General features: G+C 40.2%; 8 protein-coding genes and 4 pseudogenes across 12 annotated transcripts; 5 read left to right on the top strand and 7 right to left on the bottom strand.

Annotated features, from left to right (window-relative positions):
• Window positions 1-7158: 7158 nt before the first annotated feature.
• Window positions 7159-8097, top strand: LOC306662140 (olfactory receptor 10P22-like; the record flags this gene model as incomplete). The annotated part of the gene is made up of 1 exon (XM_079141716.1): window positions 7159-8097. The coding sequence occupies one exon, from the start codon at window positions 7159-7161 to the stop codon at window positions 8095-8097; it is 939 nt and encodes a 312-aa protein (XP_078997842.1).
• Window positions 8098-19802: 11705 nt separating this feature from the next.
• On the top strand, window positions 19803-20967 carry LOC306661109 (receptor-interacting serine/threonine-protein kinase 2-like; annotated as a pseudogene). Its single transcript has one exon. The product of its transcript is annotated as a receptor-interacting serine/threonine-protein kinase 2-like (transcript).
• Window positions 20968-22725: 1758 nt separating this feature from the next.
• LOC306661108 (olfactory receptor 10P1) lies at window positions 22726-23661 on the bottom strand (the record flags this gene model as incomplete). Its single annotated transcript, XM_079139912.1, has 1 exon — window positions 22726-23661. One exon carries the CDS (start codon window positions 23659-23661, stop codon window positions 22726-22728), a length of 936 nt encoding a protein of 311 aa, XP_078996038.1.
• Window positions 23662-67123: 43462 nt separating this feature from the next.
• On the bottom strand, window positions 67124-68062 carry LOC306661107 (olfactory receptor 6C4-like; the record flags this gene model as incomplete). The annotated part of the gene is made up of 1 exon (XM_079139911.1): window positions 67124-68062. The coding sequence occupies one exon, from the start codon at window positions 68060-68062 to the stop codon at window positions 67124-67126; it is 939 nt and encodes a 312-aa protein (XP_078996037.1).
• Window positions 68063-73339: 5277 nt separating this feature from the next.
• Window positions 73340-74810, top strand: LOC306661106 (transcription factor-like 5 protein; annotated as a pseudogene). The gene has a single exon. The product of its transcript is annotated as a transcription factor-like 5 protein (transcript).
• Window positions 74811-79668: 4858 nt separating this feature from the next.
• LOC306662394 (vasculin-like) lies at window positions 79669-82522 on the top strand. The gene has a single exon (XM_079142046.1). It carries the CDS (start codon window positions 80894-80896, stop codon window positions 82223-82225), a length of 1332 nt encoding a protein of 443 aa, XP_078998172.1. The 5' UTR covers window positions 79669-80893; the 3' UTR covers window positions 82226-82522.
• Window positions 82523-94733: 12211 nt separating this feature from the next.
• LOC306662418 (olfactory receptor 6C4-like) lies at window positions 94734-95669 on the bottom strand (the record flags this gene model as incomplete). The annotated part of the gene is made up of 1 exon (XM_079142071.1): window positions 94734-95669. The coding sequence occupies one exon, from the start codon at window positions 95667-95669 to the stop codon at window positions 94734-94736; it is 936 nt and encodes a 311-aa protein (XP_078998197.1).
• A 4798-nt stretch (window positions 95670-100467) lies between these two features.
• On the bottom strand, window positions 100468-102114 carry LOC306661105 (chromatin target of PRMT1 protein-like; annotated as a pseudogene). Its single transcript has 3 exons — window positions 102088-102114; window positions 100571-101248; window positions 100468-100473 (listed from the first exon to the last, which is right to left on the bottom strand). The product of its transcript is annotated as a chromatin target of PRMT1 protein-like (transcript).
• Window positions 102115-108127: 6013 nt separating this feature from the next.
• On the bottom strand, window positions 108128-109048 carry LOC306662422 (olfactory receptor 6C4-like; the record flags this gene model as incomplete). Its single annotated transcript, XM_079142074.1, has 1 exon — window positions 108128-109048. One exon carries the CDS (start codon window positions 109046-109048, stop codon window positions 108128-108130), a length of 921 nt encoding a protein of 306 aa, XP_078998200.1.
• Window positions 109049-118517: 9469 nt separating this feature from the next.
• Window positions 118518-119456, bottom strand: LOC306661104 (olfactory receptor 6C4-like; the record flags this gene model as incomplete). Its single annotated transcript, XM_079139910.1, has 1 exon — window positions 118518-119456. One exon carries the CDS (start codon window positions 119454-119456, stop codon window positions 118518-118520), a length of 939 nt encoding a protein of 312 aa, XP_078996036.1.
• A 5247-nt stretch (window positions 119457-124703) lies between these two features.
• LOC306661103 (transcription factor-like 5 protein) lies at window positions 124704-126174 on the top strand (annotated as a pseudogene). The gene has a single exon. The product of its transcript is annotated as a transcription factor-like 5 protein (transcript).
• Window positions 126175-134248: 8074 nt separating this feature from the next.
• Window positions 134249-135208, bottom strand: LOC306661102 (olfactory receptor 6C4-like; the record flags this gene model as incomplete). The annotated part of the gene is made up of 1 exon (XM_079139909.1): window positions 134249-135208. The coding sequence occupies one exon, from the start codon at window positions 135206-135208 to the stop codon at window positions 134249-134251; it is 960 nt and encodes a 319-aa protein (XP_078996035.1).
• Between the last annotated feature and the right edge of the window lie 8971 nt (window positions 135209-144179).

Genomic DNA, 144179 nt, shown 5'->3' with positions numbered 1-144179 from the left:
TGTAGAATGTGGCTGTTAATGGGATAAGAAAAGAATATACAGAAGTTAGATAGTAGATAATAGAAGTTAGATAATAGAAGTAGATAATATAAAGGGTGAGAGTGTAATCAAAAGAAATTGGATGTTAGCATGCAAAAAAGGGAGAAAGAGACTCTGAGGGAACAGGTAAACAGAAGGAAAAGAGAGCAAGAAAAGTAAAGAAATAAAAACTTAAATTTTTTTAATAAGGAGAAAAAAAATCTACAGTATAGCAGTCATATAGTAATGAAACTTCCCAGAGTTCAGTGGCCTGATGCATGAGAGGTACCTGACAATGAGCTTCAAGCCTCTAGCAGGTGTCTCAGGATGGGATTTGCCCCACCTAAAGATTGGAGCTACAGCTTCCAGGATTATCCAAGTTGGCCGCTCTGGCTTTGAAACGTGTTGGCAAATGGGGAGCTGCAGTTCAGGGTGTGGCCGTGGTCAGCAGGAGGTCCTGGAGGCAGAGGCGGGATGCGGTTGGTCAGGCAGGGGTCCTGGAGGTTGGGTGTGTTTGGTGTGGTTGTGGGATCCTGGAGGCTGGGTGCAATCAGTCGGTCTGGGGTCCTGGTGATAGGGTGCAGTCAGTTGGTCTGGGGGTCCTGGCGGCAGGGAGCAGTCAGTCAATGTGAGGGCCCCAGAGGCAGGGAGTGATCGGTCAGGCTGAAGGGATCCTGGACACAGGGCTTAGTCAGTCTGGCCAGGGGTCCTATGGGGCCTGGCTGTTGTCTCAAAATGGCGGCAGCCACGTGTGATCAAACCTGCAGGTACTGTGACAGTGAACTTCCAGGCAACAGCAGGCAGCTGGTGGTCCACTGGCGGTTGGCGATCAGTTTGCTGACTATTGTGGGACAATCGGGAGGTGAACCTCGTGTGTTGGGTGATGGATAGGAGTAAGGCAGGCGATGGACAGGGGAGAGGCAGGCAAATGGCAGATGATAGGCGCGTGACAGTGAGCAATCTGCACTCAAAAAACGCGTCGATATGCTGGCAGACTGCAGGTGATCACAGCAGACAAATGGGGTAAACAGCAGGGGATGGATAAGCAGCAAAAACTGTCTTACCAAGAAACAGATATCCTCTGCTTGAAACGGGAGTTACGGAGCGACCCTCATTGGATTTTAGGGAAATATGTGCCTGGGATCTTGCCACCACTGAAATGCCTTTAGACCCTCAGGGACCCAGCTGCGATACCTTACCACCAATGTGCTCTTCCTTCCCCTGAGCTTTGATCCCTGGATTGAACCTCAAACTCTGTGATGGAACAGGGCTGATTGGAGCAGCTCCTGTTACTATTGGGGATTGATCTGGAGCTTTCCTGGTTACTCTAATAGTTGGATTGCTACTACACACACACACACACACACACACACACACACATACTCCACACACATGTGGGCACACATGATACACATCCACAGAACTGCAGTAGACAAGTTGGTAGAACAGAGACTTAGAGAGACCCTGACCAGTCCTAGCTCTGTCCCTTGGTGACTATGGAAAAATTACTTAGTCCCTCCATCTTTGTTTCCTCTTCTGTAACATGATGGAATTAGAGCAGGCATCTCCAAGGCATCTTCTTTCTGTGACCTAGATGCAGAAAGATCACACAGACATGTGTGCTGGGTGTTGGATTTGGAGTTTGGGTTTATAGCACTCAGTTATACTGGCTTTGGGGGCAGATGGACTGGTTTGAGTTGTGACTCTGTTTCTGCCAGTCTGTATGACCTCGGACAAGCTGTTTTAACTCTATTAGTCCAGTTTCCTTACCTGTGGTGTGGGATTATTTAAACCTTATTGTATTAGGATTAAAGGAGGTAATTTATGTAATGTGGCTATGTCCTATATGTTACACATGTTATTACCAGACTTAGCTCTGCCAAAATAAGTTCTTCCTTCTTTTTTAAAAAAATGCTTTTACTAGTGCATTATGGTCCTACACTATAGTTGGGTTCATTTTGACATGATCATACATGCGTGGAATTTAATTTGCTCGATTTTTGCCCCTGCCTTTCCTCTCTCTTCCCCTATGTCCCTTCCTCTACTCTTTTAGTCTTCCTTCTATGTATTTATTTATTTAAAAAAAAATTGTGCTTTATAGATATACAGAAAGGTGGAATTCTCTGTGGTACATTTATACATGCACATAGTACAATTTTGTCAAATTCCACATTTACTCCCCTTTCCCATCCTCTGCTTTCTCTCTCAATCTCCATTTTCTACTCCATTGATCTTCCTTCTGTCCTTATGAGATCACATACTCCTCTTTTCCCCTTACTTTGCTCTAGCTTCCACATGTGAGAGAAAACATTCAATCCTTGACTTTCTGAGTCTGGTTTATTTCACTTAACATGATGTTGTCTGGTTCCATTTACTGGTAAATGCCATAATTTCATTCTTTTTTTATGGCCAAGTGAAACTACATTGTGTATATATACCACATTTTCCTAACCCATACATTTGTTGACCTGGGCTGGATCCATAGCTTGGTTATTGTGAATTGCACTGCTATAAACATTGATGTGGCCATATCACAATAGTATGCTGATTTTAGTTCTTTAGGATATCTGGGTCATATGGTGGAGCTGTTCCTAGTGTTCAGGAATGATCTCCATAGTGGTTGTACTAATTCATAACTCCACCAACAATGGACGAGTGTACTTTCCCCCCCATATCCTTGACAGCATTTATTATAATTTGTATTCTTGGTAATTACCATTCTGACTGGAGTGAGATGAAATCTTAGTGTAGTTTTGATCTGCATTTTCCTGGTTGCTAGAGATATTATACATTAAAAAATATTTGTTGGTCATTTGCATTTTTTCTTTTGAGAAATATGTTTGGTTCTTTTGCCCATTTATTGATTTTTTTGGGGGGGTTAAGTTTTTTGAGTTCTTTATATAATCTGGATATTAGTCCTCCATTGCAGAAGTAGCTGGCAAAGATTTTCCCCCATTTTGTAGGATCTCTCTTCACACTCTCAATCATTTCCTTTGTTGTGCAGAAGCTATTAAATTTGGTGCCATTCCACTTATTAATTCTTGGTTTTATTTCTTGAACTTTAGTGTTCTTGTTAAGGAAGTCAGTGGTTGCACCAATATGATAGAGTGTTGACCCTATGTTTTCTTCTAGCAGTTGCAAAGTTTGTGGTCTAATTCCTAAGTGTTTGATCCACTTGTATTGACTTTTTGGAAGGGCAAGAGATAGGGATTCAGTTTCATTCTCTTACACATGGATATCCAGTTTCTCCAGTACCATTTGTTAAAAGGCTATATTTTCTCCAATATTAACTTGCTCCATTTCTGTCCCTGATGTCCCCTCTCTCCCTCCCCTCTTCTTCTCTGCCCCTATTCCTCTTTCTGCACTCTACTGGCCTTCCTCCTATTTATTTATCTATTTTTAATGGCTTTATACATATACATAAAGGTGGATTTCACTGTGGTGTATTTATCTATGCACAGAGCAGAATATTTGCTTTCAGTTTTTCTCCATTCAGTACAATGTTGGCTTTGGGTTTATCACATAGACAGCCTTTATAATGTTGAGGTCAATTCCTTCTATCCTTAAGTTCTCCAGCATTTTTTTTTTTTTTTTAAACATGAATGGGTGCTGGATTTTATCAAAGGCCCAAAAGGAGTTTTTCTTGACCTTAATTTCTTTTTGTGAGGACTGAGAGGACGGGTAGATCTTCAAGGCCCTTCCTCTTACCTTTCCTCATCAAACACAGTTCAGGTAGTGTTTAAGGTGGCTTTTCAGAGAATAAACCACAAGGAGGCAGTGCGATTTTATTTACAAGAACGCCGGAATCCTGCTGCTCCCAGAACTGTGCAGACTTGGGGCGCGGGGGAGAGAATAATAAAAACCCCACTAACCTCCCCCCAAAACTCTTTCTTTTTGGTTCATTTTCCAGGATCCACCACACCGATTTTTGTTTATAACTCCTTTTAATTGGAAACTACAGACGTGTTGAACTTTACAAACTGGGAAAGACCTGGAGCGCTTTTGGAGGTTCCAGCGGGGGACTGAAGCCACTCCTACACCCTTGCCCCAAGAATGGTCGGTCCTTCTCTATTGGGGAAGGTCGTCCTCTTCCACTGAAGGCTCAGCTTTGGGAGGGAGTGAGGGAGGAAGGGGACACACACGTAGCCAGACTGATCAGCCAAATCAACCTGATGCGGTAACAGATATTGCAGCCAGACCCGCCCATTCCGCGTTCTGCTGGTGGACTCCAGCCCCTGCCCCTACTGGGGACTGAACCCAGGACCTCACGCATGCTAGGCCATCGCCCTGCTAAGCCACATCCCCAGGCCTGCCTGTAGCTTTTTATCAGGCATACGTTTGAAAAAACGGACAGCGACAACTGGAAACATTCACTATTGACCTAATTAAGAAACTCAAACTCGTGATATTTTCAAAGTTATAAAAGTAGGCATAATTGAATAAAAGTAAGCATAATTAATTGAAAATAAGTTAGACATTAAAATATCAAGATAAATTGGTCCCCTCATTTTATTTTAATGTTTATATAGTTTTTTGCCTTTCGTATGATCAGTGAATCTAAAATATATTAAAAACTTCAAAAACTAAAAGAACATATCTAATACTCCTAATCCATTCCACTTAGAGCCTCTCATTCATTCTCAGTACCTTGGTTGGTCAGTCTGTCTGTCTGTCAGATAAACTTGTTTGTCTGTCTGTCTATCTATCTATCTATCTATCTATCTATCTATCTATCTATCTATCTATCATCTATCATCTTTAATCTATCTTAATACAAATTTTTATTGAAAACTTAATGTTTTTATCTTGTTTTATCACTTGCCAATATATTCCAAACTTATTTCCATGTCAGCAAAGAAACTTTTTTGGATAACAGGAATTGAACCCAGGGGTGCTTAACTATTCAGTCGCATCTGTAGCCCTTTTTTATATTTTATCTAAAGACAGGTTCTCACTGAGTTGCTTAGGGCCTTGCTAATTTGCTGAGGCTGGTTTTGAACTTGTGGTCCTCCTGCCTCAGTCTCCAGAGCCACTGGATTACAGGTGTACATCACCTCACCCAGCTAATAAACTTTAAAAGAGTAACATTTTATTTTAGGGTAGCTTTGGATTTACAGAAAAATTGTGTAAGAGAGCATATAAGAATTCCCACATATCCTACATTCAGTTTTTTCTCTTGGTAGCATCTTAAATTAATATGGCACATATTTCACAATTTATGAACCTATATTGATTTATAATGGTTAACTGAAGTTCATATTTCATTCAGATTTCTTGAGTTTTTACTTAATGTACTTTTCCTGTAACTATTATATTACATTTTAGTTGTCATATTTCTTTAGTTTCTTAGTCTTTTCTTATGTTGGTGAACTTGAAAGTTTTGAGAAGTCTCAACTGGAATCTGTTTGATGTTTTCATCTTGTGATTAGCCTGGGGTTATGGGAGGAAGGCCACAGAGGTGAAGTGCTCTTTTCTTCAAATCATATTAAAGGCAAGTGCTATCGGACTGATTTATCAGTGTTGATGCTGACCGTGGTCACCTGCATGGGGAGGTGGTGGGCAAGTGGCTCCACTGCCGTTACCCGTCTCCCTCCTCTTTCTATAGAGAATGTACAGTCCACACTTAAGGGGTAGGGAGTGAGTGTGTTTTCCCTCTTTGAGGGCAAACTACCTGCATACATTTTTTGGAATTTAAACAATTTAAACTAGTTTGTTTATCTAAATTTAAATTTAAACAATTAAAGTTTATTTTCAGAATAAATACAAATTTTCACAATCTAAGAAAAAAAAAAAAAAAAAAAAAAAAAAAAAAACAAATCCAAGTAAAGAACAGGCTGCTTTGAACTAGAAGGATCTCCCTAGATTACTAAATCAGACACGAGCCTGTGGCAGTGAAGAACATTTCTTTTTCATTTAAATGATACGTGTAATTTGAAGGTATTTATTCATTGCGTCGTTAGTGACTGAGGCATCCTCTTGGGTCACCTTTGTGATCCCCTGCTGGAGGGGAAGCCATCTGCCCCACCAAGATCTGAGACAGACTTTCCTGTTTCTGAAGTTCAGAAAACACTGCAGCCTCTTTCAGCAGCTGGGGAGTGGTTTGAATCCTGGGCTGGGTTGAGAGTTGCTATTTCAACAGTTCTTTTCTCTGAGGATTAGCACTATGATGCTGGGGATCGAACCCAGGGACAAAAGGGTTTTTAAAAAAGTTCTTTCCAGACAGTGGAAAGAAGGCTAGGAACTAACTCGGATGGGCTGGGCAGACGGCAGCTCTGGGGACAGTGGACTGAGCAGTCCAGTCTACAGAAACTGACCAAGGAGTTAGAACACTGAGCCCAACTTCATTCAGTCCTTGCTGAAGGACCCTGGGTACATGCCAGCCCCTCCACATTGATCTCTGTTGTCCTTGGGCAGGGATCGGGGATGCTCTACACCTGGGCCTGTTGGCAGGCAGTTTAGCACTGAGATGTGGCAGGAGGAAGCCACTTCCTACCTCCTTCTTCATTTCCTCCATCCACTTTCCCTCTCCACCCTCTGCTTTGGGAACCAGGCTCTTGGGAGGATTGAGCTACTATGATGTGCTGCCAGGAGGCACGTTCCGAGGGCCGTGGGGACCTCTCTGCAGGTAAAAGCTGCACAGGTTCTTGGCCTTTGGCCTTCAGTCCTGTGTCTTCTCTCTCTCACTCTCGCTCTTTGCTGTCATTTCCACTTACTCTCTGCCTCAGGGTGGATCCATTTTTCTTTCAGTCTCTTCCTGCAGCTTTGTTTATTCTCCCTGCTCACCCACTTTTCTGCCCATATTCTCAACCACTTTCTTCCAGTGAACTCCTTTGCTCCTAGAATCCAGAACCAGGCAGGTGGAATAAACCACCTTGGTGTTTATTAAATACCCAGCATCCAGGACGGTCTGCAATCTTCCCTCTAACTGCCCTGGTTTATCTTCCTCCTTCTCTGAGGCATTTCCTCTGGGAAGGAGTCAAAGCAGGCCGGGTGCGCTCACAAATCCTGCTCCCAAGAGCTGGGGATGTTCTTATGGACTTTCCCACATCTTCTCTGCTGCAGCCCTTGTCTTTGCCCGGCTACCTCCTGCTGCTTCATGAGCCCGACTTTGTTTATTTTTTCCAGTCTGGCTTTGGGGACATGGAGGGTGGCAATGGCACAGCAGTAACTGAATTTGATTTGATGGGATTCTCAGGTTTTGGCTCTTTCCGGTGCCCTCTGTTTTGGGGGGTGCTCTGCATTTACTTGATCACCTTGCTGGGCAACTCCCTGATCATTGTCCTGAGGCTGGCAGACTCTGCCCTGCATTCCCCCATGTACTTCTTCCTTAGCCACTTCTCCCTGGTGGAGATCCTATATACCACCACCATTGTGCCTAGGATGCTGGCTGACCTCCTCTCCTCCCGCCCGACCATCCCACGGGCCAGTTGCTTCACCCAGCTGTATTTCTTTGCCCTCTTTGGCGTCACCGAGTGCTGCTTGCTCACTGTCATGGCCTGTGACCGGTATGCCGCCATCTGCCGGCCACTGCGCTATCCCACCCTGATGACCTGGGTGGTGTGTGTTGGCATGGTGTGGGCCTCTTACCTCATGGGTGTCATCACTGGCACCACTCACTCCATCTTCATCTTCTCCTTGCCCTTCCACGGTGCCAACACTGTGCATCACTTCCTGTGTGACATCCTGCCTGTGCTGAGACTGGCTAGTGGGAGCACCTTCTGGGGTAAAGTGGAGAATTTTGCTGTCACGGTGGCCTTTATCCTGATCCCCTTCTCACGGATTGTGGTCTCCTACGTCTGTATTCTTGCCACTATTCTTGGGGTTGCGACAACCCAGGGGCATAGAAAAGTCTTCTCTACATGTTCTTCCCACCCGTTTGTGGTCATGTTCTTTTTTGGGACTGGGACTGTTGCCTATATGAAGCATCAGGCAGGTTCCTTTCGGGACACGGACCAGATCCTTGCTGTCTTCTACACAGTTGCCACCCCTATGTTAAACCCTTTTATCTACACTCTGAGGAACAAGGAAGTCACAGGGGCCATGAGGAGGCTCATGAAGAGATACCTTTGGAGCCCTTGACGCCGCTTCCTGCTTCCCAAATTTCTGGAGATAAAGGTCTGATCTCTGGCTGTTTTCGAGGAGGAGGAGAAGCTAGGGCCTGCAGTCCACAGGGTCTAGCCTGCTCTGTGTTGGTGTGAGTGTGGGTTTCCTTGCTCCACCCAGCATGAGGGCCCAACACACCAACGTGTTGCTCACAGCTCTGCTTCTGGGGCTTGTTCCAATGGCTTTGACCCGACTTGACTGTAGGCACAGAGCTAGGCAAACACACACTTGAGCTATTCTTCCTACTTCTCCCAGAGACTCCTCATTGCCAGCCTTTCTCTCTGGCATCCGGCACCTCTGCTGCAACAAAAGCTCCTTTACTCCAGTGCGATGACTAGCCTGGGTGTCTGCGGTGCCAGGGAAGGAAAAGGGGCAGGAGTAGTTGGTTTGAATTTGGAAGTTCAGGAGATGGGTCTTGGTGCTGCTTGCTCTGGCAGCATCTGTCCAGTTACTTTGCTCCTGACTGACAACCTCTTTCCTGGGGTCCCTGAGATGCTGATGTTCTTGGCTGGACCTCTTTGCCCAACCCCTTGACAGACTTGCTTTTCATTTCTCCCTCTTTTCCTAGGGTAGACATACACATCCATCTCTTCTCCCTGGCTCTGATCAGAAGGTCTGATTTAGACCTTGCACTACCAAAATGAAACTTTGGTTTCTAGCAATATTTCTGCTTGGAGTCCACTTAAATTTTTTGGTCAGAGGGATCAGCAACCATTTTATTTTTTCTTGGGAAGTCAGTTCTTAATGTTTCATAAATTCTCCTTCAGTTAGAAGCCACAGAAGGAAATCACTCAAGGCACAACGAATGAGGACCTTTAAATAGCATTGATTGTTTTCCTTTCCCAGTTTACAAAAATTACACTGTTAATTGCAGAGAATTTTGCATTTAGAAGAAAAGAAAATAAATATTAATATTTTGTTGGTAATAATGTCCTTGGGAAATTACTGTACCCTGTTTTATTCTGTATATGTATATATACATATTTCTAAGAACTAAAAATGAGATTATATTGTCTAAATTGCTTTGTAATAGTCACTTTCTACTTTATTAAACTATATTTTAAATTGTACCATATCAGGAGACTTCTAAAACATGCTTTTAATATCTAAAATACTTACATGGATGTCCTATAATTTTAAATAATCTATCATTGAATTAAATTTTTTTTGTAAATATTGTTGAAATAGATGTGGTTATACTTACAACTTTGTATATTTATCTTATGCTTTCCTTAGCAAAAAATTCTAGAAATGGAAATGGTGAATCAAAATGTTTCTGAAACATTCTGCCAAATTACCCGCCACAAGAATTTTTGTTCTTTTATAGTCCAATCAAGTGCCCTTTTCCCACAATTTTCAGAGCAGGGAAATGGACTAAGAATCAGGATTGAGTTGGGACTGCAGGACTCAGAGAAGGATGGGGAAAGGTACAGATTGATATTTAATATTCTTACGAGGCAGAAAGAATTCAATGAGAAAGATATGGACTTGTTTTTCCTCAGTTTACTGAGGACAGGGTGATATGAATCATAAGGCATCAGAATTAGACCCAAGGAAGTGCTTTCTGATAGATTTGGTGTCTGAATAAAACAAGGAGTGAGACTTTGCCTTTTCTCTCCGTTCTGAGCTGGGAGTGGAGGCAACAGAAGAAGGATATGAGGAAATTGGACTTATTGGCTCTGAGTAGCTTCCTGCTTCTCCCACCCAGCGGGCAACCATCAGCTCGAGAGTCCTTATTTTCAAGGTTCTCAGTTAAAATACAGGGAACCCAATTAAGTTCAAATTTCAGGTGAACAACAAATAAGTTGTTAGTATGTCTCTTGAAATATTTAGCCTGAAGGATCCAGATTGTTTTATATTCCTGGGGAAAGAAATATTTTGAACATGCTTACATTAAAAAAAATCATTCATTGTTTATCAGAAATCCAAATTTAGCCAGGTGTTCTGTATTTTTATTTTCAAAACCGACAACCCTATCCTCAGGTTCTGTTCAAGCAGGGCTGGAACTGTATTCAGTTAGAGGTGAGAATCTAAGTAGAAATCTCTGATCAACTCTATTTAGGAAGAAGGAATGGTTTCCTTTGATGTGAATTCTGTGCAGGACCAGAATTCCATTCTTAATACATGTGTGAACAGTGGCCCTCTTTATCTAAAATCAGGATTATAATAGTTTCTGTGTGCCACATGATTGTTGTGAGAATCAAATGTAGCCTTCCCCTGTCCCCCTTTACCATGTACTTTCTTTGCATTACCTGAAATTTACTTCTTTCTTTGCTTATGACTTCTCTTCCTTCACTAAAATGTAGTGTCCCATTGTTCACCTGTGTATTCCTGGCACCTATAACAGTGTCTGGAACATAGTAGATGATCAATAAATATTTGTAAAATAGGCAAACAAATAGATATAAGAAAACTACTTAGCAAAGTGAAATATCAAAGATGAACTAATCTGTTTCAGTTGCTCTATGATAGCTAGTACTATCATTTCTATTGTCATGAACTTCATAAAGTTTTTAGATGTTGTAACAATTCTGGACTTTCCCATTAAAAAAATCTTCCTAAATGAACTGGAAAGTCTAAGGTGTGTCATGTTGAAGAGAGGAAAGGAAGAGCTGTGGATGGGATTTGGAGTAGAAGGGATTTGGAAAAGACAAATCCCAGTACAAGTTATGAGGGGGACAACTGAGAAGGGATCAGATGGGCCATTCTTTAGAGGCCCTTAGAGAGAGGCAAGGGGGCTGTAAACAATTCTGGAGAAAAATGGACTCTGGTAGTTTATGGCATTGAAAGAGATTCTGGAGAACCAGGATAGAAAATGGTTGGGAACCTAGAGAGGCTGAGAGGCCAGAGCTGTGGCTAAGGTTGGGATGCTGCTGGCAGCGCCCTCACTGGTTATGGAGATTTCCCTGGCACTGTTCTGGTGCTGTTGATTCTGGGCCCTGGTACCCACTATTATCATCAACACGAGTTGTAAACTTTCCTCTGCTTCTTTGCATCACTCGCACCCTATTCAAAGTCTAAGGTGAAAGCCTCCACTAGGACTAGCGAGGGTCACAGGCCTGTGTCCTGGCTGTCAGGGTTTAGGGAAGACAGTAATTTTGCCCTATGGGCTTTTGTCGACATGGGTGGAGCTTTTCTTTCTACAAAGATCTCCAAACGAAAGAGAATTCCAAGTTGGGTTCTTAGCAGTGGAGGTAACTGGTTAGTCTGGTGGAGAATGCCCTTCTTGTTGAGTTTCATACATGGCGTCCCTTTTTTTTAAATTTTTTTGTCTTGCTGGTGATTTAACCTAGGCAAGCACTTGACCACTGAGCCACATCTCTATTCCCTTTTATACTCTTTTAAAATTTTATTTTGTGACGGTCTTACTCTGTTGTCCAAGCTGGTCTAGAATTTGTGATTCTCCTGCCTCAGCCTCCCAAGTCGCTGGGATTACCAGGGGATGCCACCAATCCCAGCTGCATGACCTCCTCTCTTGCCATTATGAGCACTTTATTTACAGGCTCATTAAGAATGACCGGGGAGTAGTTTGCTGAGGAATGTGGTAGATGCAATTTTCTTTTGCCTTCCGTACAAGCTTGGGTCCTACCTAAATTTACCACTTCCCATTATGGATGCAGTGCTCTTGGGGACACATAACTTTAGGCTGGTGCAATTGTCCATGGTCACCTGTTATCTGGTGGTCAGGTGTTCAGTATATACTGTTGACCACATTAGGCCTTCTGTGATATGGACAAGATTCCCCAGAAGTCCCTACATAAAGGTTTCATTCCAGCTTTGTGGTATTGGGAGGTGGCTGTGGATTTTTAATAGGAGGGACTTGGTGTGTGGTTCTTGTGTCATTGGAGGCATGGTCTTGAAGAGCATGTGGGACTCCAGTCTCTCAGTCTCTTTTGACTTCCTGGCTGGAGCTGTGACTGCTTGTGTCAACGGAAGCTTCTGTTTTGCCATCTAGTGCCCTCACCAGAGGCCCGACCCATAGGGGCTTTCTGATATTAGACTCAAAACCTCAGAATTATGAGCTAAACAAACCATTTCTCCTTACTAAGTTCATTGTCTCATTGTAGTAACACAAAGCTGACTAAGAGCAGTTTCATAAAAAGATGCCAATTCTTTGCTCTAAAGGGTGAAGTTTGGATCCCAAACCTCTGATGCACTCTTCAGATTTACCTCAGGCTCCAGTACCACTGACACTGAGCATCTGTGTTTCCATTGTTGTGACAAAATACCTGAGAAAATCAACTAAAGGAAGGAAAAATTTACTTTGTCTCATAGTTTTAGGGGTTTCAGTCCATGATCACTTGGCTCTGTTGTTTCTGGGCTTGTAGTAAGGCCGAGGTCCAGAGGGGGAACAGGCAGTAGAGCAAGGCTACTCAACTTGTGGTGGCTAGGAAGGAGAGAGGCGTTTGGCGGGGGTGCGGGGAGGAAGGAAAGGTCAGTGAACAAGATACATCCTTCAAGGGTCATGCTTCCAGTGACCTACTTCCTTCAACTGGGCCCCATCTCCCAAAGTTCTTACCCCCACCAACAGCCATTTAAGTAACAAATCCATCAACAGATTAATTCATTGATGAGGTTAAAGCCCTCATGGTTCAATTACTTCCCAGAGGCTGCATCTCTGAACACTGCTTCACTGGGTACCAAGGCTTCAACACATGGGCTTTTGGGGAACATTTCAGATCTAAGCCATAACAGCCTCTTATAGTCCATGGGGTAGTTGAGAAGCCTCCATGGCAGAACTGCAATCTGGACCAGCTAGGGAGCCTTTTATTGCTCTGTCTCCTAAGACATAAGTGAGCTCAGCCCAGTGAGTTGGAATACACCTGTAATTCCAGTGACTCAGGAAGCTGGGGCAGGAGGATTGCAAGTTTGAGGCCAGCCTGGGCAACTTAGTGAGACCCTATCTCAAAACAAAAAATAAAAAGGGCCGAAGATATAGCTCAGTTGGTAGAGTACCCTTGGGTTCAAACCCTGGTATTGAAAAAAAAATCTGATATGTGGGTTGAAATAGCACATCAAAATGGGATATATGTCACTGTATCACTTCCAAAATTTAGAGAATCACAGGTGGTCTTTTTCTTATTGTAGGGAGAAAAAGGTAAGGCAATTTCACTTAACATTTGAGGAGATATCTAGACACATCCAGACATCCCTGGAAAACTAGTGAGGTGGTAGGTCCTTTAATTTTATGGGATTTATCTCCCACTTTCTGGTATGAATGTATATCTAGAGTGCCTGCCATTTTCTTCTCTCCAGGTGTTATCAGCATAGTCTCATCAATATGATGGACCAGGTTGGTGTCCTGTGGGATGGTGAGATGATCAACAAGCTTGGGAACTAAGTGGCTGCACAGAGCTAGAGGTCAGATGCAATCTTGAGGCAAGACAAGAAAGGCCTAAAGGGTGAAGGCACTTGTGTCCTGCCAGGAGAGAGCCCAGTGTTGCTGGAGTCCTCTGGGTATAGGTAATATTTGCACACCCTGTCTAGGTGAGAGCAAGTGGCTCCCTGGCAGGCGAGGTCGTCCTGCTCCTCTCTCTCTGTTACTAGTCTCCTTTTCTTCCTCCTGCCCCTCTGTTTATTCTCCTTAGCTCCTTGTCGACCCTCATCTTTCTATTTTTTCTGACTCACATTATCAGAGGGAGAATTCATAGGGTAGAGGGTTCAAGTGAGTTCTAGAGTTGGACACAAGTCTGTTACTTCCCAGCTGTGTTAGCTAAGGGCAGTTGCCAAGGCCTCTGTGCTTCTTTTCTAGCCTCTGTTATCTATTCTCCATGCCACAGCTAGAATGATCCTTTAGAAACTCAGATCTGATCTTGTCATTCAGGATGAACCCCCAGGTTTCCAAGTGAACAACATTCTTCATGATCTGTATGGGTGTAGTAAGTGGGGGCATACCTACTTATTCGGATCCTCAGGTTTTCTACAAGGTGAAGGGAGGTTTTATTCTACCTCCAGAAGGAAACCAGGGTAGAAATGCTCTGGCTTTTGTCTCTGGCCCCTCACTTCTTCTTCATGGGAAGGGGAGTGACTTTACCAATTGGTGATCTATTTGGAGCATTTTTTCCCCCAGGCTGACTGGCCTTTGGCTGCACTTATCCTTTTCTCCTTCAAATGTTGAGACCCCATTTGGAATGACCTGTAGTTCGTACAGATCCTCTGCCTATAACTGAGGGGTGATGATAAACGTGGGGAATAAAAATCTGTTTTAGTCAGCTTTTATACTGCTGGGATCAAAAGACCTGACAATGACAATTAGAGGAGGAAAAGTTTATTTGGGGACTCTCCAAAGATGGAGGAAAGTGACTCAGGACATGACAGCAGGAAGCAGAGAGAGAGAGAGAGAGAGAGAGAGAGAAACTCTCCTCACCACACAAAATATAAACCCCCAAAGGCATGTCTCCAATGACCCACCCCTTCCAGCCACACCTTACCTGCTTTCAGTTACCACTCAGTTAATGCCTTTCAGGAATTAATTCACTGATTGAGTTAAGGCTCTCATAAATCATCTCACCTCTAAACTTTCTTGCAATGTCTCACATATGGGCTTTTGGTGGGGATACCTCATATCTAAACCATAACAAGCTCATTTTGACTTCAGGTCCAAGCTCCAATTCAGCTCTGCTAGTGACAGAGCTGATGTTTTGCTCCCTACTTAATTCCAGTATCTATTTCCTTGTTGGTTGAGGACCCAAAAGGAAGAGAAACATGGTGATCTGGTTTGAGTATTCTCCCAAAGGCTCAGGTTGGGAGCTTGGTCCTCAACGCAGTGATGTTGGGAGGTGGGGCCCAGTGCAAAGTTGTTAGGTCATTGGGGGTGCTATCCTTGAAAGGACTAGCTCAGTTACTTCTTCTAAAAGGGTTGTTTTAAAGAGCAAGACTGGCCCCATCCTGCTCTCTGGCTTCCTATCTCACCATGTGATCTCTTCCACATGTGCTGCTGCCATGCCATCTGCCATGATGTATCTAAGTAGCTAAGGGGACCCTTCCCAGAGGCCAAATTGATGGGACCACCTGGTCTTGAACTTTCAACCTCAAAAACTGTGGCCCAAACCAACTTTTTGTATTTATAAGCTTCCCAGCCTCAGATATTTTGTCATAGTCATGGAAAATGAACTAATACACATGGTTAATTGGACCTTTTCGAAGTCCAACAGTTTTGGTCACTGCTTATCCCTTCCTCCTCTTGTCATTTTCCCCTTGCTTACTGTATTTTGTTGTAATGAATGACTTGCAGTTCCTAGAGTGTGTCATGCTCTGGCTCACCTTGACACATTCCATTCCCCTTTGTTAAAAAATATTAATTGAACTGGGCACAGTGGTACATCCTTGTGATCCTAGAAACTTGGAAGGCTGAGGAAGGAAGGTTGTAAGTTTGAGGCCAACCCTGGCAAATTAGTAAGACCTGCCTTAAAAACAAAAAATAAAATAAAAAGGGCTGGAGATGTAGGTCAGTAAGTAAAATACCCGTGGGTTCAATCTCCAGTACCACCCCTGCAAAAACAAACAAACAAACAAAAAACAAACTGGAGGCCATTAGACTGGGGTGTCTCTAGCACTTTAAGTTCCTATATGAGCAAACCAAAGCCTAATGAAAACAGTCAAACAAAACTAGAGAATTTATCATCAGAAACTATCAACTAACCTGTACGTAGGACTTGTCACTCTAATCAATCAGATGTTTTTTCTTTTGTCCTTATTCCATGAACACTTTTAAAGTTTTCTCTCACCCCCTCCAGAGGAGGGCTATGCTCTTGCAGCCTGAGGCTTTCTGACTCATGAATTGCTGATAAACTCTTGAAAGTTTTAATATACTAGGTTTATCTTCTGACACCTGATTCTTCTTCTGGATAACTTCTCATTATTTGGCTGCAGTTACGATTTTCTCCTTGAAGCCTACTCTGTCCCTGTAGCCTGGCTTGCGGGGGGGGGGGGGGGTCTCTCCTTTGTGGTCCTTGATAACCCTGTCTTGCTGCTCTCCTTTGACCACATTTCATAAAATGTTGTAAAACCGGAGTTGCCTGTTAACTGGCCTTTCTTCTCCACTTGTGCTTTATTTTTTTCTTTGCAACCAAATTCCTGGCACCTAGCTTGGCATAACATTTTCTGAATGAATATATTAAACTTGAGCCTCCTAAAGAGCATAGAATGGCATGTAGGTGGGCCACATGGATCGAACGTGTTCTGCAAGAGAGTGATCTTCAACCCTAGTCTCTGCATGGGTGCTGTCAATGGCCTTTCCTGGAACTGCTCAGGAAGAAGCCCCCACGGAGTGAAGTTTGGTGGTGCACTCTGAGACAGGGAGCAATGCCCACTACTTAACCTCAGTGGGCTGAGGGCAGCCACAGTCTGGGTCCTCTACCATGTTCCTACCCACTCCAGCAGCCAGCTCCTCAGTGCCCTCTGCTGCCCACTGTGGACAAGGGCCAATGGAACATGTTCCTAAGCAACACAGAATAAGGTGAAGGTGTGGCTCTCAGTCGTTGGAGGGTGGGGAGCTCCTAGGGCCTCCTGAGGGCTCACCTCTCCATAGTAATTCTGCACTTCTGATCCCGTGTACATAGGAGACTTCTTTCTGGTGTGTGCTGATGTGTCCTCTCAGGGTATCTAGACTAGCTACATGGTGACTAATCTAAATGCATGTACATTCTGCACATTACATCTCCGCAGTACTGTATTTTGAATTACTTGGCTTTGGGAAAGTGTGATTGGATGTGAAATCCTTTTCGTTAATACAAGAATTTTAAATTTGTCATTTTTTTTGATGAAAGAAAAGGAAACGTTAGTGGATTATTTACACATATTTTTGACTATTGCAAAATTCTAAATGAGCTTGAAAATGGTTATATATTTTTTACTACCCAGTTCTGTATTTTTCTTTGAAAATGGCCATCAGTCATTTTAAGAATCGGTATTTCTGGGTGCAGTGGTGCATACCTGTAATCGTAGCAACTCGGGAAACTGAGGCAGGAGGATCATGAGTTCAAAGCCAGCCTCGGCAACTTAGGAAGACCCTAAGTCACTTAGCAATACCCTGTCTCAAAATAAAAAAAATAAAAAGGACTAAGAATGTGTCTCAGCGGTGAAGCTCTCCTGGGTTCAATACAATTAAAAAGAAAATCTGTACTAAGGATCTTGATCAGAAAGTGGTCAGCCATTTTTAAAGCACAAAATCTAATGTAAAATTGTACACACAGAAGAAAGTTGTTTGAGAAGTTTTACATAGAACTAGTATTTAAAGACTTTTCTGTTATTACATATTTTATTTCCTTATATATAGTAAGAGTGTGATTAATTTACTTTTTGCATCATGCCTTATCAAGCTACTTCCAAATCCCCTTCAGTTTATCCTGATGTGCCCTTCAAATATAAGCACTTTTTCCAACTTACACCTTGATGTGAAGAAGGGTGTAAGTATGGGATTGAACTACTTCTTCCAGAAAACCTTCCAGGAACACCCACACTGTTATCATTAAGCTTCCAATACACACTTACACATCTTTGGGCTCATCATATTTCTGTTTGTTTGTTTTCTCTCCACTCCATTCTTCCTCCCAACCTGCATTAGATTATGAGTCCTATGAGCACAGGGATTTTATCAGTTATTCTCTGAATACCAGGAGTGTCTTACTGATACTCCAGATCAGTTCGAGATCCGGTTTCCTGACCCTGTGTCTGTATGTCCGAGGATATTCTCTGACCTCCAGTTCCCTTTAGCTGGTCTCTCTGAAGAGGGCACAAACAATCCTAGTACACCAGGGTGAAGAGTTTCCTCTAATGCTTCCAGCAAACCTGATATATCAGGCAAAATCCTTGACTGGCTGCATGATGAAGCACAGAGCTGTGGTGAGGGCTGGAGACCATCCCAGAGGCTAAGCTTCCAGGAGTGACGGTCAAGCACAGCTGGGTCAACTGAGGAAACTATTGGTGCTGTTTCCAGGATTCAGATACTACCTCCAGGTCAGAATTTGCCATTGCAGCCTTCTTTGCTGCTGTCTGAGAGAGACTGCACGCTGCTCCCCAGGGCCTCACTCAGTCTGGGGTGTTGGTGGAGATATGTGGGATCAAGCTGATGGCCCAGAGAAGCCAGGGAGATCCTCTTGACCGGTCAGACGTGTTGTCACTGCTTATGGATAATTTCAGAAATCAAGGGTGGGAAAGGGATTCATGTAGACTGTTTCAAGAGGGAGTAGTGATAGGGAACAGGTAGATGTGAGTGGTGGGAACATGAGGTTAAGCAAAAAATGCTATACAATGGGTCCAACTGTGCTGACTCCCACATTCTTTCTTTTCCAAGAAGCAATTTACCTGCAACCCTACCTGGCTTACGTGGACAGGATATATCACATTCCTCAGCAAACTACCTGTTATCTTTAGGAGAAAGACAGGCCTGAAATAATGTTGATAAAGGAATCCAAATTACCCTGAAGGGGGAGATTTTTGTAACCCTTTTCACAGATGAGATCCTGGAATTCAGGGAGATAAGGATAATTCCCCCTAACCATAAAAGCTGTAGGAATTTATGGTTAAGAATTCAAATTAGAACCAGTCAGTATGGACCAAAGTGACCTAGACTTATCATGGCAGTGGGGACTTGAAAGTTTGATGTCATAATGCTGTCAGTCAAAAGGCAAGAGTTGGACCTGGGTGGGACTCTCTGGAAACTTCTCAGGGATCCCCAATAAAGCTGGAGTGCAGGAGAGGCACACTGTCCCTCTCCTCTCTGAGAGGATCCACTCTCTCCCTTGAGAGTGTCCCCCTTTCCCCTTTCCCATCCCTTCTAATAAACTCATCACCTGTTACTCTGAGTCACATGTCTGAAATTTTTCTGAATTGACCACAAGAATTGGCTTTTGGAGGAGGGTCTTCATGCTGCTTCAGTTTCCCAGAAGTCCCTTAACAGTTGGGTCAGTAATTTAGGAGGCCTCAGGCTGGACTGGCAGTTCCGAACCTCACTGGGAGTCAGTTAGAGCACGGGGTTTAATAGTTTGAGTTTTGTACTGTACTTTAGAGTTTATGAAATGACTCTATGACTGTTATCATACTTCAGTGATTCATTGAATAAATCAGTATCCACTGAATGATACATCGAGTGACGAGGACTGAGCCTTTTCCTGTGTTAAGGTTGAGAACAGTTTACAAGTAGATTGAGCTGAAAAGAAGAGTCTGTTGCTTGGAATGCAGGAGGGAATGGGCGGCCTCTTGATCTAGTGTTCTGCACAGGGAAAGCTCCTGGGCCACTTGGGTAGGGTGGGATCTGGGTATCCCTAGCGATGGGAGTGGTGTGCACACCCAAAATGGGCAGGCCACTGAGCGCCAGGGCCATCTGCAGCACCCTGCACACCATTCCCTACTCCAAGCTCAGGGTGTCCTCAGCCAGCTGTGCAGACTGGCAAGTCCACGTGGCAGTGAAGCACCTGCACATCCACACCCTCCTGCTCGACAGTGAAAGAAAAGAAGTCTTAAGAGGAGCTGGTATTTGGCCCAAAGCTAGATTTAGTTTTGTTCTTCCAATTTGGGGAATTTGCAATGAGCCAGAATTTTTGGGAATAGTCACTAAGTACATACCACATGGATCATTAAATGAACAACTATATAGGAAAACTGAATATTTCAATATTGTCAGGCTGTTAAGATGTCACATCCTACATGAAATTGCACTTGCTGTACATTACCAGTGCAATATGAATTTTCCTCTACTTCATCATGACTTGAAGACTCAAAATATCTTGTTAGAAAATGAATTTCATATTAAGATTGCAGATTTTGATTTATCAAAATGGCACATGATGTTTCTCTCACAATGACAAAGTAGCAAATTTGCCCCAGAAGGAGGAAAAATTATCTTTATGCCACCTGAAAATCATGAAACTGGACAAAAATGAAGGGTCAATGTCAAGCATGATATCTATGACTCTGCAGTTATTACATGAGAAGTGTTAGCCAGAAATCAGCCTTTTGAAGAAGTCACCACTCCTTTGCAGATTATGTATAGTGAGTTTCAGGGACATCCATCTGACACTAATAAGGAAAGTCTGCATTTGATATACTTCATTGAGTACTCATAATCTCTCTAATAGAAAAGGAATGGGCACAAAATCCAGAAGAAAGACTTTCTTTCTTAAAATGTTACTAGAATTTAATCCAGTTCTGAGAACATTTGAAGAGCACTTTCTAACAAATGAACAAAGTTTCAGGGTGCTTTCAGTACTATTCGCTTACTTGACAAGAAGATGGAGTTATCTCTGAATGTATCTGTAAATCATGGTCCACTGGAGGAATCATGTGGATCCTCTCAGCTCCATAAAAGCAGTGGTTTTCCTGGAACCCAAAGATCCCCAAGGAAAAAGATTTAAAAAAAATCTGGAAAAACTACAGACTGTTCTTCTATAAAGCTCCATCACTGTCCAGTAAATCACAGTTGGGGTAGTACTATTTTTGCATTTCAAAGGGCTGTATTCTGTGATCATAAGACCAGTCCCTGGTCTTGAACAATAATAAATCCACTCTTAGCTGAGGGATATTCAGAGTGTCTACAGCCTGTCATAGCCCAACAATGGATCCAGAGCAAAAGGGAAGACATTATGAGCCAAATGACTGAAGCCTGCTTAACTAGTCACAGTACGCCCTCTTTTCCAGGTACTTGATTGCAAAAGAGGACTATGCACTTGTTAGTACCAAAACTACAAGGACTCCGAAAGTCAGTAATTACTGGACATCACTGACATCCAAGGAGAATTTGACAAAGTTACAGTGCAAAATTTGAATAATAACAAACAAATGGGTCTACAACCTTACCCAGAAGTACTGGTGGTTTCCAGACCACCATCTTCAAATTTAAGTTTGTAAGTAAGTCTTTTTCAAAAAGAAATGTCAGTTTCTTTTACAAGTCTGTTATCTTGATATTTTTAAACAAAATCCATATGGGCTGGGATTGTAGCTCAGTGGTAGAGTGCTAGACTAGCATGTGTGAGGTACTGGGCTCGATCCTCAGCACCACATAAAAATAAATAAATAAAATAAAGGTATTGTGTTCATCTACAACTAAAAAATATTAAAAGTTAATCCACATGGGTAGTACAAGCTTTACTGAAGATTTTTTTTAAGAGGGTAAATATTAGTCTCCTTCCATGAAAATTGCAGTATTTAAAAAAAATTACATAAATAAAAAAGTTTGCATTTTGCTACATGGCTAAAAAAAAAGAAGTAGTTGGAGAAATGTTACAATTCATTGCAAAAATGAATTGGTAGTGACATAAAGGAGGGAGAAATGTGTTTTAGATATCAAATTTCAAGAAGGAATTCCTTGAGTTTCATTTTGTAGGGTAAATAGCAGTTTTCCAGGACATGTTGAGTAAGATGTATGTGGGGAATTTCTGGCATAACAGAAAAGGCATAGAGATGTAAGAAGCCTGCATAAGGGTGGGGAGTTTTGTGGGAAACAAACTTAGAAGAGAGGGCAGATGTGCGCTACAGAGGGACACACTGATTTTCATGGTTGAATCACTGAGCACAAGAGCAAGTCTTGAGGGCTAAGGACTACGTAGAGATCAGAGGGGTGGTGGGAGGGAAGACAGTGTTCCTATACTTCCTCAGTAGCTCCTGTTATTGGTGAAATATTGGAGGACTGTGGCTCCTCACAGAGAGCCAGAGTTTAGAATGTTCTTGTGTGGAGGACGTGGAGATGGTAATGGTGTGTGAGAGGCTGAGGGGCCAGGAAGGCACCACCTGGAACAGCCTGTCCTTTCACATCAGTCTTAAGCTGCTTTTTCACCTCTGCCACGGCCCAGGGGAAGAGGTGGAGGAGATGGCATCAGCACCAGAGGCTAAAGGGTGCTTCACTTTCACAAGTCCTGCTTCTGGATCCCTGGTTGGCTTTGGCTCTGGATCTTGCCTCTCAGGCCAGTGGATCTCCCAGAATCCCTGACCAGCTGTCTCCTAAAAGGCATCCAGAGCCTGAGGCTCCAGTGTGTTTCTTAGAGATGATGTGGCATAGGATCTTTTGGCAAAAAGTTTTTCCTGATGTCTAACCCCAGTTCTTGATATGCTCTACTAGCTTCCCTTTGGGGCTGGTATCAGTGAGTCTCATGATTAGAACTGGAATAAATGAGTCTTATGACTACAACTTGGCAGCTATTACTCCTGAAGGCTGGGAACAGAACAAAGGTACCATGAGTAGACTCAGACACACACGGAGGAAAATGCAATGGAAGGCTAGGAACACTCCCCAGGCTAGAGTGGGTCATTTAATTGGGTGTCAGGGTCATAGACATCTGCCTCCATGACTGATGTGAGCCTCTGGCTACTGCTATTGCCAGGGCAATCACCTGAACAACCTAGAGGATGCTAAGCGTTCTTTCCCAAAGTTAACAATCTTTTCCACTCTGCCTTGTCCTAATAACCCATGCTCTGATGTTGAGTCTGGGGTATAGAATAGGAGATAAGATATAGATTTACCCAATTTAATTCCAGCATTTCCTGCCAGGAGACCTTATTTCTTTGAGGTGCTGCATGATTTCTGTTAGGCTGGAGTTCAAGTCCAGCACTTGAAAGCTGAGAGGAGGAGCAATCAGTGAACAAGTAGACAGACCCCAAATCCCTTCAGGTTTAGGTGACCTGCCTCTTCACCATGTGTCGGAGGGCCCCTGTCACCTCCGTGTTCCGAAGGGTGTAGATGATGGGGTTGAGCATGGGTGTGATGACTGTGTAGAAGAGGCTGAGGATGCGGTCTGTGGTGACAGAGGAGCCTGCCTGGGGCCGGATGTAGGTGATGCTGGCCGTTCCAAAGAAGAGCGAGACCACAAGGAGGTGGGAGGAGCAGGTAGAGAAGACCTTGTGACGACTCTGGGTGGAGGTCATGGCCAGGATGGCACTCAGGATGCGGACGTAAGAGGTGACAATCAGAGAAAAGGGGACCATGATGAAGACCACAGTGGCTGTCATCACGGAGATTTCGCTCTTGTGCTTCCCAGCACTCGCCAGCCTCAGTACTGGCAGGATGTCACAGAGGAAGTGCGGGATGGTTGGGTGACTGGGGAAAGGCAGAGTGAAGATGAGGGAGGAATGAGTGGTGGCTGTGATGATGCCCATGACCCAGGAGGTGCCCACCATGGCCATGCAGGCCCGCAGGCTCATGAGGGTGGAGTAGTGCAGGGGCCTGCAGATGGCTGCGTAACGGTCGTAGGCCATGGCTGTGAGCAGGCAGCACTCTGAGATGCCCAGGACAATGAAGACATACATCTGGGCTGCACAGGCCTGGAAGGAGATGGCCCGAGGGCGTGGGGAGGCCAGATCAGCCAGGGTCCTGGGCACGATGTTGGTGGTGTAGAGGAGTTCCACTACGGAGAGGTGGCGCAGGAAGAAGTACATGGGGGAGTGCAGCGCAGGGCTGGCCCGCGTGAGGAGGATGATCAGGGAGTTACCCAGCAAGGTGACCAGGTAGACCAGCAGCACCACCCAGAGCAGGGGGCCCTGCAGGGCCTTGAGGTCGGAGAATCCCAGAAGAAGGAATTCGGGCAGTGTAGTATGGTTTTCCTTAGTCATCACTTCAGGCCAGGAAAGAGAAGTTATTTAGAAACAACCAACATGTCTGAAATCCAGAAAAGCACTTTTCATACAGTCCTTCTCAAAATCAAGTAACAGCATGTTCTCTTTTTGGATGAACGGTGGGTCTCAGATAGATTAAGCAACTTGTCCGAGCTAATATTGACTTCAGAATGTTGCACGGTGATATGACTATTTGTGATCACACTGCCCGGGGGTATCAAGCTTTGGGATTGTGGCACTTACCCTGATTCCTTTCCTCTCTTCTTGTCTAGGCCCCTGTGATCAGTTATACCAGCTGGGGTGTCCCAGCACACCCTGTTCTCTCTACAGTTCCTCCGTCACTAGTGTTTCCTGCAGCGAGTTTCTACTCAGTCTATTTAAATCTCACTCATTCTTCAAGCTTCAGCTCAAGTTCCACCTCCCTGTGGCAGCTTTCAGTCATTCTCATGCTGAGAAATAACTGTCTATGGCATTTCAGGATTGATATTTAGGTTCATGTATTTGTATGTGACTTACCTCCAGTATTGAGAAAGGTGCTGTGCAGTGTCTGTGGTTTTTGTTGTTGTTGTTTTTTTTTGTACCAGGGATTGAACTCAGGATACTTGGCCACTGAGCCACATCCCCAGCCCTATTTTGTATTTTATTTAGAGACCGGGTCTCACTGAGTTGCTTAGAGCCTTGCTTTTGCTGGGGGCTGGCTTTGAACTTGTGATCCTCTTGCTTCAGCCTCTGGAGCCACTGCAGTGTCTCTTTGAATAACTCAGTGATGTGGGGAACTCACCACCTATTGAAGTGGCCCTTTCTAGCCTTGGCATCTTCTATCTGTTGGAAAAATATTTGTTACACTGGTCTATGCTAAATGTTTAGTAATTCATAGAATTTCTAACCCCTCTTGTACAAACCAGTCCTTACAGTATTTGAAGAAGGCATCTTTATCCATACGCTCTTGAGACATTGCTTGTGCTTTGGTCCCAGCACTTCCTAATGTAAAGTTTCCACTATAGGATCCTGAAGCAGAAGGTGGGGATATGGAGAGGGGGGTTGTCTGTTCTAGCAATTGCTAATGTTTCCACTATACTAAGAAATAATATTCATTATATCACTGGATCTTCACAGTCATGCTATGGTATGGAAACCTTTATTTTCTCCATTTTACAGATGAGGAAATGGAAGCCCAGATAATGTAAATAACTTTCTCCAGGTCAAGTATATAGTAAGAGTTTGGGCTCAAATCTGGGTCTGTCTAACTTCAGGGACAATGCTTTTTTTCTTTTCTTTTCTTTTCTTTTCTTTCTTTCTTTCTTTTTCTTTTCTTTTTTCTTTCCTTTTTTTTTTTTTTTTGTGGTACTGGAGATTGAACCCAGGGGTGTTACCACTGAGCTGTGCCCCCAGCCACTTTTTATTTTGATCCAGGGTTTTGCTAAATTGCTGAGGCTGGCCTTGAACTTGTGATCTTCCTCTTAGCCTCCTGATTGACTAGGATTACAGGTATGCACCACTGCCCCCAACAGGGCTGGCACTCTTAACTACTAAGTCTTGGAGGTTAGTTTTATTTTTTATTTTTCCTGGAGGTTAGTTTAATCACCAGAATGACAGCCATGGTGCTTAGAAAATGCCAAGTCGTCCCTAAACATTTATTAGGAGAATGGATGAATCCCAGTTATAAAGACAGGGGAAATGATGAACAGAAAGATTAAATAATTTGCCTAAAGTTAGACAGAAAGGAAACTGGACTTCTGGTTCCAAGATTTGCCGAGCTTCTTATCACCCACATTCACCACATACATGAAGTTTGTTCGTCCATCTTCATATTTGGGCAAGAGGGTCTCAAACTTTCTGCCCATTGCTCGTGGACTTAACCTTTGCCCCATCCTTGCTCTGGACTCTCTCACCATATTTTTATAACCTATAGCCATTTGCTGTAGCTCCCACTTAGAGATTGCTTTGTGCTGGGAATTGTGCAGAATTTCAGCAGACCTTTCTAACAACACTAGTGATAATTGTTTTTTGCCATTGCAGATAAGGAACCACAGCTCTGAGGGATTTCAACCACCATCCATACCTACTATATCTCCAGTGAGGACCACAGCCTCACCTTGCAGTTTTGAGGGATAAACTTGCATCTAGTTAGTTTTGCCAGTTATCTGAGTTTTTTGGCCAACAATCCTTTAGATGCCCATATCACTTAAAAAACATGGTCTAGATTCTGCTGCTTTCACATTTTTAAAATATTATTTTTCAATTAAAAACACTTAAGAAATATTTGAATTAAAACCACCCATAATTCTATCCCTTAAATTATTTTTTCTTATTTGTTCCCCTCAGGTCTTTGCCCCACTGAAAACCTGTTTTATATGCTTTTAGTGGATGTACTATTTTGTCTTCTTTTATTTTCAAATGTTTGCTATAAACATTTTGCCATGAGATCACATAGTGTTCTGAATGATCCTTTAAAAAAAGTTTTTGAAAAAAATCCTTTGACTTTCCCTACTGACATTTAACACTTTCTTACACTCTTGCAATTTAAGCGGTTCCATTTTTTTTTTTTTTGGTATTGTAGATAATGATGCAAGCAATATCTTTGTGCATATCTCCATCTACTTCTGTTAACATATTCCCTTAGGATATTCCAGGGGTGGAATTATTGGCTAAGAGTATGAACATTTTTATGAGTCTTGCCATATTACACATGCATTTGGATTCCTTTAACAGGAATGAGTGGCATCTCTGTCCTCCTTCCCTGAGTAAAGTGGGGATCCTTCTTGTTCCTGCCTGCCCTCACCAAGGCCTCTCCCTCTACACTCACCTCACCTTTGCCACACTGTGAAAAATTCATCACTGTCAGTGCTCTGGTTAAATTTTGCTTAACAATGTCACCTGTGAGTGTGGAGAGACAAATTTCTCCTGCGTCCTCTATTCTTCTTTCCCTGCTTCTCAGATCCTCACTTTTCAGTTTCCACTCTGACTGTTAATTTCCCTTTGCAATTTCTCTATCTCCACATGTCCTGACACAGTTGGGATGGTCTTCACAGAGACACTGGCCCTTAAGCCACAGTTATTCTTTTTACAGCCTCTCACAGAGGAGCAGGAAAGACAGAAGGTAACTGCTCACTGGGCCACAGACAGGGGATGAACTTTTAAAAAAAATTATGTTTAATTATGGTGAGAATGCATAACATAAAATTTATCATCATAACCATTTTTGAATGTTCAGTTCAATAGTGTTAAGTATATTCACTTTGTCAAGGCAGATGTCTCCAGAACTTTTTTCATCTTGCAAAATTAAAACACTGTACTCATTAAACAACTCCTCATTTCCACTTCCCAATAACTCTTTTTAAAGCACAAAATCACCTCCTGTGCCTCAAATAAGCCTCAGTCAGACAGACAGATGGATCAGTTGGTCAGCTAATTGGTATGTGGATAGAGTGACAGATAACCTGTAGTTAATAGTAGAGGTGTGGCAGGTGGCTGGTTACATGTCTGGTCAACCCTGTGATCCCTGAATGCAGGAGGTGAGACTCTTCGAGGGTGAATGGAATAGAAAACAGATCCTTGAGGGTTAAGCTTGTATTTTGGGTGTAGGGGAGCTGGGATTCTGGAGCCTCATGGTGTCTGTGGGAAATAAAGGGAAGGACAGTTCTTAAGGAATCAGGGAAGTCTGGACCACAAGTTTCACTTTTGTTTATTCAGATTTTTTTTTCCTAAGTATTAATGGGAGAGGAGCGTGGGGGTTGTGTGTGTGTGTGTGTGTGTGTGTGTGTGTTGGAGAGAGTGTGAAGCAGCAAAGGACGATGTAGGCAGCTCCATCTGTGGGTCTAAAAGTGGGACCATTAACAGGAACCTGAGAGACACTGACGCTGACAGTATGGAGAGGGTCGTGACCTCCTGAGTTACCTAACAAGCAAACACATGGAACTGCCCTACGCTACCCACTGTCTCACCCCACACACTCCATCCTTTCCGACACACTACTAATCACTCAGTCATCACACTTGCCACACAGCACGTGCCTCCACCCCCAGCATATCACCCTGCACATCAAGGATTGGCGTGGTCTCTGTATACACAGGCTTTCCTTGCTCTATCACGTTCAGTTTTACCTGGAAGGAATTGTCCGACTTTCCCTATCTCCTTTCCAGCCCTTCTCCCTGTCCAGTGAGACTGGTGGGATCTGAATCACATCTTTGCAAATGAAACAGGAGAGATTTGGGAACCATTTTCTGGACTCTTCTATCACCAAGGTCAGGTACTGGTTCCCTACATACAGAGAGGTTCTAAGGCCCTGAGTGGGCCCTGCTGATATACTCCCTGCTCTTAGCTTACTGTCCCTGGCAGGGTCTGTCCTTGTCAGGGGAAGGCCCAAGGCTGCACAGCACTGTGTGGGGGCACTCACCAGGTAAAAGACAGGGGATAGAAATGGTGACCCAGCCAGGGCAAGAGCTGCTGGGCACAGGCAAGGTTCTGCTCTTCCCCTCCCTGGAAGTCTCAGCCTCTGTGGTGCCCATAGTTATTCTCTGGCTGGTGTAGTGCCTCTGACCCCTGGGGACCTGGAAGGCCCTGACTCCTGGGGTTTCCCTGGTAACCCTGAGCAGAGGTAGTGTCGTGGGCTGGCTAATTCTTTCTGGGTCTCCAAGGTTAGCTGCATTTTCCTTCTCTCCTTAAGCTCATTCCTCATGGCCAGCCTGGATTGCCATTGCCTGCCCACTCATGAAGGGCCTCCTTGGTCACAGAAAGCACAAAGCTTGAGAGTTTCTCTGCCTCACATGTAGACTCTCTCTAGGGAGTTCATTCCCATGTACGGAGTCTCAGCTTCCTGTTAAATGTAGATGCTATTAATAGTGAAGTATGATTTAGGCACACTGTTCTCCATGTGTGGTTTGCTTTTTGGAAAGAAAATGTTCTAGTGAGGATATTACTGTCTGGCTACCTAGGGGTTCATGGGAGGAAAGACCTGGTTTCTGCCTTTCCCTGCATCTCTCCCGTCACTGTGGATGCACTGTGCGTGGTCCTGGCCCAGAGTAAAGCCTTCGGAATGCTGTTAGCTTGGAAAGGGTGGGTGGATGAGGGAGGGTGCTTACGCCAGGTGGTGCTACCTGAACCAGTCCAAGCCTTTGCCTCAACTCCTACTGCCCTCTAGTTGACACTTGCTGTCTCTGCTTTTTGTGTCCCACTCCCTGCCCCCTTGTTTGTTCTTACCACTCCACAATGATCTCGTATCCAGACCACCACAAACCCCCTTGTGCTAAATCTAATGCTCATTTATTGGTGTTTATCTTTCTCATTCTATCAGCAATATTTGACACATTTGATCTCTTCTCTTTCCTGAGACACATTCTTTAATTTCTGTGACTCCCGAGCATACATCTTTGACCCTGGCTGCTCCTTGTACATATAACTGAGAATTCCCCCTTAGATGTCTTTTTTTTTTTTTTTTTTTTTTTTTTTTTTGTGGTGCTGGGGATTGAACCCAGGGCCTTGTGCATGTGAGGCAAGCACTCTACCAGCTGAGCTATAGCTCCAGCCCTGCCTTAGATGTCTTAGAGGCATCTCCAACTTCCCATGTCCTAAATAACTCTTGCTCCTTTCCCAAGTTTCCCCAGCACAGTAAGTGACCAGTTGCCACCCAGTTGCAGATTAAAAATCTAACTTTTTGTTTAACTAATTGCTTTTCTTAATGGCTGGTATTAAATTTCTTAGCAAGTCCTAGTTGTTCTGCCTAAAAAAATTATAACACCAACAACCTTCTCTGACCATCCTGACTGCTAACACCCTAGTCTAGCAACTTGTCTCTCATCTGGGCCTTCCACAATCTTGTGTCCACTTCTCGTGTTAAATACTTGTATTATATGTCTTCAAGTGTAAGTCAGGTGATATCACTCCCCTCCTTTAAACCCTCCAGTATCTCAATAGCTTCTCATTATAGGTAGAATATAATGCAGACTCTTTTCACTGATTTATAGGATTCTAATTATTTTGTCCCTGTGTATTAAATGTGTCTTTTTATTTTTTTCTTTTGACATTTGGGACCTTTGTGACATTGGGGAGACTGCCCCTCCCAGGGTGAGCTCATTCATAGGTGTAGCACAGGTCAGCATGGCTTTCATATGCAGCCAAACAACCCAAGAGTCCATGTCCTCAACTGCCTCCTTTATTGTGCTCTGATACTCTGAACCAGTATTCCTCTGCCCTAGTCATACCTGGGCCAGGTGTCAGTCAACTAGAGACAGCCCCTGTAACCCAGAGCCCGCTGAAATTATTCAAACTACTCAATACTCCACTCCTTTAGTGGAACAGTAGAGAAGAGAAAATACCTATTCAGTGGAACTTTGATGGTACAACACAAGAGTTTGCTTTGCCTAGAAGGATGGTGTGACATATTGACCTACGTTGATCCATGAAAAATGGCTAATGGTTTATTTGGTAGGAGGTTTAGGAGGTGCAAGGAACAAGGCAGGAGAATGGGTGATGAGGAATTTTGGTGTGGCCCCACCCCCACCATCACCATCGTCATCAACAACTCTCCTGTAATACTCTGGACCACATACTGTCCTATGTGCTTTTCAAACACCAACTTATTTAATCATCCCTAAACATTATGGAGTGTTTTTAAAAATTCATCTCAAGGAAACAGAGGCAAACAGGTGTTAGACGCTTGAATAAGACCATCCAGTCAGCTGTGGTGGTGCACGTCTGTAATCCCAGCAGCTTGGGAGGCTGAGGCAGGAGAATTGCAAGTTCAAAGCCAGCCTCAACAACTTAGCAAGGCCCTAAGTAAGTCAGTGAGACCCTGTCTCTAAATAAAATACAAAAAGCAGCTGGGGATGTGGCTCAGTGGTTGAGCACCCCTGGATTCACTCCCCAGTACAAAAAACAAACAAACAAACAAAAAACAAAAAAACCCCATCCAGCTAAGTGGGAGAGCTGGCATTTGATCTGACTTCAGAGTCCGTGCTCCTAACCATCTCATTATGCTGAGGACAAACTTTTAAAATGGGACCAGATTGTAAGACTATTTGTGAATATGTGAGACTATGTGAATGTTCACAAATGGTCCTTCACTGCAGAGGATGCTGTTAATACTTAGGGATCAAGATGACCCAGGTGATAGATTTCAGTCAACCTTCTCCCCTAGCCTCTTCAGTACTTATTCAAGGGATCGCAAACAAAAATGTCCATGGTGGAAGGAATGGAGGTTAGTCACATGTTTACCAGGAGTGGCTTCCCTCACCAAGACTGATCTGGCCACACCGCTGCTTAGTATGCAACCTACCCATAATAGCCTGATCTTGTAGGCAGTCTCGAAGGTTGCTCCCAATGACCCCCATCTTCTGATACTTATGCATTTGTGTAATCCTTTTCCTTTAAATGTAGGTTGGAATTTGTGATTAGGTACCTAAGATTAGGTTGCAAAGAGACTTAACTTTCTTTTTGTGTCGTCTCTGTTTCTCCTTTCTGTCTCGGCCTCTTTATCTGCCTTCATCTTTCCCCCTTCCATTTTAGTTTGATGTAATCCCATGTGTCTGTTTTTGCTTGTTTTGGGGTCCAATCCAATAAATCACTGGCCACGCTAACGTCATGGAACTTTCCCCATATGATTTCTTCTAGTAGTTTTAGTTTTGGGTCTTACGGTTAAGGCTTTGGTCCATTTTGACATGGCTTGTGCACTCTGTGTGAAATAAGGGTCCCAGTTCATTCTTCTGCATGTGGGTATTTTGTTTTCCCATCACCATTTATTGCAGAGACTATTCTCATTGTGTGTTCTTGGCATCTTTGTTGAAAATCAGTTAACCAGAAATGCATGAGTTTGTATTTTTTTTTTTTTTTTGATTATCTTGTACTATGATCTCTCTACTTTGTTCTTTCTGCTCAAGATTGCTTTGGCTATTTGGGTACCTTTTGTGATTGCTTTTGCTATTTCTGTAAAGAATGACATTGGAATTTTGTGAGGGACTGCATGGAATTTGTGGATTGCTTTGAATAGTATGAACATTTTAATAATATGAATTCTTCCCATCTATAAACATGTGATTCATTTCCAGTTTATGCCTTCTTCAATTTCTTTCATTAACATTTTATAGCTTTCAATGTATGACCTTCCACCTCCTTGGCAAAATTTATTTCTAAGTTGCTTTCATTGTATTTTTATTTTTAATTTTTTTTAAATCTTGTCTTTTATACCTTTATTTTATTTACTTATTTTTATGCGGTGCTGAGAATCAAACCCAGTGCCTCACATGTGCTAGGTAAGTGCTCTACACTGAGCCCTATCCCCACCTCCTGAATTTTTATTTTTTAGCCATTGTATATGGGATCTTTTTTTGATTTCTAATATCAAAAAAAGATATTAATATATTTCTTTTGTTTGTTGCTAATATATTTCTTTTTTTTTTTTGCTTTAAAATAGTTTATTGAAATTTAAAAAATAAAACCATGTACTTGTATAAGACAAAACACAAGCAAATAGTGTCTACTTAGTGTCCCCAAATTTCTAGACAGTTTTTTGTCCACTGGCAGCTGCTCAGTTTAACACTGGCAAGGTGTTACATTCATAGGAACTGTCTAACATCAGAGGTCATCCTTTGGGTCAGCAAAATCCTAAGCATCCCAACAGTCTCCAAAGGGGTAGATTCCAAAACATTAAGCTTTCAGTCTTGAGGTTAGCTCAGGATCTCTGTGAAGGGGCACTGCCCCTGGCTGGGCTTGCAGAGCTCTCATGCTTTATTTAAGGATCACACATCGATGAATGTCTTAAAACCCCATCGCGGCGCTGCGGACCCGCCTGCGAGGATCAGGGGCCTGCAGGCGGGTAGATACCCAAAAGTGCCTTCCTGACACTGAACTGCAGCCTCAGTGGAATGCGCCAGACATACCGAATGAACCCATGCCTACTACCAACCCGACCACGGAACAAAGAGAGCTGTTGCTAATATATTTCAATGTAACTGATTTTACATATTGATTTTGTTATACTGCAACTTTACTGAATTGATTTATCAACTGTAACAGTTTTTTGGTAGGTGTCTTTAGGGTTTTCTTTATATAAGACCATGTCATCAGCAAACAATTTCACTGCTTTCTTTCTTATGTGGTTCCCTTTATTTCTTTTTTAAAAAAGAGATGCAAAAATCATCAAAAAAAAAAAAAATAATAAACTAAATTCAACAGCACAAAAACCATATGTTATCCTCCATGACCAAGTGGGATTTATCCTAGGGATGCAATGATTGTTCAATAGATGTGAATCAATAAATGTGATACATCATAACAACAAAACAAAGGACAAAAATAGATATCCATAAATGCAGAAAAAGCACTTGATAAAATTTAATATACTTTCATTACAAAAACTCTTGAGAAATAGGTATAAAAGGACTCTTTCTTTTTTATTATTTTTTGATTCATTGTACACAAATGGGGTACAACTTTCATTTCTCTGGTTGTACACAATGTAGAGTCACAACATTTGTGTAATCATACATGTACATAGGGTAATGATGTTTGTCTCATTCTGTTATCTTAAAGGACTCTACTTCTACACATAAGTTTATATTTGACAAACCTACAGCTAACATCACAGGCAATCATCCAAAGTTGGAAGCTCTTCATCTATGATTATGAGCAGGACAAGAATGCTCACTCTTAGCACTAGTATTCAACATAGTACTAGAAGTCCTTGACAGAGCAATTAAACAAGAAAAAGTGGTCTACTGTGGTATCAGTTGTAATGTCTTCTCTTATATTTCTAAATTTATTTGGATTTTCTTTCTTCCTTTGTTAGTTTAGCTAAAGGTCTGTCAATTTTGTTTATTTTCTTAAAATAAACTTTTAGTTTTGTTGATGTTTTCTATTCTAATCTAGTTGACAAATTCCTATTATTTCTATCTCTGCTGAATTTCTCCCTTTGTTAATGCATGTTATGCACTTTTACAGTAAGTACTATAACAAACTAATTATAGTAATTTTAAAATTCTAACTTTTGGGTCATGTCTGTTTCTGTTGGTTGTTTAATCTCTGGGAATTGATTTTTTTTTCTTTTTTCATTTTGTTTTTCTTTCAATTTGTGATTGAAATCCAGATATCATACATAGAATGAGAGAGAACAAGGTAAACAATATTTGTGCCTGGAACTGGGCATACCTCTTTTTCAGTCAGGGTGTTAATGTGGGAGCTCAACACATTCTATTTACTATTGTGTTTGGATTGTTATTGTCACCTTCAGTGCACCATAGGCCTTGGATTCTTTTAGTGCTAAGACGATGAGATATGAGCCCATATTTTTAAAAAGTTTTTAAAATTATTTTTTTATTTTTATAGACTGCATCTTGATTCATTGTACACAAATGGGGTACATCTTTTTGTTTCTATGGCTGTGCATGATATAGATTCATACCATTTGTGTAATCATATGTGTACATAGGATAATGATGTCTGTCTCATTCCACCATTTTTCATATACCCCTCCCACTCATTTCCTTCTACATAATCTAAAGTTCCTCCATTCTTCTCTTACTCCCCACCTCCCCACTCCCATTATATATCACCATCCACTTGTCTGGAAAACATTTGGCCTTTGATTTTTTGGGGATTAGATGAGCCCACATTTTGTCTTTAACAATTCATTAAAGTTTTAGCTGATTTCTTTTACAATTTTTTATTAGTGCATTATAGTTATACATAATATTGGGATTTTTTGTGCAAAACTATATAAGCATGGAATATAATTTGCTCCAGTTCAGTCTCCTATACTTCCCCTTTTCCTCTCTTCCTCCTCCTCCTGTTCCTTTGCCTCTACTCCACTGGGCTTGTTTTTATTTGTAATTTCTTAAACTTTTAGCTGATTTTTTTTTTTTTTTTACCCACATGTCTGGTGTCTACATCTCTTCCACTTATGCTTTACCTGCCCTAGATAAGACAGTTTGTTTCCAGTCCCTCTTTGGAGGAACTTATCACACTTTGAAATTCAGGTTACTTCAATGCCTTGCATCCTCAGCTCTCTGATGACCTCAAGAAAAAAATTTTGTGGTTTATCCAGTTTCTTGTTTTTTTTTTTTTTTTTTGTGGTGCTGGGGATCGAACTCAGGGCCTTGTGCTTGCTAGGCAAGCACTCTACCAACTGAGTTATATCCCCAGCCCCCAAGTTTTTTCTTGTTAAGAGCAAAGCTGTTTGTAGCTTTCTATTTCCCAAGAAGAACTAGAAGTCTCATTTCCTGTCATATCCTCCAGAACAATTAGCATAAAGACTGATAAAATGAGTGACACCACATTAAAAAGAGGAGGAAATTGAAGAAAAATTTAGTGATTTGCATCAGCTAGTTAGGAGAACTTCAATGGGCATCCAGATCTGTGAATCTGGCTTCCAAGACATGACACTGATGAACCTTTTCTGTCATTTATGAGGCCCTCAGTCCTCAGGGAGAATTGACCAATGCATATTGCTCACGACTGTACCTTTTTGCTCCCTATTCTCACTCACCATAACTTTTTAAAAACTATTTCCTCTAATAAATTGCTTATTATTTTAATTATTTTATCATATAGGGTATATAAGTGTGAAATATTATTATTCCAAGGTTTCAAGTGAACAGATTAAAGTTCAGAGGTTAAGTCATGTGACAAATACTGGGAAGCAGTAATTAGAATTTAAATTTATACAACTTTATCTGATAAGAGTTCTTTGGTGACAAATAAGAGAAACTGGATCAAAACTAGTTTAAACAGTAAGAAAATACATTTCTCGCTTAAGAGGAAGTCCAGGCTTTAAGTTCTGTTGATATTATGGTTCATTGGTGACATTAAGCAGTCAGTGTTCAGAGGGAGGACGGAGCACTTGTGTACAGCTGGACATTTGGTTCCCTACTGTTTGTACTTTAAAGACTTCTACAACCAATAGTTTATGTATATAAATTTTGCGTCTGTTCAATTATTTCCATAAGATAAATTTTTAAGACTGGCATAGATATCAAACATCTGAAAATCTCTAATTTTCTTGATGAATTTTGTCATAATGCTTTTGAAATGAACAAGCAGGAAGCAGACTCTTTCTTAGGATTCTCTTCTGCCAAACTTTGTGCCCCACTCAGTCTCAATTACCGATCCCCTGACCCTAAGGATAAAAACTGGTCAGTAGTCCTCCCGGGATGACCCTCCTGCCTCATTCAAAGAGATATGAAATGAAGGTGGGGCAGTGGTTCCCTAGAGACGGGTGTGTGTAAGGATTGTTATGGGTCTTGATTGTTTGACAAGACTGAGAGAGAGAGGGAGGGAGGGAGGGGGAGAGAGAGAAAGAGAGAGAGAGAGAGAGAGAGAGAGAGAGAGAGAGAGAGAGAGAGATAAACTGATGGAATTAATTAGGGCTACATGAACAGAATGAATAGGTGGAGGTATAGATGGTTGACAGGATGACTGGAAGACCAGGTGCCGGTGAAGACAGGAGGTGACACTCTTGGAAGATACGTGAAGTGGAAAGGGGCTCCTGAGGATCAGTTGCCCTGCTGAGGCAGAGAACTCTGGCTTGGAAACTAATCAGGAATTTGTTTGGATTTCGGATAAGAAAAGGCAATCTTTTCTTAAACTTGGGATCTGAGAAAGAATATCCAAGGGTTCCATTATTCACAGGCTCTGGGAGCTGAGCCTGAATTGTGTGTGGTTGTAAGATGCGAGTAAGGTGTGTGGCCCTGCAGTGGGTGTAGGTGTGACGTGTGTGTAGTTTAAATGTGATGGATCTGTAGGTGTTTGCTGTACATTTGATGGAGGGTTGTATGGAAAGTGGGTGTCTACAGGCTCTCCTCTGGACTGATTTTTCTCTAGTCTGCTGAACAGCTTCCATCTGGGGGTGTCTGGAAATGTCTTTCATCTCTGTTGGCTCCTGTTCCTTTGATCCAATGTCTTTATTATTCTTAACTTACTCTTGTTTTGGGTGTTGGGAGTTCCATATGCTATTGGGTGGTGCATGGGAAATGTAATCTTTTGTACTTTGCATATCTGAAAAGAATCTTCATTCTACCCTGTATTTGACTGAGAGTTGGCTCGGATAGTAGTCTAGATGGAATGAATGTCCAGAATTTCCAAGGTGTTGTTCCATTGTCTTTAAGTTTCCAATGTCTGAGTTCTTACATAGGCATCTCCTGCTTACAATCAATAATGCATTTGTGAAAATGAGACAGTCTGCATGAGTATGCTAACTGGGAACCTATTTCTCATCAATTTAAACAGAAAAATATATAATAGGTGTCCTCTCCAGACCTCTAATCAACTGCCTAAGACATAATAAACATAATAAAATGTTATCCATAAATAACAAACCATCATGTTAGGATTTAAAATGCTTAAAACATTTCCCCCAATCACCAGTTAACATGGGTGTGAATGAACAGAGGCTTTTTATCTAACAACAGCCTTTCTTCCAACCAGTGACATGCCATGGGCACACTCCTTTGTATGACAACTATTTCAGATCACCTCTCTGTGTATTTAGAATGTGATCCAGGACCTGTACCACACAGCATTTTTGTTAAACTGTCTGGAGTTTTTGGAATGTAAACGTAAAGTTTTCTTATATAAACTCCAGCTGTGAATGGTGCACACTTAGGGATATTTCTAACGCTTTACTTTAAACACCTTAAGATGCATTTTATCAGAGACCAAGAGTCTTTTTTGTACCCTTTCAGTTTAGAAACTGTTGGAAAGTTCTCTTGGGGGTGGGGAAAAGAGAGAGAGATTCTAATTTTGAGACTGCTGCATAAAAATAGATCTTAAGGTGTTCAGAGGAGGAGTTCTTAGAAATTACTTTCTACTTGGAAATAGCCTTCTAAGCCTAAATTTCAAAGTACTGTATTGAAGCAAAACTATTTATAATGGTGCAAAATCTTTTGAAACTTCTTTTAAAAGTTTGAACATATGGACATGATGTAGCAGATAGATTGGATGCTTGGGACAAACTGATGGCAAAAATGTATGTAGATTTTACTGTTTCCAAGACCACCATGATTTCTAGTTATACTGAGGAGAATAGCAGCAACCTCCAGCCAAGTTTCTTTTAAAGGCCTGAAACTTTCCTCTATTACTAAACTAAAAAACAATGTTTAATGGCCACTGATCGTTGACCTATAGTCTTTAAAATAACTGACTTTGATCTGTGATGATTTTAGCCCACCAAGGCCCTGGCAGAGTGTGTCTGCTCCAAAGAGAATTTTCTCTTTTTATTTAGTAATGATGTCAAGCCTGAGACCAAAAAAAGGCTACTGATTTGAACACAATCCATTTTATGTCTATGCCTTAAAATTTTTATGCCAAAAATTATAAAAAGACAAGACAGAGAAGGTGGTAGAGAATCCCCATCAAGCCGTGACTCAAGTTCTCCTGCTGCTGCAGGATTTTAACACCACTGTGCAGTTTCAAGGTCATTCAGTTCCCCATATCTGGAAACCAGGGGTGGTTTCAGAAACACTAAAATCGACATATATTTTTGCTCATCATATTTGTCTCAAGCATCCAATATCTGGCCAGATCACATCCATCTGTTCATTTTGTTTTAAATAGAAGCTTCTATTTTTTTTTTTGTGCCTTTACAAATAAAGGCTCATCTCTCAATAATGCATTTAAGTTTTGTGCTTCCAAGGATATTTTCAAGTGTAAGGCAATTTCTGAGAAATCATCCTTTGAATATCTTAAAATCTATTTTGTAAATAGCAGTTTTAAGATCACAGAGTTCCTCCTTTCTTTCCAGTTCCGCCCCTCCCTCCCTTCTTGATCCCTGCCTTTCTTTCCCTCTTCTGTTTTTCTTACCCTTTGCTTCCTCCTTCACTCCCTGCTTCCCTTCCTTCTTCTTCTCCACACTCCCCAAGAAGGTGTTGGCTGTCTAGGATAAGAACAGAGATTACTTTACAGACATTTAAACAGAATTACAAGGTAGAGCAGTTCTGAGCTCCACGACCATCCTAGGACACTTTTGCACATATAATCACAAAGAGAAAAAGAAAACTGCAAATGACTGTTTTTCATGCTTGTGGTATGATGTGGCAAGAGCAGATGTATAGAAAATTATGACATTTTTTGGTTCTGGGTTCATACCCATGACTCTACTAGTGCTAAACTACACCCCCAGTCCCATGGCAATTTTCTTTGCTTCTTTTGTTTGATCTTTTACTTTTTACTGAATATCCTTAAGTCCTATTTGACAACCGCTTCTAACCACAGTTCCTTAATCTGTGAGTACTCTCCTTGAGTGTTTGACAGTTTCTAAAAAATAAAAAGAAAGGAGGTACTGGGGAACAAAATTAACCAAATTATATTCTGTGCACTTGCAAATATGTAACAATGAATCCAATTATTATGTATACTTGTAATGCACCAATAAGAAAAATTTAAAATGAAAACTCTTGTAGCAGGAGGTATTTGCTTAAGCCATTCCTTGGATGCAGTGATTCTCTCGCAGAATTTAAGTTCTTTTAAACATGCTGCGTGGCATTGCAAGAACAGAACATACCACTAGAGGGTGCCACATACCTATGTTATCCGTGGACTATTGGCTCCATGCCTTGAGAACTTGGTCTCTTCTCTGTGTACCTGTGTTAAAAGTGTCCTAGGTTCACAACCCCCATCCTTCCATCCTTCATTCCACAGTTCCTATGTAAGGAAATTTCATATCATAATAATGTTGAAATGGAAGATGGAATGAATTTGGCTAGCTACCAATGCAGTCTGCTAGTGCTTAAGGTGAGGCTGTACATTGCTGTATGAGACATTTGTTTATTTAAACCTGGATCATAAATTGTGTGTCTTACTGGGTTTGGGGGAAGGAAGGCAAAACTTCCAATGAGACTGATTCAGGTTGTGAAGGGAGCAGATCAGTACATCCTCCTGCCTGTTTTCTATATCTTCTAAGAAAGACATGCCTGGACTGGGCAGCTTGGGGTACCTTGTAGAGCATCACTTCCATTCAAGAACTGTATTCTCAGGGGCAGAGTCCTTGGGAAGGGTAGTTCAGAGCTTCTGCTGATGACAGTGTGGGGACTTTGGGCCACAAGTGGCTCCTGAACTTTCTAGGAGGCTTTAAAACCTTATTTCACATAGGAAAATGCACTGAAGTTGGGTTTCTTGGGACAAGACTTTCAAAATTTGCCAGGTCAATCTTCCCATCTGAGTCTCATTTCAGAGGCCAGATGAGGAGAGTATAGACTATTTCAGAAGAAAAGTAAAAAATTTTTTCAGGATGTTTCTGTTTAGAGTCTATTTGTTGGTGATTTCTTGTTGCCTATGACCATAGATGAGAGGAGACCAGGTTCTCTTCCCTGGTTGGATGGAACCAACTTCTACTCATGTGGCAAAACATTCTCTGATCACAGCTTCTTCATCTGGAATCCTCAGCAGGATACAGCATGTACCCATACATATGTTCACTTTTTGTTTGTGTCCTGGTTATTTTTTGGTGAGTAATAACCCATCCCAGCACTTAGTAGTTTACATGACATTTACTTGGTTCATGGTTCTGTGGGTTGTAAAATTTGGACTGGGCTCATTTGGTGGTCTTCCGTTGGTCTTTGATGAGCTCACATCATCCCTGGTGGCTGCTGGTAAGCTGGGCAGCTCCGTATCGGGGTGCACAAGTGAGATTATCCTGAGTCGTGGTGATGAGGGCAATTAGGCCACATGTCTTCTATCATCCATTAGGCTAGTCCAGGCTTGTTTAGCTGGTTGTTGGGAGAACTTCAAGGGCACTAAGATTTTCATGTTCTGCTTGCGTTGTAACTGTTGGTGTCACGTTGTCTGAAGTGAGGTATGTGGCCAATCCCCAGAGTCCTACTTCTAACAAATATATCATGACAAAAGTGATATGATGTCACATTTTTTTGGTACTGGAGATTGAACCCTGTTATGGTTTGAATGCTCATGTGTGAGACAATGCAAGAAGGTTTAGTGGAGAAGTAACTGAGTTATAAGAGTCTTAGCTCAATCAGTGAATCAATCCCTTGATGGGACGGAGTGGTAACTGAGGGCAGGTACGGTCTGACTGGAGGAGGTGGGTCACTGGGGGCATGGCTTTGGGGTATATATTTTGTATCTGGCAAGTGGAGTCTCTCTCTGCTTCCTGATCACCATGTGTGCTGCTTCTCTCTGCCACACTCTTTTTGCCATGATGTTCTGTCTCATCTGGAGCCCCAGGGAATGGAGCCAACTGTCCATGGACCAAGACCTCTGAAACTGTGAGCCTTCAGATAAATGTTTCCTCAAATAAATGTTCTAATGTTGTTGTTGTCAGATCTTTCAGTCACGTAGTGAATAAGCTGACTTAAACAAACCCAGAAACTCAATACCACTGAGCTACATCCTTCATTATTTTTATTTTTTATTTTGAAACAGGGTCTTGCTAAGTTGCTTAGGTTCTCCCTAAGTTGCTGAGGCTGGCTGGAAACTTGAGATACTCCTGCCTCAGCCTCCTAAGTCACTGGGGTTACAGGCATGTGCCAAGCATGATGTCACTTTTAACATTAGGTTATAAAAAAGAGTTCTGTGTTGGGCATTGTTTTCATTTGTTTGCTCTGAGGAAAGCCAGCTGCCATGTTGTGAGCTGTCCTATGGAGTGGCCCATGATGGTGACAGCCACTGAGGAACTTGAGCCTGCCAAAAGCCACTGGAGGAAACTCAGAAGTGAATTCCATGTGAGTTTTCAAATGAGACTGTGGCGCCAATTGATAGCTTGACTGCAAACTCAAGAGAGACCTTGAACCAGAGGTGTCCAGTTATACTGAACCCAATTTATTAATCCATAGAACTATGAGATAATAAATGTTTGCATTTAAAATGACTAAGTTTTGGGGGTACTTTATATGCAGCAATAAATGATTAATAGGGCCATGTTTTCCATATCCTTAGGAATGCATTTAGATCCAGAAGTTCTGGTTTGATCCTGGTTTCGCTGTGTGATGCTTTGGTAACTCACTTAAACTGAGTAATCAATTTCTTTAGGAACATGTGAATAATAACCTTTCCATCTACTTAATGGGATTATTGTTAAGATGAATAAGATTAGTGATGAAGAAGAAGCGCTTTAGAAGCTGTAAATCATTCTACCAATGGTTAAGGTAAAGGAAACGATGGCAGCATGACCATGAGCCTCAGCTGTGCCTATCGCCTAGGTGAGGACACCGGGAAACACAGGCAACCTTTTTCATTTCTTTGACAGACAGACCACTCAAGCAGGAGCAAACCTAAGCTGAGGCAAGACGTCAGGCACCCTCATTTGACAGCAGGACATCCTGTCTTATGGTCTGTGGGGAAGCCTGCACCTTGCCTGGGTTTGAGGAGGACTAAGCTCCTGCCCCCTGCCTCTTGGCCTGGTTACGTGTGGATTAACTCTGGGGAGGGTGCCCACCTTTCCATAGAAGGTGCCTTGGGGGCTCTTACTTATTTTGGAACCATGCTATTTTTCTGACTAGGTCTTTTACTACCTGCTTAACTTGTTGATTCCTTAGAGTGTAGATGAAGGGGTTGGGGGGGGTGATAATTGTATTAATTAAAGACACTCCTTTCTTGAGGTCACTCCCACTTGCCTGGAGAGGGCTTGACATAGCACACGGTGAGCACAGCAATGGGGGAGGAACAGGTGGAGAAAGCCTTCTTCCTTTCCTGTACAGATGGGAGCTTGAGGGCAGTGCTTCTGATCTGTCCATAAGACAGGGCGGTGGAGCACCAAGGTGCTGAGCAGCGCCACCACGGTCAGGGTAAAACCCATCACCTCCAGTACTTTGGCCCCCTGCAGACCACCTCTGCAGAGGCATGTAGTCACAAGAGAAGTGGTTGATGGGGGTGTCACAGATAGGAGGCTGACTGGTCAGGATCAGGCTTCGACGATGAGGGAGAACCCTGCTGGCCAGCAGTGTGAGGATGAGCTGCGTGCATGGGGTAATGGAGGGGCTCGCAGGTGGCAAACATACTGGTCGATAGACCATGTGCTGTGAGGAGAAAGAGTTCTGTGGTCCCCAGGAAGATGTGGAAAAAGTTCTGGGTGATGCAGCCAGAAAAGCTGATGGTCGTTGATCCTATTTGCAAGTTGAGCAGCATCTTGGGCATGATGACATTTGGAGCCAAATTTCTCAGCAGGACAGCTTCTGGGTGAGGAAATACATGGAGGGTCTGCAGCTGAGTGTCCAGCAAGCTCAGAGGGGTGCTGATTAGGTTCCCAGAGTCAGTCATGAGGTAGGCAAGGAGTAGGAGCAGGAAAACTGTCCCCTGAAGCTCTTCAATGTCTGTCAGGCCTTGCAGGAAGAACTCAGTCACCAGGGTCTGGTTGGCCATTGCAGACCTCCGGTCCTATTCCAAAACCTGGGCAAATGTGACCGCCTGCAATGAGGATGAGGAAGGGAAATTTCCTCCTGATGTCCATAATCCCTTTAACTCTCAGCTGTCTACTCAGGGATTCAGGAAGCACAGCAGAAGCTTCTGGAAGCTTTTGTCTGACTGGAAAAGTCACTTCATTGACTAACTAACCAGCCCACAGACGGCTTGGCCTCTGGGCATCTCTGCACCAACCTCCCCCTTTCCTCAGTGGAGGCGCTGGTCTTCTCAGATCTGTATTCACAGCAAAAATTTCTACCCCCTAAAGTGTCAATCACACTTGTAACATATAATTTTGGAATAAGAAGCCATTTTCACTTACCTTGCCAGTTTGTTTTATACTTAGACTCATTAAAAACTGCCTGCAAAGTCCAACCAGTCCACAACCTGCCTGACCCTTCGTATCTGGACAGTAAACCACCTGAAGACAGGAATGTTCTCTCCTCTGTGCTCAGACCCCTTTCATACAGCTCCTGGGGTCTGATATACCATAGTTATCTATAGAAAGGGAACACCATAGCCGGTCACAGTGGCACACTCTGGTAATCCCAGTGGCTCAGGAGACTGAGGCAGGAGGATCGTGAGTTCAAAGCCAGCCTCAGCAAAAGTGAGGTGCTAAGCAACTCAGTGAGACCCTGTCTCTAAATAAAATGCAAAATAGGGCTGGGGATGTGGCTCAGGGGTCAAGTGCCCCTGAGTTCAATCCTGGGTACTTCCCCCAGACCAAAAAAAAAAAAAAAAAAAAAAAAAAAAAAAAAAAAAAACCATAAGACTTATTGCTTCCATTTGTTTTTATTTTTTGGATGAGGAAGGTAAATATCAGAAAAATTAACTATTGGCCTAAGGCCATGGTGAGACTCTGAAAAATAACTTGAAGTCACTTGAATGATTTCTTGCCATGATCTGAGGTTCTCAGACTGAGGCTTTCAGACTTATTATTTCACTGAGTGGGAGGATTTTTCCCTGAGGAGACTATTGAATTCTAATGAATGCTTTTCTCCCACCTTTTTTGTTTGAGGCCAATTGTCCAGGTACACCATTGCCCCTGTCACTGGTTTTCAAATGTGGGTGGCACCCATATAACGGGTGTGCTCTGTGCTCCATTGGGTATGGGAGGGAGATATGAGAGCTTTTAGTTATTCTGTGTTTCATAAAATCTAAGGCATGATCAAATGTGACCTGCGGTATTCTTTTGTGTGCAATTAGGAAAGAAAAAATGATGCCAAGTAGACTCACAAGGAAAGCATGTTGCCTTAATCTTATGGTTCTCTATATAACAGCACAGGATCTCTGCGTGTAGTAGGTGATCAACATTTATTTAAAAAATTTAAACTTATTTTTTATATAACCTTAATCATAATTGACAAATAGTAATAGCACCAATTTATGGAGTATTTGGCAATATTTTGGTAGGTATACACATTATAGACTGTTTCAGTTGATTAGTATACAATATCATATCATCTGCTTTTTTCATGGTGAGGACATTTAAAATCTACTTTTTAAAAAGCATATTTGAAATATACAGTACATTATTATTGTGTACATACCATATACATACCAAACTGTGTAGCAGATCTGGATAGCATCACTCCCGACTGAAACCTAACACCCTCTGATGGACGTCTTCCCATCCCCTCTCTCGTCTGCACCTGTCTCCCCCAACCTTTCCCCCTGTTCTCCTCTTGCCTCCTGTGAGTTTGACATTTTTAGATCCCACGTGTAAGTGAGAACATTCGGTATTTGTCTCATTTATTTCATTTAGCAAAATGTCCTCCAGCTTCATCCAGGTTGTGAGAAGCAACAGAATTTCCTTCATTTTTTTTTAAGGTAAGATTTCTATTGGTCGCACATATGTCATTTTCTTTACCGGTACATCCACTGATAGGTTGATTTCAAACGTTGGCTATTGTGAATAATACTGCAATTAACAGGCGAGTGCAGACACCTCTTTGACATCTTGATTTCAATTCCTTTGTGTTTATACCCGAAGCGAGGTTGCTAGATCATGTTGTAATTCAATTTTCAGTTTTTTGAGGAGTCTCCATATGTTCTCCATAATAGAAATGCTGATAATGGCTGTACACATTTACATTCCCACCAATAGTGGGTTTTTGGTTGTTGTGTTTTGTTATTGAGTTGAATGAATTCCTTATTCATTTGGATATTAACCCTTTATTTGGTATATGGTGTGGAAATATTTTTTCTGATTTCACAGGCCAACTTACTTTTTTTTTTTTTTTTTTTTTTTTTTTTTTTCTACTGGGATTGAACCCAGGATACTCAACCACTAAGCCACATCTCCAGCCCTTTTTATATTTTTTATTTTGAGGCCGGGTCTTTCTAAATTGTTTAAGACCTTGCTAAGTTGCTGAGGATGGCTTTGAACTTGTGATCCTCCTGCCTCAGCCTCCCAAGCCACTGGGATTCTAGGTTTGTGCACCTGCAACCAGCTCAATTTATCAGTTTTTAATTGTTTCCTTTGCTCTGCAGAAACTTTTTAGTTTGCTGTAGTCTTACTTGTTTGCTGGTGCTTTGGTTGCTTGTGCTCTTGATGTCATATCAAAAAACTCAATGCCAAAATCAGTATCATGGACATATTTCTTATGCTTTTTCTAAGAGTTTTATGTTTTTAGGTCTAATGTTTAAATCTTGAGTCCATTTTGTGCTGATTTTTGTGTATGGTATAAGATTAGAATCCAATTTCCTTTTTTTTTTTTTTTTTGCATATGAATATATGCTTTCCGGAACCATGGGTTAAAGAGCCTATCCTTTCCCCATTGTGCATTCTTGGGACCCTCGTGGAGGATTACTTGACTGTGTATGTGTGGGTTTATTTCTAGGCTCTGTTCTGTTCCATTCGCCTAATGTATCTATTTATGTCAGTTCCAAACTCTTTTGACTGTGAAGGCTTTGTATGTAGTTAGAAATCAGGAAGCAGATGCTCGCAGGTTGCCTCCCGCTTCTCCTCCTCTTGAGGTGCTGGGAGTGTACCCAGGGCTGCGTGCATTCCAGGCAAGTGCTCGTGTTTGGAGCAATATCCCAGCCCTGTTCTTGCCTCACCTTGTTTTAGCAATTTGAGGTCTGTTTTGGTTCCATATAAATTTTAGGATTATTTTTTTCTATTTATGTGAAAAGTATCATTTGAATACGAATAGATACCGTATTGAATCTTTAGGTGGTATGAACATTTTAACGTGGTTAGTTCTTCCTATCAAAGACCACAGAATAACTTTCTATTTATTTGTGTCTTTTTCAATGTCTTTTATCAATTTCTTGAAGTTTTCAGTGTATCGATGTTTCTCCTCCTGGGTTAAATGTATTTCTAAGTATTTTATTTATTTTTATCAACATACAAAAATCAATTATATTTCTATACACTAATAATTTCAATTTTGGTTTCTACACACTTATATTGTAAATGGGATTGCTTTCCTAGGTTTTCTTTCAGGTATTTAATGTTTGTGTCTAGAAATGTAATTGGTTTTTATATGTTGATTTTTTAATCTTGCAATGTCATCAAATTTGTTTATTAATCCTGATAGTACTTTGATGGTCTTTAGATTTTCTAAATATAAGATTATGGTACAATATTATTTTTAATATAATGAAACAATGTGCTTTAAATAATGTTAAATAATGTTATACTACTTCACATGTTGTGTATGAATTTTACAACCCTGTTTTTCCATTTTTCCCTACTGGTTTTGTACTAGTGTTATTATGTATATTATTTTACATGCTATTAACTCCTCACTGTAGGAGAATATTTTTGTTTTATAATTCAATGTCTTTCAAAAGTGATTAAAAAAGAGATAATGTCATTTATAGTCACTTTCATTTTTACCAATCCTAGCAATCTTCTTTGTGTGGATTCAAATTTCTGTTATGTTTGTTCTACTTGAAGAATTTCCTTTAAAATATCTGGTAGTGTAGAGTCCTTATTTTTTAAAAAAATTAATACCACATTTATTAGAGTGACTGAAAAAAATCAGTTGCTGGAAGGATGCAAAATGACGGGAACATATATTACACATGATTCAGTCAGTTTGAAAATCAGAAGCCATTTGACAGTTTCTTATAAAGGTAAACTGGATGTGTCAGGTGACCCAGAAGTCTCACATCTCCTCAAAAGGCAAAGCTAATGTTTACACAAACACCTTTATGCAGATATGTAGATCAGCTTTACTTATAATCACTATACACTGGAAACAAACCAAATGTCCTCCATCTGGTGAATGAATATACAAACTGTAATGTAGCCATATAGTGGAACACTATTTAGAAATAATATTGGGAAAAACTCAACAACTGTTAACACATACAAAGACATGGATGAATCTTGCTGGGTGTGGTGCTTCATGCTTGTAATCCCAGCAATTTGGGAGGTTGAGGCAGGAGAATTGCAAGTTCAAAGTCAGCCTCAGCAACTTAGCAAGACACTCTCTCAAAATAAAATAAAAGGGCTGGGGATCTAGCTCAGTGGTTGAACGAGAAGCAGTATTCAGGATGCTTGAATCCTGGATCATTGAGTGACAAGAAATACAGCTTTTCTCTAGTCTGCCATCTTGTGGTTCTTCACATAGATTTCTTGATAAGATGTTTCCCCTCAGTTTTTGTTTGCTTCCAAACTATTTATTTAACTTTGATTTTTAAATTTGTTGTTCTTAGATATACATGACAGCAGGGTGGATATTGCAACCTATTCTAATTTGAATCCCATTCTTGCGGTTGTACATGATGTGGAGTTACACTGGTCGCGTATTCATATATAAGCCTAGGAATTTATGTCTGGTTCATTCTATAGTCTTTCCTATTCCCGTCCCTTCATTCCCTTTTGTCTAATCCACTGAACTTCTATTTGTCCCTTCTCTACCCTCTCTTGTTATGGGTTAGCATCCAAATATCAGAGAGAATATTTGGCCTTTGGTTTTCTGGGACTGGCTTATTTCACTGATCATGATATTCTCCAGTTCCATCTATTTACTGGCAGATGCCATAATTTCATTCTTCTTTATGGCCTAGTAACATTCCATTCTGTATATAAACCACCATTTCTTTATCCATTCATCTGTTTAAGGGCACCTAGATTGATTCCATAGCTTGGCTATTGTGAATTGAGCTGCTATAACATTGAAGTGGCTGCATCACCATAGTATGCTGATTTTAAATCCTTTGGGTATAAGCTGAGGGGTGGGATAATTGGGTCAAATGGTGGTTCCATTCCAAGTTTTCTAAGAAATCTCCATACTTCTTTCCAGAGTGGTTGCACCACTTTGAAGTCCCACCAGCAGAATATGAGTGTGCCTTTCCCCCCATCCTCACCAACATTTATTGTTACTCGTATTCTTATAATTACCATTCTGACTGGAGTGAGATGGAATCTCAGTGTAGGTTTTTTTTTTCTTTTTCTTTTTTTTTTTTTTTGCACCAGGGATTGAACTCAGGGGCACTCAACCACTGAGTCACATCCCTAGTTCTATTTTGTATTTTATTTAGAGACAGGGTCTCACTGAGCAGCTTGGTGCCTTGCCATTGCTGGTGCTGGCTTTGAACTCAGGATCCTCCTGCCTCAGCTTCCCAAGCCACTGGGATTATAGGACATGTGTCACTGTGCCCAGCTCAGAGAAATTTGCATTTCTCTAATTGCTAGAGATGTTGAACATTTTTTCATATATTTCTTGACCATTCATATTTCTTCTGTTCAGTTCCTGTTCAGTTCCTTTGCCCATTTATTGATTGGGTTATTTATTTTTTTTGATGTTTATTTTTTGAGTTCTCTGTATATCCTAGAGATTAAAGCTCTGTTACCTTAATTTTTGAAAGATGTTTTCACTGGGTGTAGAATTCTGGGTTAAAAGACTGCCCCTAATTGTATTTAAAAGCTGCTAGTCCATTGTCTTTTGGCTTGTGTAATTTCTTTTGAGAAATATGCTACAATTATTGTATTTGTTCCTTTGTATGCAGTTTCTTTGAATGACTTTAAGATACATTTTCTATTCCTGATTTTCATCAGTTTGATTATATGTATCTGAGCAAGTGTGTACATGTGGTATTGATCCTGCTACCCTGCTTTGGGTTTTTTGGGTTTTCTGGGTTTTAGGGTCTGAAATTATTGTTATGATTGCAAAATGGTCTGTTTCACTTCAAATATTTTTTCTCCTCATTTTTTAAAATATTTATTTTAGTTGTAGGTGGCACAGTAGCTTTATTTTATTTATGTGCAGTGCTGAGGATCAAACCGAGGACTTCACACATGCGAGGCAAGCGCTCTACCCCTGAGCTGCAACCCCAGCGTCCCCTCATTCTTGCTCTCTTCTTCTGGAACTCAGATTGCATATATTTTGCATGTTTGATAGTGTCCCACTACTCTGGAGTGGGTTGCTTTTTTGCCCCTTCTCTTTTCATATTTTGATTTAATTTGTATCTAATTTTGTTTCATTGTTCTGTCCCACAGTAGACTGGTGAGACTTTATAGACATTAATTTTATTACTGTTTGTTTAGTTCTATCATCCCATTACTCTCTAAAAAATAATTTCTTTCTGATGAAGTCCAAAGTGTTCATGCATGATGTCTACGCTGTTCACTAGATCTTCTTTTTTTAAAAATATTTTTAGACAGAAGCAGCGCGGCCAGCTCCAGTCTGCCCCGCTGCCAGCTCTGGCCGCCCGCAGGTTGCTTCAGAGACCAGCACAGGGCGCCAGGGACTCCCTCAAGCAGCCCAGCCCCCTCCGGTGGGAAGCGCCTCTCTAGGCTAGCTTCCCGGGGCAGACCGCCCAGTGAGAGCCTCTCGACACAGAGCCAGCCACAAGTCCCCAAGCCAGCGGAGATATTCGACACGCAAGCAGCTTCTGGGACCAGGGCTGGGCAGCCAGAGACCTCTCCAGGCAGCATTGTCCCCCTCCAGCTGCAGGCTTTTTCCATGGGGTGATCCAAGTTGGCGGACTAGAGGGTGACTGCATCTCCAGTTGCCCCAGAACCCAGGATTCAAGAAGGCGAGGCATTGAAAGTCTCGGACTAAAATAGAACCACGGGGTGAGTCTCCCCCACCCAGCGAAGCTCAGCTGGGCGGCAGGCCCGGATTCGAGTGGCTTACTAGAGTGGGACAGGGCAGATAGCATCTCCCCCAGGCAGCTCTGTGCAGGCTGGTGGTGGGCTCCGCCCACAGGGACAGATCCTCCAGCCTCTGGGAACAGGCCCCCCAGTAAGAGCCCTTCTGCACAGAAGCAGCGTGGCCAGCTCCGGCCCGCCCCGGCCAACTCCGGCCCGCCCCTCTGCCAGCTCCAGCCCGCCCGCAGGTTGCTTCAGTGACCAGTACAGGGCTCCAGGGACTTCCCCAAGCAGCCCAGCCCCCCTCCGGCGGGAAGTGCCTCTCTAGGCTAGCTTCTCAGGGCAAATCGCCCAGTGAGAGCCTGTCTACACAGAGCCAGCCACAAGTCCCCAAGCCTGTGGAGACCTCCAACCTCCAACCAGCCTCTGGAACCAGGGCTGTGCAACAAGAGACCTCTCCAGGTCTCTCTCCCTGGAACCAGTAGCGGGCTAGGGGCAGCGTTCTTCAGAAGCACTGCATTATCAAATTAATCCAAGACTTCTGGCTACTGAAGGCTGGTAGGTGATATACTGGAAAACTACAGGGTCACTATAAGCCAATAGAGGAAATCTACAATATCACAGAGTCCCATTGACATCTGACCAATATGAGAAAACAAGGGAAGAAAATGTCCGAAACAAACCTAGATACTATATCAATAAAACCCAATGACAGCACAGCAGAAGAAATGTCTGAAAGGGAGTTCAGAATGTACATAATTAAAACAATCAGGGAAGCAAACGAGGAGATGAAAGAACAAATGCAGGCATTAAATGAACGCACTAATCAACAGTTAAAAGAGCAAATAACGGAAGCAAAAGAGCATTTCAATAAAGAGTTAGAGATACTGAAAAAAAAACCAAACGGAAATCCTTGAAATGAAGGAAACAATAAACCAAGTTAAAAATGCCATAGAAAGCATAAACAATAGGATAGATCACCTGGAAGACAGAACCTCTGATATTGAAGACAAAATATTTAATCTTGAAAACAAGGTTGACCAAACAGAGAAGATGGTAAGAAATCATGAACAGAATCTACAAGAATTATGGGATATCATGAAGAGGCCAAATTTAAGAATAATTGGGATTGAGGAAGGCTTAGAGAAACAAACCAAAGGAATGAACAATCTATTCAATGAAATAATATCAGAAAATTTCCCAAATCTGCAGAATGAAATGGAAAACCAAGTACAAGAGGCTTATAGGACTCCAAATATACAAAATTACAACAGACCCAAGGCACATTATTATGAAAATACCTAACATACAAAATAAAGACAGAATTTTAAAGGCTGCGAGAGAAAAAAATCAGATTACATTCAGGGGGAAACCAATAAGAATATCAGCAGATTTTTCAGTCCAGACCCTAAAAGCTAGAAGGGCCTGGAACAACATTTACCAAGCTCTGAAAGAAAATGGATGCCAACCAAGAATTTTATACCCAGCAAAACTTACTTTCAGATTTGACGATGAGATAAAATCCTTCCACGATAAACAAAAGTTAAAGGAATTTACAAAAAGAAAGCCGGCATTACAGAATATTCTCAGCAAAATATTCCATGAGGAAGAGATGAAAAACAACGATGTAAATCAGCAACGGGAGGAACTAGCCTAAAGGAATAGCCAAATAAAGGAGAAACCAAATCATGTCAAAAAACAAAAATGAGTCCAAAGACTAGGAATACAAATCATATCACAATAATAACTGTGAATGTTAATGGCCTGAACTCATCACTCAAAAGACAAAGACTGGCAGATTGGATTAAAAAGAAAAATCCAACAATATGCTGCCTGCAAGAGACCCATCTCATAGAAAGAGATACCCATAGACTAAAGGTGAAAGGATGGGAAAAAACATACCATGCACACGGACACAGCAAAAAAGCTGGAGTATCCATCCTCATTTCAGATAATGTGGACTTTAAGCCAAAACTAGTCAGAAGGGATAAAGAAGGACATTACATACTGCTTAAGGGAAGCATAAATCAGCAAGACATAACAATCATAAATATCTATGCCCTGAACATTGGCTCATCCATGTACGTCAAACAAATTCTTCTCAATTCCAGAAATCAAATAGACCACAACACAATAATACTAGGTGATTTAAACACACCGTCTCACCACTGGATAGATCGCCAAGCAAAAATTGAATAAAGAAACCATAGATCTCAACAACACAATCAACAATTTAGACTTAACCGACTTATATAGAATATACCATCCAACAAAGAACGAATACACTTTCTTCTCAGCAGCACATGGATCCTTCTCTAAAATAGACCATGTTTTATGCCACAAAGGTACTGTTAGCAAATACAAGAAGATAGAGATACTACCTTGTACTCTATCAGATCATAATGGACTGAAATTAGAAATAAATGACAGAATAAAAAACAGAAACTTCTCCAATACTTGGAGATTAAATAATACACTATTATACAATGAATGGATAACAGAAGACATCAGGAGGGAAATTTAAAAATTCTTAGAAGTAAATGAGAACAAAGACACATCATATCAAAATCGCTGGGACACTATGAAAGCAGTACTGAGAGGAAGATTTATTTCATGGGTGCATTGAACAAAAGAAGTAGAAATCAACAAACAAACGACCTAACACTACAGCTCAAAGCCCTAGAAAAAGAAGAGCAGACCAACACCAAAAGTAGTAGAAGATAAGAAATAGTTAAAATCAGAGCGGAAATCAATGAAATTGAAACAAAAGAAACAATCGGAACAATTAACAAAATAGAGTTGGTTCTTTGAAAAAATAAACAAAATTGATAGACCCTTAGCCACACTAACAAAGAGAAAGAGGGAGAAAACTCAAATTACTAAAATTCGGAATGAACAAGGAAATATCACAACAGACATGAGTGAAATACAAAACATAATTGGAAGCTATTTTGAAAATCTATACTCCAACAAAACAGAAAACCTCGAAGACATTAACAAGTTTCTAGAGACATATGAATTACCTAAAGTGATCGAGGAGGACATGCACAACTTAAATAAATCAATTTCAAGCAATGAAATAGAAGAGGTCATCAAAAGCCTATCAACAAAGAAAAGTCCGGGACCAGATGGGTTCTCAGCCGAGTTCTACAAAACCTTTAAAGAAGAGCTCATTCCAATACTTCTCAAAGTATTCCATGAAATACAGGAGGAGGGAACCCTCCCAGACTCATTCTATGAAGCCAGTATCACCCTGATACCGAACCCAGACAGAGACACATCAAGGAAAGAAAATTTCAGACCAATATCCTTAATGAACATCGACGCAAAAATTCTCAACAAAATTTTAGCAAATTGCATAAAAATATATTAAAAAGATAGTGCACCACGATCAAGTGGGTTTTATCCCAGGGATGCAAGGTTGGTTCAACATCCAGAAATCAATAAATGTCATTCACCATATCAACAGACTAAAAGTTAAGAATCACATGATTATTTCAATAGATGCAGAAAAAGCATTCGATGAAACACAGCATCCCTTCATGCTCAAAACACTAGAAAAAATCGGGGTAGTGGGAACATTCCTTAACATTGTGAAGGCCATCTATGCTAAGCCCATGGCCAATATCATTCTAAATCGTGAAAAACTGAAAGCATTCCCCCTAAAAACTGGAACAAGGCAAGGATGCCCTCTTTCACCACTTCTATTCAACATCGTTCTTGAGACTCTAGCCAGAGCAATTAGACAAACCAAAGAAATTAAAGGGATATGAATTGGAAAAGAAGAACTCAAACTATCCCTGTTCGCTGATGACACGATTATATATTTAGAGGAACCTGGAAATTTCACCAGAAAATTTTTAGAACTCATAAGTGAATTCAGTAAAGTAGCAGGATATAACATCAATGGTCATAAATCTAATGCATTTTTATACATAAGTGATGAATCTTCAGAAAGAGAAGTTAGAAAAACTACCCCATTCACAATAGCCTAAAAAAAATAAAACACTTGGGAATCAATGTAACAAAAGAGGTGAAAGACCTCTACAATGAGAACTACAGAACACAAAGAAAGAAGTTAAAGAAAATCTTCGAAGATGGAAAGATCTCCCATGTTCTTGGATAGGCCGAATGAATATTGTCAAAATGGCCATACTACCAAAAGTGCTATACAGATTCAATGCAATTCCAATTAAAATCCCAATGATGTACCTCACAGAAATAGAGCAAGCAATCATGAAATTCATCTGGAAGAATAAGAAACCCAGAATAGCTACAGCAATCCTCAGTAGAAAGAGCGAAGCAGGGGGTATCGCAATACCAGATCTTCAACTCTATTACAAAGCAATAGTAACAAAAACGGCATGGTATTGGTACCAAAACAGATAGGTAGATCAATGGTACAGAATAGAGGACATGGACACAAACCCAAATAAATACAATTTTCTCATACTAGACAAAGGTGCCAAAAATATGCAATGGAGAAAAGATAGCCTCTTCAACAAATGGTGCTGGGAAAACTGGAAAACCATATGCAACAGAATGAAATTAAACCCCTATCTCTCACCCTGCACAAAACTCAACTCACAATGGATCAAGGACCTCAGAATCAGACCAGAGACCCTGCATCTTATAGAAGAAAAAGTAGGTCCAAATCTTCACCTTGTTGGCTTAGGAGCAGACTTCCTTAACAGGACTCCCATAGCCCAAGAAATAAAAGCAAGAATCAACAACTGGGATAGATTCAAACTAAAAAGCTTTCTCTCAGCAAAGGAAACTATCAGTAATGTGAAGAGAGAGCCTACAGAGTGGGAGAATATCTTTGCCAATCATACTTCAGATAGAGCGCTAATATCCCGAATCTATAAACAACTCAAAAAACTCTACACCAAGAATACAAATAATCCTATCAACAAATGGGCGAAGGAAATGGACACTTCACAGAAGAAGATGTACAAGGAATCAACAGATATATGAAAAAATGTTCAACATCTCTAGTAATAAGAGAAATGCAAATCAAAACCACCCTAAGATTTCATCTCACCCCAATTAGAATGGCGATTATCAAGAACATAAGCAACAATAGGTGTTGGCGAGGATGCGGGGAAAAAGGTACACTCATACATTGCTTGTGGGGCTGCCAACTATTGCAGCCACTCTGGAAGGCAGTATGGAGATTCCTCAGAAAGCTTGGAATGGAACCACCATTTGACCCAGCTATCCCACTCCTTGGCCTATACCCAAAGGACTTAAAATCAGCATACTACAGAGATACAGCCACATCAATGTTCATAGCTGCTCAATTCACTATAGCCAGATTGTGGAACCAACCTAGATGCCCTTCAGTTGATGAATGGATAAAGAAACTGTGGCATATATATACAATGGAATATTACTCCGCCATGAGGAATGACAAAATTAAGGCATTGGCAGGCAAATGGATGAAATTGGAGGATATCATGCTAAGCGAGATAAGCCAATCTCAAAAAACTAAAGGACGAATGATCTCGCTGATAAGCGCATGAGGACATATGGGGGGCTGTAGGAGGGGTTAGTGTTAGGGTTAGGGTTAGGTTTAGGGTTAGGGATAAGGAGGGTGGTAAGAATGAGGAAGGAAGGAATGTATAGAGGGAAAAGAGGGGTGGGAGGGGGGAAGGGAAAAAAAAAACAATGAATCAAACAACATTGCCCTATGTAAATTTATGATTTTTAATTAAAAATAAAAAAATATTAAACTAAAAAAATATTTTTAGTCATAGACGGACACAATACCTTTATTTTATTTTATTTTATTTACTTATTTTCACGTGGTGCTGAGGGTCTAACCCAGTGCCTCACACATGCTAGGCAAGTGCTTTACCACTGAGAAACTACCGCAGCCCAGCACTAGATCACTTATCATAGTCATCACAATCATTTTATAGCTCCTGTATGACAATTCGAATATCTGTCCTGAGTGGAGTTGTATTTAGTGCTCTATGTTTGCTGATGAGTTGTTTCCTTTTGATTTGTTTGTGTGTGGTGTAATATTTTATTTCATGTTGGATAGAAGTGTATAAAAATAGTTTCGAGTGAGCTAAATAGTATTTATACCAGGAAAAGGGCATACATTATCTCTTGCGATGTTGATTTTTGGTGGGTTAAGTCTATCTAGTCAGGAATTAAGCTTAATTTAGTTCTTGATGTTGCTATGGATAATTTCAGTGACCAAAGTATTTAAAAATCCCTTTACTGTGAGTTGGTATTATCGTGTGTGCAACATGGTGACTCAGTTGCTAAAGATTTCATGGTTGTTTTTTGAGACAAATGACTCAGTGGGTCAGGGAGAATGAAGTGGTAGGAGTAATGATGAAAAATACAAGGGAATAAAAGACTATGAAGTGTAGATGAATATTTGCTGCTAAGTTTTATCGATGCCCTGAAGAGGGATTTGGGAGTCTAAGGACTAGTAAGTAGCTAATTGTGAGAGCTGGAGGGTCTTTGCTATAACTTTCAATGGAGGGATTTATCTCCTGTAGTGTAAGGACAGATGGAGTTGAGTGGCATGTTGATCTACTGGTTATGGTCATTGAGCTCCAGAAATCTGTGAATTCTTAGCAGGGTAGGTGTGTTATAAAGCTCAGGACCCCGATGGGGGAAACCTGGGACTGGAGCTACAGGAAAGGGACACCTGGATGGGTGTCTGAATATTTTCACATTTTTAGCCTCTATGAACAATTTGAATTGAGATGTGACTCACTCTTCCTTAGTAGGGGATAGCTGGAAGGGGTTTCAGAGGTTTATCCTATGCAAGAGAGCAAAGGCTTCCCTCAGGAGCTGTTCCACCTCCTTTCCTAGATGCTAGGCTGATATATTAGGGTGAAACCTCATGGAGTGTAGGTGAAAGAATTGTAATCACCAGACAACTGTCCTGGCTGTAGTTAAATGTGTAGGTATTGCTTAGGGGTCTGGCACGTAAAACTGGCTGAGCTTGAATGTATGGACATGGGAGACTTTCTCAATATGTGGGATGTAACATCTGGGCAAGGGCCTCAGTTCATGGCTAGGGTGTCTTGCAGAGCCTGGGAGAAGCAGTGTCCAAGAATCATTGATGTGTGAGCATCTGGTTAGCCTGAAAGATGACAAAGGAATGAATGAAAATGTAAGATCATAAGACTCTTCAAATATTTGTTCAAGGGGAGGCCCTACATTCTCCAGGGACGTGAGGACCAGGATTGTGAGAGGGGGACTAAGGTTCAATGGTGGCTCTAATGCACAAAGGGTGATGGTGGGAGAAATGGTCCCAGAGCTGGGAATAATGAGGTCTGAAGTGTTAGACGTCAGGTGTCTCCACTAAGCATAGAAGACAGGGGTCTACCATTCCCACAATGACTGGCAAGGTCAGAGGGGCACCCAAGGGACCTTCAGTATAGGGAGCTGTGGATAGGCTTAATAGACTATGGTGTGGAATCCTTAATATTCCCCTAATTTTCCCAGAATCATCTAAATGCATCCTATAAACAACAGGCCAGCTTTTTCATACTCCAGTCTTTTTCCTTTATTGTAAATAAATGGGATACATGTTGTTTGTCTGTTTGTACGTGGGTTAAAGGCATACCATTTGTGTAATCATAAATTTACATATGGTAATGTTGTTTGATTCATTCTATTATTTTTTCCCTTCCCCCCACCCCTCCCACGCCCTTTTCCCTCTAAACAGTCCTTTCTTCCTCCATTCTTGCCCCCCTCCCTAACCCTAACCCTAACCCTAACACTAACACTAACTCCTCCCACCCTCCCCCTTATGTGTCATCATCCACTTATCAGCGAGATCATTCGTCCTTTAGTTTTTTGAGATTGGCTTATCTCACTTAGCATGATGGTCTCCAATTTCATCCATTTGCCTGCAACTGCCATAATTGTATTGTTCTTTATGGCAGAGTAATATTCCATTGTATATATATACCACAGTTTCTTTATCCACTCATCAATTGAAGGACATCTAGGTTGGTTCCACAATCTGGCTATTGTGAATTGAGCAGCTATGAACATTGATGTGGCTGTATCTCTGTAGTATGCTGATTTTAAGTCCTTTGGGTATAGACCAAGGAGTGGGATAGCTGGGTCAAATGGTGGTTCCATTACAAGTTTTCTAAAGAATCTCCACACTGCTTTCCAGAGTGGCTGCACTAATTTGCAGCCCCACCAGCAATGTATGAGTGTACCTTTCTCCCCACATCCTCGCCAACACCTGTTGCTTGTATTTTTGATAATCGCCATTCTAATTGGGGTGAGATGGAATCTTAGGGTGGTATTGATTTGCATTTCTCTTATTACTAGAGACGTTGAACATTTTTTCATGTGTTTGTTGATTGCTTGTACATCTTTTTCTGTGAAGTGTCTGTTCATTTCCTTAGCCCATTTGTCGATTGGATTATTTGTATTCTGGTGTAGAGTTTTTTGAGTTCTTTTTTTTTTTTTTTTTCTATTATTTTTTTTTGTAAACAAATGGGATACATGTTGTTTCTCTGTTTGTACATGGCATAAAGGCATACCATTTGTGTAATCATAAATTTACATAATGTTGTTTGATTCATTCTGTTATTTTTTTCCCTTCCCCCCACCCTTCCCACCCCTCTTTACCCTCTATACAGTACTTCCTTCCTCCATACTTGCCCCCCTCCCTAACCCTAACTCTAACCCTAACACTAACCCTTCCCTCCCCCCCATTATGTGTCATCCTCCACTTATTAGCGATATCATTCGTCCTTTGGCTTTTTGAGATTGGCTTATCTCACTTAGCATGATATTCTCCAATTTCATCCATTTGCCTGCAAATGCCATAATTTTATCATTCTTCATGGCTGAGTAATATTCCATATATATATATACCACAGTTTCTTTATCCACTCATCAATTGAAGGGCATCTAGGTTGGTTCCACAGTCTGGCTATTGTGAATTGAGCAGCTATGAACATTGATGTGGCTGTATCTCTGTAGTATGCTGATTTTAAGTCCTTTGGGTATAGGCCAAGGAGTGGGATAGCTGGGTCAAATGGCGGGTCCATTCCAAGTTTTCTAAGGAATCTCCACACTGCTTTCCAGAGTGGCTGCACTAATTTGCAGCCCCACCAGCAATGTATGAGTGTACCTTTCTCCCCACATCCTCGCCAACACCTGTTGTTGCTCGTATTCTTGATAATCGCCATTCTAATTGGGGTGAGATGGAATCTTAGGGTGGTTTTGATTTGCATTTCTCTTATTACTAGAGATGTTGAACATTTTTCCATATGTTTGTTGATTGCTTGTAGATCTTCTGTGAAGTGTCTATTCATTTCCTTAGCCCATTTGTCGACTGGATTATTTGAATTCTTGGAGTAAAGTTTTTTGAGTTCTTTATAGATTCTGGAGATTAGTGCTCTATCTGAAGTATGATTGGCAAAGATATTCTCCCATTCTGTAGGCTCTTTCTTCGCATTGCTGATAGTTTCCTTTGCTGAGAGAAAGCTTTTTAGTTTGAATCTATCCCAGTGGTTGATTCTAGCTTTTATTTCTTGTGCTATGGGAGTCCTGTTAAGGAAGTCTGATCCTAGACCAACAAGGTGAAGATTTGGACCTACTTTTTCTTCTATAAGATGCAGGGTCTCTGGTCTGATTCCGTGGTCCTTAATCCATTTTGAGTTTAGTTTCGTGCATGGTGGGAGATGTAGGCTTAGTTTCATTCTGTTGCATATGGATTTCCAATTCTCCCAGCACCATTTGTTGAAGAGGCTATCTTTTCTCCATTGCATATTTTTGGCCCCTTTGTCTAGTATGAGAAAATTGTATTTATTTGGGTTTGTGTCTGTGTCCTCTATTCTGTACCATTGATCTACCTTTCTATTTTGGTACCAATACCATGCCGTTTTTGTTACTATTGCTTTGTAGTAGAGTTGAAGATCTGATATTGCAATACCCCCTGTTTCACTCTTCCTGCTAAGGATTGCTTTAGCTATTCTGGGTTTCTTAGGCTTCCAGATGAATTTCATAATTGCTTGCTCTATTTCTGTAAGGTACGTCATTGGGATTTTAATTGGAATTGCATTGAATTTGTATAGCTTTTTAGGTAGTATGGCCATTTTGACAATATTAATTCTTCCTATCCAAGAACATGGAAGATCTTTCCATCTTCTAAGGTGTTCTTTAATTTCTTTCTTTAGTGTTGTATAGTTCTCATTGTAGAGGTCTTTCACCTCTTTTGTGAGATTGATTCCCAAGTATTTTATTTTTTTCAAGGCTAATGTGAATGGGTTGGTTTTTCTAATTTCTCTTTCTGAAGATTCATCACTTATGTATAAAAATGCGTTGGATTTATGGGCATTGATCTTGTAACCTGCTACTTTACTGAAATCACTTATGAGTTCTAAGAGTTTTCTGGTGGAATTTCCAGGTTCCTCTAAATATATAATCATGTCATCAGCGAACAGGGATAGTTTGAGTTCTTCTTTTCCAATTCGTATCCCTTTAATTTCTTTGGTTTGTCTAATTGCTCTGGCCAGAGTCTCAAGAACGATGTTGAATAGAAGTGGTGAAAGAGGGCATCCCTGCCTTGTTCCAGTTTTTAGGGGGAATGCTTTCAGTTTTTCACCATTTAGAATGATATTAGCCATGGGCTTAGCATAAATGGCCTTTACAATGTTAAGGAATGTTCCCACTATCCCTATTTTTTCTAGTGTTTTGAGCATGAAGGGGGTGCTGTATTTTATCAAATGCTTTTTCTGCATCTATTGAAATAATCACGTGATTCTTGACTTTAAGTCTATTAATATGGTGAATTACGTTTATTGATTTCCGGATGTTGAACCAACCTTGCATCCCTGTGAGTTCTTTATAGATTCTGGAGATTAGTGCTCTATCTGAAGTATGATTGGCAAAGATATTCTCCCACTCTGTAGGCTCTCTCTTCACATTACTGATTGTTTCCTTTGCTGAGAGAAAGCTTTTTAGTTTGAATCTATCCCAGTTGTTGATTCTTGCTTTTATTTCTTGTTCTATGCGAGTCCTGTTGAGGAAGTCTGGTCCTAGGCCGATATGTTGAAGATCTGGACCTACTTTTTCTTCTATAATCTGCAGAGTCTCTGGTCTGATTCCAAGGTCCTTAATCCATTTTGAGTTGAGTTTTGTGCAGGGTGAGAGATATGGGTTTAGTTTCATTCTGTTGCATATGGATTTCCAATTCTCCCAGCACCATTTGTTGAAGAGGCTATCTTTTCTCCATTGCATATTTTTGGCCCCTTTGTCTAGTATTAGAAAGTTGTATTTATTTGGGTTTGTGTCTGTGTCCTCTATTCTGTACCATTGATCTACCTGTCTATTTTGGTACCAATACCATGCCATCTTTGTTACTATTGGTTTGTAATAAAGTTGAAGTTCGGGTATTGCTATACCCCCTGCTTCATTTTTCCTGCGAAGGATTGCTTTAGCTACTCTGAGTTTCTTGTTCTTCCAGATGAATTTCATGATTGCTTGCTCTATTTCTGTAAGATACATCATTGGGATTTTAATTGGAATTGCATTTAATCTGTATAGCACTTTTGGTAGTATGGCCATTTTGACAATATTCATTCGGCCTATCCAAGAACATGGGAGATCTTTCCATCTTCTAAGGTTTTCTTTAATTTCTTTCTTTATATTCTGTAGTTCTCATTGTAGAGGTCTTTCACCTCTTTTGTGAGATTGATTCCCAAGTATTATTTTTTTTGATGCTGTTGTGAATGGGGTAGTTTTCATAATTTCTCTTTATGAGGATTCATCACTTATGTATAAAAATGCATTGGATTTATGAGCATTCATCTTGTAACCTGCTACTTTACTGAATTCACTTATGAGTTCTAAAAGTTTTCTGGTGGAATTTCCTGGTTCCTCTAAGTATATAATCATATCATCCGCAAATAGGGATAGTTTGAGTTCTTCTTTTCCTATTCATATTCCTTTAATTTCTTTGGTCTGTCTAATTGCTCTGGCTAGCGTTTCAAGTATGATGTTGAATAGAAGTGGTGAAAGAGGGCATCCCTGCCTTGTTCCAGTTTTTAGGGGGAATGCTTTCAGTTTTTCACCATTTAGAATGATATTAGCCATGGGCTTAGCATAGATGGCCTTTATAATGTTAAGGAATGTTCCCACTATCCCTATTTTTTCTAGTGTTTTGAGCATGAAGGGATGCTGTATTTTATCAAATGCTTTTTCTGCATCTATTGAAATAATCATGTGATTCTTGATTTTAAGTCTATTGATATGGTGAATGACATTTATTGATTTCCGGATGTTGAACCAACCTTGCATCCCTGGGATAAAACCCACTTGATCGTGGTGCACTGTCTTTTAATATATTTTTGTATGCGATTTGCTAAAATTTTGTTGAGAATTTTTGCATCAATGTTCACTAATGATATTGGTCTGAAATTTTCTTTCCTCAATGTATCTCTGTCTGGTTTGGGTATCAGGGTAATATTGGCTTCATAGAATGAGTTTGGGAGGGTTCCCTCCTCTTGTATTTCATGGAATACTTTGAGAAGTATTGGAATGAGCTCTTCTTTAAAGATTTTGTAGAACTCGGCTGAGAACCCATCTGGTCCTGGACTTTTCTTTGTTGGTAGGCTTTTGATGACCTCTTCTACTTCATTACTTGAAATTGGTCTATTTAAATTGTGTATGTCCTCCTCGTTCAATTTAGGCAATTCATATGTCTCTAGAAACCTGTTGATGTCTTCGAAATTTTCTATTTTGATGGAATATAGATTTTCAAAATAGCTTCTAATTATGTTTTGTATTTCAATCATGTCGGTTGTGATATTTCCTTGTTCATTCCAAATTTTAGTGATTTGGGTTTTCTCTCGTCTTCTCTTTGTTAGCGTGGCTAAGGGTTTATCAATTTTGTTTATTTTTTCAAAGAACCAACTATTTATTTTGTCAATTTTTTGTATTGTTTCTTTTGTTTCAATTTCGTTGATTTCAGCTCTGAGTTTAACTCTTTCCTGTCTTCTACTACTTTTGGTGTTGGTCTGTTCACCTTTTCTAGGGCTTTGAGCTGTAGTGTTAGGTCGTTTATTTGTTGATTTTTACTTCTTTTATTGAATGCGCTCCATGAAATAAATATTCCTCTAAGTACTGCTTTCATAGTGTCCCAAAGATTTTGATATGATGTTTCTTCTTTCTCATTTACCTCTAAGAATTTTTAAATTTCCTTCCTAATATCTTCTGTTATCCATTCATCATGTAATAGCATATTGTTTAATCTCCAGGTGTTGGAGTAGCTTCTGTTTTTTACTCTTTCATTTATTTCTAATTTCAATCCATTATGATGTGGTAGAATACAAGGTAGTGTCTTTATCTTCTTGTATTTGCTTACATTACCTTTGTGGCATAATATATGGTCTATTTTAGAGAAGGATCCATGTGCTGCTGAGAAGAAAGTGTATTCACTCTTGGTCAGATGGTATATTCTATAAATGTCCGTTAAGTCTAAATTATTGATTGTGTTATTGAGGTCTATGGTTTCTTTGTTCAATTTTTGTTTGGAAGATCTATCCAGTGGTAAGAGAGGTGTGTTAAAATCACCTAGTTTTATTGTGTTATGGTCTATTTGGTTTCTGAAATTGAGAAGGATTTGTTTGACATACATGGATGAGCCACTGTTTGGGGCATAGATGTTTATGATTGTTATGTCTTGCTGATTTATGGTTCCCTTAAGCAATATGTAATGTCCTTCTTTGTCCCTTCTGACTAACTTTGACTTGAAGTCCACATTATCTGAAATGAGGATGGATACCCCAGCATTTTTGCTGAGTCCATGTGCATGGTATATTTTTCCCCATCCTTCCACCTTTAGTCTATGGGTATCTCTTTCTATGAGGTGAGTCTCTTGCAGGCAACATATTGTTGGATCTTTCTTTTTGATCCAATCTGCCAGTCTATGTCTTTTGATTGATGAGTTCAGGCCATTAATATTCAGGGATATTATTGAGATATGATTTGTATTTCCGGTCATTTGGCTCATTTTATTTATTTATTTATTTATTTATTTTGACACGACTTGGTTCTTCCTTTATTTCATAATTCCTTTAGGATAGTTCCTCCCATTGCTGATTTGCTTCTTTGTTTTTCATCTCTTCCTCATGGAATATTTTGCTGAGAATGTTCTGTAATGCTGGCTTTCATTTTGTAAATTCTTTTAGCTTTTGTTTATCATGGAAGGATTGTATTTCATCATCAAATTTGAAGGTAAATTTTGCTGGGTATAAGATTCTTGGTTGGCATCCATTCTCTTTCAGGGCTTGAAAAATGTTGTTCCAGGCCCTTCTAGCTTTTAGGGTCTGGATTGAAAAATCTGCTGATATCCGTATTGGTTTCCCCCTGAATGTAATTTGATTCATCTCTCTTGCAGCCTTTAAAATTCTGTCTTTATTTTGTATGTTAGGTATTTCATTATAATGTGCCTTGGTGTCGGTCTGTTGTAATTTTGTATATTTGGAGTCCTATAAGCCTCGTGTACTTGATCTTCCATTTCATTCTTCAGATTTGGGAAATTTTCTGATAGTATTTCATTGAATAGATTGTTCATTCCTTTGGTCTGTTTCTCTAAGCCTTCCTCAATCCCAATAATTCTTAAATTTGGCCTTTTCATGATATCCCATAGTTCTTGTAGATTCTCTTCATGATTTCTTACCATTTTCTGTGTTTGGTCCACTTTGTTTTCAAGGTTAAATATTTTGTCTTCAATATCTGAGGTTCTGTCTTCCAGGTGTTCTATCCTACTGGATATGCTTTCTATGGAGTTCTTAATTTGGTTTGTTGTTTCCTTCATTTCAAGGATTTCTGTTTGGTTTTTTTTCAATATCTCTAACTCTTTATTGAAATGATCTTTTGCTTCCTGTATTTGCTCTTTTAACTGTCGATTGGTGCGATCATTCAGTGCCTGCATTTGCTCTTGCATCTCGTCATTTGCTTCCCTGATCATTTTAATTATGTACATTCTGAACTCCCTTTCTGTCATTTCTTCTGCCATGCTGTCGTTGGGTCTCATTGATGTAACATCTAGATTTGTTTGCAGCATTTTCTTTCCTTGTTTTCTCATATTGTTCAGGTATCAGTTGACCGCTGTGATATTGCAGATTTCCTCTATTGACTTATAATGTCCCTGAAGATTTCTAGTATATCCCGTCTTAGCCTTCAGTAGCCTGAAGTCTTGGAGGGAGTTGATAATGCGGTGCTCCACAAGGAAACTGACTCCCTAGGGGTGGTGGCCTTCCGGTGGTGTATATTCCCTGCTAGTGGGCAGAGGTACCTTCACTTGCTGACGAATGGTCATCCAAAGGGGAAGTAGGATGTGGGCTGATGCAAGGCCAGTTTGGGCCTGTGTCTCTGGTTTTACAGTCCTTGTGGGAGAACCTCACCCGGCAGGGAGGACTCACCCAGTGGGGAGGTCTCACTGGTCAGTTCCCCTCCTAGAGGTTCCGTTCAATTCACAACTACCGCCTGGGCTGGGCAACCTTCTTCTGCAATGTTCCCAGGGACCCGGACCTACCTCCTGGGCCTGGAAGCCTCGCCCTTCGCAGACAAATCTCCTTAGGCTGCCTCTCCTCAGAGAAGCTGCCTGCAGTCCTGGAGCCTTTGCTCCGCCCCTCAGTTTGTCTGTGCGGCTCTTCCACCAGGAAGCCGCCTAGGCCCTGGGACCCTGCTCTGCACCTAATCACCTGGCTATGCGGCCCCTCCTCTGAGCAGCCACCTGGAGCCCCTTACAGTCGCTCCGAGTCCCAGTGACCCGCCACACACCTCTTCCTCCGGCAGCTGCCTGATGTTCCGTGCGGTCGCTCTAAGTCCAAGTGACCCATTGCGCACCTCCTTCTCCACCAAGCAGTCACCCAGAGATCTGGTGCGTTCGTCACGAGTCCCAGAAACTCACTGTGCACCTCCTCGTCCCGACTGCCACCCGTAGCCCTGGTGCAGTCACTCTGAGCCCAAGCACCCCACCGCGCTCCTCCTCCTCCTCCAGACAACCCCCCTATGTTTAGGAGCGGTTGCTCTGAGTCCAAACCACTCACCACGCTGCTCCTCCAGATAGCTGCCCGGAGCCCTGGTGCAGCTGCTCCAAGTCCAAGTTACATGCCGAGCCCGTACTTCTCCTTCTCCTCTGGGCAGCACCCTGTGTTCAGGGGTGGTCGCTTTCAGTCCAAACAGCTCACTGCGCACCTCCTCCTTTGGGCAGCCTCCCAGAGCCTGGGTGGGTTGCGCCGAGTCCAAGCGCTGTGCTGAGCGGCCTCCTCTCCGATGCTCCCAGTTGTCCTCCTTCAGTGCTCCGGCGGGGGGAGGGGTGTCTTCGTCGGGCAGCTCTACTTCACAAAGTTCCCTGCGTTCGGGACTACTGCCCCATCCGGGATGCCTCCCCAACGGGAGAGACTCACCCGGCTGCTTTGAGTTGGTCCCAAGTCTCTCTATATCTCCTCTTCTTGAGTCCTGAGTCCTGGAGCAACATGAAACGCAGCCACCTTCTAGTCCGCCATCTTGAATCCCCCCATACTCCAGTCTTAATGGACCTTTTCATTGTCAACATTGCCTAAGATTTCTCTTTTCCTGGGTCTCCCTTTTTTCAAATGAGACAGCCAGAAATGTCCTTAAGGATACTCATGACACCTAATACTGTACCATACGAAATACTTTCTGTAGGAGATGGCAGAACAAGGCCATCTTTAGAGTCATCAAAGGGAGAAACTTCAGAAAAAAAAGCTCTTTGGAACCTTAGAAAAGGTATTCTGGTGGATTAATTTTTAGAATAGGTTATGAGTAATCTCTTTTGAGAAGTAGCCAGTCATTTCTGACACAATGTATTTACAAATTTTTGATAATAAAACAATTACTATTACTTTTTCAGTTCTAGGCATCCTAGTGAAGTTATTACCACTGAGCTCCACACCAGCTCTGATAATTACTGATGAGCTCAAGACCTCCTTGTGGGGAAGTCAGACTCAATCATTCTGCTGATCATCAGATTCATGATGGGCAAAATAGTTTTTAGTCAGTTATTTTGTGTACACAGTATAACATTATTATTTTCCTCTTTTATTCAAATGAATAAATATGTACAATTTTTCTGGCCATTTCCATGAAGGCTTGTTTTACCTGTTTATTTCTCAGAGTGTAAATGAATGGGTTCAGTAAAGGGGCAACTGAATTACTGAGCACAGATACTCCCTTATTGAAGGCAACTCCTTCTTTCGCTGAAGGCTTTATGTACATGAAGATGCAGCTTCCATAAGACAGGGAGATGACTATCATGTGGGAAGAACATGTGGAAAAGGCCTTTTTCCTCTGCTGAGTAGAAGGGATCCTCAGAATGGTCCTGATGATGTTTGTGTAGGAGAGGATCACCAGCACCAGGGTGACCCCCAATGTTACAAGTGCTAGGATAAAATCGAACAGTTCCAGTAGACTTGTGTCTGAGCAAGAAATTTCTATGAGGGGTCCATAGTCACAATAATAATGATTCAGTACATTGGACCCACAGAAGTCTAGCTGACTGGTCAAGATAATTGGGAACAAGATGATCAGGAAGCCACACAGCCATGAGCAGAGAACTAGCTGGATGCAGACCCCGCTGTTCATGATGGTGGTATAATGCAGGGGTTTGCAGATGGCCACATAGCGGTCATAGGACATGGCAGTCAGAAGACAAAACTCAGTGGCCCCCAAGAAAATGACAAAGAAATACTGAGTAAAGCAACCAGCAAAGCTGATAGTCTTAATCCCAGTTGAGATGCTGAATAGCAGCCTAGGCGTGAAAATGGATGTAAAGGAAATTTCCAGGAAGGAGAAATTCCGGAGGAAGAAATACATGGGAGTCTGTAGGTGGGAGTCCAGCAGTGTGAGGATGATGATGGTCAGATTCCCAATGATGCTGAGCATGTATGTGAGGAGGAGGAATATGAAAAGGATAATCTGAAGCTCTGGGATATCTGTTAGTCCCAGTAGGATGAATTCAGTCACAGAGTGGTTTTTCATTGCTAACTTCCTAGTGCCTGTGAAGCTGAGAACGAGAAAAGGGAGTGTTTAGAAGGAGAGCAGAGCTCAGAAATATTGAGCAGAGGTTTAGATTCCCCTGGAAACTTGTTTTTAGGAAATTCCTTTGTCTAATCTGACCCAAAAAGAATGTCTCTTTTTCTCAGTCTGACCCTTCTCAAAATCTACTTAAAAATTCTTTCCTGGAGCCTATGTGTGAATCTATCTTCTAGGTTTAGAGCAATGTCCACCTGGGTCTCCTGAATGTATCATTTAAGTTTTAATTATGACCCCTTACTTCTCACTTGGCTTTGCTATGCTCTCATCACCATAGAGACATTCTCCTGTGATTGTATCAGGTTTGTGTTGTCCTTTACCAGTCTTAATGCCTGGTGATTTGCTTTATCAGAGCCCTCTCTAACATTCTGGATGCTTGTTCAACCCTTTTTCTCTGATTAGAATTCCCAATCCATTAATGGCATTGTAAACCACTCTTTTCATGTGTGCTAGTTTTTGTGCCTGGGAGTAGAGTCCAAGAAAGCTTCAAAATATTGAACTATGTATGAATCCGTTTTTACAATTTTTTAAAATAATGGAAGAACTACAGCAGCTATTTGACAATTCTAAGATGTGTTTTTAAAATAACTGCCTTAAACATTATGGGTCCTTTGTTTCATGAATATAATCCCTGAGACTTGGGTGTTGAAGCAGGACTCCTGCTAGCTCAGTCCAGCCTGGGCAACCGAACTACACTGGATACATAGAAAGAAATGTTCATGTGACCTGGATCTCCTTTCTGTTTTTCAGGTGAAGGACATCGTTATCACTCTGTTATAGGAAATGAGGGAGGAGCTGGCCTTAAGGGCTGATAAGGTTCCTTCCAGAGAAGAACCTGCTGTGGTCAAGGATCCTATGGGCACTTGTCTTGTGTTGTGATCTTCCAGAATCCTTGAAACCAAAGACCCTCAGGGTGCCTTCTGAACTGGGTGCTTATCTGGAACAAAGCAGGTCCTTCCATGCCTTTGTTCTAACACGGCCAAGCCAGCCAGCAACTGGGAGTCTTGGGCTTCTGAAGCATTATCTGTTCACTAGCCTTTGGCGTTAAAAAAATTTTTTTTTAGTTGCAGGTGGACACAATAACCTTATTTTATTTACTTATTTTTTTTTTTTACTTATTTTACTTATTTTTATTTACTTATTTATTATTTTTATGTGGTGCTGAGGATCAAACCCAGTGCCTCACACATGCTAGGCAAGTTCTCTTCCACAACCCCAGCCCCCTAGCCTTTGACTTTTGGAGCACATTTCTGCTTTAGTATTTAAACATTCACATTCATATTGTATAGAAATTCCAGCACAAATCCACAGAGATGATTGTTCAGAGATATAAATTTCATCATTATTTAACAGTCAAACTTTGTAAGCAATAACAATTTCATCAATAGGTAAATGAGTAAATAAATTATGATCATTTCTATTGCAGAAGAAAATGGGAAATTTCTATGGTGATTATATGAAAGAGGTTGAAGCCCATTAATCGTATTGTGATTTTTATCTGTGTGTGCACAAACCAATGACTGGAAGGATACCTGATGGTCAGGCATAGTAATTTTGGCATCACACTGCATAAGAAGAATGAAAGACTCTTTCCCATTTACTTCAGGCTTACTTGATCATTTAAAAATTCATAAGCAAGCCTAAGTGAGTTTTCTAGAACAAAAAAATCATAGTAGGAGAATTTTAACTCAGATGGATCATATAATTCATAACCATGGAAGGATAACATCAATAATCTGTATACATACTTACTTTTTGACACAGGAAAGATGATGAGGGATTTTTATCTCTGGAGGTTATGAGCATCAGCCTGAGAAATCAGATGTGCATGAAAAGGTGGAATGAAATATCACATTTTCTTCCTAATCCGAATGGATGCCCTGTTTGCTCACAAAGCATTCAGGCAGGCTTCTTGGGCCCTAGTTAGAAAAGAAGTCATTTCTAGCTCTTCTTGCATTTAACCAATTGCTTGCTCTGCCCTTCCTCCATTGATTCAAATCAGAACTCTTCCTGTAATTCCTTAAGAGGGTGGCTTATTAAAATCATGCAAGATTGGGGAACTTCTGACTCTTTGATGCCTCATTTTCTCTTTTTCGCCTGAAGATTGGTAATGGACTTCGTTACAATTTTATACCAGTTTCAGTGATGCACATTTCATGTAGTTTAATCAGCAGAGACATTGGGAGATAAATTATTGCCCTGGGACCTAGGTCCAGAAATGTTAATTAGCCACCTGTAAAAAATACAATTTTGGCAATTAACTTTGAAATGGTAGCTTGGGAAGATGTTCCAAACAGTCCCACGAGGAAGCTGGCACTGAGCATCACTAAGAGGGTCAAAACCTTGTGGGAACTGAAGCAATGAATGTGACGATAGTGAAGAATGAAACACGAGGAGCTTCTTGAGCATCTTACCTGAGCGGGGCAGAGTTTTAGCCGCATCCATTGCTCTTTTCATTTCATTCTTAGGCCATTTGGAGCAGTTGTTATTATTAGGCTCTTAGCTCACCTACTCATTATGTGTGTGACCTTCAGGAAATCACCTAACCTTCCTGTGCAGGTTCACCTCATAGTAGTTTTCAGATGTGGCAGGCAGAAGGTAAAACTCAGTGTCCCCCTTCAAAATGGGAAAGAAATACTGAGTGAAGCAACCAGCAAAGCAGATGCTGAATAGCAGCCTTGGGGTAAAAGTGGATGGAAAGGAAATTTCCAAAAAAGAGAGATTGTGGGAAAAGAAATGCGTGGGATTCTGGAGGTGGGAGTTCAATAGGGTGAGGATGACATTGTCAGATTTCCACTGATGCTGAATATGCAGGTGAGGAAGAGAAATGTTAAACATTACAACTTGTACCTCCAAGGTGCCTGTTAGCCCTAGCCAAATGAATTCTGTCAGAAGGATTTGGTTTTTCAAGTTTCACCTTTGTTGCCTGTGAAGGAACAAAGCAATGAAGTCAGTGAAGGACAGGAGGGCTGTGGTACCTTGAGGAGAGGCTAAGATTTCATGTTGAATCAGTTGAAGTGTGTTATTTATGTCAACGTGAATCGATCATGATATTCTACTGGCTAGGGACTGGCTTTTCACAGAACAGTTTTCTTGAATTCTCATGTTGGTAGATTTTTCTCCATGGCTCCTTTTTAGGATTTTTCATGTACTTTCTTAGCCTACCTTCTAAACCAATGCTTAAGGTAATTTCTCCATTTGCTGTTTTTATTTTCTCTTTGACCATATTCTCTTTTTTGCTCTTTCATTATATTTGCTAATGTGGCAGTGATGAGTTCTTTCTATCACTCTCTTGCTGTAAGTGGAAGAAGAAAGAGTTAAAAAAGCTGAGGAGATTTCAAGGGGGAATCAGCTGTACCATTAATACTGTGGTACCTAAAGATCCCCCAACTTCCATTTGAGGTTTTGAATTTATACATCATCATAAATGATATCATCAGTCTCTCTATTTGCTGCTGGTTATTGCTTTCCCTCAGGTCTGAGTTCTTTCCTATATGGTTTCAAGTAGAGGAACAGATGATATATGTTCAATTGGATTCCGGCTCTCACTGAGGTTTATTAATAGCTATGTAATTTTGCTGTGATTAGAAAAATGTAACTGTATTCAAAAGTTGCAAACCCCTAATCCGCATAAACACAGTTATCTCATACTACACAAAAGTGCCAAAGATATACATTGGAGAAAAGATAGCTTCTTCAACAAATGGTGCTGGAATAATTGGAAATCTATATGTAATAGAATAAAATTCAACCTGTATCTTTCACCCTGCAGAAAACTCAACGAAATATGGATCAAAGACCTGGAAATTAGACCAGAGACCCCGACCCTAGTATAAGAAAATGAAGGCCCTACATCCCAATATGTCATCTCAAGAACTGACTACCTGACTCCTAAAGTACACGAAGAAAAATAAAAAATAATAAATAAATGGGATGGTATCAACCTGAAAAGGTTCTTCACAGCAATGACACAAGCAAGAACATGAAGAGACACCCTACAGAATGGAAGTAAATCTTTGCCACCTGCATCTCAGATCGTGTGTTAATTTCCAGGATATACAAAGAACCTAGAAAACTTAACACTGAAAACCAAACAACCCAATCAATAAATGGATAAAGGAACTAAACAGATATTTCTTGGAGGAGGAAATACAAATGGTCAACAAATATATGAAAAAATGTTCAACATTTGTAGCACTTAGACAAACGTCAATCAATAGTACCTTGAAATTTCATCTCACTAAAGCTAGAATGGCAATTATTAAGACCACAGGTAACAATAAAAGTTGTCAAAGGTGTGGGGAAAAAGGCACACTGGTACATTGATGGTAGACTGCAAGTTGGTGCAATCACTCTGGAAAGTGGAGATTCTTCAAAAAGAACCACCATTTGACCCTGTTAACCCACTCCTAGGTATATATTCAAAGAATTTAAGATCAGCATACTGTAGTGATGAAACGACATCAATGTTTATAGCAACACACAATTTACAATACGTATGCTGTGGAGTTAACCTAGGTTTTCTTCAAAAGATGACTGGTTAAGAAAATGAGGTATTGATACACATTGGAGTATTACCCAGCCATAATTAAAAATGACTTTTTGAAATTTTCTGGGAATTGATTGACTACTGAATTACATGGAATAAGTAAAATTCCCCCCAAACCAAAAGTTGAATGTTCTCTCTGATAAGTGGAAGCTAACCTCAATGGGGACTGATTTGGGGGTGTGGATAGAAGTTCAGTGGAAAGTAAGGGAAGGGAGGGGGAAAAGGAGTAGGAAAGATAGTGGAATGAATCTGAAACAATTTTCCTATGTACTTATATGAATACAGCATAGTAAATCACACCATCATGTACATCCATAAGAATGGGGTCCCAAATAGAACAAGATATATTCCATGCTCTACACTTTTATAAAAATGAATTCTACTGTCATGTATTACTAAAAGAACCAATAAAAATTCAAAAAAGAAAAAGAAGTTCAGTGGATTCAACAAAGGGGAATGAAGGGAAGGGCAGGGAGATAGGAAAGGGAATGACAGTGGAATGAGACTGTCTCATGCCTAGTGCATGCATGAGTCCACCACAGTGAATCTCAACATCCTGTACATCACAAGCCTGGGGTCCTACTTAGAATGACATACATTCGTGTTCGATTGGGCAGCACATATGCTAAAACTGGACCGATACAGAGAAGATTAGCAGGGCCCCTGTGGCAAGGATGACGTGCAAATTCGTGAAGCGTTCCGTATTTTTCTTGGGGTTGAGCTTCACGACCACGGACCTGAGCCTAGTGGAGATGACGGAGGTGGAGTACACGCAGCTGCCGCACATCCTCCACTCGCACGTGGAGGCGGCCGGTGGCGAGCTCGAGGCGCGCCTCCGCTCGGCGCCTTCGGCCAGGGCGCGGCGGGCGGGCTGGCCCTGGCGTCCCCCGTGTACCCGGTGCCCGGCCCGCTGCTGGCGGCCGACGCGCCCTGCCTGGGCCGCGTCGACTTCCAGGAGCTGCGCGTGATGCTGCTGGGCGAGGCGGGCGCCGCGGAGCAGACGCCTGGCGGCGCTGAAGGGGCGCGGGCGCTGGTCGACCGCGAGGCCAAGGAGGGCGTAGGCGCCGCAAGGCCCGAGGGCGCGTCCGAGGCGCGGGCCAAGCCTAAGGGCGCGCGTCTGCCTGGAGGACCGCTTCACTAGCACCTCGGCCGAGCCGCCGCGGGCGCGCGGCCCCGAGCCCCGGCCCCGAGCCCAGCGGGGAGCTCAACAAAGTTCTAGCAACTTGGGTTCTACGTTGGAAGCTGCCAAGCCCCAGGCCGTTGGACTGCCCCGAGCGTTTTCCTTCTGTTATCAACAGGCAATTGAGTCCACAAAACAGACTTTAGGTAGCAGAAATAAAGCTTTGCCGGAGCAGGTCTGGATTAAAGTGGGAGAAGAAGCGCTGCGTAAACAAGCCATAAATAAGAGGAATCGGAGTAGAAATCGTCAGTTGGACACAAGTGCAGAACGACGAGCCCTTGGAGAGATTCAGAATGTGGGCGAAGGCTCCACTGCTGCACAGGGTGCCTGGCAGTCCTCAGAGCCCTCGCAGCCAACCCTAGGGGAGCAGACCCAGAGCGGGCCCCAGGGAGAAAGGTCTTAGCCTCGGGAGAGGCAGAACCCGATGGAGCGAGACAGGAGGCGCGGAATCCGCATTTGCTGTGATGAGCTGCATCTTTTAGTTCCCTTCTGCAGTGCGGAGATGGGTAAGGTAACGACCCTTCAGTGGACGACGGCGTTCCTGAAGTACATTCGGGAAAGACATGGGGACTCTCTTAAAAAGGAATTTGAGAGTGTGTTTTGCGGTAAAACTGGCAGAAGGCTAAAGCTGGCCAGACCGGACTCCTTGGTGGCCTGTCCTGCGCAGGGCAGTCTGCAGAGCAGCCTTGCAATGGAGATCAAGTGACCGGACTGAACAGGGACCCTGGGAGTAAACAGCTGTTCCTGCGACCCACGCACCTGTTCCACCACCTGGAGCTCCACCCTGACCTCCTGATGTACCAGGACCTGGCTCAAGTCGATAGGACTCCAGTAGGGACTTCAGGAGCATTGTGTAAAAGTATTTATCTAGAACAGAGCACTTCTCCATTAATGTCCATTAATGACCTTTTGGGGATGAAGACATCGTGATAATGAGTAAGTCATTTTTCAATTATCTGTCTGATTCCATCATGTTTTTTTTAACATGATAAGTTGGAAAATTAACATCCTTGCTAATTTCTTTAGTCTTAAAAGGTACATTTCTTTTTACTTATTTTATTTACATTTTAAATACGCCCCCTTAGCAATTGGAAGAAGGTAAATTGTTCTTAACTACTAGTTTGGAAATTTTATTTCATTTGTTATATCATTCCCCCTTGTAATTATTTAGAGCCTCATGTATTCTGTGTTGCAAAATACAGTACTATTTAAAAACTTTTGCCAAAAATTTTCTAGAGACTTTCTTTAAAGCTATTTTTTTCCCATAAAATTAAAATATTTTCTTGGTAGCTTGCTTAAATGCCCACATTTTCATATTGCCAGGCATTACTTTGCTTCTACTAAACTGAATGTTTGGGGAAAAGAAAAGAATAACATACATTCCATGCTCATATAATTATATCAAAATGTATTCTACTGTCAAGTGTAAGTAAAAAGAACCAATACAAATTGTTGCAAATATCATTTAAGAGTTTTTAATGAAGAACTTGAATGAATGGGGGCTATTCACATCGTGCTTTGAGAATTTGTGTAACTATTTGTATGATAATGATGAGGAAGAATTTTCTGACTATATAACTATTATGATATAATTGTACTTAAATTTATGTTCAATTGTATTTTTCTTTTATTTGACATTCTTCATAAATCGTAAATTCTCAATTCTTTCTCACAGACATTTTTCAGAGATAACCCCCATGCATTGTATTAATCATAAGCAAAATTTCTCTGGCTTCCCATGCTCCTTTTCAAAAGTGTCAGGTGACTGTTCTTGGGCCAAAGATCAGTTTCCTTCTAAGTCTTGAAAACAGAAAGCAGTAAAGAGCATTTTTACCATCTAATAAACTAAAGAGCATTTTAGTGTACATTATTTGTTTATAACCATCATAATGACAAATAATAACTAGCATTAATTGAAATCTAACCATATGCCAAACCTTATCATTATTTGATTTGATTCCAATAATAACCCATTGAGGTAGGTAGTATTACTGTCTGCATTTTGTAGATAAAGAAACTGAAGTTTGTTGAAGCAGGCAAATTGCTTCAAATCTCACAGTTACTAAATTGTGGAGCCAGAGTTCAGACCAAGTGCCCTGGACCCTGTAGTCTAAACTTGGCATCCATGGTGTGCTGATTTCCATCCTCATCCAGAGCCAGAGGGATTAAGGCTGTTAGCTCAAGCTAACAATGAGACAATGTGGATTAATGACATGCTGAGGATAGAAACTGAAGCTTGCAAAGTGATTTGGTCAATAGTCTATTCTAAATAGAATTAGAAGAATTTCAAATTCTAATTGTAAAGTGCATACCAAACTAGATTTGCTTTTATACTTTTTGACAAATTTTTAAAACATTGATTACATATTAAAAATAATTTTGAGTACCTTCCGTGCCCACACAATGTTGTTGGTTTTTCTCTTCCATTATCTTATTAACTTCTGCCTTGATCCAACAGCGCCTTCCTAAATTTCTCTTCTTTCTCTGGACTTTATGATGCATGTCTTTCTGTTGTTTCTCAAACAGAGTCATTGTTCAGAAACTGTCTGCTTTAGTTCCAAATCAGCAAAATGGTCCCTGCTTACAGCCTTCTCTTTCCTCTCAGATGGAGGCTTCCATTTTTAAAAAATGTATTCTTTTTAGTTACGTAGGACACCAGGATACAGCCTGACATTATCTCAATAGTATGGAGCGCAACTGCCCATTCAGTCCCCAGCACTTCCCCTGCCCCCCTCCCTGCATTCCACAGATCTTCTCTTCAGTCCATTTAGAGCTTTCCTCTTCTTTTATGAATTAATGTCCTGTGGAAACACCTGATGGTGAGACCCACCATGCCACACGCATGCACACACATGTGGAAGTTCTGTGAGATTAACTCCAAGGTTCTTCCCTTTTCCTGCTCCTTCCTCCTCCTCCTCAGTCCCCTTCATGTACTCTACTGCTCTTTCCTGTATTTTGGTGAAATTCCCTCTTATCTCTTTTTTCTTGCTTTCTCTCTTACTCCCCCACCCACTTATTTTGAGTCAGCTCCCGCAAATCAGAGAGAACATTGAACCTGTGACCTTTGTAGAGTGCCTTATTTTACTTAGCATGATAGTCTCCAGTTCAGTCCATTAACTCACAGATGCCAGTATGTCATTCTTCTTTATTGCTGAGTAACACTCCACTGTGTATATATTCCACATTTTCTTTGAAGGGCACCTAGATTGTTTCCATATCTTGACAATTGTGAATTGTGCTACTATAAATATTGATGTTGCTCTTTCGCTTTAGGATGCTGATTTAAAAAATTCGATGGGGTCATATGGTGGTTCCATTCCTAATTTTTTTTTTTTTGACCATGAGTTGAACTCACCAGTACTTAACCACAGAGTCACATCTGCAGTCCTTTTTTTATTTTGAGACAGGGTCTTGCTAAGTTGCTTAGGTCCCTACTAAGTTGCTGTAGTTGGCTTTGAGCTTGCAATCCTCCTCCCTCAGCCTCCTGAGAGCCGCTGAGTTTACTGGTGTGTGTGCCTGTTTCTGGCTCTTCCTCGTTTTTTGAGGAATCTCCAGAGTGCTTGCACTAATTTGCAGTCCCACCAACAGTGTGAGTGTACCCTCTTCCCCACAACCTCAGCAACGTTCTTGATAATTGCCAGTCTGATTGGAGTGAGATGAAGTGTCCATATAGTTTTTTTGCCTTTACCAAGATTTATTACTTGCATAAGTTTTTTACCTGTGTGAATATTTGTACATAATATATATATGTATATATATATATATATTTGTTTTTCAAATGAACTAGGAAAATTGAAGGCTTTCCCACATTTCTCAAATTCACAAGCCTTTTCTCTATTATGAGTACTTTCATGCATAGAAAGGAAAATTAAACAGTACACATTCCGGGGGATTTGCTTTTCTGGGTAAGTGAAATGCTTTGAAGGCAACAGAGAACACTTGAGTGAATATCTATCCATCCATCCACACACACATACTCAACTTTTCTGAGTACTTTCATGTCATTGAAGGTGACTGAGAATATTAGATGATGTGTCAAGTTTTTTGTATTTACTGGGATTTTCTCCATACAACTACTTTTAGGATTAAAACAGAATCCCTCAAATGGAAGACATCTCACACTATCTTCATTAATAAGGATTCTTTCCAGTATGAGTTACTTGATGTTTTAAAATGTTCCTGTGACAAGTGAAGGATTTGTGACATTGTTTACATTCAACTTCTTTCTAGTATGAGTTCTTCCATCTCTGTGAAGATTAGCAGACATAGTGAAGGCTTCCCACATTGCTTACATTCTTAGGGCTTCTCTCCAGTATGAATTTGTTTGTATTGCTGAAGAGAAAAAGAATGAAGGCTTTTCCACATTGTTTACATTCATAGGACCTCTCTCCAGTATGTTTTCGAAGGGAAGAGGAGAGAGTGAAGGCTTTTCCACATTGTTTACATCTGTAAGCCATCTCTGCAGTATGAAATCTTCGATATTTTTGGAAATGCCAGGAACAACTGAGCTCTCTTCCACATATCATACATCCATATGATCCATTTATGAACACTTGTGAAAGGAATGAAGGATTTCCTGTTCTGTTTAAGTTCATATGGCTTCCTCCACACTCCTCATCCTCGTTTGGTTTGTTTGCAGAGTGAGATACCATGTGCCTTAGATCTCTTCTGGGATTTGTGTTCTGATCCTCCCATTTGTCTCCTGTAGAAGCCAGGTTTCTAAGGATTTTCTGTATCACATCTCTGTGGAGGTTCTTCTGGGAAGGATCCAGCAAAGCCCACTCCTCCTGGGTGAAGTTCACAGTCACATCCTCAAAGCCCACTGAGTTCTGTGGTGGACACAGCCCAAGTCAGTGACACTCAGCAGCTGTAGGAGGAGCCAATCCTCTCAGCCCCAACAGAAGTTCAGAGGCAGGAGCAACTGTTTTGGGCCCGTGGGGTGACCTGCCGTCCTCTTGAGGGACCTCACGGGACTTGCGGGGCACACAGGCTGCACAGAGTCACCAGAGACTTCGGAGCAGCGTCCATGTAGTTTTGATTTGCATTTCCTTAAGCACCAGGGATGTTGAACCTTTTTTCACGTACTTATTGACCATTTGTATTTCTTCTTTTGCAAAGTGTCTATTTAGGTCTTTCCTTTTAATCCCCTTCTTTTTTTGTTTAGTTATTTTCACGCTTCTAATGTCTGAATTATAATTTCATTTTAAGTCCCATATCTTTACATTTGCAGAACAAGTGTTTTGGACATTACCTCTCAAATGAAACTTCATATATTTAAAAATTCTCAGCATCTTTCTACACTGTCATAAAACCTCTTTAATTTTCCAAATTCCTTGAGAATTTTTTTTTTGGCAAAATATGTAAGGAATTTAATTTTGAAAAACATCAACTTTAAAACAGCATCTTGTTAAAAATGACAGTATTGTAATGCTAAGTTCTCTTAGCTGCAAGTCTAAAATGTTATTAATAGACCACTGACTCACATTTAATTTTCTGATATTTATCTATCTTCAACAAAAAAGAGGATCTCTAATGTATTCCAGAAAACTTTTAACTAGAGGATAGTCCAGTTATTTCATGGTCATTAAGTTCACAATATAGTAATTTTTTTTGTTTTTAAAGTTCAATTCTCTTTTAAGTTATTAAAAATAATGTAGCGTTAAGAGCTGGATGCAGTGGTGGCCACCTTTAATCTCAGTCTGTGGAGGACTGCATCAGGAAGATTTCAGGTTTGAAGGTAGCCTAGCAACTTAGAGACCAGTATGAAAACCAAAAAGTTAAAAAAACGGGTGGAGAGGGCAAAAGGGGATTATTCAAAGTACCGAAAACCTCCTCCCGGGATCGAGCGCAGTGGCACCCCCAGGCCAGGGACACCTCTAGTGGGGCAGAAGGTGATTGGATTATTCAGATATGAAGATCATCTTCTAGGTTTTCTGTAAAAGGCCCCGGATATTTCAAGTGGCCATTTTGGAATTACAATGTTTTTGGATAATTTTGGATAATTTTGGATAATTTTGGCAAGAATCATCTCTGAAGTGACTTGATAGTAGTGAACCGATTCAACAAGGTACTTAAAGAGACCCAGGCATTTCTTCAGTATTTTGGTTCAAACGGATTATATAACTGGTTAAAGTATTTCAGCTGGTGATATTTTTGCCCCCCCCATCCTGTTGTTGTTCTTCAGCCAAAACTGTTTAAGATATGTTTGATTTGTGTACTGAGTAGTTTCAGCAGCTTCAAATTACTGTTTGAGTATTGTTAAAGTTTCATGGCAGTTTATTTTTACCTTTATTAAAACTTTTAGGAATTTTTGACCTCAGCCCTTTTCATGTCACAATGGGACAGCTTTTCTAAATGAAGACATTGAAAGAATACAGAGCTTTTTTCTTTTTATCTTTTACTTACGTGGAAATTTAAGATGTTGCAGTTTTCCACCAGCATGGTAGTATTGAGATAGCTATTTGTGTCTTTTTATGTGCTGATGTTTAGGAATACTCTTCAGATGTGAAATTTTCTGTTTGTTTCTGCTTTTTGGCTCATAAATTGTATATTTCATCTGGAGTGGATAAATACAACAGTGACAAGTACATGGAATAATAAAGAAGACTTTGATCTTAAATCCGAGGAACTTGGCTAATTCTGGAGATAGCCATATGAAAACTTTAAAACAGAAGTATGGGTAGCTGACTTGAAATAACTCTATGTCAAATAGTCATAGGTTAAGCATCTTCAAAGAACTTGGGTATTATTTCAGAGGATACAAAATAAAAAAACAAACTGGAAAATATAAAGATTACAGAGAAAAAACCAACACCTTCGTGGCCAGTTCTGTTGGAATTTGGACTTGCCATGAGGTGTTGAAGCCTTGTTTCACTGAGTTGGAGAGACTGGACCTAAATGGTGCAGCATGACTTTGCTCCAGCCTGGCTTAAGTTTCCTACTCCACCATCATCAACAAAGTCATCATTGAATTTTGAGAAACATTCTGAAAATTTTTCATGGACGGAAAATCGTTATGATGTGAATCGTCGAAGACACAACTCTTCGGATGGCTTTGATTCTAGTATTGGATGATCTAATGGAGGTAATTTTGGAAGGAAAGAAAAAAAATGGATGGCGTACGCATGGCAGAAATGGTACTGAAAACATAAATCATCGAGGAGGATACCATGGTGGAAATTCTCGTTCTCGTAGCAGTATTTTCCATTCTGGAAAAAGCCAAGGACTACATGAAAACAACATACCTGACAATGAAACCGGAAGGAAGGAAGATAAAAGAGAACGCAAACAGTTTGAGACTGAGGATTTTCCATCTTTAAATCCTGAATATGAGAGAGAACCAAATCAGAATAAATCTTTAGCTGCAGGTGTATGGGGCCTACACGCCCAGACACACACATACCCAACCAAAAAAATCTCCCAAGCTCCTCTCTTAGAGTATCCTCCGAATCCTAAGTCTAGAGCTCCAAGGATGCTGGTCATTAAGAAAGGTAATTCAAAAGACTTACAGCTATCTGGATTCCCTGTAGTAGGAAATCTTCAGTCACAGCCAGTTAAGAATGGAACTGGTCCAAGTGTTTATAAAGGCTTAGTCCCTAAACCTGCTGCTCCACCTACAAAACCTACACAATGGAAAAGCCAAACTAAAGAAAATAAGGTTGGGACTTCTTTTCCTCATGAATCTACATATGGTGTTGGCAACTTTAATGCTTTTAAATCAACTGCCAAGAATTTTAGTCCATCGACAAATTCAGTGAAAGAGTGTAATCGTTCAAATTCCTCTTCACCTGTTGACAAACTTAATCAGCAGCCTCGTCTAACCAAACTGACACCAATGCGCACTGATAAGAAGAGTGAATTTTTGAAAGCATTGAAAAGGGACAGAGTAGAAGAAGAACATGAAGATGAAAGCCATGCTGGCTCAGAGAAGGATGAAGACTCATTTAATTTGCATAACAGCAATAGTACTCACCAAGAAAGGGATATAAACAGAAATTTTGATGAAAATGAAATTCCACAAGAGAATGGCAATGCCTCAGTGATTTCCCAACAGATCATTCGGTCTTCAACCTTTCCACAAACTGATGTTCTTTCCAGTTCACTTGAGGCAGAACACAGGTGGTTAAAAGAGATGGGCTGGCAGGAAGACAGTGAAAATGATGAAACATGTGCTCCCTTAACTGAGGATGAAATGAGAGAATTCCAAGTTATTAGTGAACAGTTGCAGAAGAATGGTCTGAGAAAAAATGGTATTTTGAAAAATGGCCTGATCTGTGACTTCAAGTTTGGACCCTGGAAAAACAGCACTTTCAAACCCACAATTGAGAATGATGACACAGAGACAAGTAGCAGTGACACATCAGATGATGATGATGTGTGAAGGATTTCCTGACAGCTTTAGAATTTTTAGTGTGATACATCTCTCATGCAGTTTGGGGTGAATTGTAAAAATGAAGAACTATAATTTATGTGGTGAAATACCCCATTAGAAGATGATTTTTTTGGGGGACTTCAATATGAAGGAAACCAAGAATGTTGTGTTGGGCTATGTTGAACATTATTTCTTTGTAAATGAATGATGTAGAAATGAGGACTTTGGTTGATCCAATATTGACTTTCTTCATCACTGCAGCATTTCTCTGACTAGCAATGTGACGATGTAACAAATGAGATTTTCTCATTTAATAATAAAAAATTGTGTAATGTTTAAAACAAAAAAACAAAAAAACAAAAAACGGGTGGAGATATGGCTCATTGGTTCAGTAGTACTAGGTTGAACCTTTTTCAAAAGAAAAAAATAAGTAGTGTGTTTTATATTTACTTTGTTTCTTTACTATTTCTAGCAATCTTCATTTGTTAGTGCAGATCCAAACTTATGTCTGGTGTCAAGTTTCTTTTACTTGAAAGACTTCCTTTAAAATTTCTGACACCATACATTTTTTGGCAATGTATTTCCTACAGTATTTGTTGGCTTCAAAATGGTTCATTTTGCCTTAATTTTTTTTTTTTTTTGTAGTACTGGGGATTGAAAGCAGGGCATAGTGCCCTGTGAGCAAGCACTCTCCCACTCAGCTGTACCACCAGCCCTATTTTGCCTTAAGTAAGAAAGATATTTTTTACTGGGCACAAAATTGTGGGTCAATAGCCTATGTCCTATAAGTACTTTAAAGCTGCCCGTCTCTTGTCTTCTGGCTCATATAATTATTTTGTAGAAAAATGCTGAATTTTTATATATTTTCGCTTTGTATGTAATTTCTTTTACTTTTCTTTGAAAGACTTTAAAATCTACTCTATTGATTTTCATCAGTTCGTATGTATCTAAGTGTGAGTGTACGTGTGGTGTTTATCCTGTTCTGCTTTTGGCAGAGATTCCACTATTGTTATGTTTGGAACATTTTTTGACTATATCACTGCAAATATTTATTTCCCCTCATTCTTGCTCTCTTCTTCTGGGACTCATATTGCATATATTTTATAGTATTTGATCTTGTGCTATGATGCTGGAATGGTCTTTCCTCCAGTTCAGTTTTTTATCTTTGCATTTAATTTGGATATATTCTCTTGATTTATCACTGATTCTTTCTTAAACTGTGTCTAGTAGGCGTATGAGAAATTTTTATTTCTGTTCTATCCATTATAGTTCTAGCATTCAATTATACTCTTAAAAAGTACTTTGTGTTTCTGCTGGTTTCCAAAATGTTCATGCATGTTTTCTCCCTTGTTCGCTAGATCCTTAACATGTTAATCACAATTATTTCATAGTTCCTGTCTGATAATGTGAGTATCTGTCAATCTGAGGATAGTTATATTGATTGGTTTATGTTTTGCACAAGAAATTTGCCTTAGTTGTTTCTCTTTATTTTTTTTGGATTTTATACTGTATTTTATTTCAAGTTGGACAACTTTTATAGATGAATAGTTACAGGTAAGTTGTATCCATGCCCTGAAGAGGGATCAAGGAGTCTAAGAACTAGTTAGTAGCTAACTGTGAGAGCCAGGGGGACCGTGTGGTAGCTTTCACGGGGGAATTTATCTCCTGCAGTGTAAGGACAGATAGAGTTGAGTGACATGTTGGTCTATTGTTCTGGTTCTTGAGCTCCAGAAATCTCTGAATTCTTAGCAGGGCAGGTGTGTTATGAAGCTCAAGAACCTGATGGGGGGAAACCTAGGACTGGAGATATGGAAAAGGGACATCTGGATGGGTGTCTGAGTATTTTCACAGTTTTAGCCCTTATGAACAAGTAGAATTACAGATGTGACTCACTCTTCCTTAGTAAGAGATAGGTGGAAGTTGTTTCAGAGGTTTATCCTATGCAAGAGAGCAGAGGCTTCCTCAGGAGCTCTTCCCATCTCCTTTCCTAGATGCTGAGCTATATATATTAGGGTGAAACCCCATATAGTGTAGGTGGAGACATGGCAGCTTAATGGGGAGGGGGAGGGGAAGAATCTATACAGTGAAAGTGTTGTAATCACCAGACAACTTGTCTTGGCTGGAGTGAGAGGTGTAGTCCTGGGCGTATATATTGTTTAGGGGTCAGGCATGTAAGACTGGTTGAGCTAGAATTTATGGACATGGGAGGCATTCTCAAGGTGTGGGATTTAACATGTGGGCAAAGACCTCAGTTCATGGCTAGGGTGTCTTGTACAGCATGGAAAAAGTAATACCCAAAAGCACTGATGTGAAAATACCTTGTTTCCCTGGAAGGGAAATGACAAAGGAATGAGTAAAGGTGTCCGATCATAAGCGTCTCCAAAGATTTGTTCCAGGGGAAGCCCTACGTTCTCTAGGGACATGAGGACTGGGATTGTGAGAGGGGCACCAGCATCACTAAGGTTCACTGGTGGCTCTCATTCACCAAGTGCGATGGTGGGAGAGAAGGATGATCTTGGAGCTGTGTGTGTTAATATTCTTGGGGGTGATGAGGCCTGAAGTGTTAGATGCCAGGTTGATCCGCTTAAGCACAGAAGCCAGGGATCTACCAATCCCAGAATGACTGGCAAGATAAGAGGGACATATAGAGACCTTTGATGCAGGGAACTATGGAGAGGGTCAATAACCCATGGATAATCTTCCCAGAACCATCTTTAAATGTGTCCTCCAAACATCAGGCAAAGCTTTGTCAGTTTGTCACACTTGAGCTCTTGTTGAATTTTTATCATTACCAATTTTGCTTAAGATTTCACTTTTCCCGAGTCTCCCTTTAAATGGAGTCAAGATGATTGCATTTAAAATTTTTCATTCTGATTTCATGACTCAAATAGGACAGCCAGTGGTCCAAGATGGCGGACTAGAGGGTGACTGCATCTCCAGTCGCTCCAGAACCCAGGATTCAAGAAGGGGAGGCATTGAGAGACTCGGACTAAAATAGAGCCTCGGGGTGAGTTTCCGCCACCCGGCAAAGCGCTGCCCAGGCGGCAGGTCCGAATTCGGGTGGCTTATTAGAGTAGGGCAGGACAGCTAGAGTCTTCCCCAGGTGGCCCTGCACACTCTGGTGGTGGGCTCCTCCCACAGGGCCAGTTCTCCAGCATCTGGGAGCAGGCCCCCCAGTGAGAGCCTTTCTGCACAGAACCAAGCTTCAAGTCCCTGAACCAGGGCGGTGAGTGCCTGCCCACAGGTTGCTTCAAGGACCAGGACAGGGCAGCCAGGGACTTCCCCAAGCAGCCCGCAGCCCGGCTCCGTCCGGCGGGAAGCGCCTTTCCAGGCTATCTTCTCGGAGCAGACCCCCCAGTGAAAGCCTTTCCACACAGAGCCAGCTCCAAGTCCTGGAACCAGTAGAGGGCTAGGGGCAGCTTTCCTTGGAAGCACTGCATTATCAAGTTACTCTAAGACTTCAGGATACTGAAGGCAGGAAGGTGATACACTGGAAATCTACAGGGACACTATAAGCCAATAGAGGAAATCTGCAATATCACAGAGTCCCACTGACAAATGAACATTATGAGAAAACAAGGGAAGAAAATGTCCGAAACAAACCTAGATACTATATCAATAAAACCCAATGACAGCACAGCAGAAGAAATGTCAGAAAGGGAGTTCAGAATGTACATAATTAAAATGATCAGGGAAACAAACGAGGAGTTGAAAGAGCAAATGCAGGCATTGAAGGAGGAGATGAAAGAGCAAATGCAGGCATTAAATGATCGCACCAATCAACAGTTAAAGGAGCAAATAGGGGAAGCAAGAGATCATTTCAATAAAGAGTTAGAGATACTGAAAAAAAAAAAAAAACGAAACAGAAATCCTTGAAATGAAGGAAACAATAAACCAAGTTAAAAACTCCATAGAAAGCGTAACCAATAGGATAGAACACCTGGAAGACAGAACCTCAGATAGCGAAGACAAAATATTTAATCTTGAAAACAAAGTTGACCAAACAGAAAAGATGGTAAGAACTCATGAACAGAATCTACACGAATTATGGGATATCATGAAAAGGCCAAATTTAAGAATTATTGGGATCGAGGAATGCTTAGAGAAACAAACCAAAGGAATGAACAATCTATTCAATGAAATAATATCAGAAAATTTCCCAAATCTGAAGAATGAAATGGAAAACCAGTACAAGAGGCTTATAGGACTCCAAATATACAAAAATACAACAGACCCACACCAAGGCACATTATTATGAAAATTCCTAACATACAAAATAAAGACAGAATTTTAAAGGCTGGGAGAGAAAAGAATCAGATTACATTGAGGGGGAAACCAATAAGAATATCAGCAGATTTTTCAATCCAATCCCTAAAAGCTAGAAGGGCCTGGAACAACATTTACCAAGCCTTGAAAGAAAATGGATGCCAACCAAGAATCTTATACCCAGCAAAACTTACTTTCAGATTTGATGATGAGATAAGATCCTTCCATGATAAACAAAAGCTAAAGGAATTTACAAAAAGAAAGCTGGCATTACAGAACATTCTCAGCAAAATATTCCATGAGGAAGAGATGAAAAACAACGATGCAAATCAGCAACGGGAGGAACTAGCCTAAAGGAATAGCCAAATAAAGGAGAAACCAAATCATGTCAAAAAACAAAAATGAGTCAAACGACTGGGAATACAAATCATATCACAATAATAACCCTGAATGTTAATGGCCTGAACTCATCAATCAAAAGACATAGACTGGCAGATTGGATTAAAAAGAAAAATCCAACAATTTGCTGCCTGCAAGAGACTCATCTCATTGAAAGAGATACCCATAGACTAAAGGTGAAAGGATGGGAAAAAACATACCATGCACACGGACACAGCAAAAAAGCTGGAGTATCCATCCTCATTTCAGATAATGTGGACTTCAAGCCAAAACTAGTCAGAAGGGATAAAGAAGGATATTACATACTGCTTAAGGGAAGCATAAGTCAGCAAGACATAACAATCATAAATATCTATGCCTCAAACATTGGCTCATCCATGTACGTCAAACAAATCCTTCTCAATTCCAGAAATCAAATAGACCACAACACAATAATACTAGGCAATTTTAACACACCTCTCTCACCGCTGGATAGATGGTCCAAACAAAAATTGAATAAAGAAACCATAGATCTCAGTAACACAATGAACAATTTGGACTTAACCAACTTATATAGAATATAGCATCCAACAAAGAACGAATACACTTTCTTCTCAGCAGCACATGGATCCTTCTCTAAAATAGACCATGTTTTATGCCACAAAGTTACTGTTAGCAAATACAAGAAGATAGAGATACTACCTTGTACTCTATCAGATCATAATGGACTGAAATTAGAAATAAATGACAGAATAAAAAACAGAAACTTCTCCAACACTTGGAGATTAAATAATCCACTATTATACGATGAATGGATAACAGAAGACATCAGGAGGGAAATTAAAAAATTCTTAGAAGTAATGGAGAACAAAGAGACATCATATCAAAATCTCTGGGACACTATGAAAGCAGTACTTAGAGGAAGATTTATTTCACAGGGCCCATTCAACAAAAGAAGTAGAAATCAACAAATAAACGACTTAACACTACAGCTCAAAGCCCTAGAAAAAGAAGAGCCGACGACCAACACCAAAAGTAGTAGAAGACAGGAAATAGTTAAAATCAGAGTGGAAATCAATGAAATTGAAACAAAAGAAACAGTCGGAATAATTAACAAAATAGAGTTGGTTCTTTGAAAAAACAAAATTGATAAACCCTTAGCCACACTAACAAAGAGAAAGAGGGAGAAAACCCAAATCACTAAAATTCGGAATGAACAAGGAAATATCACAACAGACATGAGTGAAATACAAAACATAATTAGAAGCTATTTTGAAAATCTATACTCCAACAAAACAGAAAACCTCGAAGACATTAACAAGTTTCTAGAGACATATGAATAACCTAAAGTGATCGAGGAGGACCTGCACAACTTAAATAAATCAATTTCAAGCAATGAAATAGAAGAGGTCATCAAAAGCCTATCAACAAAGAAAAGTCCGGGACCAGATGGGTTCTCAGCCGAGTTCTACAAAACCTTTAAAGAAGAGCTCATTCCAATACTTTTCAAAGTATTCCATGAAAAAGAGGAGGGAACCCTCCAAAACTCATTCTATGAAGCCAGTATCACCCTGATACCGAACCGAGACAGAGACACATCAAGGAAAGAAAATTTCAGACCAATATCCTTAATGAACATCGACGCAAAAATTCTCAACAAAATTTTAGCAAATTGCATACAAAAATATATTAAAAAGATAGTGCACCATGATCAAGTGGGTTTTATCCCAGGGATGCAAGGTTGGTTCAACATCCGGAAATCAATAAATGTCATTCACCATATCAACAGACTAAAAGTTAAGAATCACATGATTATTTCAATAGATGCAGAAAAAGCATTCAATAAAATACAGCATCCCTTCATGCTCAAAACACTAGAAAAAATCGGGGTAGTGGGAACATTCCTTAACATTGTGAAGGCCATCTATGCTAAGCCCATGGCCAATATCATTCTAAATGGTGAAAAACTGAAAGCATCCCCCCTAAAAACTGGAACAAGGCAAGGATGCCCTCTTTCACCACTTCTATTCAACATCGTCCTTGAGACTCTAGCCAGAGCAATTAGACAAACCAAAGAAATTAAAGGGATACGAATTGGAAAAGAAGAACTCAAACTATCCCTGTTCGCTGATGACACGATTGTATATTTAGAGGAACCTGGAAATTCCACCAGAAAACTTTTAGAACTCATAAGTGAATTCAGTAAAGTAGCAGGATATAACATCAATGGTCATAAATCTAATGCATTTTTATACATAAGTGATGAATCTTCAGAAAGAGAAGTTAGGAAAACTACCCCATTCACAATAGCCTTAAAAAAATAAAACACTTGGGAATCAATGTAACAAAAGAGGTGAAAGACCTCTACAATGAGAACTACAGAACATAAAGAAAGAAGTTAAAGAAAATCTTAGAAGATGGAAAGATCTCCCATGTTCTTGGATAGGCCGAATGAATATTGTCAAAATGGCCATACTACCAAAAGTGCTATACAGATTAAATGCAATTCCAATTAAAATCCCAATGATGTACCTCACAGAAATAGAGCAAGCATTCATGAAATTCATCTGGAAGAATAAGAAACCCAGAATAGCTACAGCAATCCTCAGTAGAAAGAGCGAAGCAGGGGGTATCGCAATACCAGATCTTCAACTCTATTACAAAGCAATAGTAACAAAAACGGCATGGTATTGGTACCAAAACAGATAGGTAGATCAATGGTACAGAATAGAGGACATGGACACAAACCCAAATAAATACAATTTTCTCATACTAGACAAAGGTGCCAAAAATATGCAATGGAGAAAAGATAACCTCTTCAACAAATGGTGCTGGGAAAACTGGAAAACCATATGCAACAGAATGAAATTAAACCCCTATCTCTCACCGTGCACAAAACTCAACTCACAATGGATCAAGGACCTCGGAATCAGACCAGAGATCCTGCATCTTATAGAAGTAAAAGTAGTTTCAAACCTTCAACTTGTTGGCTTAGGATCAGACTTCCTTATCAGGACTCCCATAGCCCAAGAAATAAAAGCAAGAATCAACAACTGGGATAGATTCAAACTAAAAAGCTTTCTCTCAGCAAAGGAAACTATCAGTAATGTGAAGAGAGAGCCTACAGAGTGGGAGAATATCTTTGCCAATCATACTTCAGATAGAGCGCTAATATCCCGAATCTATAAACAACTCAAAAAACTCTACACCAAGAATACAAATAATCCAGTCAACGAATGGGCTAAGGAAATGAACAGACACTTCACAGAAGATGTACAAGCAATCAACAGATATATGAAAAAATGATCAATATCTCTAGTAATAAGATATGCAAATCAAAACCACCCTAAGATTCCATCTCGCCCCAATTAGAATCGCGATTATCAAGAACACTAGCAACAATAGTTGTTGGAGAGGATGTGGGGAAAAAGGTACACTCATACATTGCTGGGGGGGTTGCAAATTAATGCAGGCACTCTGGAAAGTAGTATGGAGATTCCTCAGAACTCTTGGAATGAAATCATCATTTGACCCAAATATCCCACTCCTTGGCCTATACCCAAACGACTTAAAATGCTACATATTTATACATATGTATCTCAGCATAATACAGAGATACAGCCACATCAATGTTCATAGCTGTTCAATTCACCATAGCCAGATTGTGGAACCAACCTAGATGCCCTTCAATTGATGAATGGATAAAGAAACTGTGGCATATATATACAATGGAATATTACTCCACCATGAAGAATGACAAAATTATGGCATTTGCAAGCAAATGGATGAAATTGGAGGATATCATGCTAAGTGAGATAAGCCAATCTCAAAAAACTATAGGATGAATGATCTTGCTGATAAGTGGATGAGAACATATAATGGGGGGTAGGAGCGGTTAGTGTTAGGGTTAGGGATAAGGAGGGTGGTAAGAATGGAGGAAGGAAGGACTGTATAGAGGGAAAAGAGGGGTGGGAGGGGTGGGGGGAAGGGAAAAATAATAGAATGAGTCAAACAACATTGCCCTATGTAAATTTATGATTTTTAATAAAAAAAAAAAAGCTTAGTTTTTTTTTTTTTTTTTTTTTTTTTTTTTAGTACTGTGGATTGAATTCAGGGCATTGTGCTTGATAATGGTAGTATACCACTAAGGTATACCTCCAGCCCTATTTTGCCTTAAGAAATAAAGATATTTTTACTGGGCATAGAATTGTGGGTCAATAGCCTTTCTTCTACCAGTATTTTAAAACAGCTAGTCTTTTGGCTTGCATGCTTTGTTTTGATAAATTTGCTAAATTTGTCATATTTTTGTTTGCATGTACTTTATATTTTTTGACTTTAAAATCTGCTCTCTAATCTTGATTTCCATCAGTTTGACTATATGTATCTGTAAGTGTACATGTGATATTTATCCTGCTAGTCTGCTTTGGGTTCTCTGTTTTTCTGGGGTGGGGTGGGGTGGGGCAGGGGTTTTGTCATTGTATGATGAAAAATTTTGTGACCAAGAGATTTGTCCTGAGTCAATTTGAGTATGATCTCATAGACCTACAAATCTTAACCTCCTACAGAGATAAACTTGATTTGCTTTCTACTGGTATGATTGTAAGTTACTCTTTTTAGAGACTGGCTGAAATACTAACTGGTTTTGTGGTTAATCGATTTTAAAACGGTAATGCTTTGCTGTCTTATTTAGTGTTGTTTTAGCAGAATCCCTGCCCTATGTATACCTTGTCCAGTCACCTGCCATCTGCCACTGTGGACCTCTGGACTGCCTTGATGCAGAATAACTTAACAACTGTCCATGCCCCATGTGATAGAGAACAAGAACTTTGGGTCACTTCCTCTAACATCGCCCTCTTTCAGCAGGAAGCAGTGTGGAGATGTTGTTGCCTATTTTCCGTAGAAATGAAATGTAGAAATTGACAGTGGGGAAGTGTAACAGTGGTCCACTTTATGCTTTGAATATAGCCCTGGCCGCTCTGCCACTTCAACTTATTATTAAAATGGTCATGTTTCTTTCTCTTCCTCTCTACCTGCTCCTCCCTAATCTATCCCCCTCCCTAATCTCAGGTGAAATAGGATTACCTTTCTTCCCCATCTTAGGCAGAGTTATCTATCCTTGAGTACACACCCATCACAGAAATGAAGTAATTCAGACTTTGGGAATAGCATAAGAACCTCTCAGAAAGGACTATCTCCCAAATTAACAAGTGAATCACAATGCAGACAGAGGACATGTGGAATCTAACCTTTGAATCACCACTTTAAAAAGCCTAAAACCCCTGCTCAACTTGTTGGGCAGAATCCAAAGTTTCTCTTTTGATAGCAAAGCAATAAACCTTCTTTTTTTTTTCTCCAAAAAAAAAAAAATTACAAATATTTCTTTCCCCTCATTCTTGCTTTCTTCTTTTGAGACTCAAATTGCACCTAGTTTGTAGTATTTGATCTTGTGCCATGATGCTGGAATGGTCTTTCCCCCAGTTCAGTTTTTTATCTTTGCATTTAATTTGGATAGAGTGTCTTGATTTTTCACTGATTTTTTTCTTAAACTGTGTCCAGTAGGCTTATGAGAAATTCTTTATTTCTGTTGCTGTGTTATAGTTCTAGCATCCAATTACGGCCTTAAAAAAAATACTTCGAGTTTCCACAAAGTGTCAAAATGTACAGGCATGTTTTCTCCATTGTTCACTAAATCTTTAACATGGTAATCATAATTATTTCATAGATCGTGTCTGATAATGTATCTGCATGTATGAGGACAGTTACATTTAGTGCTTTATGTTTTGCATAAGAAATTTGAATTGTTTCCTCTTTGTATGTCTTGTAGTATTTTATTTCATGTTGGACAGCATGTGCAGATGAATGTTTACAGGTAAGTTGTATTGATGCCCTGAAGAGGATCATGGGAGTCTAAGAACTAGTTAGTAGCTAACTGTGAGAGCCAGGGGGACCGTGTGGTAGCTTTCACGGGGGAATTTATCTCCTGCAGTGTAAGGACAGATAGAGTTGAGTGACATGTTGGTCTATTGTTCTGGTTCTTGAGCTCCAGAAATCTCTGAATTCTTAGCAGGGCAGGTGTGTTATGAAGCTCAAGAACCTGATGGGGGAAACCTAGGACTGGAGATATGGAAAAGGGACATCTGGATGGGTGTCTGAGTATTTTCACAGTTTTAGCCCTTATGAACAAGTAGGATTACAGATGTGACTCACTCTTCCTTAGTAAGAGATAGCTGGAAGTTGTTTCAGAGGTTTATCCTATGCAAGAGAGCAGAGGCTTCCTCAGGAGCTCTTCCCATCTCCTTTCCTAGATGCTGAGCTATATATTAGGTTGAAACCCCTTATAGTGTAGGTGGAGACATGGCGGCTTAATGGGGGGGAGGGGAAGAATCTATACAGTGAAAGTGTTGTAATCACCAGACAACTTGTCTTGGCTGGAGTGAGAGGTGTAGTCCTGGGCGTAGATATTGTTTAGGGATCAGGCATGTAAGACTGGTTGAGCTAGAATTTATGGACATGGGAGGCATTCTCAAGGTGTGTGATTTAACATGTGGGCAAAGACCACAGTTCATGGCTAGGGTGTCTTGTATAGCATGGAAAAAGTAATATCCAAAAGCACTGATGTGGAAATACCTTGTTTCCCTGGAAGGGAAATGACAAAGGAATGAGTAAAGATGTCCGATCATAAGCGTCTCCAAAGATTTGTTCCAGGGGAAGCCCTACGTTCTCTAGGGACATGAGGACTGGGATTGTGAGAGGGGCACCAGCATCACTAAGGTTCAGTGGTGGCTCTCATTCACCAAGGGCGATGGTGGGAGAGAAGGATAGTCATGGAGGTGTGCTTGTTAATATTCTTGGGGGTGATGAGACCTGAAGTGTTAGATACCAGGTGTCTCCACTTAAGCACAGAAGCCAGGGGCCTGCCATTCCCACAATGACTGACACCATCACAGGGGCATCCAAGGGCCCTTCGATGCAGGGGATGTGAAGAGAGTTAGTGGACTATGGTGTAGCATCCTTATTAATCACCGCTCCCCTGTCCCCAAAGGGACCTTCAAATGTGTCCTCTAAACATCAGCCACAGCCTTGTTACACTCCTGTGTTGGTATATTTTTATCACTGCCAAAATTTCCTATGATTTCTCTTTTCTTGGGTCTTCCTTTGGATGGAATCTAGATGATTTCATTTCATACCTTTCATTCTGGTTTCAGCACCCAAATAAGACAGACACAAATGTCTTTAAGAATACTCATTTCACCTAACACTGTACCGTAAGAAATCCTTTCTGTAGGTGGTGGCAGGAAGAGGCCTTGACTGGAGTCATAAAAAGGAGAAGCTTCAGAAATAAAGTTGTTTAAAACCATAGAAAATGTGATCTGGTGAAGTAGTTTTAGGCATAGATTATGAACAATCTCTTTTGAGAAGCAGCCAGTCTTTTTTGATGCAGTCTATTTACATGTTTTTGATAATAATGAAATAATTATTATTTTTTTTCAGTTCTGAACATTTAGGGAAGTGCCCTATCACCCAGCTCTACCCACAACTCTGATAATTATTGATGATCCCTAGACTCCTTCAGGAAGATAGAGTTAATCATTCAGCTGATCATTAGGTTTATGATGAAGAAAAGAGTTTTCAGTTAGGTTTTTCTTTTTTTTTTGTATACACACTCTAAAAAGTATTTCCTTCCTTTTAAAAAAAATCTAAAAGCTATCTACTAGACAAAATCGAACTAGCCTTCTTCATTAACTGTTTCTTGGTAGAAATTTGATCTAAAATTTTGACGGGTATTTATATTGAGTTCATCTAAGAAATCACTTTAAAAACTGAAGAGGAACTTCATGAATATCATTAATAATATTTATTTGTTTTGAGGTCACTAAAATGAATCAAGATGCACAATTTTTCTGGCCATATCCTTGAAGGCTTGTTTCACCTGTTTATTCCTCAGAGTGTAAATGAATGGGTTCAGTAAAGGGGCAACTGAATTATTGAGCACAGCTATTCCCTTATTGAAGGCAACTCCTTCTTTCGCTGAAGGCTTTATGTACATGAATATGCAGCTTCTATAAGACAGGGAGATGACTATCATGTGGGAAGAACATGTGGAAAAGGCCTTTTTCCTCTGCTGAGCAGAAGGGATCCTCAGAATGGTCCTGATGATGTTTGTGTAGGAGAGGATCACCAGCACCAGGGTGACCCCCAATGTTACAACTGCTAGGATAAAATCGAACAGTTCCAGTAGACTTGTGTCTGAGCAGGAAATTTCTATGAGGGGTCCATAGTCACAATAATAATGATTCAGTACATTGGACCCACAGAAGTCTAGCTGACTAGTTGGGATGATTGGGAAGAAGATGATCAGGAAACCCCACAGCCAAGAGCAGAATACTAGCTGGATGCAGACCCTGCTGTTCATGATGGTGGTATAATGCAGGGGTTTGCAGATGGCCACATAGCGGTCATAGGACATGGCAGTCAGAAGACAAAACTCAGTAGCTCCAAAGAAAAAAGCAAAGAAGAACTGAGTGAAGCAACCAGCAAAGCTGATAGTCTTAATCCCAGTTGAGATGCTGAATAGCAGCCTAGGCGTGAAAATGGACGTAAAGGAAATTTCCAGGAAGGAGAAATTCCGGAGGAAGAAATACATGGGAGTCTGTAGGTGGGAGTCCAGCAGTGTGAGGATGATGATGGTCAGATTCCCAATGATGCTGAACATGTATGTGAGGAGGAGGAATATGAAAAGGATAATCTGAAGCTCTGGGATATCTGTTAGTCCCAGAAGAATGAATTCTGTCACAGAGTGGTTTTTCATTGCTAACTTCCTAGTGCCTGTGAAGCTGAGAACGAGAAAAGGGAGTGTTTAGAAGGAGAGCAGAGCTCAGAAATATTGAGCAGAGGTTTAGATTTCCCTAGAAACTTGTTCATAGTGAATTCCTTTGTCCAGTCTGACCCAAAGAGAATGTCTCTTGTTCTCAGTCTGACCCCTCACAAAACCTATTTTTCAATTCCCACATAGGAGGTTTTGTTTTGGGTCCCTCTTCTCAGTATAGAATAATGTCTACCTGGGTTTCCTGAGTGTATCATCTGAATTTCAATTTTTACCTGTTTTTTTTTTTTTTTAACTTTTCCCCTCCTATATCTATGCTCTTTTCCAGGATTTAGTAGTCATGTTTCATCTTTCCCTTACTTTTATTTCTTGATATTTGGTTTACTGTGGCCCTCTCCAACATATGGGATGTCTGTTTGATTGTTTTTCACCTATTGGTAATGATTTACAACCTACTATTGCTAGAAGAATCATTCTTTTTCTGTGGTTTTTTTTTTTTTAGTTTTTGTGCCTGGGAGTATAGCTTGAGAAAGTTTCAAAATACTTAGTTTTGCATGAATTATTGTCTCCATTTTTATCTAATGAAAAGAATAATAGTATAGTCAATAATGCTAAGATTTCTTTAATTGCTTTAAACATATAGGAAGAAATATATATGAACTGGAATTCCTTCTTATATCTTTAATGGCACAGGTATAGGACATAGTTATGACTGTGTTATGGAAAAGTAGGGAAAGATTGCCCTTACAGACTGAAAGTGTTCTCTCAGAAAAGAATCTTATAGGATTAAGAATCTTTTCAGGCATTTATCTTGTGCTGTGGTCTTCCAGAATCCTTGAAACCAAAGACTTTCATGGTTTTGAACTGGGTGCTTTTCTGGAACAAAAATTCCCAACAAAAGGTCCATTCGTGCCTTTGTTCCATCACCACCACTGGGGTTGAAGTCAATGACCATGTCACCCAGCACCTGGGAGGTTTGGGGTTCTGAAGCACTATCTGTTGACTAGCCTTTGGCTTTTGGAATATTTCTCTGTTTTATTATTCAAACATTCACATTCATGTTGTTTAGGAATTCCAGCACAAGTCACGGAGATAATTGTTCAGAGAAATTCTTTCATCTTTACTCGTAATAGTCAAACGTTGTAAGCATTAAAAATTTCACTAATAGGTAAATAGATACCTAAATTATGGTCATTTCTAATGTGGAATAAAATAGAAAATGTCTACAGAATGACTTGCATATGGTGATTGTAACATATGTCTAGTGACAGAGGCAGCCCATTACATGTAGTGTCATTTTATCTGGGTGTGTGTGCAGAGCAACATCTGGAAGAACACCGAGTTATTGGGCATCATTATTGTGGAATCACACTGTAGGAAAAGAATGGAAGATGTTCCCTTTGACTTCATGCTAACCTGAGTGTTAAAAAAGTTAAAAACAAGCCCAAGTGAACTTTTTAATAAAAAAAAATGCCCCAAAGATGAGTAGAAATTCAAATTGATAAAGATCTGAGAATTCACCACCATGGAAGGGAACGGTGATGACCTGTGTACATACTCACTTTTTGACACGGGAACGATGATGAGGGATTGTATCTCTCTGGAGGCTATGTAGAGTCAGACCTGAGAAGCCAGATGTGCATGAAAAGGTGAAATAAAATATCACATATTTTCTTTCTTAATCCTAATGTATGCCCTGATTGCTTACAAAGTATTCAGGCAGGCTTTGAAATAATTTCTCGCTCTCCCTGCTTTTAACCAAATGCTTGCTGCTGCCCTTCCTCCATTGATTCAAGTTAGAACTCATAATTCCTTAAGAAGCTGGCTCATTTAAAATAACCAAAGATCAAGGAATAGCCTACTCTTTACAGTCTTATTTTCTCCATTTTGTCTGAAGATTCATAATGGATTTCAATGCAATTTTATACCAGTTTCAGTGGTGCATATTTCTTGTAGTTTAATCAGCAGTGACATTGGGGGATAAATTATTGCCCTGGGACCAAGGTCCAGAAATGTTAATTGGCCTCTGGTAAAAAAAAAAAAAAAAAAATACTGGGAATTATCTTTGAACAGGTAGCTAGGGAAGATCTTCCAAACCGACCCAAGAGGGAGCTGGCACCAAGCATGACTAAGAGGGTAAAACATGACAATAGTGAAAAATGAAATGTGGCAAGCTTCTTTATAGTAATAATGTCTTTTTAATATCTTAACCTCTTTAAAATTTTTAAAATTTGTTCTAATTAGTATGTATGACAATAGAATATTTATGCATTTTGATAGATCATATATAAATGGAGCATAATTTCTCATTTTTCTGATTGTACATATTGTAGGATCACACCAGTCATGCAGTCATAATAATGTTTTTATTCATGCATTATAGTCATTTGTAATAGTTGGGCTCATTCTAACCTGATCATATGTGCTTGTACTACATTTTGCTCCATTTTAGTCCCCAGTACAGCTTATTGCTTGTTTTCCTCTCTCCTACCCTCCCTGTTTCCCTTCTTCTACTTTACTTCTATTTATTTATGGTTTCTAATTGGTGGTTGGTAGATGTACATAAAGGTGAAATTCACTGTGGTATATTCATATATGTACACAGCACAATTTGGTGTTTCATTCTTCAGTTCCTCCCTCTTCCTATCCTTCTTTTCCCCCCTCTATCCCCCTCCACTACTGCACTGTCTCCTTCTTAATTTTTGGAACCACCCCTTTCCCTTTAGTTTGCTCCACCTTCCACATTTGAGAGTGAATGTGTGACCCTTGACTTTCTGAGTCTGGCTCATTTCACTTAGAATGTTCTTCTCCATTTCCATCCATTTACAGTAAATGCCATAATTTAATTTTTCTTTATTGCTGAGTAAAACTTTATTGTGTATACCTACCACATTTTCTTAACCCATCCATCCGTTGATAGGCTCCTGGGTTGGTTCCATAACTGAGTTATTGTGAATTGTGCTGGTATAAACATTGGTGTGCCTGTATCACTGGAGTATTGCAGAATTTTTTCTTTGGAGAAATACCAAAGAATGGGAAAGTGGGATCATGGGTTCTTGTTCTAGTTTTTGAGGAATATTAATAGTGCTTTCCACAGTGGTTGCATAAATTTGTATTCCCACCAACAATGTATGAGTGGACCCTTTTCCCTGACATCCTCACTAATATTTATTGGTACTTGTACCATTGGTAATTGCCATTCTGGTTGGGGTGAGGTGAAATCTCAATATACTTTTAATTTTCATTTCTCTATTTGCTAGTGATGTTAGATTTTTTTCATACATTTGTTTACTGTTTAAATTTCTTCTGAGAAGTGTCTGTTTAGTTCCATTGTCCATTTATTGATTGGGTTATGTTTTTTGGTGTTAAGTTTTTTGAGTTCTTTGTATATCCAGGAGATAGTCCCTTTTGGAGTGGGAGGTCCTAAGATTTTCTCGCATTCTGTAGGCTTTTCATGTTCTTGATTGTTCCTTTGTGCCATTCCATTTGTTGATTTTTGATTTTACTTCTTGCACTCTGGGAATCTTGTTAAGGAAGTTGGTTCCTGAGCTAACATGTTAGAGTGTTGTGCCTACATTTTCTTCTAGCAGGTGCAGGATTGTGGTCTAATTCCTAGGTCTTTGATTCCCTTTGAGTTTTGTGCAGGGTGAGAGGGGTTAAGTTTCCTTCCACTACATATGATTTTGCGGTTTTCCCAGCACCATATGTTGAACAGGCTGTATTTTTGCCAATGTATGTTTATGTTGCCTTTGTCTAGTATGAGATAACTGTACTTATGTGGGTTTGTCTCTGTGTTCTCTATTCTGTTCCATTGTTCTTCATGTCTTTTTTGGTGTCAATACCTTGCTGTTTTTGTTACTATAGCTCTGTAGTATAATTTAAGTGCTGGTATTGTGATACTTCCTGTTTCCTTTTCCAGCTAAGGATTGTTTTGTCTATTCTGGGCCTCTTATTGTTCCAAAGGAATTTCATGACTGCTTTTTCTATTTCTATGAAGAACATCATTGGAATTTTAATGGTAATGCATTGACACTGTATAGTACTTTTGGTAGTATAGCCATTTTGACAATATTAATTCTGCCTATCCAAGAACATGGGAGATCTTTCCATCTTCTAAGGTTTTCTTCAATTTCATTCTTTAATATTCTGTAGTTTTCATTGGAGAAGTCTTTTGCCTATTTTTTAATAAATGTTCCCAAATATTTTATTTATTTTTTGACTATTGTGAATGGGATAGTTTGCCCCATTTCTCTTTCAGCTGATTCAACATTGGAGTATAGGAATGCAATTGATTTATGGGTGTTAATTTTGTATCCTGCTACTTTGGTGAATTTATAAGTTCTGGAAATTTTCTGGTGGAGTTCTTTGGGTTTTCTAAACATAGGAGCAAATCTTTGGCAAATAGAGATAGTTTGAGCTCATCTTTTCCTATTTGTATCCCTTTAAGTTCTTTCTTTTGTCTAATTGCCATTATTACAATTTGAAGAACTCTGTTTGAATAGAAGTGGTGATAGAGGGCATCCCTGTATTTTCCCAATTTTTAGAGGGAATGAATTCAGTTTTTTGTTTAGTATGATGTTGGTGTTGGGTTTGATGTATATAGATTTTAGAAGGTTGAGGTGTATGTTCATTCTACCCTATTGTTTCCAGTGTTTTGAACATGAAAGGATGCTGTATTATGTCAAGTATATTTTTTTTTGGATTTGAGGGAACAGTTTGTTATAATGAACCAGAAATATAAGATTCCACTGAAACTGGAACAGTTGACAGAATATGGTTGAACTTAAACCTTCAAGAGAAACAAGAGGATCAGATAAAGCCAACAAATGGAGAAGCCCAAGATTGGTCTGGGACAAACACAATAACTGTGTTTTGGCATGGGTAGCTCCTGATCCTTCGGGATCTGTCTGTGCCAGGTAGGCATCCAACTCCCCATCCCGGTGCCCTTGAGTTTTCAACATGTACGCATCCAACTGGTTGTCCAGCTGCTTCTTGGTCAATACAGGGAGTCGGAGGGCACCTCTCCTCCGTCCACGGGCTCCAAAGTCCCCTCTTCCCCGACCTATGATGCTCTGACCTCTATCACCTTCCACCAGCACGCAAAGCCCCACGCCCTTGAACACCACCTCTTCTTAAGCCCATTCGGGGAGCTCGGGCTCGTCCACATCCGTGCAAGTTTTGGCCTCAGAGCAACATCCCGCCCCTAGTGGGGTTCTGGCGGCATGTCCCCCACGGAGTCCTCCTCTGGATAAGCCTCTGTGGATTATGCGCGGACCGCATCCTCCAGTTGCTCCCTTGGTCAGGGCCCTATTGGTCGGCCTAGCCATGCCTGGACGTTACTCTTACTCAGGTGCTGCTCTAAGCTCTTCTGCTTGTTTAAATGCTGCCCGGACAGAGGGCCTGCTTGCCATGTGCTGGGTCAATCTTCTGTTTCTGGACTGGCTAGCTGCCGTTGTTGCTGCATGGAAGCTCGACTATTCCCTGGCATGGACTGTTTGTTCTTCAGCATCTTAGTAAAGCGCTCATTTTAGAGACATCTTGGTGGTGCTTTTTTTCTCTTGGTGCTGGGGATTGAACCCAGGGGCTTGTGCTTGATAGGCAAGCACTCTACCAACTGAGCTATATCCCCAGCCCTCGGTGGTGCTTTTGAGCACAACTTTGGCGCCGATGTGCAGCCATCCTCAAATCCCGAGAATCAAAGGAAACGAATGCCTGTGCTCCTCCCGGGGCTGCCACCACGGCTGCAGTAGGTGGGCGGGCTGGCCGAAGCTGAGCCGACGGAGCGGCTGCAGATCGCTAGGTGGGCTGTTGGTTAAATGAGTAAGTGTTAGATTGCGAGGCTTCTTCATTTAGGTTGATTACCAGGAGGGCCAATCGGCCTAGTGGGCCGGCCTGCCCTTCTCTGCCTTTCCTGTGCCACCACAGCTGCCCCTGCCAACTCCTGCTCTTGTCAAATATTCAGCATCTATTGAGATAACCACGTGATTCTTGTCTTTAAGTCTGTCTAGGTGGTGCATTGCATTTATTGACTTTTGTATGTTGAACCAACCTTGCATCCCTGGAATGAACCCCACTTGATCATGGTGCACTATCTTTTTCATGTGTTTTCACGTATGATTTGTCAGTGTCTTATTAAGAAATTTTGCATCTATATTCATCATGGATATTGGTCTGAAGTTTTCTTTCCTGGGTATGTCTTTGTCTAGTTTTGGTGATAGTAACTTTATAGAATGAGTTTGGAAGGTTTCTATCCTCTATTTTGTAAAATAATTTGAGGAGTACTGGTGTGGGTTATTTTTAAAAATTGGTTCTAATTATTTATACATGACAGTAGAATGCACTTTGACGTATCATACATAAGTATAATTTCTCTGTGTTCTGGTTGTACATGAGGTAGACTCACAGCAGTCATGTAGTCATACATGTACATAGGGTAATAATGCCTGATTGATTCTATCCTTCCTGTCCCCATACCCTTTCCCCTCCCTTCACTCCCCTCTACCTAATCTAAAGTAACTACTCTTCCCTAGGTCCCCCTCCCCATTGTGAATTAGCATCCAGATATCAGGGAAACATTTGGCCTTTGGTTTTTTTGGGGATTGGCTTATTCCCCTTAGCATGATATTCTCCAGCTCCATCTATTTACCTGCAAGTGCCATCATGTCATTCTTCTTTCAGGCTGAGTAATATTCCATTGTATATATACATATCACATTTTCTTTATCCATTTATCTGCAAGGACACCTAGGTTGGTTCCATAGTTTACCTATTGTGAGTTGAGCTGCTATAAACATTGACATTGTTGTGTCACTGTAGTATGCTGACTTTAAGTCTTTTGGGTATCAATTGAGTACTGGAATAGCTAGGTCAAATTGTGGTTCCATTCCAAGTTTTCTGAGGAATCTCCATACCACTGTCCATATGGTTGTACCCAGACATGTAGACCAATGGTACAGAATAGAAAGACACAGAGACAAACCCACATAATTACAGTTATTGCATACTAGACAAAGGCACCAAAAACATTCACTGAAGAAAAGATAGTCTGTTCAACAAATGGTGCTGAGAAAATTGGAAATCCACATGTAAAAAAACCGAAATTCAACCCTTATCTCTCAGCCTGCATGAAACTCAACTCAAAGTAAATCAAAGACTTAGACACTAAACAGAGACCCTGCACCTAACAGAAGAAAAAGTAGGCCCAAATCGTCACCCTGTTGGCCTAGGATCTGACCTCCTTAACAAGACTCCTAAAGTGTAAGAAGTAAAATGGGAGGGATTCAAACTCTAAAGCTTCTTCTCAGCAAAGGAAACAATCAATAAGGTGTTAGTTTTTCTTAAACCTGTGGTAGAACTCGACTAATGATCCGTTTGGTCCCGGCCTTTTCTTTGTTGTTAGGTTTTTGATGGTGTCTCCAATTTCGTTACTTGAGATTTATCTGTTTAAATTTTCTATTTCATCCTGGTTCAATTGAGGTAGGTCACATGTCTCTAGAAATTTTTTGATGTCTTCATGATTTTCTAATTTATTAGATTATAAATTTTCAAAATAGCTTCTGATTATCCTTTGTATTTCAGTAGTTTCTGTAGTGATATTTCCTTTTTCATTATGGATTAATAATTTGATCTCCCCCCCCCCCCCCCCAGTGAGTCTGGTCTTTCTGAAAGGAAGATTAAGTAATAAGGGCGAGGCAGTTCTGGCCCCAGTGCCCCCTCCTACACTGGAACTGAGACATTCAGAATCAGTTCCTAGAGCTGACTCCACTGGCTGATGGTTGTTGGGCACAGCTTGGACAAAGGGCACAGGAGATGGACATAGAGTAAGGGTGGTGGGGAGTCTGGAGAGAGAGAGAGGGGGGCGGGGAGATGAGAGAAGAGAGATGGAAGAGTTAGAAAAAAGAAATAAATAGATGCCTCAGGGATGGACAAACGAGAACATGACCAAATTGGCAAGGAGAGATCTGCCACCAGCTGGGCACACAGATCAAACGAATCTATACCAATAGTTCCACTTCCATTTGTGTCGGTGTCTTTCCACATCCAGGAGTCCTGGTTGAGGGACCTGGCTATCATTCATGCAACATTCTGTCAGCACAGGAGGGTGAATGTGTCACAAGGCAAAGATGTACAGGAAAGGTTCTTCCTTGTGCTGAGATCTGCAAGCACTCCAGTTATCTCTGAAGAGTTGCCTGACAGTTAAGTGTGTGGCTTGGCTTGGAATTGCCTAGAAGATCACATATTTGCAGTCCCCACTCTCCAGAGGGTTCTGATATACATGTTGATCTTGCCTTTGATCCAGCTATTGACATCCAGCAGCACCTGATACTACTGGTTCTGCCGCTCCAGGTCGGCTCTGATCTTGGACAACAGTTCCTCCACAGTACTAACAAGGCTCTGCTTTTGAGTCTGCTCCGAGCTTTAGAGGCCTTGGTTTTGCATAGTTCTTCTGCATACTGTCCTTCAGGTCATGCTGGGTTTGTTGTTTCACTTCCAGAGCATTCAATATGCCTCTCAGCTCCAGGGTCTCAAATTGGCAATACCAAGGCCTCTTAGAGCAGGATGTGACTTGCAGACTGTTGCTTGGAACCATTGCTGCACTTGCTGGCAGTTAGTCTCAACCACTGCCTCATACTGGCATATCTCCAGCACCCTGCTTAGGTCCATAGTGGACTCAGTGTCTAGTTCTGTCTAGAACTTGTGCCCCAACAGACACTGCAGAGTGTGAAATTCCTGCTCATGGCTGTTCTTGAAGCAGAGCTACTTCTCCTTCAGAGACTTGCTGGGCCTCCAGTCTGGCCTTGGCCTGGCTCAGATCATCCAGGAACTTAAGCATCCTGCACAGGTCCACCTCCACCAGTTGGTGCAGGGAGATCTCATCCTCTGCCTTCTCACTGTGAAACAGTACTCATGCTGCTTGCATCCTGAGTCATAGAGCAATTAGGAATGCAGCCTTCCTCTGATCTACCACCCAGCTCAACTCAGTCTTTCTCTTCTACCACTGTTTGTGAAGCAAGCTTGTCAGTTTTGCCTGTCCCTTTATCTCCATGTTACCCCAGCCCTGCCCTGCTGGCTTAACCACTTATTTCCTGTTTTGTGTCCACTAATCAGAATTACTAAGTCCTTCCAACCTTCTGTCATTCCAATATTGTCAGTCAGTGCATATCTGTTGTCACCCACCTCTCTGATCAGTTTTTTCCCCCAATTTCTTTGATTCCAACCTGCAGAGCAGTTGAGATATACAATCTACCTGTCTGTCATCTTGGATCACAACCAAAAAATTCTTAATGAAAAATGAAAGAATTGTCTCTACTGAGATGTTAGAAACTGTGAACAAGAATGAATATTCATTACCTATGCCAGATACCCTTCTTTCTATTTATTATTGGTCTATGCACCCCTTAGAAAGAGCAAAAGCTAGGGTTTTTAAAAACCTTTTCTCCTTATGTGTTTCTCAGTGAGCTGCCAGTTAGAGTGGCATGGAACCAAAGGTGGTTAAAGGCTCTTAGCATCCGTGCTCACAAGTACAAGGTAGGGTGAAAAGGAAGTACCCTCTTCTGGAGTCTTGTCCAGGTGGTAGATGCACGTCCAGGGCAGGGCTGATGCAGAGTTCTAAGTGGGAGGTTCTAGGTGGGAAGTTCTAGTGTCTGTGGTCTAGTTCTGATTGGAACTCTGGAACTTTGTTGAGTGGCAACTACTTTGGAGAGATTAGATGTACTCACTCTTAGGGCCTGGCAGATGATAATCTCTGCTGTGTGTCTCCATCTCAGGCACCCTGGAGAATTCTACTTGTAGGGTAGGACAACAAATTGCCCTGGGTGAAGGGGCATGGCAAGTCTCATGTATTCCACCATTCATGAATATGGCCTTCTAAGGATCAGTCCTGGGCTGGGGATATAGTTCAGTTGGTAGAGTGCTTGCCTTGCAAGCACAAGGCCCTGGGTTCAATCCCCAGCATCACAAAAAAAAAAAAAAAAAAAAAAAAAAAGGATCAGTCCCATGTGTACCAATGCATTTTTGTTAGGTTTCCTGCTCCTCTTCCGCTGGTGCCAAGAGACATACAACTCAAAGTAAAAGTAAGTGGCATGCTTCTCTATACCTCGGACCCAAATCTGCTTGGATGCAATTTTCTTTGCCAGTTTTAATCATGTTCTGCCAGGGCCACATTAGATAACACAATAAGCACTGTGTGGCACTTTGTTATAATCTCCAGGGTTCTCATAGCAGCTAGCTGCAATGTGGCTTCTCCACTTACAAGTTGAGCACCAGAGCACTTTTGAAACACCAGCTCACTGTGCAGTCTGTGGATCAGCTGAGTTCAGACTTCCCTTCTGTTCCATTGGTATTTCCATGCCAAATTTGTCTGTTGTATTTCTCTCTTTTCAAACCCCTTCAGTTACCACTACCTTCTATGGTGACCAGCACAACTGCTGCCTCTGGCTTAGCTCTTATGTACTCTTTCTTGTCCTCTGTTCAGGATACCAGTATTTTTGGGTCTCTCTCCATCTCTGACTGTCCAGTATTGAATTTTGGTGAATTCCCACGGTCACCCACTTTGCTGAAAAGCAGCGTTCCTACTTGTTCAATTCTGAGCTGCACAGAAACTGGGGAGTGCAGCTTCTTCTATTTTGCTGTCTTTTGGGCAGTGTCTGGTATTTCTGGTAAAATCTTTGGACAACTCTCTTAAAGACATGATAAACTTGAATATGAATAGGAGATCACTAGAGTAGAGGAAGGCGACCAGGGGGAGGGAGGAAGAGAGGGAAAGGGTGAAATACCATGGAATGATACTGGCCAAATTATATTATTATATTGTGTGCGTGTATGAGTATGTAACAGCAAATCTCACCATTACCAATGCAACAATAAAATATGGAAAATAAATAAAGTAAATGCTGAAGACTCCTAAATTAAAGAAAAGACATAATAAACTTAAAAGCCCATTTGTAAAGATAAGCATTGCCAGTCTACCCAGGACTGTCAATATTGTGACAATCCTCGTAATTTTAGCCTGATGTTCCTTTTGTAGATGAGTAATGTTATTTGGCCCTACTTTTTTTTCTAGAAAAATTTCTCAGTTAGGGGAATATAGTTGTATATTTTTTGCATATTAGAAATGAAAACTGAGGAGTTAAAATCTGCATAACCTTCCTATGCACATATATGAGTACACCACAGTGAATCTCTATATCATGTACAACCATAAGACTGGGATACTAATTAGAATTAAGATATACTCCATGTTTGTATAGACAAGTCAAATTATGCTCTAGTGTCATATATAACTAAAAAAAGAAGAAACATAAAAAATAAAAATATCTATGTATAAATTTGTTTAAAAATAACAGTAATAACCATTATGGAAAGCAGTATGAGATTCCTCAGAAAACTTGGAATGGAACCACCATTTGACCCAGTTTTCCCACTCCTTGGTTTATACTCAAAGGACTTAAAATCAGCATATAACAGTGACACAGCCGCATCAATGTTTATAGCAGCTCAACTCACAATAGCTAAACTATGGAACCAACTTAGATGCCCTTCAACAGATGAATGGATAAAGTAATATATATATAAATAATATAATATAACAATTATATTATAATATGTAATATAATATAATAATATAATAATATATATAATATATATATAATATAATAATATAATAATATATACATATTACTCAGCTTTAAAGAAGAATGAAATTATGGCGCTTGCTGGTAAATGGATGGAGTTGGAGAATATGATGCTAAGTGAAATAAGCCAAACCCCAAAACCAAAGGCTGAATGTTTTCTCTGATATGTAGATGCTAATTCACAAAAAGGGGGGTAGATAGGAAAGAATAGAGTTACTTTATATTAGGTAGACGGGAGTGAAGGGAGGGGAAGGAGGTATAAGGATAGGAAGGATAGTAGAGTGAAACAGACATTATTACCTCATGTACGTGTATGACTACATGACTGATGTGATCCTACAATATGTACAATCAGAAAAATGAGAAATTACAATCCATTTATGTATGATCTATCAAAATGTATATATGTATTCTACTGTCTTGTACGATGATTTAGAACAAGTAAAAAATTAAAAAAATTATCACAAACATCTAAAAATAGATCTTTTAGTACAAATAATATATTTTTACTTAATGTACCTATGATGAAAAAGTTTTAAGAAGAGTGATTTTATATTTTTGCAGTTTTAAAAAATGACTCAAGAATCTATTTATTAGAAAGAAATTTTTAAACTGAGTTTTGGGAAGATTTTCCCCTCACTGGAAGTTTTAAAATGTAATGTTGACATTCCTTCATGATAATTTCATCTGAGATGTTGTCTTAAAGATGAGAGGGTTAGAGAAGCTCCCCCTAAGTTTTTAAGGGGAGGAACTATATGAATATTGCCCAGGATTTCCATTGAGTTTAAGGTAATTTTATTCATTAAAGACTCACAATTTTCTGGCCATATCCTTGAAGGCTTGTTTGACCTGTTTATTCCTCAGAGTGTAAATGAATGGGTTCAGTAAAGGGGCGACTGATGTATTGAGCACAGCTACTCCCTTATTGAAGGCAACTCCTTCTTTCACTGAAGGCTTTATGTACATGAAGATGCAGCTTCCATAAGAGAGGGAGATGACTACCATGTGGGAAGAACATGTGGAAAAGGCCTTTTTCCTCTGCTGAGCAGAAGGGATTCTCAGAATGGTCCTGATGATGTTTGTGTAGGAGAGGATCACCAGCACCAGGGTGACAACCAGTGTCAGAACTGCTAAGAAAAAGTCAAAGAGTTCCAGTAGACTTGTGTCTGAGCAGGAAATTTCTATGAGGGGTCCATAGTCACAATAATAATTATTCAGCACATTGGACCCACAGAAGTCTAGCTGACTGGTCAAGATAATTGGGAACAGGATGATCAGGAAGCCACACAGCCAAGAGCAGAATACTAGCTGGATGCAGACCCTGCTGTTCATGATGGTGGTATAATGCAGGGGTTTGCAGATGGCCACATAGCGGTCATAGGACATGGCAGTCAGAAGGTAAAACTCAGTGGCCCCAAAGAAAATGGCAAAGAAATACTGAGTGAAGCAACCAGCAAAGCTGATAGTCTTAATCCCAGTTGAGATGCTGAATAGCAGCCTAGGCGTGAAAATGGATGTAAAGGAAATTTCCAGGAAGGAGAAATTCCGGAGGAAGAAATACATGGGAGTCTGTAGGTGGGAGTCCAGCAGTGTGAGGATGATGATGGTCAGATTCCCAATGATGCTGAGCATGTATGTGAGGAGGAGGAATACGAAAATTACAATTTGAACCTCTGGGGTGTCTGTTAGTCCCAGAAGAATGAATTCTGTCAGAAAAGTTTGGTTTTTCATTTTTAACCTTCAGTACCTGTGAAGGAACAAAGGAATTAAGTCAGTGATGGGGCGGGAAGAAGACGTGTCTGGTACACTGAGAAGAGGCCACGTTTTCTTGTTAAATCGGTTCAGATGTCTCTATTTTCCATCGGTGTGAGTCAGGCAAGGTTTTGGATAGGGACTGGCTTTTTCAGAAGGGCTGTGTTCTTTAATTCTTAGGTGGGAAGATTTTTTTCTCTATGGCTCCTTTTCAGGATCTTCCTGTATTTTCCAAGTCTACCTACTCAACCAAAACCAAGAACAAATAAAACTAGAATTTAGAAATTCTTCTCATTCTAATGTGCTGTGGCCACATAACTTCCCAAGCATTGGTTTTATGTCATTGCCATTGTTGTAGCACAGGGTCGGTTATCTCACTGTGAGGTTGAGGCAGTAGCTGTAAACCCCCCGCCTCTGACTGAGGATGGGTAACCAGCACAACATGGCAGTTATGTTAGACTATGGAGCCAGGTGGCACTTGGCCTGAATCCTGGTTCCACAATTTAGTTCCTGTGCGTTTTTGAACACTGTATCAATCTCAACAATAGTTTCCTCATCTGCAAAATGGGTATGGTAAGAAGGCATCTCTCAAAGGGTTATTATGGGAGTAAATAATAGAATGACAATGTTTGGCACTTGGTAAGTTCTGAATTAGTGACATATTGCCATGTAATTGATATATTTTCTCTCTCTCTCTCTTTGGTCTGGCAATTAATAGGAACTTTCCTGAATCAGCTGAGAGTAAAGGGTAAAGTCAATTGAATCTATAAACTGATTTTATCTTTGCCATCTTTCCTTTCCTGATGAATGATCAACGAGTCATGTATGTTACCTTGTCTCTGCTGGAAGTTTAAGAGCTGGGAGTCAGTTCTGTGTTGGCAAGCTTGTGTTCTGAGATTTTTCTTGATGATAGTTGGCAATCTTCTGTCACCAAATAATAAAAATCTATATTTGTTCTATTGGTTATTGAGGGTCAGGGAAGTACAATAATTTTATTTTATTATTTTTGAGTCTTGCCATTTTTTTAAACCTGTAAATAAAATCGTATGTATGCTTTGTGCACGTTATGTTTAAAAGTATACACACATCATGGACTGACTACAAAAAAAAAAACAATGTCTATAAAGTTTATTTCATTCAGAACTGACCCTTGGGATATTGAGCTATCTATTACTGATGGAAAGAGAAATGTCAGACATCAAATGATTTCAGGAGGGGCTCATAGGAACCGCTTTCAATTCTTCCCACCAACACTGAGAGAGGAATATTCATCTGTGCTTCAGGCCTACCATTCTGCATTCATTAAACTTCCTGGATGGGCTGTGTCACTTTCCTGGGCACATGGTGTAACCCCAACACAGAGAACCCAGAAGGGGCCAACAGGTTGCTGTTGGTAGTATTCTTTTCCAGAAAAGTCAGTGTTTCTCCCAAGAAGCCTCAAATATCAACAATTCTTTGGGCTTCTTCATTTATTCAGATCTTCTAAGATCCCTGGAATGAAGAAACCCTAAGACACTGCTCTGTATGCCTGGGCCATGTTTGAAATACCAGAGACCCATCCTTTTGATTGTCCCTAAGGATGTCCTAATTACTGGGATGTCTAGAACAAGGCCAGGTTATTGTTTGACTTGCATTTCCAGGCTCTGACCTTTGGGATCTGTTTTTCTGGTGAAGCGCTCTACCCTATCATTTGAAAATTCATAGGAAATATATAATGATTCTGCATCAGTAAGTTCACAAAGGTGTTCATTTTAACATTGTAAATGATAAAAGTTGAAAATAATGTAAGCTTCCATCCACAGGGAAATGACTAGCACTTTTGGTGTATTCAAATTATGAGAGACAACAGGCCGATAATAATGAATTGAAAAGATTTACGTGAACCCACTTGGAAAAATCTATTTGATAGACTGTTTTGTATGTCATCACACAGATCTGGAAACATAAACTGTTAATAGTAATTTTATGTAGAAGCAGGGGACATAGAAGGAGTTTTTCCTTTGTGTCTATAGCTTTACTGTTGTAAAACAAACAAGTTACTTTATAATTAAAAAAATTGCAGTTATGTGATTTCATGCTGCACAATCATAAAACGGCAACAACACTCATTTAACTACAAACTGAGATCATACTTACGTACGGCATTCAGGGCAGATCGTGTGGGTTTTAACCACAGAAGTCCATGGGATGAATCTCCACTTAGAAGTCAGGTATAGATGCTGGGTGGCATAAAACTTAACTTGTCTGCTTTCCCAGCATCACTTGTTGATATAATGACTCACAGTTCACAAACTTAAGAAAATTTATTGGAAAAAGTTCTTTTCATCATGCTGTATGTCAGTTCTTTTCATCATGCTGTATGTCAGGTGAGATTTCATTTGCTATTTCTTATTTCTACACGAACACATTAACTTACTGGCACCCTGGCCAGTAAATAATCCTTTGAGATGTGACTTATTTTGTCATGCATATTCATAATAGTGATACGCACTCTACATTCATGGCCTTACTTCCTCTGTTCTGACTTGCATGAGCCTGGTTAGGTGCTTCTTCTCTGATTTTATACTAGACTAAAGCATATTTTCAATGATCTATTCAGAGGAGACCTCAGAATAATCAGTTGAGGAAAGAAATGAAAGATCCCAAGAGACCCAAATTCAGAACATGTTAATGAACCCTGTTTGTCAGGAACTCTTGATTCTTTTAATAAGAGATTGGGGAAGAAGTCCAAAGGGACTCTTAGAAGGTAATGAGAGCATCGGTAGAGTACAAAGTCTTATGGAAACTACAGTAATAATAATGATTAAAAATAGTCACAGGAAATCGAATAATAACATTTTTTGAGCAGTTTACTATGTGATGGGCACAATGCTAAGCAATATGTCTTCATTATACTAAAGAATAATGGTGGACTATATAACTGAATTGTTTGCTTAATGCTCATGATGCCATATGCCCCAACAGAGTAAGATGGCTGAAGTTTGGGGGCCTTTGCCTTTTGTTGCTGTGGCGATCTCATATATTGGTCAAGGAATATGAGTGTTTTTTTTTCCTTCCATCAAATATTTAATGAAGGAGGCTTTATTGCATAAAGTAACATGCTTACTTGGCACAAAAGTTGATTTATCTTTTTTATTATTAAGTTTTTAAAAATAATTTATTTATTTTGATTCATTGTAGACAAATGGGGTACAACTTGTTTCTCTGGTTGTACATGAAATAGAGTCGCACCACCTGTGTAATCATACGTGTACATAGGAAAATGATATTTGTCTCATGGTTATTTTTCCTTCTCCCCACCCCTCCCAATCCTCCCACCCCTCTTTTTCCTCTATACAATCCATCCTTCCCCCATTCTTGCCTTCCTCCCACCCCCCGTTGTGTATCATCATCTGCTTAGTAGGGAGATCATTTGGCCTTTGGTTTTTTTGGGATTGGCTTACCTCATTTAGCATGATATTCTCCAACTTCATCCATTTGCCTGCAAATGCCATAATTTTATTCTTCTTTATGGCTGAGTAATATTCCTTTTTATATATATACCACAGTTTCTTTTTGTATTCACCAATTGAAGGGCATCTAGGTTGGTTCCATAATCTAGCTATTGTGAATTGAGCTGATATAGACATTCACGTAGCTGCGTTACTGTAGTGTGCTTATTTTAAATCCTTTGGATATAGGCCAAGGAGTGGCATAGCTGAGTCAAGTGGTGGTTCCATTCCAGCTTTTCTGTCGAATCTCCATACTGCTTTCCAGAGTGGCTGCACTAATTTGCAACCCCACCAACAATGTATGAGTGTACCTTTTTCCCCACATCCTCGCCAACACCTATTGTTGCTTGTGTTCTTGATAATTGCCATTCTAATTGGGGTGAGATGAAATCTTAGGGTAGTTTTGATTTGCATTTCTCTTATTACTAGAGATGTTGAACATTTTTTTCATATATCTGTTGATTGCTTGTACATCTTCTGTGAAGTGTCTGGAGTTTTATGTTTTTAGGTCTAATGTTTAAATCTTGAGTCCATTTTGTGCTGATTTTTGTGTATGGTATAAGATTAGAATCCAATTTCCTTTTTTTTTTTTTTGCATATGAATATATGCTTTCCGGAACCATGGGTTAAAGAGCCTATCCTTTCCCCATTGTGCATTCTTGGGACCCTCGTGGAGGATTACTTGACATTTTTCCCTACTGGTTTTGTACTAGTGTTATTATGTATATTATTTTACATGCTATTAACTCCTCACTGTAGGAGAATATTTTTGTTTTATAATTCAATGTCTTTCAAAAGTGATTAAAAAAGAGATAATGTCATTTATAGTCACTTTCATTTTTACCAATCCTAGCAATCTTCTTTGTGTGGATTCAAATTTCTGTTATGTTTGTTCTACTTGAAGAATTTCCTTTAAAATATCTGGTAGTGTAGAGTCCTTATTTTTTAAAAAAATTAATACCACATTTATTAGAGTGACTGAAAAAAATCAGTTGCTGGAAGGATGCAAAATGACGGGAACATATATTACACATGATTCAGTCAGTTTGAAAATCAGAAGCCATTTGACAGTTTCTTATAAAGGTAAACTGGATGTGTCAGGTGACCCAGAAGTCTCACATCTCCTCAAAAGGCAAAGCTAATGTTTACACAAACACCTTTATGCAGATATGTAGATCAGCTTTACTTATAATCACTATACACTGGAAACAAACCAAATGTCCTCCATCTGGTGAATGAATATACAAACTGTAATGTAGCCATATAGTGGAACACTATTTAGAAATAATATTGGGAAAAAACTCAACAACTGTTAACACATACAAAGACATGGATGAATCTTGCTGGGTGTGGTGCTTCATGCTTGTAATCCCAGCAATTTGGGAGGTTGAGGCAGGAGAATTGCAAGTTCAAAGTCAGCCTCAGCAACTTAGCAAGACACTCTCTCAAAATAAAATAAAAGGGCTGGGGATCTAGCTCAGTGGTTGAACGAGAAGCAGTATTCAGGATGCTTGAATCCTGGATCATTGAGTGACAAGAAATACAGCTTTTCTCTAGTCTGCCATCTTGTGGTTCTTCACATAGATTTCTTGATAAGATGTTTCCCCTCAGTTTTTGTTTGCTTCCAAACTATTTATTTAACTTTGATTTTTAAATTTGTTGTTTTTAGATATACATGACAGCAGGGTGGATATTGCAACCTATTCTAATTTGAATCCCATTCTTGCGGTTGTACATGATGTGGAGTTACACTGGTCGCGTATTCATATATAAGCCTAGGAATTTATGTCTGGTTCATTCTATAGTCTTTCCTATTCCCGTCCCTTCATTCCCTTTTGTCTAATCCACTGAACTTCTATTTGTCCCTTCTCTACCCTCTCTTGTTATGGGTTAGCATCCAAATATCAGAGAGAATATTTGGCCTTTGGTTTTCTGGGACTGGCTCATTTCACTGATCATGATATTCTCCAGTTCCATCTATTTACTGGCAGATGCCATAATTTCATTCTTCTTTATGGCCTAGTAACATTCCATTCTGTATATAAACCACCATTTCTTTATCCATTCATCTGTTTAAGGGCACCTAGGTTGATTCCATAGCTTGGCTATTGTGAATTGAGCTGCTATAACATTGAAGTGGCTGCATCACCATAGTATGCTGATTTTAAATCCTTTGGGTATAAGCTGAGGGGTGGGATAATTGGGTCAAATGGTGGTTCCATTCCAAGTTTTCTAAGAAATCTCCATACTTCTTTCCAGAGTGGTTGCATCACTTTGAAGTCCCACCAGCAGAATATGAGTGTGCCTTTCCCCCCATCCTCACCAACATTTATTGTTACTCGTATTCTTATAATTACCATTCTGACTGGAGTGAGATGGAATCTCAGTGTAGGTTTTTTTTTCATTTTTTTCTTTTTTTTTTTGCACCAGGGATTGAACTCAGGGGCACTCAACCACTGAGTCACATCCCCAGTCCTATTTTGTATTTTATTTAGAGACAGGGTCTCATTGAGCAGCTTGGTGCCTTGCCATTGCTGGTGCTGGCTTTGAACTCAGGATCCTCCTGCCTCAGCTTCCCAAGCCGCTGGGATTATAGGACATGTGTCACTGTGCCCAGCTCAGAGAAATTTGCATTTCTCTAATTGCTAGAGATGTTGAACATTTTTTCATATATTTCTGACCATTCATATTTCTTCTGTTCAGTTCCTGTTCAGTTCCTTTGCCCATTTATTGATTGGGTTATTTATTTTTTTTGATGTTCATATTTTGAGTTCTCTGTATATCCTAGAGATTAAAGCTCTGTTACCTTAATTTTTGAAAGATGTTTTCACTGGGTGTAGAATTCTGGGTTAAAAAACTGCTCCTAATTGTATTTAAAAGCTGCTAGTCCATTGTCTTTTGGCTTGTGTAATTTCTTTTGAGAAATATGCTACAATTATTGTATTTGTTCCTTTGTATGCAGTTTCTTTGAATGACTTTAAGATACATTTTCTATTCCTGATTTTCATCAGTTTGATTATATGTATCTGAGCAAGTGTGTACATGTGGTATTGATCCTGCTACCCTGCTTTGGGTTTTTTGGGTTTTCTGGGTTTTAGGGTCTGAAATTATTGTTATGATTGCAAAATGGTCTGTTTCACTTCAAATATTTTTTCTCCTCATTTTTTAAAATATTTATTTTAGTTGTAGGTGGCACAGTAGCTTTATTTTATTTATGTGCGGTGCTGAGGATCAAACCGAGGACTTCACACATGCGAGGCAAGCGCTCTACCCCTGAGCTGCAACCCCAGCGTCCCCTCATTCTTGCTCTCTTCTTCTGGAACTCAGATTGCATATATTTTGCATGTTTGATAGTGTCCCATTACTCTGGAGTGGGTTGCTTTTTTGCCCCTTCTCTTTTTCATATTTTGATTTAATTTGTATCTAATTTTGTTTCATTGTTCTGTCCCCACCGTAGACTGGTGAGACTTTATAGACATTAATTTTATTACTGTTTGTTTAGTTCTATCATCCCATTACTCTCTAAAAAATAATTCCTTTCTGATGAAGTTCCAAAGTGTTCATGCATAATGCCCACGCTGTTCACTAGATCTTCTTTTTTTAAAAATATTTTTAGTCATAGACGGACACAATACCTTTATTTTATTTACTTATTTTCACGTGGTGCTGAGGGTCTAACCCAGTGCCTCACACATGCTAGACAAGTGCTTTACCACCGAGAAACTACCGCAGCCCAGCACTAGATCACTTATCATAGTCATCACAATCATTTTATAGCTCCTGTATGACAATTCGAATGTCTGTCCTGAGTGGAGTTGTATTTAGTGCTCTATGTTTGCTGATGAGTTGTTTCCTTTTGATTTGTTTGTGTGTGGTGTAATATTTTATTTCATGTTGGATAGAAGTATATAAAAAGTTTCGAGTGAGCTAAATAGTATTTATACCAGGAAAAGGGCATACATTATCTCTTGCGATGTTGATTTTTGGTGGGTTAAGTCTGTCTAGTCAGGAATTAAGCTTAATTTAGTTCTTGATGTTGCTATGGATAATTTCAGTGACCAAAGTATTTAAAAATCCCTTTACTGTGAGTTGGTATTATCGTGTGTGCAACATGGTGACTCAGTTGCTAAAGATTTCATGGTTGTTTTTTGAGACAAATGACTCAGTGGGTCAGGGAGAATGAAGTGGTAGGAGTAATGATGAAAAATACAAGGGAATAAAAGACTACGAAGTGTAGATGAATATTTGCTGCTAAGTTTTATTGATGCCCTGAAGAGGGATTTGGGAGTCTAAGGACTAGTAAGTAGCTAATTGTGAGAGCTGGAGGGTCTTTGCTATAACTTTCAATGGAGGGATTTATCTCCTGTAGTGTAAGGACAGATGGAGTTGAGTGGCATGTTGATCTACTGGTTATGGTCATTGAGCTCCAGAAATCTGTGAATTCTTAGCAGGGTAGGTGTGATATAAAGCTCAGGACCCCGATGGGGGAAACCTGGGACTGGAGCTACAGGAAAGGGACACCTGGATGGGTGTCTGAATATTTTCACATTTTTAGCCTCTATGAACAATTTGAATTGAGATGTGACTCACTCTTCCTTAGTAGGGGATAGCTGGAAGGGGTTTCAGAGGTTTATCCTATGCAAGAGAGCAAAGGCTTCCCTCAGGAGCTGTTCCCACCTCCTTTCCTAGATGCTAGGCTGATATATTAGGGTGAAACCTCATGGAGTGTAGGTGAAAGAATTGTAATCACCAGACAACTTGTCCTGGCTGTAGTTAAATGTGTAGGTATTGCTTAGGGGTCAGGCACGTAAAACTGGCTGAGCTTGAATGTATGGACATGGGAGACTTTCTCAATATGTGGGATGTAACATCTGGGCAAGGGCCTCAGTTCATGGCTAGGGTGTCTCGCAGAGCCTGGGAGAAGCAGTGTCCAAGATCATTGATGTGTGAACACCTGGTTAGCCTGAAAGATGTCAAAGGAATGAACGAAAATGTAAGATCATAAGACTCTTCAAATATTTGTTCAAGGGGAGGCCCTACATTCTCCAGGGACGTGAGGACCAGGATTGTGAGAGGGGGACTAAGGTTCAATGCTGGCTCTAATGCTCAAAGGGTGATGGTGGGAGAAATGGTCTAGGAGCTGGGAATAATGAGGTCTGAAGTGTTAGACGTCAGGTGTCTCCACTAAGCATAGAAGACAGGGGTCTACCATTCCCACAATGACTGGCAAGGTCAGAGGGGCACCCAAGGGACCTTCAGTATAGGGAGCTGTGGAGAGGCTTAATAGACTATGGTGTGGCATCCTTAATATTCCCCTAATTTTCCCAGAATCATCTAAATGCGTCCTATAAACAACAGGCCAGCTTTTTCATACTCCAGTCTTAATGGACTTTTGTCATTGTCAACATTGCCTAAGATTTCTCTTTTCCTGGGCCTCCCTTTCAATGGAGTCAAGATGATTCCACTGAACACCTTTCATTCTTATTTCAAATAAGACAGGCAGAAATGTCCTTAAGGATACTCATGACACCTAATACTGTACCATACGAAATACTTTCTGTAGGAGATGGCAGAACAAGGCCATCTTTAGAGTCATCAAAGGGAGAAACTTCAGAAAAAAAAAGCTCTTTGGAACCTTAGAAAAGGTATTCTGGTGGATTAATTTTTAGCATAGGTTATGAGTAATCTCTTTTGAGAAGTAGCCAGTCATTTCTGACACAATGTATTTACAAATTTTTGATAATAAAACAATTACTATTACTTTTTCAGTTCTAGGCATCCTAGTGAAGTTATTACCACTGAGCTCCACACCAGCTCTGATAATTACTGATGAGCTCAAGACCTCCTTGTGGGGAAGTCAGACTCAATCATTCAGCTGATCATCAGATTCATGATGGGCAAAATAGTTTCCAGTCAGTTATTTTGTGTACACAGTCTAACATTATTATTTTCCTCTTTTATTCAAATGAATAAATATGTACAATTTTTCTGGCCATTTCCTTGAAGGCTTGTTTGACCTGTTTATTCCTCAGAGTGTAAATGAATGGGTTCAGTAAAGGGGCAACTGAATTATTGAGCACAGCTACTCCCTTATTGAAGGCAACTCCTTCTTTCACTGAAGGCTTTATGTACATGAAGATGCAGCTTCCATAAGACAGGGAGATGACTATCATGTGGGAAGAACATGTGGAAAAGGCCTTTTTCCTCTGCTGAGTAGAAGGGATCCTCAGAATGGTCCTGATGATGTTTGTGTAGGAGAGGATCACCAGCACCAGGGTGACAACCAGTGTCAGAACTGCTAAGAAAAAGTCAAAGAGTTCCAGTAGACTTGTGTCTGAGCAGGAAACTTCTATGAGGGGTCCATAGTCACAATAATAATGATTCAGTACATTGGACCCACAGAAGTCTAGCTGACTGGTCAAGATAATTGGGAACAAGATGATCAGGAAGCCACACAGCCAAGAGCAGAATACTAGCTGGATGCAGACCCTGCTGTTTATGATGGTGGTATAATGCAGGGGTTTGCAGATGGCCACATAGCGGTCGTAGGACATGGCAGTCAGAAGGTAAAACTCAGTGGCCCCAAAGAAAATGGCAAAGAAATACTGAGTGAAGCAACCAGCAAAGCTGATAGTCTTAATCCCAGTTGAGATGCTGAATAGCAGCCTAGGTGTGAAAGTGGAGGTAAAGGAAATTTCCAGGAAGGAGAAATTCCGGAGGAAGAAATACATGGGAGTCTGTAGGTGGGAGTCCAGCAGTGTGAGGATGATGATGGTCAGATTCCCAATGATGCTGAGCATGTATGTGAGGAGGAGGAATATGAAAAGGATAATCTGAAGCTCTGGGATATCTGTTAGTCCCAGTAGGATGAATTCAGTCACAGAGTGGTTTTTCATTGTTAACTTCTAGTGCCTGTGAAGTTGAGAAAGAGAAAAAGAAGTGTTGAGAAGCAGAACAGAACTCAGAAATATTGAGCAGAGGTTTAGATTTCCATGGAAACTTGTTCATAGGAAATTTCTTTGGCTAATCTGACCCAAAGAGAATGTCTCTTATTCTCAGTCTGACCCTTCTCAAAATCTACTTAAAAATTCTTTCCTGGAGCCTATGTGTGAATCTATCTTCTAGGTTTAGAGCAATGTCCACCTGGGTCTCCTGAATGTATCATTTAAGTTTTAATTATGACCCCTTACTTCTCACTTGGCTTTTCTATGCTCTCATTACCATAGAAACATTCTCCTGTGATTGTATCAGGAATGTGTTGTCCTTTACCAGTCTTAATGCCTGGTGATTTGCTTTGTCAGAGCCCTCTCTAACATTCTGGATGTCTGTTCAACCCTTTTTCTCTGATTAGAATTCCCAATCCATTAATGGCAGTGTAAACCACTCTTTTCATGTGTGCTAGTTTTTGTGCCTGGGAGTAGAGTCCAAGAAAGCTTCAAAATATTGAACTATGTATGAATCCATTTTTACAATTTTTTAAAATAATGGAAGAACTACAGCAGCTATTTGACAATTCTAAGATGTGTTTTTAAAATAACTGCCTTAAACATTATGGGTCCTTTGTTTCATGAATATAATCCCTGAGACTTGGGGGTTGAAGCAGGACTCCTGCTAGCTCAGTCCAGCCTGGGCAACCGAACTACACTGGATACATAGAAAGAAATGTTCATGTGACCTGGATCTCCTTTCTGTTTTTCAGGTGAAGGACATCGTTACCACCCTGTTATAGGAAATGAGGGAGGAGCTGGCCTTAAGGGCTGATAAGGTTCCTTCCAGAGAAGAACCTGCTGTGGTCAAGGATCCTATGGGCACTTGTCTTGTGTTGTGATCTTCCAGAATCCTTGAAACCAAAGACCCTCAGGGTGCCTTCTGAACTGGGTGCTTCTCTGGAACAAAGGAGGTCCCTCCATGCCTTTGTTCTATCACGGCCATGCCAGCCAGCAACTGGGAGTCTTGGGCTTCTGAAGCACTATCTGTTCACTAGCCTTTGGCATTAAAAAAATTTTTTTTTAGTTGCAGGTGGACACAATAACCTTATTTTATTTACTTATTTTTATGTGGTGCTGAGGATCAAACCCAGTGCCTCATACATGCTAGGCAAGTTCTCTTCCACAACCCCAGCCCCCTAGCCTTTGACTTTTGGAGCACATTTCTGCTTTAGTATTCAAACATTCACATTCATATTGTATAGAAATTCCAGCACAAATCCACAGAGATGATTGTTCAGAGATATAAATTTCATCATTATTTAACAGTCAAACTTTGTAAGCAATAACAATTTCATCAATAGTAAATGAGTAAATAAATTATGATCATTTCTATTGCAGAAGAAAATGGGAAATTTCTATGGTGATTATATGAAAGAGGTTGCAGCCCATTAATCGTATTGTGATTTTTATCTGTGTGTGTACAAACCAATGACTGGAAGAATACCTGATGGTCAGGCATAGTAATTTTGGCATCACACTGCATAAGAAGAATGAAAGACTCTTTCCCATTTACTTCAGGCTTACTTGATCATTTAAAAATTCATAAGCAAGCCTAAGTGAGTTTTCTAGAACAAAAAAATCATAGTAGGAGAATTTTAACTCAGATGGATCATATAATTCATAACCATGGAAGGATAACATCAATAATCTGTATACATACTTACTTTTTGACACAGGAAAGATGATGAGGGATTTTTATCTCTGGAGGTTATGAGCATCAGCCTGAGAAATCAGATGTGCATGAAAAGGTGGAATGAAATATCACATTTTCTTCCTAATCCGAATGGATGCCCTGTTTGCTCACAAAGCATTCAGGCAGGCTTCTTGGGCCCTAGTTAGAAAAGAAGTCATTTCTAGCTCTTCTTGCATTTAACCAATTGCTTGCTCTGCCCTTCCTCCATTGATTCAAATCAGAACTCTTCCTGTAATTCCTTAAGAGGGTGGCTTATTAAAATCATGCAAGATTGGGGAACTTCTGACTCTTTGATGCCTCATTTTCTCTTTTTCGCCTGAAGATTGGTAATGGACTTCGTTACAATTTTATACCAGTTTCAGTGATGCACATTTCATGTAGTTTAATCAGCAGAGACATTGGGAGATAAATTATTGCCCTGGGACCTAGGTCCAGAAATGTTAATTAGCCACCTGTAAAAAATACAATTTTGGCAATTAACTTTGAAATGGTAGCTTGGGAAGATGTTCCAAACAGTCCCACGAGGAAGCTGGCACTGAGCATCACTAAGAGGGTCAAAACCTTGTGGGAACTGAAGCAATGAATGTGACGATAGTGAAGAATGAAACACGAGGAGCTTCTTGAGCATCTTACCTGAGCGGGGCAGAGTTTTAGCCGCATCCATTGCTCTTTTCATTTCATTCTTAGGCCATTTGGAGCAGTTGTTATTATTAGGCTCTTAGCTCACCTACTCATTATGTGTGTGCCCTTCAGGAAATCACCTAACCTTCCTGTGCAGGTTCACCTCATAGTAGTTTTCAGATGTGGCAGGCAGAAGGTAAAACTCAGTGTCCCCCTTCAAAATGGGAAAGAAATACTGAGTGAAGCAACCAGCAAAGCAGATGCTGAATAGCAGCCTTGGGGTAAAAGTGGATGGAAAGGAAATTTCCAAAAAAGAGAGATTGTGGGAAAAGAAATGGGTGGGATTCTGGAGGTGGGAGTTCAATAGGGTGAGGATGACATTGTCAGATTTCCACTGATGCTGAATATGCAGGTGAGGAAGAGAAATGTTAAACGTTACAACTTGTACCTCCAAGGTGCCTGTTAGCCCTAGCCAAATGAATTCTGTCAGAAGGATTTGGTTTTTCAAGTTTCACCTTTGTTGCCTGTGAAGGAACAAAGCAATGAAGTCAGTGAAGGACAGGAGGGCTGTGGTACCTTGAGGAGAGGCTAAGATTTCATGTTGAATCAGTTGAAGTGTGTTATTTATGTCAACGTGAATCGATCATGATATTCTACTGGCTAGGGACTGGCTTTTCACAGAACAGTTTTCTTGAATTCTCGTGTTGGTAGATTCTTCTCCATGGCTCCTTTTTAGGATTTTCATGTACTTTCTTAGCCTACCTTCTAAACCAATGCTTAAGGTAATTTCTCCATTTTCTGTTTTTATTTTCTCTTTGAACATACTCTCTTTTTTGCTATTTCATTATATTTGCTAATTTGGCAGTGATGAGTTCTTTCTATCACTCTCTTGCTGTAAGTGGAAGAAGAAAGAGTTAAAAAAGCTGAGGAGATTTCAAGGGGGAATCAGCTGTACCATTAATACTGTGGTACCTAAAGATCCCCCAACTTCCATTTGAGGTTTTGAATTTATACATCATCATAAATGATATCATCAGTCTCTCTATTTGCTGCTGGTTATTGCTTTCCCTCAGGTCTGAGTTCTTTCCTATATGGTTTCAAGTAGAGGAACAGATGATATATGTTCAATTGGATTCCGGCTCTCACTGAGGTTTATTAATAGCTATGTAATTTTGCTGTGATTAGAAAAATGTAACTGTATTCAAAAGTTGCAAACCCCTAATCCGCATAAACACAGTTATCTCATACTACACAAAAGTGCCAAAGATATACATTGGAGAAAAGATAGCTTCTTCAACAAATGGTGCTGGAATAATTGGAAATCTATATGTAGTAGAATAAAATTCAACCTGTATCTTTCACCCTGCAGAAAACTCAACGAAATATGGATCAAAGACCTGGAAATTAGACCAGAGACCCCGCCCCTAGTATAAGAAAATGAAGGCCCAATATGTCATCCCAATATGTCATCTCAAGAACTGACTACCTGACTTCTAAAGTACACGAAGAAAAATAAAAAATAATAAATAAATGGGATGGTATCAACCTGAAAAGGTTCTTCACAGCAATGACACAAGCAAGAACATGAAGAGACACCCTACAGAATGGAAGTAAATCTTTGCCACCTGCATCTCAGATCGTGTGTTAATTTCCAGGATATACAAAGAACCTAGAAAACTTAACACTGAAAACCAAACAACCCAATCAATAAATGGACAAAGGAACTAAACGGATATTTCTTGGAGGAGGAAATACAAATGGTCAACAAATATATGAAAAAATGTTCAACATTTGTAGCACTTAGACAAACGTCAATCAATAGTACCTTGAAATTTCATCTCACTAAAGCTAGAATGGCAATTATCAAGACCACAGGTAACAGTAAAAGTTGTCAAGGATGTGGGGAAAAAGGCACACTGGTACATTGATGGTAGACTGCAAGTTGGTGCAATCACTCTGGAAAGTGGAGATTCTTCAAAAAGAACCACCATTTGACCCTGTTAACCCACTCCTAGGTATATATTCAAAGGATTTAAGATCAGCATACTGTAGTGATGAAACGACATCAATGTTTATAGCAACACACAATTTACAATACGTATGCTGTGGAGTTAACCTAGGTTTTCTTCAAAAGATGACTGGTTAAGAAAATGAGGTATTGATACACATTGGAGTATTACCCAGCCATAATTAAAAATGACTTTTTGAAATTTTCTGGGAAATTTTCTGGGAATTGATTGACTACTGAATTACATGGAATAAGTAAAATTCCCCCCAAACCAAAAGTTGAATGTTCTCTCTGATAAGTGGAAGCTAACCTCAATGGGGACTGATTTGGGGGTGTGGATAGAAGTTCAGTGGAAAGTAAGGGAAGGGAGAGGGAATAGGAGTAGGAAAGATAGTGGAATGAATCAAACAATTTTCCTATGTACTTATATGAATACAGCATAGTAAATCACACCATCATGTACATCCATAAGAATGGGGTCCCAAATAGAACAAGATATATTCCATGCTCTACACTTGTATAAAAATGAATTCTACTGTCATGTATTACTAAAAGAACCAATAAAAATTCAAAAAAGAAAAAGAAGTTCAGTGGATTCAACAAAGGGGAATGAAGGGAAGGGCAGGGAGATAGGAAAGGGAAGGGAATGACAGTGGAATGAGACTGTCTCATGCCTAGTGCATGCATGAGTCCACCACAGTGAATCTCAACATCCTGTACATCACAAGCCTGGGGTCCTACTTAGAATGACATACATTCGTGTTCGATTGGGCAGCAAATATGCTAAAACTGGAACGATACAGAGAAGATTAGCAGGGCCCCTGTGGCAAGGATGACGTGCAAATTCGTGAAGCGTTCCGTATTTTTCTTGGGGTTGAGCTTCACGACCACGGACCTGAGCCTAGTGGAGATGACGGAGGTGGAGTACACGCAGCTGCCGCACATCCTCCACTCGCACGTGGAGGCGGCCGGTGGCGAGCTCCAGGCGCGCCTCCGCTCGGCGCCTTCGGCCAGGGCGCGGCGGGCGGGCTGGCCCTGGCGTCCCCCGTGTACCCGGTGCCCGGCCCGCTGCTGGCGGCCGACGCGCCCTGCCTGGGCCGCGTCGACTTCCAGGAGCTGCGCGTGATGCTGCTGGGCGAGGCGGGCGCCGCGGAGTAGACGCCTGGCGGCGCTGAAGGGGCGCGGGCGCTGGTCGACCGCGAGGCCAAGGAGGGCGTAGGCGCCGCAAGGCCCGAGGGCGCGTCCGAGGCGCGGGCCAAGCCTAAGGGCGCGCGTCTGCCTGGAGGACCGCTTCACTAGCACCTCGGCCGAGCCGCCGCGGGCGCGCGGCCCCGAGCCCCGGCCCCGAGCCCAGCGGGGAGCTCAACAAAGTTCTAGCAACTTGGGTTCTACATTGGAAGCTGCCAAGCCCCAGGCCGTTGGACTGCCCCGAGCGTTTTCCTTCTGTTATCAACAGGCAATTGAGTCCACAAAACAGACTTTAGGTAGCAGAAATAAAGCTTTGCCGGAGCAGGTCTGGATTAAAGTGGGAGAAGAAGCGCTGCGTAAACAAGCCATAAATAAGAGGAATCGGAGTAGAAATCGTCAGTTGGACACAAGTGCAGAACGACGAGCCCTTGGAGAGATTCAGAATGTGGGCGAAGGCTCCACTGCTGCACAGGGTGCCTGGCAGTCCTCAGAGCCCTCGCAGCCAACCCTAGGGGAGCAGACCCAGAGCGGGCCCCAGGGAGAAAGGTCTTAGCCTCGGGAGAGGCAGAACCCGATGGAGCGAGACAGGAGGCGCGGAATCCGCATTTGCTGTGATGAGCTGCATCTTTTAGTTCCCTTCTGCAGTGCGGAGATGGGTAAGGTAACGACCCTTCAGTGGACGACGGCGTTCCTGAAGTACATTCGGGAAAGACATGGGGACTCTCTTAAAAAGGAATTTGAGAGTGTGTTTTGCGGTAAAACTGGCAGAAGGCTAAAGCTGGCCAGACCGGACTCCTTGGTGGCCTGTCCTGCGCAGGGCAGTCTGCAGAGCAGCCTTGCAATGGAGATCAAGTGACCGGACTGAACAGGGACCCTGGGAGTAAACAGCTGTTCCTGGGACCCACACACCTGTTCCACCACCTGGAGCTCCACCCTGACCTCCTGATGTACCAGGACCTGGCTCAAGTCGATAGGACTCCAGTAGGGACTTCAGGAGCATTGTGTAAAAGTATTTATCTAGAACAGAGCACTTCTCCATTAATGTCCATTAATGACCTTTTGGGGATGAAGACATCGTGATAATGAGTAAGTCATTTTTCAATTATCTGTCTGATTCCATCATGTTTTTTTTAACATGGTAAGTTGGAAAATTAACATCCTTGCTAATTTCTTTAGTCTTAAAAGGTACATTTCTTTTTACTTATTTTATTTACATTTTAAATACGCCCCCTTAGCAATTGGAAGAAGGTAAATTGTTCTTAACTACTAGTTTGGAAATTTTATTTCATTTGTTATATCATTCCCCCTTGTAATTATTTAGAGCCTCATGTATTCTGTGTTGCAAAATACAGTACTATTTAAAAACTTTTGCCAAAAATTTTCTAGAGACTTTCTTTAAAGCTATTTTTTTCCCATAAAATTAAAATATTTTCTTGGTAGCTTGCTTAAATGCCCACATTTTCATATTGCCAGGCATTACTTTGCTTCTACTAAACTGAATGTTTGGGGAAAAGAAAAGAATAACATACATTCCATGATCATATAATTATACCAAAATGTATTCTACTGTCATGTGTAAGTAAAAAGAACCAATACAAATTGTTGCAAACATCATTTAACAGTTTTTAATGAAGAACTTGAATGAATGGGGGCTATTCACATCGTGCTTTGAGAATTTGTGTAACTATTTGTATGATAATGATGAGGAAGAATTTTCTGACTATATAACTATTATGATATAATTGTACTTAAATTTATGTTCAATTGTATTTTTCTTTTATTTGACATTCTTCATAAATCATAAATTCTCAATTCTTTCTCAAAGACATTTTTCAGAGATAACCCCCATGCATTGTATTAATCATAAGCAAAATTTCTCTGGCTTCTCATGCTCCTTTTCAAAAGTGTCAGGTGACTGTTCTTGGGCCAAAGATCAGTTTCCTTCTAATTCTTGAAAACAGAAAGCAGTAAAGAGCATTTTTACCATCTAATAAACTATAGAGCATTTTAGTGTACATTATTTGTTTATAACCATCATAATAACAAATAATAACTAGCATTAATTGAAATCTAACCATATGCCAAACCTTATCATTATTTGATTTGATTCCAATAATAACCCATTGAGGTAGGTAGTATTACTGTCTGCATTTTGTAGATAAAGAAACTGAAGTTTGTTGAAGCAGGCAAATTGCTTCAAATCTCACAGTTACTAAATTGTGGAGCCAGAGTTCAGACCAAGTGCCCTGGACCCTGTAGTCTGAACTTGGCATCCATGGTGTGCTGATTTCCATCCTCATCCAGAGCCAGAGGGATTAAGGCTGTTAGCTCAAGCTAACAATGAGACAATGTGGATTAATGACATGCTGAGGATAGAAACTGAAGCTTGCAAAGTGATTTGGTCAACAGTCTATTCTAAATAGAATTAGAAGAATTTCAAATTCTAATTGTAAAGTGCATACCAAACTAGATTTGCTTTTATACTTTTTGACAAATTTTTAAAACATCGATTACATATTAAAAATAATTTTGAGTACCTTCTGTGCCCACATAATGTTGTTGGTTTTTCTCTTCCATTATCTTAACTTCTGCCTTGATCCAACAGCGCCTTCCTAAATTTCTCTTCTTTCTCTGGACTTTATGATGCATGTCTTTCTGTTGTTTCTCAAACAGAGTCATTGTTCAGAAACTGTCTGCTTTAGTTCCAAATCAGCAAAATGGTCCCTGCTTACAGCCTTCTCTTTCCTCTCAGATGGAGGCTTCCATTTTTAAAAAATGTATTCTTTTTAGTAACGTAGGACACCAGGATACAGCCTGACATTATCTCAATAGTATGGAGCGCAACTGCCCATTCAGTCCCCAGCACTTCCCCTGCCCCCCTCCCTGCATTCCACAGATCTTCTCTTCAGTCCATTTAGAGCTTTCCTCTTCTTTTGGGAATTAATGTCCTGTGGAAACACCTGATGGTGAGACCCACCATGCCACACGCACGCACACACATGTGGAAGTTCTGTGAGATTAACTCCGAGGTTCTTCCCTTTTCCTGCTCCTTCCTCCTCCTCCTCAGTCCCCTTCATGTACTCTACTGCTCTTTCCTGTATTTTGATGAAATTCCCTCTTACCTCTTTTTTCTTGCTTTCTCTCTTACTCCCCCCTCACTTATTTTGAGTCAGCTCCCCCACATCAGAGAGAACATTGGACCTGTGACCTTTGTAGAGTGCCTTATTTTACTTAGCATGATAGTCTCCAGTTCAGTCCATTAACTCACAGATGCCAGTATGTCATTCTTCTTTATTGCTGAGTAACACTCCACTGTGTATATATTCCACATTTTCTTTGAAGGGCACCTAGGTTGTTCCCATATCTTGACAATTGTGAATTGTGCTACTATAAATATTGATGTTGCTCTTTCGCTTTAGGATGCTGATTTAAAAAATTCGATGGGGTCATATGGTGGTTCCATTCCTAATTTTTTTTTTTTTTGACCATGAGTTGAACTCACCAGTACTTAACCACAGAGTCACATCTGCAGTCCTTTTTTTATTTTGAGACAGGTTCTTGCTAAGTTGCTTAGGTCCCTACTAAGTTGCTGTAGTTGGCTTTGAGCTTGCAATCCTCCTCCCTCAGCCTCCTGAGAGCTGCTGAGTTTACTGGTGTGTGTGCCTGTTTCTGGCTCTTCCTAGTGTTTTGAGGAATCTCCAGAGTGCTTGCACTAATTTGCAGTCCCACCAACAGTGTGAGTGTACCCTCTTCCCCACATCCTCAGCAACGTTCTTGATAATTGCCAGTCTGATTGGAGTGAGATGAAGTGTCCATATAGTTTTTTTGCCTTTACCAGGATTTATTACTTGCATAAGTTTTTTACCTGTGTGAATATTTGTACATAATATATATATGTATATATATATATATATATATCTATATTTGTTTTTCAAATGAACTAGGAAAATTGAAGGCTTTCCCACATTTCTCAAATTCACAAGCCTTTTATCTATTATGAGTACTTTCATGCATAGAAAGGAAAATTAAACAGTACACATTCAGGGGGGTTTGCTTTTCTGGGTAAGTGAAATGCTTTGAAGGCAACAGAGAACACTTGAGTGAATATCTATCCATCCATCCACACACACATACTCAACTTTTCTGAGTACTTTCATGTCATTGAAGGTGACTGAGACTATTAGATGATTTGTCAAGTTTTTTGTATTTACTGGGATTTTCTCCATACAACTACTTTTAGAATTAAAACACAATCCCTCAAATGGAAGACATCTCACACTATCTTCATTAATAAGGATTCTTTCCAGTATGAGTTACTTGATGTTTTAAAATGTTCCTGTGACAAGTGAAGGATTTGTGACATTGTTTACATTCAACTTCTTTCTAGTATGAGTTCTTCCATCTCTGTGAAGATTAGCAGACATAATGAAGGCTTCCCACATTGCTTACATTCTTAGGGCTTCTCTCCAGTATGAATTTGTTTGTATTGCTGAAGAGAAAAAGAATGAAGGCTTTTCCACATTGTTTACATTCATAGGACCTCTCTCCAGTATGTTTTCGAAGGGAAGAGGAAGAGTGAAGGCTTTTCCACCTTGTTTACATCTGTAAGCCATCTCTGCAGTATGAAATCTTCGATATTTTTGGAAATGCCAGGAACAACTGAGCTCTCTTCCACATATCACACATCCATATGATCCATTTATGAACACTTGTGAAAGGAATGAAGGATTTCCTGTTCTGTTTAAGTTCATATGGCTTCCTCCACACTCCTCATCCTCGTTTGGTTTGTTTGCAGAGTGAGATACCATGTGCCTTAGATCTCTTCTGGGATTTGTGTTCTGATCCTCCCATTTGTCTCCTGTAGAAGCCAGGTTTCTAAGGATTTTCTGTATCACATCTCTGTGGAGGTTCTTCTGGGAAGGATCCAGCAAAGCCCACTCCTCCTGGGTGAAGTTCACAGTCACATCCTCAAAGCCCACTGAGTTCTGTGGTGGACACAGCCCAAGTCAGTGACACTCAGCAGCTGTAGGAGGAGCCAATCCTCTCAGCCCCAACAGAAGTTCAGAGGCAGGAGCAACTGTTTTGGGCCCGTGGGGTGACCTGCCGTCCTCTTGAGGGACCTCACGGGACTTGCGGGGCACACAGGCTGCACAGAGTCACCAGAGACTTCGGAGCAGCGTCCATGTAGTTTTGATTTGCATTTCCTTAAGCACCAGGGATGTTGAACCTTTTTTCACGTACTTATTGACCATTTGTATTTCTTCTTTTGCGAAGTGTCTGTTTAGGTCTTTCCTTTTAATCCCCTTCTTTTTTTGTTTAGTTATTTTCACGCTTCTAATGTCTGAATTATAATTTCATTTTAAGTCCCATATCTTTACATTTGCAGAACAAGTGTTTTGGACATTACCTCTCAAATGAAACTTCATATATTTAAAAATTCTCAGCATCTTTCTACACTGTCATAAAACCTCTTTAATTTTCCAAATTCCTTGAGAATTTTTTTTTTTTGGCAAAATGTGTTAGGAATTTAATTTTGGAAAACATCAACTTTAAAACAGCATCTTGGTTAAAAATGACAGTATTGTAATGCTAAGTTCTCTTAGCTGCAAGTCTAAAATGTTATTAATAGACCACTGACTCACATTTAATTTTCTGATATTTATCTATCTACAACAAAAGAGAGGATCTCTAATGTATTCCAGAAAACTTTTAACTAGAGGATAGTCCAGTTATTTTATGTTTATTAACTTCACAATATAGTAATTTTTTTGTTTTTAAAATTCAATTCCCTTTTAAGTTATTAAAAATAATGTAGCGTTAAGAGCTGGATGCAGTGGTGGCCACCTTTAATCTCAGTGCTTTGGAAGACTGCATCAGGAGGATTTCAGGTTTGAAGGTAGCCTAGCAACTTAGAGACCAGTATGAAAACCAAAAAAGTTAAAAAACGGGTGGAGATATGGCTCATTGGTTCAGTAGTACTAGGTTGAACCTTTTTCAAAAGAAAAAAATAAGTATTGTCTTTTATATTTATTTTGTTTCTTTACTATTTCTAGCAATCTTCATTTGTTAGTGTAGATCCAAACTTATGTCTGGTGTCAAGTTTCTTTTACTTGAAGGACTTCCTTTAAAATTTCTGACACCATACATTTTTTGGCAATGTATTTCCTACAGTATTCGTTGGCTTCAAAATGGTTCATTTTGCCTTAATTTTTTTTTTTTTTTGTAGTACTGGGGATTGAAAGCAGGGCATAGTGCACTGTAAGCAAGCACTCTACCACTCAGCTGGACCACCAGCCCTATTTTGCCTTAAGTAAGAAAGATATTGTTTACTGGGCACAAAATTGTGGGTCAATAGCCTATGTCCTATAAGTACTTTAAAGCTGCCCGTCTCTTGTCTTCTGGCTCATATAATTATTTTGTAGAAAAATGCTGAATTTTTATATATTTTCGCTTTGTATGTAATTTCTTTTACTTTTCTTTGAAAGACTTTAAAATCTACTCTATTGATTTTCATCAGTTCGTATGTTTAAGTGTGAGTGTACGTGTGGTGTTTATCCTGTTCTGCTTTTGGCAGAGATTCCACTATTGTTATGTTTGGAACATTTTTTGACTATATCACTGCAAATATTTATTTCCCCTCATTCTTGCTCTCTTCTTCTGGGACTCATATTGCATATATTTTATAGTATTTGATCTTGTGCTATGATGCTGGAATGGTCTTTCCTCCAGTTCAGTTTTTTATCTTTGCATTTAATTTGGATATATTCTCTTGATTTATCACTGATTCTTTCTTAAACTGTGTCTAGTAGGCGTATGAGAAATTTTTATTTCTGTTCTATCCATTATAGTTCTAGCATTCAATTATACTCTTAAAAAGTACTTTGTGTTTCTGCTGGTTTCCAAAATGTTCATGCATGTTTTCTCCCTTGTTCGCTAGATCCTTAACATGTTAATCACAATTATTTCATAGTTCCTGTCTGATAATGTGAGTATCTGTCAATCTGAGGATAGTTATATTGATTGGTTTATGTTTTGCACAAGAAATTTGCCTTAGTTGTTTCTCTTTATTTTTTTTGGATTTTATACTGTATTTTATTTCAAGTTGGACAACTTTTATAGATGAATAGTTACAGGTAAGTTGTATCCATGCCCTGAAGAGGGATCAAGGAGTCTAAGAACTAGTTAGTAGCTAACTGTGAGAGCCAGGGGGACCGTGTGGTAGCTTTCACGGGGGAATTTATCTCCTGCAGTGTAAGGACAGATAGAGTTGAGTGACATGTTGGTCTATTGTTCTGGTTCTTGAGCTCCAGAAATCTCTGAATTCTTAGCAGGGCAGGTGTGTTATGAAGCTCAAGAACCTGATGGGGGGAAACCTAGGACTGGAGATATGGAAAAGGGACATCTGGATGGGTGTCTGAGTATTTTCACAGTTTTAGCCCTTATGAACAAGTAGAATTACAGATGTGACTCACTCTTCCTTAGTAAGAGATAGCTGGAAGTTGTTTCAGAGGTTTATCCTATGCAAGAGAGCAGAGGCTTCCTCAGGAGCTCTTCCCATCTCCTTTCCTAGATGCTGAGCTATATATATTAGGGTGAAACCCCATATAGTGTAGGTGGAGACATGGCAGCTTAATGGGGAGGGGGAGGGGAAGAATCTATACAGTGAAAGTGTTGTAATCACCAGACAACTTGTCTTGGCTGGAGTGAGAGGTGTAGTCCTGGGCGTATATATTGTTTAGGGGTCAGGCATGTAAGACTGGTTGAGCTAGAATTTATGGACATGGGAGGCATTCTCAAGGTGTGAGATTTAACATGTGGGCAAAGACCTCAGTTCATGGCTGGGGTGTCTTGTACAGCATGGAAAAAGTAATACCCAAAAGCACTGATGTGAAAATACCTTGTTTCCCTGGAAGGGAAATGACAAAGGAATGAGTAAAGATGTCCGATCATAAGCATCTCCAAAGATTTGTTCCAGGGGAAGCCTTACGTTCTCTAGGGACATGAGGACTGGGATTGTGAGAGGGGCACCAGCATCACTAAGGTTCAGTGGTGCTCTCATTCACCAAGGGCGATGGTGGGAGAGAAGGATGGTCATGGAGCTGTGCTTGTTAATATTCTTGGGGGTGATGAGGCCTGAAGTGTTAGATGCCAGTTGTCTCCACTTAAGCACAGAAGCCAGGGATCTACCAATCCCAGAATGACTGGCAAGATCAGAGGGACATATAAGGGACCTTTGATGCAGGGAACTATGGAGAGGGTCAATAACCCATGGATAATCTTCCCAGAACCATCTTTAAATGTGTCCTTCAAACATCAGGCACAGCTTTGTCAGTTTGTCACGCTTGAGCTCTTGTTGAATTTTTATCATTACCAATTTTGCTTAACATTTCACTTTTCCTGAGTCTCCCTTTAAATGGCGTTAAGATGATTCCATTTAAAAATTTTCATTCTGATTTCATCACTCAAATAGGACAGCCAGAAAAGTCCTTAAGAATACTCATGACACCTGACACTGTAACGTAGGAAATCCCTTCTGTAGGAGGTGCCAGAAAATCCAGTCTTTGGAGTCATCAAAAGGAGAAGCTTCAGAGATAAAACTGTTTAAAATGGTAGAAAAGGTGATCTGGTTGAACAGTTCTAGGCATAGAATAAGAATAATGTCTTCTGAGCAGTAGCCTCTTTTTTTCTTTTTTCTTTTTTAGTACTAAGGATAGAACCCAGAGGTGCTTAACCACTGAGCCACCTCCTAGCTCCATCGCCCTCTTTTGTTTGATACAGGGTCTTGCTAAGTTGCTTAGGGCCTCCCTAAGTTGCTGAGGCTGACTTTGAACTTGCTATCCTCCTGTCTCAGTCTACCAAGTTGCTGGTATTATAGGCATGTGAACCACTACTCAGTCTAGCCAGTCATTTTTGACATTTATTCACAACTTTTTGATAATAAAACCATTATTATTATTATTATTATTATTTTTTTAAACCATTATTATATATCTAATATATATATAGATTTTTTTTCTCTTCTGGGCATTGTAGAGAAGGGCCCTACTACTGAGCTCCAACCCGAATCCTGATAATAACTAATGAGTCCAAGGCCTCCTTGTGGGAAGATAGAATCAGTTATTCAGCTGTTCATGAGATTAAATACAAGCAAAATTGTTTTCATTTTCTTGTGTACACATTATTATATTGTTATATTCCTGATTTTTCTCCTTTATTAAAGTGACAAAATATGTATAATTTTCTGGCCATTTCCTTGAAGGCTTGTTTGACCTGTTTATTCCTCAGAGTGTAAATGAATGGGTTCAGTAAAGGGGCGACTGATGTATTGAGCACAGCTACTCCCTTATTGAAGGCAACTCCTTCTTTCACTGAAGGCTTTATGTACATGAAGATGCAGCTTCCGTAAGACAGGGAGATGACTATCATGTGGGAAGAACATGTGGAAAAGGCCTTTTTCCTCTGCTGAGTAGAAGGGATCCTCAGAATGGTTCTGATGATGTTTGTGTAGGAGAGGATCACCAGCACCAGGGTGACCCCCAACGTTACAACTGCTAGGATAAAATCGAACAGTTCCAGTAGACTTGTGTCTGAGCAAGAAATTTCTATGAGGGGTCCATAGTCACAATAATAATGATTCAGCACATTGGACCCACAGAAGTCTAGCTGACTGGTCAGGATGATTGGGAAGAAGGTGATCAGGAAACCCCATAGCCAAGAGCAGAATACTAGCTGGATGCAGACCCTGCTGTTCATGATGGTGGTATAATGCAGGGGTTTGCAGATGGCCACATAGCGGTCATAGGACATGGCAGTCAGAAGACAAAACTCAGTGGCCCCAAAGAAAAAGGCAAAGAACAACTGAGTGAAGCAACCAGTAAAGCTGATAGTCTTAATCCTAGTTGAGATGCTGAATAGCAGCCTAGGTGTGAAAATGGATGTAAAGGAAATTTCCAGGAAGGAGAAATTCCGGAGGAAGAAATACATGGGAGTCTGTAGGTGGGAGTCCAGCAGTGTGAGGATGATGATGGTCAGATTCCCAATGATGCTGAACATGTATGTGAGGAGGAGGAATATGAAAAGGATAATCTGAAGCTCTGGGATATCTGTTAGTCCCAGTAGGATGAATTTGGTCACAGAGTTGTTTTTCATTGTTAACTTCTAGTGCCTGTGAAGTTGAGAAAGAGAAAAAGAAGTGTTGAGAAGCAGAACAGAGCTCAGAAATATTGAGCAGAGGTTTAGATTTCCCTGGAAACTTGTTCATGGTGAATTCCTTTGTCTAGTCTGACCCAAGGAGAATGTCTCTTGTTCTCGGTCTGGCCCCTCACAAAATCCATTTTCCAATTCCCATGTAGAAGTCTTTGTTTTTTGGGTCCCTCTTTTCAGTATAGAACAATGTCCCCCTTGTTCTCCTGAATGTATTATCTGAAAATTAATTTTTACCCCTTACTTCTCACTTGGCTATGCCATGCTCTCATTGCCATGGAAATATTCTCCTATGATAGTATCAGCAATGTGTCCTCCTTTACCAGCATTAATGCCTTGATGGTTTGTTTTACAGCAGCCCTTTCCAACATACTGAATGCCTGTTCAGTTCTTTTGCTCTGATAACAATTCCCAATCTGTTGATGCCAGAGTAGACCATGCTTTTCATGTGTTTTTGTGCCTGGGAGTAGAGCCCAAGAAACCTTTGAAGCATTGAACTATATGTGAATCCCTGTTTCCATTGTTTTAAATCTAAAGGAAGAACTAAAACAGCAAGTCAATAATTCTAAGAAGTGTTTTTTTTTAAACTGCTTTAAATATATTGGTGCGTTAGTGCAAGCGTATAATCCCAGAGACTTGGGGGTTGAGGCACAAGTACTGCTAGATCAAGTCCAGCCTGGGCAACTGAAACACAGTGAATATATAGAAAAAATTATTTATCTGATCCAGGATCCCTTTTCTGTTTCTCTGGGTGGAGGTCATAATTATGACTCTGTTATAGGAAATTAGGGAGGAGTTGGTCTTAAGGACTGATAGGGTTTCTTCCAGAGAAGAACCCTGCTAGGGTGAAGGATCCTTTTTGGCATTTATCTTATGTTGTGATCGTCCGGAATCCTTGAAACCAAGGACTATAATGATGCCTTCGGAATCTGGATGCTTTTCTAAAACAAAAATTCAGAAGGAGGTCCATTCATGCCTTTGTTTCATCATTTGGATTGAAGGTCCAAGGTATTACCAGCAACTGGGAGGCTTGGGCTTCTGAAGCAGTATCTGTTCACTCACTGGCCTTTGGTGTTTGGAGCATTTTTATGCTTATTAATCAAACATTCACATTGATATTGTATAGAAATTGCAGCTCAAGTCCACATAGAAAATTGTTGAGAGATATTCATTGCAACATTGTTTTTAAGAGTCAAGTGTAGGAAGCAATAACAATTTCATCAATATGTAAATGGCTAAATAAGTTATGGTAATTTCTATTGTGGAAGAAAATGGGAAATTTCTATGATGACTTGCATATGGTGATTATAACATATGGCTAGTGAAAGAGGTTGCAGCCCATTACACACAGTGTGATTTTATCTGGGTGTGTGCACAGACCAACGTCTGGAAGAATACCAAATAAATTGTCAGGCATAGTTATTTTGGAATCACACTGTACAAAAAAACTGGAAGACTTTCCTTTTAACTTCAGATTTACTTGATTACTTAAAACTAAAAAACAAGTGTAAGCGAGCTTTTTAAAAAGTTTTTTTAAAAAATTAATTTGTTCTAGTTAGTTGTACATGACCGTAGAATGCATTTTTCTGAGTGAGCTTTTTAATAAGAATCATACAAAGCATAGTAGAATTTTGATTTAGATAAATCTGATAATTCATCACCATGGGAAAACATTGATGACCTGTGTACATACTCACTTTTTGACTCAGGAAAGATGATGAGGGACTGTATCTCTGGTGGTTATGTAGCGTCAGGCCTGTGAAGTCAGATATGCATGGAAAGGTGGAATAATATTACACAGTTTCATCCTAATCCTAATGGATGCCCTATTTTCTCACAAAGCATTCAGGCAGGCTTCTTGGGCCCTAGTGAGAAAAGAAGTCATGTCTAGCTCTCCCTGTGTTTAACCAATTGCTTGCTCTGCCCTTCCTCCATTGATTCAAATCAGAACTCTTCCTATAATTCCTTAAAGAGGGTGGCTTATTAAAATCATGAAAGATCGGGGAACTTCTGACTCTTTGATGCCTCATTTTCTCTTTTTTGCCTGAAGATTGGTAATGGACTTCGTTACAATTTTATACCAGTTTCAATGATGCACATTTCATGTAGTTTAATCAGCAGAGACATTGGGAGATAAATTATTGCCCTGGGACCTAGGTCCAGAAATGTTAATTAGCCACCCGTGAAAAATATAATATTGGCAATTAACTTTGAAATGGTAGCTTGGGAAGATGTTCCAAACAGTCCCACGAGGAAGCTGGCACTGAGCATCACTAAGAGGGTCAAAACCTTGTGGGAACTGAAGCAATGAATGTGACGATAGTGAAGAATGAAACACGAGGAGCTTCTTGAGCATCTTACCTGAGCGGGGCAGAGTTTTAGCCGCATCCATTGCTCTTTTCATTTCATTCTTAGACCATTTGGAGCAGTTGTTATTATTAGGCTCTTAGCTCACCTACTCATTATGTGTGTGACCTTCAGGAAATCATCTAACCTTTCTGTGCAGTTGTGCTGTTGGCCACATAGTGCTCTACTGAATGTGGCAGGCAGAAGGTAAAACTCAGTGTCCTTCAAAATGGGAAAGAAATACTGAATGAAGCACCAGCAAAGCTGATAGTCTTAACCCCAGTTAAGGTGCTGAATAGCAGCCTTGGGGTAAAAGTGAATGCAAAGGAAATTTCCATGAAAGAGAAATTGTGGGGGGAGAAAATACATGGGAGTCTAGAGGTGGGAGTCCAGTTGGGTGAGGATGAGAGTCTAGTAGGGCGAGAATGACAATTGTCAGATTTCCACTGATGGTGAATATATAGCTGAGGAAGAGAAGTATAAAAATTGCACTTTGAACTTCTAGGATGTCTGTTAGTCCCAGCAGAATGAAATGAAAACTTTCTGTCAGAAAGTTTTTTGTTGTTGTTTTTGTTTTTAGATGTATATGACAGTAGAGTGTATTTTGACATATTTATACAGATGTGGTGTTTAACCTTTGTTGCCCATGATGGAACAAAGAAAATAAGTCAGTGAAGGGCAGAAGAGCTCTGGTACCTTGAGGAGAGGCAACATGTTCATGTGTGTTTTTTCAGTCAATGCGAATTGATCATGATTCTATTGGCTAGGGACTGGCTTTTGACAGAACTTTTTTCTTAAACACCCCTGTAGGTTATTTTTCTCTATGGCTCCTCTTTAGGATTTTCATGTCCTTTCCTATCTTACCTTCTAAACAATGCTTAAGGTATTTTCTCCATTTCTGTTTGTATTTTCTGTTTGAACATGCCTTTCCTTTATTTTAAAAATTTTAAACTTCTTTTATTGGTTATTATTAGTTATATATGACAGTAGAATCCATTTTGATAAAATTATACAAGCATGGAATATATCTTATTCTAATTTGCACCCCATTCTTGTGAGTGGGCACGATGTTGGGATTCACTTAGGCATTTTGATACGCGTACATAGACATATTAAGTTAGGTTTATTCTACCGTCTTTCCTATTCCTACACTCCCCCTCTACTCCCTTGTTGTCTAATCTACTGAAATTCCCTTCTTCCCTTCCCCCTCTTTATTGTGCTTTAGCTTCTACATAATAGTAAGAACATTCAATCTTTGCTTTTTAGGATTGGCATACCTCTTCTTTTGCTCTTTCATTATACTTGCTAATTGGGCAGTGATGTGTCTTTTCTATCACTCTCTTGGTGTCAGTGGGCGAAGAAATGAGGGTAACGTGCACCTGAGGAGCCTTCAGTAGGGAATCAGCTGTACCATTACCACTGCCGTAACTAAAGATTCCCTAACTTACATTCGAGCTTTTGAGTTTATGGAACATCAGAGGTGATATCACGAGACTCTGCATTTTCTTCTGGTGCCTGCTTTCCCTGAGATCCCAGTTTTTCTTCAATTGTTTTAAGCAGAGGAACAGATCGTATATCTCCAATTGGAATGGTGCTTTCATCCAGTGTAGCTACATAATTTTGCTCTGACTAGAAAAGTATACCTGAAATCAAAAGCTGCAAACCTCATTTAAGAGTTTCTAATATAATACTTGAATGAATGGGGCTATTCACATGCTTTGAGGATTTGTGTAATTTATTTTTTATTAGGTAGATGAAGAATAATTTTCTGAATATTTATCTAATATGTTAAAATTGAATTTAAATCTAAAATTTATATTCAATTGTATTTGACTCTTTTTTAACAGTCTCCATAAATCTTAAATTCTCAGTCTTTTCTCAAAGACATTTTTCACAGGTAACCCACATGTATTTTATTAATAATAAGCAAAATTTCTTTCATATAATCCTCACTACCTTTGTTCTTTTAAAAAATTGTTCTTTCTAGTTATACATGACAGTATAATGTATTTTGACATATTACACATACATGAAGTACAACTTCATATTTTTTGGTTCTACCTGCTGTGGAATTACATTGGTCGTACATTCATATATGAACCTAGGAAAGTACTATCTGATTCATTCTGCAATCTGTCCCATTCCCTTCCCTTCATTCCCCTTTGTCTAACCCAAAGTACTTCTATTCTTCCCTACCCACCTCCTCCCTTATTGTGAGTTAGCATTCACATGTCAGAGAGAAAATTTGGCCTTTGGGTTTTTAGGATTGGCTTATTTCACTTAGCATGATAGTCTCCAGTTTCATCCATTACTGGAAAATGCCATAATTTCATTTATCTTTATGGCAAGCAATATTCCATTGTGTATATCTACCACATTTTCTTAATCCATTCATGTGTGGAAGGCACTTGTAGTTGCTGATTTTAAGTCTTTGGGTATAGGCCAAGGAGTGGGACAGCTGAGTCAAATGGTGGTTCCATTCTAGGTTTTCTAAGGAATCTCCACAATGCTTTCCAGAGTGGCTACACTAATTTGCAACCCCACCAGCAATGTATGAGTGTACCTTTTTCCCCACATCCTCGCCGACACCTATTGTTGCTTGTATTCTTGATAATCACCATTCTAATTGGGGTGAGATGGAATCTTAGGGTAGTTTTGATTTGCATTTGTCTTATTACTAGAGATGTTGAACATTTTTTCATATATCTGTTGATTGCTTGTAGATCTTCTAGAAGTGTCTGCTCATTTCCTTAGCCCATTTGTTGATTGGATTATTTGTATTCTTGATGTAGAGTTTTTTGTGTTCTTTATAGATTCTGGAGATTAGTGCTGTATCTGAAGTATGTGTGGCAAAGATATTCTCCCACTCTGTAGGCTCTCTCTTCACATTTCTGATAGTTTCCTTTGCTGAGAAAAAGCTTTTTAGTCATGTTAAGGAAGTCTGATCCTGAGCTGACATGATGAAGACTTGGACTTACTTTTTCTTCTGTACGGTGCAGGGTCTCTGGTCTGGTTCCAAGGTCCTTGATCCATTTTGAGTTGAGTTTTGTGCAGGGTGAGAGATAGGGGTTTAGTTTCATTTTGCTGCATATGGATTTCCAGTTTTGCCAGCACCATTTGTTGAACAGGCTATCTTTTCTCCATTGTATGTTTTGGCACCTTTGTCTAGTATGAGAAAACTGTATTTATTTGGGTTTGTCTCTGTGTCCTCTATTCTGTACCATTGATTTACCTGTCTATTTTGGTGCCAATACCATGCTGTTTTTGTTACTACTGCTGTGTGGTATAGTTGAAGTTCTGCTATTGTGATACCCCCTGCTTCACTCTTCCTGCTAAGGATTGCTTTAACTATTCTGGGTTTCTTATTCTTCCAAATGAATTTCGTAATTGCTTGCTCTCTTTCTATGAGGTACATCATTGGGATTTTAATTGGAATTGCATTGAATCTTTATAGCACTTTTGGTAGAATGGCCATTTTGACAATATTAATTCTGCCTATCCAAGAACGTGGGAGATCTTTCCACCTACTAAGGTTTTCTTTAATTTCTTTCTTTAGTGTTCTGTAGTTCTCATTGTAGAGGTCTTTCACCTCTTTTGTGAGATTGATTCCCAAGTATTTTATTTCTTTTGAGGCTCTTGTGAATGGGGTAGTTTTCCTAAATTCTCTTTCAGAGGATTCATAACTTATGAATAAAAATGCATTAGATTCATGAGCATCGATTTTATATCCTGCTACTTTACTGAATTCATTTATGAGTTCTAGAAATTTTCTGGTGGAAGTTTTTGGCTCCTCTAAATATAGAATCATGTCATTGGCAAATAGGGATAGTTTGAGTTCTTCTTTTCCTATTCATATCCCTTTAATTTCTTTGGTCTGTCTAAATCTCTGGCTAGAGTTTCAAGGATGATGTTGAATAGAAGTGGTGAAAGAGGGCATCCCTGTCTTGTTCCAGTTTTTAGGGGGAATGCTTTCAGTTTCTCTCATTTAGAATGATATTGGCCATGGGCTTAGCATAGATAGCTTTACAATGTTGAGGTATGTTCCTACTATCCCTACTTTTTCTAGTGTTTTGAGCATAAAAGCAGTGCTGTATTTTATCAAATACCCTTTCTGCATCTATCAAAATAATCATGTGATTCTTGACTTTAAGTCTGTTGATATGGTGAATTACATTTATTGATTCCCAGATGTTGAACCAACTTTGCATCCCTGGGATAAAACCCACTTAATTGTGGTGCACTATCTTTTTAATATGTTTTTGTATGCGATTTGCTAAAACTTTGTTAAGCATTTTTGCATCTATGTTCATGAGTGATATTGTTCTGAAATTTTCTTTCCTCGATGTGTCTCTGTCTGGTTTTGGTATCAGGGTGATATTAGCTTTATAGAATGAGTTTGGAAGGGTTCCCTTCTCTTCTATTTCATGGAATACTTTGCGGCGTATTGGAATGAAATCTTCTTTGAAGGTCTTGTAGAACTCAGCTGAGAATCCATCTGGTCCTGAACTTTTCTTTGTTGGTAGGCTTTTGATGACTTCTATTCAGTGCTTGAAATTGATGTATTTAAATTGTGTATGTCCTCCTGATTCAGTTTTGATGGATTGTATGTCTTTAGAAACCTTTGATGTCTTTGCGATTTTCTATTTTGTTGGAGTATAGATTTTCAAAATAGCTTCTAATTATGTTTTGTATTTCAATAGTGTCTTTGGTGATATTTCCTTTTTCTTTCAAAATTTTAGTAATTTGAATTTTCTCTCTCCTGTTTGTTAGTGTGGCTAAGTGTTTATCAATTTTGTTTATTTTTTCAAAGAATTAACTATTTATTTTGTTGATTTTTTGAATTGTTTCTTTTGTTTCAATTTCATTGATTTCAGTTCTGATTTTAATTATTTCCTGTCTTCTACTTTTGGTGTTGATCTCTTCTTCTTTTTCTAGGGTTGTGAGATGTAATATTTGGTCATTTAGTTGTTGACTTTTTATTCTTTTAATGGATGAGCTTTATACAATGAACTTTCTGCTTAGTACTGCTTTCATAGTGTCCCAGAGATTTTGGTATGTTGTATTCATATTCTCATTTCCTTCTAAGAATTTTTTTATCTCCTCCCTCATGTCTTCTGTTATTCATGCATCATTCAACAGTGTATTATTTAGTCTCCAGGTGTTGGAATTTCTTCTATTTTTTTATTTTATCATTGATTTCTCATTTCATAACATTATGATTTGATAAAATGTATGGTAGTATCTCTATTTTTTTGTATTTTCTAATAATAGTTGCTTTGTGGAGCCAGCCTCAGCAATGACAAGGTGCTAAGCAACTCAGTGAGATTGTGTCTCTAAATGAAATACAAAATAGGGCTGGGAACATAGCTTAGTGGTTGAGTGCCCCTGAGTTCAATCTGTGGTACCAAAAAGAAAAAAAAAAAGTTGCTTTGTGGTATAATATATGGTCTATTTTAGAGAAGGATTCATGTGCTGCTGAGAAAAAAGTGTATTTGCTCCTTGATGGATGAAATATTCTGTATATTAGACTGCTAATATTAGACTGTTAAGTCTAAATTATTGATTGTATTATTGAGTTCTATAGTTTTTTGTTCAATTTTTGTTTGGATGATCTACTCAGTGCTGAGAGATGTGTGTTAAAGTCACCCAGTATTATTGTGTTGTGGTCTATTTGATTCCTAAAATTGAGAAGTGTTTGTTTGACGTACATAGATGCTCCATAAAAATTTATGATTGTTATGTCTTGTTGTTATGTAATTCCCTTAAGCAGTATAAAATGTCCTTCTTTATCCCTTCTAACTAACTTGGCTTGAAGTTCACTTTGTGTGACATGTGGATGAAAACTCCTGTTTTATGCAGTCCATGTGTGTGATATGTTTTTTCCGATCCTTTCACCTTCAGTCTATGGTTGTCTCTTCCTATGAGATGATTCTCTTGAAGGCAGCATATTAGTGGGTCTTTTTCTAAAATCCAATCTGTAGTCTATGTCTTTTGATTGATGAGTTTAGACCATTAACATTCAGGGTTATTATTGAGATATGATTTTTATTCTTGGTCATTTTGACTTATTTCTGATTTTTTACTTGACTTGCTTTTTTTTTTTGATTGACTTTTCCTTTAGTGTAGTTCCTCCCTTTGCTGACTTTCATTGTTATTTTTCGTTTCCTCCTCATGGGGAATATTTTGCTAAGAATGTTCTGTTGTGCAGGCTTTCTATTTGTAAATTCTTTTAACTTTTGTTTATCATGGAATGTTTTTATTTTTATTTTTATTTTTTTAGAGCTGTAATAAACAAATTCCTTTTATAAACAAAATTTTAACTGAAAAGCCACAGTAGATGGAAAAAAGAAGAAAGGATATTACTTGGTAAAATCCAGTGACATCTACAATAGTTTTACAGCACATTTAAGCATTCTAGGGTTTTATATCTTCACCTGCCTATCATTTCTTAGTTGTTCCTTATAAAATTGTCAATTATGAACATAGGTTTGACCTCAAACCTAGTCCTGAATTTGAGTGCCAGTAACAGCAAAACAACCCAAATCTCTATCTTAATATAGTATTTTTTTTT

Source organism: Sciurus vulgaris (genome assembly GCF_902686455.1).
Source record: "Sciurus vulgaris genome assembly, chromosome: 5".
NCBI lineage: Eukaryota > Metazoa > Chordata > Mammalia > Rodentia > Sciuridae > Sciurus > Sciurus vulgaris.
Note: the sequence above shows the minus strand (reverse complement) of the source record. Positions and strands in the feature narration are given on the sequence as shown.

Coding starts and splice junctions, on each gene's coding strand:
- LOC306662394 (XM_079142046.1), top strand. CDS start 80,894: ATGGCTTTGATTCTAGTATTGGATGATCTAATGGAGGTAATTTTGGAA.